This window comes from Acomys minous, assembly GCF_964271855.1.
Source record: "Acomys minous genome assembly, contig: scaffold_29, whole genome shotgun sequence".
NCBI lineage: Eukaryota > Metazoa > Chordata > Mammalia > Rodentia > Muridae > Acomys > Acomys minous.
In genome coordinates, this window is record NW_028182176.1 from 1,209,732 (window position 1) to 1,353,910 (window position 144,179).

Genomic DNA, 144,179 nt, shown 5'->3' on the forward strand with positions numbered 1-144,179 from the left:
AGTAATGCACTTTTCTCCCAGCAAATACACTGTTTCTAAGGAAATGGGAACACACTGAGGAGAGACTTGTGGGAGCTACTGTGACTAAAACTGAGCTTCCCTACGCACAGGGAAGCAAGAGAAATGCTGATTTCTTCAAGCCCAGTTACCTACTCAGAATCTGTACTACTGCGCAAATAGGCATGTCTCTGTAGGCAAAAAACTCATTTCTGACAATGTTGCCCAAATGCATCTCAGAAGTGTGCAACTTGTTCCCTGAGTTAGAAAACGTCGAGAAACGGTCGTTTCTGCTAGTGCTGTGCTTCTACACATGTATTTGCTGAACGGTGACAGCGCACAGTAATGCACTTTTCTCCCAGCAAATACACTGTTTCTAAGGAAATGGGAACACACTGAGGGGACACTTGTGGGAGCTACTGTGACTAAAACTGAGCTTCCCTACGCACAGGGAAGCAAGAGAAATGCTGATTTCATCAAGCCCAGTTACCTACTCAGAATCTGTACTACTGCGCAAATAGGCATGTCTCTGTAGGCAAAAAACTCATTTCTGACAAAGTTGCCCAAATGCATCTCAGAAGTGTGCAACTTGTTCCCTGAGTTAGAAAACGTCGAGAAACGGTCGTTTCTGCTAGCGCTGTGCTTCTACACATGTATTTGCTGAACGGTGAAAGCGCACAGTAATGCACTTTTCTCCCAGCAAATACATTGTTTCTAAGGAAATGGGAACACACTGAGGAGACACTTGTGGGAGCTACTGTGACTAAAACTGAGCTTTCCTACGCACAGGGAAGCAAGAGAAATGCTGATTTCATCAAACCGAGTTACATACTCAGAATCTGTACTACTGCGCAAATAGGCATGTCTCTGTAGGCAAAAATCTCATTTCTGACAAAGTTGCCCAAATGCATCTCAGAAGTGTGCAACTTGTTCCCTGAGTTAGAGAACGTCGAGAAACGTTCGTTTCTGCTAGGGCTGTGCTTCTACACATGTATTTGCTGAACGGTGAAAGCGCACAGTAATGCACTTTTCTCCCAGCAAATACACTGTTTCTAAGGAAATGGGAACACACTGAGGGGACACTTGTGGGAGCCACTGTGACTAAAACTGAGCTTCCCTACGCACAGGGAAGCAAGAGAAATGCTGATTTCATCAAGCCCAGTTACCTACTCAGAATCTATACTACTGCCCAAATAGGCATGTCTCTGTAGGCAAAAAACTCATTTCTGACAAAGTTGCCCAAATGCATCTCAGAAGTTTGCAACTTGTTCCCTGAATTAGAAAACGTCGAGAAACGGTCGTTTCTGCTAGCGCTGTGCTTCTACACATGTATTTGCTGAACGGTGAAAGCGCACAGTAATGCACTTTTCTCCCAGCAAATACACTGTTTCTAAGGAAATGGGAACACACTGAGGAGACACTTGTGGGAGCTACTGTGACTAAAACTGAGCTTCCCTACGCACAGGGAAGCAAGAGAAATGCTGATTTCATCAAGCCCAGTTACATACTCAGAATCTGTACTACTGTGCGAATAGGCATGTCTCTGTAGGCAAAAAACTCATTTCTGACAAAGTTGCCCAAATGCATCTCAGAAGTGTGCAACTTGTTCCCTGAGTTAGAAAACTTTGAGAAATGGTCTTTTCTGCTAGCGCTGTGCTTCTACACATGTATTTGCTGAACGGTGAAAGCGCACAGTAATGCACTTTTCTCCCAGCAAATACACTGTTTCTAAGGAAATGGGAACACACTGAGGAGACACTTGTGGGAGCTACTGTGACTAAAACTGAGCTTCCCTTCGCACAGGGAAGCAAGAGAAATGCTGATTTCATCAAGCCCAGTTACATACTCAGAATCTGTACTACTGCGCAAATAGGCATGAATCTGTAGGCAAAAAACTCATTTCTGACAAAGTTGCCCAAATGCATCTCAGAAGTGTGCAACTTGTTCCCTGAGTTTGAAAACGTCGAGAAACGGTCGTTTCTGCTAGCGCTGTGCATCTACACATGTATTTGCTGAACGGTGAAAGCGCACAGTAATGCACTTTTCTCCCAGCAAATACACTGTTTCTAAGGAAATGGGAACACACTGAGGAGACACTTGTGGGAGCTACTGTGACTAAAACTGAGCTTCCCTACGCACAGGGAAGCAAGAGAAATGCTGATTTCATCAAGCCCAGTTACATACTCAGAATCTGTACTACTGCGCAAATAGGCATGAATCTGTAGGCAAAAAACTCATTTCTGACAAAGTTGCCCAAATGCATCTCAGAAGTGTGCCACTTGTTCCCTGAGTTAGAAAACGTCGAGAAACGGTCGTTTCAGCTAGCGCTGTGCTTCTACACATGTATTTGCTGAACGGTGAAAGTGCACAGTAATGCACTTTTCTCCCAGCAAATACACTGTTTCTAAGGAACTGGGAACACACTGAGGAGACACTTGTGGGAGCTACTGTGACTAAAAGTGAGCTTCCCTACGCACAGGGAAGCAAGAGAAATGCTGATTTCATCAAGCCCAGTTACATACTCAGAATCTGTACTACTGCGCAAATAGGCATGTCTCTTTAGGCAAAAAACTCATTTCTGACAAAGTTGCCCAAATGCATCTCAGAAGTGTGCAACTTGTTCCCTGAGTTAGAAAACGTCGAGAAACGGTCGTTTCTGCTAGCGCTGTGCTTCTACACATGTATTTGCTGAACGGTGAAAGCGCACAGTAATGCACTTTTCTCCCAGCAAATACACTATTTCTAAGGAAATGGGAACACACTGAGGAGACACTTGTGGGAGCTACTATGACTAAAACTGAGCTTCCCTACGCACAGGGAAGCAAGAGAAATGCTGATTTCATCAAGCCCAGTTACATACTCAGAATCTGTACTACTGCGCAAATAGGCATGTCTCTTTAGGCAAAAAACTCATTTCTGACAAAGTTGCCCAAATGCATCTCAGAAGTGTGCAACTTGTTCCCTGAGTTAGAAAACGTCGAGAAACGGTCGTTTCTGCTAGCGCTGTGCTTCTACACATGTATTTGCTGAACGGTGAAAGCGCACAGTAATGCACTTTTCTCCCAGCAAATACACTGTTTCTAAGGAAATGGGAACACACTGAGGAGACACTTATGGGAGCTACTGTGACTAAAACTGAGCTTCCCTACGCACAGGGAAGCAAGAGAAATGCTGATTTCATCAAGCCCAGTTACATACTCAGAATCTGTACTACTGCTCAAATAGGCATGTCTCTTTAGGCAAAAAACTCATTTCTGACAAAGTTGCCCAAATGCATCTCAGAAGTGTGCAACTTGTTCCTTGAGTTAGAAAACGTCGAGAAACGGTCGTTTCTGCTAGCGCTGTGCTTCTACACATGTATTTGCTGAACGGTGAAAGCGCACAGTAATGCACTTTTCTCCCAGCAAATACACTGTTTCTAAGGAAATGGGAACACACTGAGGAGACACTTGTGGGAGCTACTGTGACTAAAACTGAGCTTCCCTATGCACAGGGAAGCAAGAGAAATGCTGATTTCATCAAGCCCAGTTACATACTCAGAATCTGTACTACTGCTCAAATAGGCATGTCTCTTTAGGCAAAAAACTCATTTCTGACAAAGTTGCCCAAATGCATCTCAGAAGTGTGCAACTTGTTCCCTGAGTTCGAAAACGTCGAGAAACGGTCGTTTCTGCTAGCGCTGTGCTTCTACACATGTATTTGCTGAACGGTGAAAGCGCACAGTAATGCACTTTTCTCCCAGCAAATACACTGTTTCTAAGGAAATGGGAACACACTGAGGAGACACTTGGGGGAGCTACTGTGACTAAAACTGAGCTTCCCTACGCACAGAGAAGCAAGAGAAATGCTGATTTCATCAAGCCCAGTTACAGACTCAGAATCTGTACTAATGCACAAATAGGCATGTCTCTGTAGGCAAAAAACTCATTTCTGACAAAGTTGCCCAAATGCATCTCAGAAGTGTGCAACTTGTTCCCTGAGTTAGAAAACGTCGAGAAACGGTCTTTTCTGCTAGCGCTGTGCTTCTACACATGTATTTGCTGAACGGTGAAAGCGCACAGTAATGCACTTTTCTCCTAGCAAATACACTGTTTCCAAGGAAATGGGAACACACTGAGGAGACACTTGTGGGAGCTACTGTGACTAAAACAGAGCTTCCCTATGCACAGGGAAGGAAGAGAAATGCTTATTTCATCAAGCCCTGTTACATACTCAGAATCTGTACTACTGCGCAAATAGGCATGTCTCTTTAGGCAAAAAACTCATTTCTGACAAAGTTGCCCAAATGCATTTCAGAAGTGTGCAACTTGTTCCCTGAGTTAGAAAACATCGAGAAACGGTCGTTTCTGCTAGCGCTGTGCTTCTACACATGTATTTGCTGAACGGTGAAAGCACACAGTAATGCACTTTTCTCCCAGCAAATACACTGTTTCTAAGGAAATGGGAACACACTGAGGAGACACTTGTGGGAGCTACTGTGACTAAAACTGAGCTTCCCTATGCACAGGGAAGCAAGAGAAATGCTGATTTCATCAAGCCCAGTTACATACTCAGAATCTGTACTACTGCGCAAATAGGCATGTCTCTTTAGGCAAAAAACTCATTTCTGACACAGTTGCCCAAATGCATCTCAGAAGTGTGCAACTTGTTCCCTGAGTTAGATAACGTCGAGAAACGGTGTTTCTGCTAGAGTTGTGCTTCTACACATGTATTTGCTGAACGGTGAAAGCGCACAGTAATGCACTTTTCTCCTAGCAAATACACTGTTTCTAAGGAAATGGGAACACACTGAGGAGACACTTGTGGGACCTACTGTGACTAAAACTGAGCTTCCCTACGCACAGGGAAGCAAGGGAAATGCTGATTTCACCAAGCCCAGTTACATACTCAGAATCTGTACTACTGCGCATATAGGCATGTCTCTGTAGGCAAAAAACTCAATACTGACAAAGTTGCCCAAATGCATCTCAGAAGTGTGCAACTTGTTCCCTGAGTTAGAAAACGTCGAGAAACGGTCGTTTCTGCTAGCGCTGTGCTTCTACACATGTATTTGCTGAACGGTGAAAGCGCACAGTAATGCACTTTTATCCCAGCAAATACACTGTTTCTAAGAAAATGGGAACACTGTGGAGACACTTGTGGGAGCTACTGTGACTAAAACTGACCTTCCCTACGCACAGGGAAGCAAGAGAAATGCTGATTTCATCAAGCCCAGTTACATACTCAGAATATGTACTACGACACAAATAGGCATGTCTCTTTAGGCAAAAAACTCATTTCTGACAAAGTTGCCCAAATGCATCTCAGAAGTGTGCAACTTGTTCCCTGAGTTAGAAAACGTCGAGAAACGTTCGTGTCTGCTAGCGCTGTGCTTCTACACATGTATTTGCTGAACGGTGAAAGCGCACAGTAATGCACTTTTCTCCCAGCAAATACACTGTTTCTAAGGAAATGGGAACACACTGAGGAGACACTTGTGGGAGCTACTGTGACTAAAACTGAGCTTCCCTACGCACAGGGAAGCAAGAGAAATGCTGATTTCATCAAGCCCAGTTACACACTGAGAATATGTACTACGGCACAAATAGGCATGTCTCTGTAGGCAAAAAACTCATTTCTGACAAGTTGCCCAAATGCATCTCAGAAGTGTGCAACTTGTTCCCTGAGTTAGAAAACGTCGAGAAACGGTCTTTTCTGCTAGCGCTGTGCTTCTACACATGTATTTGCTGAACGGTGAAAGCGCACAGTAATGCACTTTTCTCCCAGCAAATACACTGTTTCTAAGGAAATGGGAACACACTGAGGAGACACTTGTGGGAGCTACTGTGACTAAAACTGAGCTTCCCTACACACAGGGAAGCAAGAGAAATGCTGATTTCATCAAGCCCAGTTACATACTCAGAATCTGTACTACTGCGCAAATAGGTATGTCTCTGTAGGCAAAAAACTCATTTCTGACAAAGTTGCCCAAATGCATCTCAGAAGTGTGCAACTTGTTCTCTGAGTTAGAAAATGTCGAGAAACGGTCGTTTCTGCTAGCGCTGTGCTTCTACACATGTACTTGCTGAACGGTGAAAGCGCACAGTAATGCACTTTTATCCCAGCAAATACACTGTTTCTAAGAAAATGGGAACACTGTGGAGACACTTGTGGGGGCTACTGTGACTAAAACTGACCTTCCCTACGCATAGGGAAGCAAGAGAAATGCTGATTTCATCAAGCCCAGTTACATACTCAGAATCTGTACTACTGCGCAAATAGGCATGTCTCTTTAGGCAAAAAACTCATTTCTGACAAAGTTGCCCAAATGCATCTCAGAAGTGTGCAATTTGTTCCCTGAGTTAGAAAACGTCGAGAAACGGTCGTTTCTGCTAGCGCTGTGCTTCTACACATGTATTTGCTGAACGGTGAAAGCGCACAGTAATGCACTTTTCTCCCAGCTAATACACTGTTTCTAAGGAAATGGGAACACACTGAGGAGACACTTGTGGGAGCTACTGTGACTAAAACTGAGCTTCCCTATGCACAGGGAAGCAAGAGAAATGCTGATTTCATCAAGCCCAGTTACATACTCAGAATCTGTACTACTGCTCAAATAGGCATGTCTCTTTAGGCAAAAAACTCATTTCTGACAAAGTTGCCCAAATGCATCTCAGAAGTGTGCAACTTGTTCCCTGAGTTAGAAAACGTCGAGAATCGGTCGTTTCTGCTAGCGCTGTGCTTCTACACATGTATTTGCTGAACGGTGAAAGCGCACAGTAATGCACTTTTCTCCCAGCAAATACACTGTTTCTAAGGAAATGGGAACACACTGAGGAGACACTTGTGGGAGCTACTGTGACTAAAACTGAGATTCCCTACGCACAGGGAAGCAAGAGAAATGCTGATTTCATCAAGCCCAGTTACAGACTCAGAATCTATACTAATGCGCAAATAGGCATGTCTCTTTAGGCAAAAAACTCATTTCTGACAAAGTTGCCCAAATGCATCTCAGAAGTGTGCAACTTGTTCCCTGAGTTAGAAAACGTCGAGAAACGGTCGTTTCTGCTAGCGCTGTGCTTCTACACATGTATTTGCTGAACGGTGAAAGCGCACAGTAATGCACTTTTCTCCTAGCAAATACACTGTTTCCAAGGAAATGGGAACACACTGAGGAGACACTTGTGGGAGCTACTGTGACTAAAACAGAGCTTCCCTATGCACAGGGAAGGAAGAGAAATGCTGATTTCATCAAGCCCTGTTACATACTCAGAATCTGTACTACTGCGCAAATAGGCATGTCTCTTTAGGCAAAAAACTCATTTCTGACAAAGTTGCCCAAATGCATTTCAGAAGTGTGCAACTTGTTCCCTGAGTTAGAAAACATCGAGAAACGGTCGTTTCTGCTAGCGCTTTGCTTCTACACATGTATTTGCTGAACGGTGAAAGCACACAGTAATGCACTTTTCTCCCAGCAAATACACTGTTTCTAAGGAAATGGGAACACACTGAGGAGACACTTGTGGGAGCTACTGTGACTAAAACTGAGCTTCCCTACGCACAGGGAAGCAAGAGAAATGCTGATTTCATCAAGCCCAGTTACATACTCTGAATCTGTACTACTGCGCAAATAGGCATGTCTCTGTAGGCAAAAATCTCATTTCTGACAAAGTTGCCCAAATGCATCTCAGAAGTGTGCAACTTGTTCTCTGAGTTAGAAAATATCGAGAAACGGTCGTTTCTGCTAGCGCTGTGCTTCTACACATGTCCTTGCTGAACGGTGAAAGCGCACAGTAATGCACTTTTATCCCAGCAAATACACTGTTTCTAAGAAAATGGGAACACTGTGGAGACACTTGTGGGAGCTACTGTGACTAAAACTGACCTTCCCTACGCACAGGGAAGCAAGAGAAATGCTGATTTCATCAAGCCCAGTTACATACTCAGAATATGTACTACGGCACAAATAGGCATGTCTCTTTAGGCAAAAAACTCATTTCTGACAAAGTTGCCCAAATGCATCTCAGAAGTGTGCAACTTGTTCCCTGAGTTAGAAAACGTCGAGAAACGTTCGTTTCTGCTAGCGCTGTGCTTCTACACATGTATTTGCTGAACGGTGAAAGCGCACAGTAATGCACTTTTCTCCCAGCAAATACACTGTTTCTAAGGAAATGGGAACACACTGAGGAGACACTTGTGGGAGCTACTGTGACTAAAACTGAGCTTCCCTACGCACAGGGAAGCAAGAGAAATGCTGATTTCATCAAGCCCAGTTACATACTGAGAATATGTACTACGGCACAAATAGGCATGTCTCTGTAGGCAAAAAACTCATTTCTGACAAAGTTGCCCAAATGCATCTCAGAAGTGTGCAACTTGTTCCCTGAGTTAGAAAACGTCGAGAAACGGTCTTTTCTGCTAGCGCTGTGCTTCTACACATGTATTTGCTGAACGGTGAAAGCGCACAGTAATGCACTTTTCTCCCAGCAAATACACTGTTTCTAAGGAAATGGGAACACACTGAGGAGACACTTGTGGGAGCTACTGTGACTAAAACTGAGCTTCCCTACACACAGGGAAGCAAGAGAAATGCTGATTTCATCAAGCCCAGTTACATACTCAGAATCTGTACTACTGCGCAAATAGGTATGTCTCTGTAGGCAAAAAACTCATTTCTGACAAAGTTGCCCAAATGCATCTCAGAAGTGTGCAACTTGTTCTCTGAGTTAGAAAATGTCGAGAAACGGTCGTTTCTGCTAGCGCTGTGCTTCTACACATGTACTTGCTGAACGGTGAAAGCGCACAGTAATGCACTTTTATCCCAGCAAATACACTGTTTCTATGAAAATGGGAACACTGTGGAGACACTTGTGGGGGCTACTGTGACTAAAACTGACCTTCCCTACGCACAGGGAAGCAAGAGAAATGCTGATTTCATCAAGCCCAGTTACATACTCAGAATCTGTACTACTGCGCAAATAGGCATGTCTCTTTAGGCAAAAAACTCATTTCTGACAAAGTTGCCCAAATGCATCTCAGAAGTGTGCAATTTGTTCCCTGAGTTAGAAAACGTCGAGAAACGGTCGTTTCTGCTAGCGCTGTGCTTCTACACATGTATTTGCTGAACGGTGAAAGCGCACAGTAATGCACTTTTCTCCCAGCAAATACACTGTTTCTAAGGAAATGGAAACACACTGAGGAGACACTTGTGGGAGCTACTGTGACTAAAACTGAGCTTCCCTATGCACAGGGAAGCAAGAGAAATGCTGATTTCATCAAGCCCAGTTACATACTCAGAATCTGTACTACTGCTCAAATAGGCATGTCTCTTTAGGCAAAAAACTCATTTCTGACAAAGTTGCCCAAATGCATCTCAGAAGTGTGCAACTTGTTCCCTGAGTTAGAAAACGTCGAGAATCGGTCGTTTCTGCTAGCGCTGTGCTTCTACACATGTATTTGCTGAACGGTGAAAGCGCACAGTAATGCACTTTTCTCCCAGCAAATACACTGTTTCTAAGGAAATGGGAACACACTGAGGAGACACTTGTGGGAGCTACTGTGACTAAAACTGAGCTTCCCTACGCACAGGGAAGCAAGAGAAATGCTGATTTCATCAAGCCCAGTTACAGACTCAGAATCTGTACTAATGCGCAAATAGGCATGTCTCTTTAGGCAAAAAACTCATTTCTGACAAAGTTGCCCAAATGCATTTCAGAAGTGTGCAACTTGTTCCCTGAGTTAGAAAACATCGAGAAACGGTCGTTTCTGCTAGCGCTGTGCTTCTACACATGTATTTGCTGAATGGTGAAAGCACACAGTAATGCACTTTTCTCCCAGCAAATACACTGTTTCTAAGGAAATGGGAACACACTGAGGAGACACTTGTGGGAGCTACTGTGACTAAAACTGAGCTTCCCTATGCACAGGGAAGCAAGAGAAATGCTGATTTCATCAAGCCCAGTTACATACTCAGAATCTGTACTACTGCGCAAATAGGCATGTCTCTGTAGGCAAAAAACTCATTTCTGACACAGTTGCCCAAATTCATCTCAGAAGTTTGCAACTTGTTCCCTGAGTTAGATAACGTCGAGAAACGGTGTTTCTGCTAGAGTTGTGCTTCTACACATGTATTTGCTGAACGGTGAAAGCGCACAGTAATGCACTTTTCTCCCAGCAAATACACTGTTTCTAAGGAAATGGGAACACACTGAGGAGACACTTGTGGGAGCTACTGTGACTAAAACTGAGCTTCCCTACGCACAGGGAAGCAAGGGAAATGCTGATTTCACCAAGCCCAGTTACATACTCAGAATCTGTACTACTGCGCAAATAGGCATGTCTCTTTAGGCAAAAAACTCAATACTGACAAAGTTGCCCAAATGCATCTCAGAAGTGTGCAACTTGTTCCCTGAGTTAGAAAACGTCGAGAAACGGTCGTTTCTGCTAGCGCTGTGTTTCTACACATGTATTTGCTGAACGGTGAAAGCACACAGTAATGCACTTTTCTCCCAGCAAATACACTGTTTCTAAGGAAATGGGAACACACTGAGGAGACACTTGTGGGAGCTACTGTGACTAAAAGTGAGCTTCCCTACGCACAGGGAAGCAAGAGAAATGCTGATTTCATCAAGCCCAGTTACATACTCTGAATCTGTACTACTGCGCAAATAGGCATGTCTCTGTAGGCAAAAATCTCATTTCTGACAAAGTTGCCCAAATGCATCTCAGAACTGTGCAACTTGTTCTCTGAGTTAGAAAATGTCGAGAAATGGTCGTTTCTGCTAGCGCTGTGCTTCTACACATGTACTTGCTGAACGGTGAAAGCGCACAGTAATGCACTTTTATCCCAGCAAATACACTGTTTCTAGAAAATGGGAACACTGTGGAGACACTTGTGGGAGCTACTGTGACTAAAACTGACCTTCCCTACGCACACGGAAGCAAGAGAAATGCTGATTTCATCAAGCCCAGTTACATACTCAGAATATGTACTTCGGCACAAATAGGCATGTCTCTGTAGGCAAAAAATTCATTTCTGACAAAGTTGCCCAAATGCATCTCAGAAGTGTGCAACTTGTTCCCTGAGTTAGAAAACGTCGAGAAACGGTCGTTTCTGCTAGCGCTGTGCTTCTACACATGTATTTGCTGAACGTTGAAAGCGCACAGTAATGCACTTTTCTCCCAGCAAATACACTGTTTCTAAGGAAATGGGAACACACTAAGGAGACACTTGTGGGAGCTACTGTGACTAAAACTGAGCTTCCCTACGCACAGGGAAGCAAGAGAAATGCTGATTTCATCAAGCCCAGTTACATACTCAGAATCTGTACTACTGCGCAAATAGGCATGCATGTCTCTGTAGGCAAAAAACTCATTTCTGAAAAGTTGCCCAAATGCATCTCAGAAGTGTGCAACTTGATCTCTGAGTTAGAAAATGTCGAGAAACGGTCGTTTCTGCTAGCGCTGGGCTTCTACACATGTACTTGCTGAACGGTGAAAGCGCACAGTGATGCACTTTTCTCCCAGCAAATACAATGTTTCTAAGAAAATGGGAACACTGTGGAGACACTTGTGGGAGCTACTGTGACTAAAACTGACCTTCCCTACGCACAGGGAAGCAAGAGAAATGCTGATTTCATCCAGCCCAGTTACATACTCAGAATATGTACTACGGCACATATATGCATGTCTCTGTAGGCAAAAAACTCATTTCTGACAAAGTTGCCCAAATGCATCTCAGAAGTGTGCAACTTGTTCCCTGAGTTAGAAAACGTCGAGAAACGTTCGTTTCTGCTAGCGCTGTGCTTCTACACATGTATTTGCTGAACGGTGAAAGCGCACAGTAATGCACTTTTCTCCCAGCAAATACACTGTTTCTAAGGAAATGGGAACACACTGAGGAGACACTTGTGGGAGCTACAGTGACTAAAACTGAGCTTCCCTACGCACAGGAAAGCAAGAGAAATTCTGATTTCATCAAGCCCAGTTACATACTCAGAATCTGTACTACTGTGCAAATGGCATGTCTCTTTAGGCAAAAAACTCATTTCTGACAAAGTTGGCCAAATGCATCTCAGAAGTGTGCAACTTGTTCCCTGAGTTAGAAAACGTCGAGAAACGGTTGTTTCTGCTAGCGCTGTGCTTCTACAAATGTATTTGCTGAACGGTGAAAGCGCACAGTAATGCACTTTTCTCCTAGCAAATACACTGTTTCTACGGAAATGGGAACACACTAAGGAGACACTTGTGGGAGCTACTGTGACTAAAACTGAGCTTCCCTACGCACAGGGAAGCAAAAGAAATGCTGATTTCTTCAAGCCCAGTTACATAATCAGAATCTGTACTACTGCGCAAATAGGCATGTCTCTGTAGGCAAAAATCTCATTTCTGACAAAGTTGCCCAAATGCATCTCAGAACTGTGCAACTTGTTCTCTGAGTTAGAAAATGTCGAGAAATGGTCGTTTCTGCTAGCGCTGTGCTTCTACACATGTACTTGCTGAACGGTGAAAGCGCACAGTAATGCACTTTTATCCCAGCAAATACACTGTTTCTAGAAAATGGGAACACTGTGGAGACACTTGTGGGAGCTACTGTGACTAAAACTGACCTTCCCTACGCACAGGGAAGCAAGAGAAATGCTGATTTCATCAAGCCCAGTTACATACTCAGAATATGTACTTCGGCACAAATAGGCATGTCTCTGTAGGCAAAAAATTCATTTCTGACAAAGTTGCCCAAATGCATCTCAGAAGTGTGCAACTTGTTCCCTGAGTTAGAAAACGTCGAGAAACGGTCGTTTCTGCTAGCGCTGTGCTTCTACACATGTATTTGCTGAACGTTGAAAGCGCACAGTAATGCACTTTTCTCCCAGCAAATACACTGTTTCTAAGGAAATGGGAACACACTAAGGAGACACTTGTGGGAGCTACTGTGACTAAAACTGAGCTTCCCTACGCACAGGGAAGCAAGAGAAATGCTGATTTCATCAAGCCCAGTTACATACTCAGAATCTGTACTACTGCGCAAATAGGCATGCATGTCTCTGTAGGCAAAAAACTCATTTCTGAAAAGTTGCCCAAATGCATCTCAGAAGTGTGCAACTTGATCTCTGAGTTAGAAAATGTCGAGAAACGGTCGTTTCTGCTAGCGCTGGGCTTCTACACATGTACTTGCTGAACGGTGAAAGCGCACAGTGATGCACTTTTCTCCCAGCAAATACAATGTTTCTAAGAAAATGGGAACACTGTGGAGACACTTGTGGGAGCTACTGTGACTAAAACTGACCTTCCCTACGCACAGGGAAGCAAGAGAAATGCTGATTTCATCCAGCCCAGTTACATACTCAGAATATGTACTACGGCACATATATGCATGTCTCTGTAGGCAAAAAACTCATTTCTGACAAAGTTGCCCAAATGCATCTCAGAAGTGTGCAACTTGTTCCCTGAGTTAGAAAACGTCGAGAAACGTTCGTTTCTGCTAGCGCTGTGCTTCTACACATGTATTTGCTGAACGGTGAAAGCGCACAGTAATGCACTTTTCTCCCAGCAAATACACTGTTTCTAAGGAAATGGGAACACACTGAGGAGACACTTGTGGGAGCTACAGTGACTAAAACTGAGCTTCCCTACGCACAGGAAAGCAAGAGAAATTCTGATTTCATCAAGCCCAGTTACATACTCAGAATCTGTACTACTGTGCAAATGGCATGTCTCTTTAGGCAAAAAACTCATTTCTGACAAAGTTGGCCAAATGCATCTCAGAAGTGTGCAACTTGTTCCCTGAGTTAGAAAACGTCGAGAAACGGTTGTTTCTGCTAGCGCTGTGCTTCTACAAATGTATTTGCTGAACGGTGAAAGCGCACAGTAATGCACTTTTCTCCTAGCAAATACACTGTTTCTACGGAAATGGGAACACACTAAGGAGACACTTGTGGGAGCTACTGTGACTAAAACTGAGCTTCCCTACGCACAGGGAAGCAAAAGAAATGCTGATTTCTTCAAGCCCAGTTACATACTCAGAATCTGTACTACTGCGCAAATAGGCATGTCTCTGTAGGCAAAAAACTCATTTCTGACAAAGTTGCCCAAATGCATCTCAGAAGGGTGCACCTTTTTCCCTGAGTTAGAAAACGTCGAGAAACGGTCGTATCTGCTAGCGCTGTGCTTCTACACATGTATTTGCTGAACGGTGAAAGCGCACAGGAATGCACTTTTCTCCCAGCAAATACACTGTTTCTAAGGAAATGGGATCAAACTGAGGAGACACTTGTGGGAGCTACTGTGACTAAAACTGTGCTTCCGTACGCACAAGGAAGCAAGAGAAATGCTGATTTCATCAAGCCCAGTTACATACTCAGAATCTGTACTGCTGCGCAAATAGGCATGTCTCTTTAGGCAAAAAACTCATTTCTGACAAAGTTGCCCAAATGCATCTCAGAAGTGTGCAACTTGTTCCCTGAGTTAGAAAACGTCGAGAAACGTTTGTTTCTGCTAGCGCTGTGCTTCGACACATGTATTTGCTGAACGGTGAAAACGCACAGTAATGCACTTTTCTCCCAGCAAATACACTGTTTCTAAGGAAATGGGAACACACTGAGGAGACACTTGTGGGAGCTACAGTGACTAAAACTGAGCTTCCCTACACACAGGAAAGCAAGAGAAATGCTGATTTCATCAAGCCCAGTTACATACTCAGAATCTGTACTACTGTGCAAATGGCATGTCTCTTTAGGCAAAAAACTCATTTCTGACAAAGTTGGCCAAATGCATCTCAGAAGTGTGCAACTTGTTCCCTGAGTTAGAAAACGTCGAGAAACGTTCGTTTCTGCTAGCGCTGTGCTTCTACACATGTATTTGCTGAACGGTGAAAGCGCACAGTAATGCATTTTTCTCCCAGCAAATACACTGTTTCTAAGGAAATGGGAACACACTGAGGAGACACTTGTGGGAGCTACTGTGACTGAAACTGAGCTTCCCTACGCACAGGGAAGCAAGAGAAATGCTGATTTCATCAAGCCCAGTTACATACTCAGAATCTCTACTACTGCGCAAATAGGCATGTCTCTGTAGGCAAAAAACTCATTTCTGACAAAGTTGCCCAAATGCATCTCAGAACTGTGCAACTTGTCCTGAGTTGGAAAACGTCGAGAAACGGTCTTTTCTGCTAGCGCTGTGCTTCTACACATGTATTTGCTGAACGGTGAAAGCGCACAATAATGCACTTTTCTCCCAGCAAATACACTGTTTCTAAGGAAATGGGAACACACTGAGGAGACACTTGTGGGAGCTACTGTGACTAAAACTGGGCTTCCCTAACGCACAGGGAAGCAAGAGAAATGCTGATTACATCAAGCCCAGTTACATACTCAGAATCTGTACTACTGCGCAAATAGGCATGTCTCTGTAGGCAAAAAACTCATTTCTGACAAAGTTGCCCAAATGCATCTCAGAAGTGTGTAACTTGTTCCCTGAGTTAGAAAACGTCGAGAAATGGTCGTTTCTGCTAGCGCTGTGCTTCTACACATGTATTTGCTGAACGGTGAAAGCGCACAGTAATGCACTTTTCTCCTAGCAAATACACTGTTTCTAAGGAAATGGGAACACACTGAGGAGACACTTGTGGGAGCTACTGTGACTAAAACTGAGCTTCCTACGCACAGGGAAGCAAGAGAAATGCTGATTTCATCAAGCCCAGTTACATACTCAGAATCTGTACTACTGCGCAAATAGGCATGTCTCTTTAGGCAAAAAACTCATTTCTGACAAAGTTGCCCAAATGCATCTCAGAAGTGTGCAACTTGTTCCCTGAGTTAGAAAACGTTGAGAAACGTTCATTTCTGCTAGCGCTGTTCTTCTACACATGTATTTGCTGAACGGTGAAAGCGCACAGTAATGAACCTTTCTCCCAGCAAATACACTGTTTCTAAGGAAATGGGAACACACTGAGGAGACACTTGTGGGAGCTACAGTGACTAAAACTGAGCTTCCCTACGCACAGGGAAGCAAGAGAAATGCTGATTTCATCAAGCCCAGTTACATACTCAGAATCTGTAGTACTGCGCAAATAGGCCTGTCTCTGTAGGTAAAAAAACTCATTTCTGACAAAGTTGCCCAAATGCATCTCAGAAGTGTGCAACTTGTTCCCTGAGTTAGAAAACGTCGAGAAACGGTCTTTTCTGCTAGCGCTGTGCTTCTACACATGTATTTGCTGAACGGTGAAAGCGCACAGTAATGCACTTTTCTCCCAGCAAATACACTGTTTCTAAGGAAATGGGAACACACTGAGGAGACACTTGTGGGAGCTCTGTGACTAAAACTGAGCTTCCCTATGCACAGGGAAGCAAGAGAAATGCTGATTTCATCAAGCCCAGTTACATACTCAGAATCTGTACTACTGCGCAAATAGGCATTTCTCTGTAGGCAAAAAAACTCATTTCTGACAAAGTTGCCCAAATGCATCTCAGAAGTGTGCAACTTGTTCCCTGAGTTAGAAAACGTCGAGAAACGTTCGTTTCTGCTAGCGCTGTGCTTCTACACATGTATTTGCTGAACGGTGAAAGCGCACAGTAATGCACTTTTCTCCCAGCAAATACACTGTTTCTAAAGAAATGGGAACACACTGAGGAGACACTTGTGGGAGCTACAGTGAATAAAACTGAGCTTCCCTACGCACAGGAAAGCAAGAGAAATGCTGATTTCATCAAGCCCAGTTACATACTCAGAATCTGTACTACTGTGCAAATGGCATGTCTCTTTAGGCAAAAAACTCATTTCTGACAAAGTTGCCCAAATGCATCTCAGAAGTGTGCAACTTGTTCCCTGAGTTACAAAACGTCGAGAAACGTTCGTTTTTGCTAGCGCTGTGCTTCTACACATGTATTTGCTGAACGGTGAAAGCGCACAGTAATGCACTTTTCTCCCAGCAAATACACTGTTTCTAAGGAAATGGGAACACACTGAGGAGACACTTGTGGGAGCTACTGTGACTAAAACTGAACTTCCCTACGCACAGGGAAGCTAGAGAAATGCTGATTTCATCAAGCCCAGTTACATACTCAGAATCTGTTCTACTGCGCAAATAGACATGTCTCTGTAGGCAAAAAACTCATTTCTGACAAAGATGCCCAAATGCATCTCAGAAGTGTGAAACCTGTTCCCTGAGTTAGAAAACATCGAGAAACGTTCGTTTCTGCTAGCGCTGTGCTTCTACACATGTATTTGTTGAACGGTGAAAGCTCACAGTAATGCACTTTTCTCCCAGCAAATACACTGTTTCTAAGGAAATGGGAACACACTTAGGAGACACTTGTGGAAGGTACTGTGACTAAAACTGCGCTTCCCTACGCACAGGGAAGCAAGAGAAATGCTGATTTCATCAGTCCCAGTTACATACTCAGAATCTGTACTACTGCGCAAATAGGCATGTCTCTGTAGGCAAAAAACTCATTTCTGACAAAGTTGCCCAAATGCATCTCAGAAGTGTGCAACTAGTTCCCTGAGTTAGAAAACGTCGAGAAACAGTCGTTTCTGCTAGTGCTGTGCTTCTACACATGTATTTGCTGAACGGTGAAAGCGCACATTAATGCACTTTTCTCCCAGCAAATACACTGTTTCTAAGGAAATGGGAACACACTGAGGAGACACTTGTGGGAGCTACTGTGACTAAAACTGAGCTTCCCTAAGCACAGGGAAGCAAGAGAAATGCTGATTTCATCAAGCCCAGTTACATACTCAGAATCTGTACTACTGCGCAAATAGGCATGTCTCTGTAGGCAAAAAATTCATTTCTGACAAAGTTGCCCAAATGCATCTCAGAAGTGTGCAACTTGTTCCCTGAGTTAGAAAACGTCGAGAAACGGTCGTTTCAGCTAGCGCTGTGCTTCTACACATGTATTTGCTGAACGGTGAAAGCGCACAGTAATGCACTTTTATCCCAGCAAATACACTGTTTCTAAGGAAATGGGAACACACTGAGGAGACACTTGTGGGAGCTACTGTGACTAAAACTGAGCTTCCCTACGCACAGGGAATCAGGAGAAATGCTGATTTCATCAAGCCCAGTTACATTCTCAGAATCTGTACTACTGCGCAAATAGGCATGTCTCTTTAGGCAAAAAACTCATTTCTGACAAAGTTGCCCAAATGCATCTCAGAAGTGTGCAACTTGTTCCCTGAGTTAGAAAACGTCGAGAAATGTTCGTTTCTGCTAGCGCTGTGCTTCTACACATGTATTTGCTGAATGGTGAAAGCGCACAGTAATGCACTTTTCTCCCAGCAAATACACTGTTTCTAAGAAACTGGGAACACACTGAGGAGACACTTGTGGGAGCTACTGTGACTAAAACTGAGCTTCCCTATGCACAGGGAAGCAAGAGAAATGCTGATTTCATCAAGCCCAGTTACATACTCAGAATCTGTACTACTGCGCAAATAGACATGTCTCTGTAGGCAAAAAACTCATTTCTGACAAAGTTGCCCAAATGCATCTCAGAAGTGTGCAACCTGTTCCCTGAGTTAGAAAACGTCGAGAAACGGTAGTTTCTGCTAGCGCTGTGCTTCTACACATGTATTTGCTGAACAGTGAAAGCGCACAGTAATGCACTTTTCTCCCAGCAAATACACTGTTTCTAAGGAACTGGGAACACACTGAGGAGACACTTGTGGGAGCTACTGTGACTAAAACTGAGCTTCCCTACGCACAGGGAAGCTAGAGAAATGCTGATTTCATCAAGCCCAGTTACATACTCAGAATCTGTACTACTGCGCAAATAGGCATGTCTCAGTAGGCAAAAAACTCATTTCTGACAAAGTTGCCCAAAATGCATCTCAGAAGTGTGCAACTTGTTCCCTGAGTTAGAAAACGTCGAGAAACGGTCGTTTCTGCTAGCGCTGTGCTTCTACACATGTATTTGCTGAACGGTGAAAGCGCACAGTAATGCACTTTTCTCCCAGCAAATACACTGTTTCTAAGGAAATGGGAACACACTGAGTAGACACTTGTGGGAGCTACTGTGACTAAAACTGAGATTCCCTACGCACAGGGAAGCAAGAGAAATGCTGATTTCATCAAGCCCAGTTACAGACTCAGAATCTGTACTAATGCGCAAATAGGCATGTCTCTTTAGGCAAAAAACTCATTTCTGACAAAGTTGCCCAAATGCATCTCAGAAGTGTGCAAATTGTTCCCTGAGTTAGAAAACGTCAAGAAACGTTCGATTCTTCTAGCGCTGTGCTTCTACACATGTATTTGCTGAACGGTGAAAGCGCACAGTAATGCACTTTTCTCCCAGCAAATACACTGTTTGTAAGGAAATGGGAACACACTGAGGAGACACTTGTGGGAGCTACTGTGACTAAAACTGAGCTTCCCTACGCACAGGGAAGCAAGGGAAATGCTGATTTCATCAAGCCCAGTTACATACTCAGAATCTGTACTACTGCGCAAATAGGCATGTCTCTTTAGGCAAAAAACTCATTTCTGACAAAGTTGCCCAAATGCATCTCAGAAGTGTGCAACTTGTTCCCTGAGTTAGAAAACTTCGAGAAACGGCATTTCTGCTAGAGTTGTGCTTCTACACATGTATTTGCTGAACGGTGAAAGCGCACAGTAATGCACTTTTCTCCCAGCAAATACACTGTTTCTAAGGAAATGGGAACACACTGAGGAGACACTTGTGGGAGCTACTGTGACTAAAACTGAGCTTCCCTAGGCACAGGGAAGCAAGAGAAATGCTGATTTCATCAAGCCCAGTTACATACGCAGAATCTATACTACTGTGCAAATAGGTATGTCTCTTTCGGCAAAAAACTCATTTCTGACAAAGTTGCCCAAATGCATCTCCGAAGTGTGCAACTTGTTCCCTGAGTTAGAAAACGTCGAGAAACGTTCGTTTCTGCTAGCGCTGTGCTTCTACACATGTATTTGCTGAACGGTGAAAGCGCACAGTAATGCACTTTTCTCCCAGCATATACACTGTTTCTAAGGAAATGGGAACACACTGAGGAGACACTTGTGGGAGCTACTGTGACTAAAACTGAGCTTCCCTATGCACAAGGAAGCAAGAGAAATGCTGATTTCATCAAGCCCAGTTACATACTCAGAATCTGTACTACTGCGCAAATAGGCATGTCTCTTTAGGCAAAAAACTCATTTCTGACAAAGTTGCCCAAATGCATCTCAGAAGTGTGCATCTTGTTCCGTGAGTTAGAAAACGTCGAGAAACGGTCGTTTCTGCTAGCGCTGTGCTTCTACACATGTATTTGCTGAACGGTGAAAGCGCACAGTAATGCACTTTTCTCCCAGCAAATACACTGTTTCTAAGGAAATGGGTACACACTGAGCAGACACTTGTGGGAGCTACAGTGACTAAAACTGAGCTTCCCTACGCACAGGGAAGCAAGACAAATGCAGATTTAATCAAGCCCATTTACATACTCAGAATCTGTACTACTGCGAAAATAGGCATATCTCTGTAGGCAAAAAACTGATTTCTGATGAAGTTGCCCAAATGCATCTCAGAAGTGTGCAACTTGTTCCCTGAGTTAGAAAACGTCGAGAAATGTTCGTTTCTGCTAGCGCTGTGCTTCTACACATGTATTTGCTGAATGGTGAAAGCGCACAGTAATGCACTTTTCTCCCAGCAAATACACTGTTTCTAAGAAACTGGGAACACACTGAGGAGACACTTGTGGGAGCTACTGTGACTAAAACTGAGCTTCCCTATGCACAGGGAAGCAAGAGAAATGCTGATTTCATCAAGCCCAGTTACATACTCAGAATCTGTACTACTGCGCAAATAGACATGTCTCTGTAGGCAAAAAACTCATTTCTGACAAAGTTGCCCAAATGCATCTCAGAAGTGTGCAACCTGTTCCCTGAGTTAGAAAACGTCGAGAAACGGTAGTTTCTGCTAGCGCTGTGCTTCTACACATGTATTTGCTGAACAGTGAAAGCGCACAGTAATGCACTTTTCTCCCAGCAAATACACTGTTTCTAAGGAACTGGGAACACACTGAGGAGACACTTGTGGGAGCTACTGTGACTAAAACTGAGCTTCCCTACGCACAGGGAAGCTAGAGAAATGCTGATTTCATCAAGCCCAGTTACATACTCAGAATCTGTACTACTGCGCAAATAGGCATGTCTCAGTAGGCAAAAAACTCATTTCTGACAAAGTTGCCCAAAATGCATCTCAGAAGTGTGCAACTTGTTCCCTGAGTTAGAAAACGTCGAGAAACGGTCGTTTCTGCTAGCGCTGTGCTTCTACACATGTATTTGCTGAACGGTGAAAGCGCACAGTAATGCACTTTTCTCCCAGCAAATACACTGTTTCTAAGGAAATGGGAACACACTGAGTAGACACTTGTGGGAGCTACTGTGACTAAAACTGAGATTCCCTACGCACAGGGAAGCAAGAGAAATGCTGATTTCATCAAGCCCAGTTACAGACTCAGAATCTGTACTAATGCGCAAATAGGCATGTCTCTTTAGGCAAAAAACTCATTTCTGACAAAGTTGCCCAAATGCATCTCAGAAGTGTGCAAATTGTTCCCTGAGTTAGAAAACGTCAAGAAACGTTCGATTCTTCTAGCGCTGTGCTTCTACACATGTATTTGCTGAACGGTGAAAGCGCACAGTAATGCACTTTTCTCCCAGCAAATACACTGTTTGTAAGGAAATGGGAACACACTGAGGAGACACTTGTGGGAGCTACTGTGACTAAAACTGAGCTTCCCTACGCACAGGGAAGCAAGGGAAATGCTGATTTCATCAAGCCCAGTTACATACTCAGAATCTGTACTACTGCGCAAATAGGCATGTCTCTTTAGGCAAAAAACTCATTTCTGACAAAGTTGCCCAAATGCATCTCAGAAGTGTGCAACTTGTTCCCTGAGTTAGAAAACTTCGAGAAACGGCATTTCTGCTAGAGTTGTGCTTCTACACATGTATTTGCTGAACGGTGAAAGCGCACAGTAATGCACTTTTCTCCCAGCAAATACACTGTTTCTAAGGAAATGGGAACACACTGAGGAGACACTTGTGGGAGCTACTGTGACTAAAACTGAGCTTCCCTAGGCACAGGGAAGCAAGAGAAATGCTGATTTCATCAAGCCCAGTTACATACGCAGAATCTATACTACTGTGCAAATAGGTATGTCTCTTTCGGCAAAAAACTCATTTCTGACAAAGTTGCCCAAATGCATCTCCGAAGTGTGCAACTTGTTCCCTGAGTTAGAAAACGTCGAGAAACGTTCGTTTCTGCTAGCGCTGTGCTTCTACACATGTATTTGCTGAACGGTGAAAGCGCACAGTAATGCACTTTTCTCCCAGCATATACACTGTTTCTAAGGAAATGGGAACACACTGAGGAGACACTTGTGGGAGCTACTGTGACTAAAACTGAGCTTCCCTATGCACAAGGAAGCAAGAGAAATGCTGATTTCATCAAGCCCAGTTACATACTCAGAATCTGTACTACTGCGCAAATAGGCATGTCTCTTTAGGCAAAAAACTCATTTCTGACAAAGTTGCCCAAATGCATCTCAGAAGTGTGCATCTTGTTCCGTGAGTTAGAAAACGTCGAGAAACGGTCGTTTCTGCTAGCGCTGTGCTTCTACACATGTATTTGCTGAACGGTGAAAGCGCACAGTAATGCACTTTTCTCCCAGCAAATACACTGTTTCTAAGGAAATGGGTACACACTGAGCAGACACTTGTGGGAGCTACAGTGACTAAAACTGAGCTTCCCTACGCACAGGGAAGCAAGACAAATGCAGATTTAATCAAGCCCATTTACATACTCAGAATCTGTACTACTGCGAAAATAGGCATATCTCTGTAGGCAAAAAACTGATTTCTGATGAAGTTGCCCAAATGCATCTCAGAAGTGTGCAACTTGTTCTCTGAGTTAGAAAACGTCGAGACACGGTCTTTTCTGCTAGCGCTGTGCTTCTACACATGTACTTCCTGAACGGTGAAAGTGCACAGTAATGCACTTTTCTCCCAGCAAATACACTGTTTCTAAGGAAATGGGAACACACTGAGGAGACACTTGTGGGAGCTACTGTGACTAAAACTGAGCTTCCCTACGCACAGGGAAGCAAGAGAAATGCTGATTTCATCAAGCCCAGTAACATACTCAGAATCTATACTACTGTGCAAATAGGCACGTCTCTGTAGGCAAAAAACTCATATCTGACAAAGTTGCCCAAATGCATCTCCGAAGTGTGCAACTTGTTCCCTGAGTTAGAAAACGTCGAGAATCGTTCGTTTCTGCTAGCGCTGTGCTTCTACACATGTATTTGCTGAACGGTGAAAGCACACAGTAATGCACTTTTCTCCCAGCAAATACACTGTTTCTAAGGAAATGGGAACACACTGAGGAGACACTTGTGGGAGATACTGTGACTAAAACTGAGCTTCCCTATGCACAGGGAAGCAAGAGAAATGCTGATTTCATAAAGCCCAGTTACATACTCAGAATCTGTACTACTGCGCAAATAGGCATGTCTCTTTAGGCAAAAAACTGATTTCTGACAAAGTTGCCCAAATGCATCTCAGAAGTGTGCAACTTGTTCCCTGAGTTAGAAAACGTCGAGAAACGGTCGTTTCTGCTAGCGCTGTGCTTCTACACATGTATTTGCTGAACGGTGAAAGCGCACAGTAATGCACTTTTCTCCCAGCAAATACACTGTTTCTAAGGAAATGGGAACACACTGAGGAGACACTTGTGGGAGCTACTGTGACTAAAACTGAGCTTCCCTACGCACAGGGAAGCAAGAGAAATGCTGATTTCTTCAAGCCCAGTTACATATTCAGAATCTGTACTACTGCGCAAATAGGCATATCTCTGTAGGCAAAAAACTCATTTCTGATAAAGTTGCCCAAATGCATCTCAGAAGTGTGCAACTTGTTCTCTGAGTTAGAAAACGTCGAGACACGGTCTTTTCTGCTTGCGCTGTGCTTCTACACATGTACTTGCTGAACGGTGAAAGTGCACAGTAATGCACTTTTCTCCCAGCAAATACACTGTTTCTAAGGAAATGGGAACACACTGAGGAGACACTTGTGGGAGCTACTGTGACTAAAACTGAGCTTCCCTATGCACAGGGAAGCAAGAGAAATGCTGATTTCATCAAGCCCAGTTACATACTCAGACTCTGTACTACTGCGCAAATAGGCATGTCTCTTTAGGCAAAAAACTCATTTCTGACAAAGTTGCCCAAATGCATCTCAGAAGTGTGCATCTTGTTCCGTGAGTTAGGAAACGTCGAGAAACGGTCGTTTCTGCTAGCGCTGTGCTTCTACACATGTATTTGCTGAACGGTGAAAGCGCACAGTAATGCACTTTTCTCCCAGCAAATACACTGTTTCTAAGGAAATGGGTACACACTGAGCAGACACTTGTGGGAGCTAGGGTGACTAAAACTGAGCTTCCCTACGCACAGGGAAGCAAGAGAAATGCTGATTTCATCCAGCCCAGTTACATACTCAGAATCTGTACTACTGCGCAAATAGGCATGTCTCTTTAGGCAAAAAACTGATTTCTGACAAAGTTGCCCAAATGCATCTCAGAAGTGTGCAACTTGTTCCCTGAGTTAGAAAACGTCGAGAAACGGTCGTTTCTGCTAGCGCTGTGCTTCTACACATGTATTTGCTGAACGGTGAAAGCGCACAGTAATGCACTTTTCTCCCAGCAAATACACTGTTTCTAAGGAAATGGGTACACACTGAGCAGACACTTGTGGGAGCTAAAGTGACTAAAACTGAGCTTCCCTATGCACAGGGAATCAAGAGAAATGCTGATTTCATCAAGCCCAGTTACATACTCAGAATCTGTACTACTGCGAAAATAGGCATGTCTCTGTAGGCAAAAAACTCATTTCTGACAAAGTTGCCCAAATGCATCTCAGAAGTGTGCAACTTGTTCCCTGAGTTAGAAAACGTCGAGAAACGGTCGTTTCTGCTAGCGCTGTGCTTCTACACATGTATTTAATGAACGGTGAAAGCGCACAGTAATGCACTTTTCTCCCAGCAAATACACTGTTTCTAAGGAAATGGGAACACACTGAGGAGACACTTGTGGGAGCTACTGTGACTAAAACTGAGCTTCCCTACGCACAGGGAAGCAAGAGAAATGCTGATTTCTTCAAGCCCAGTTACATATTCAGAATCTGTACTACTGTGCAAATAGGCATATCTCTGTAGGCAAAAAACTCATTTCTGATAAAGTTGCCCAAATGCATCTCAGAAGTGTGCAACTTGTTCTCTGAGTTAGAAAACGTCAAGACACGGTCTTATCTGCTAGCGCTGTGCTTCTACACATATACTTACTGAACGGTGAAAGTGCACAGTAATGCACTTTTCTCCCAGCAAATACACTGTTTCTAAGGAAATGGGAACACACTGAGGAGACACTTGTGGGAGCTACTGTGACTAAAACTGAGCTTCCCTACGCACAGGGAAGCAAGAGAAATGCTGATTTCATCAAGCCCAGTTACATACTCAGAATCTGTACTACTGCGCAAATAGGCATGTCTCTGTAGGCAAAAAACTCATTTCTGACGAAGTTGCCCAAATGCATCTCAGAAGTGTGCAACTTGTTCCCTGAGTTAGAAAACGTCGAGAAACGGTCGTTTCTGCTAGCGCTGTGCTTCTACACATGTATTTAATGAACGGTGAAAGCGCACAGTAATGCACTTTTCTCCCAGCAAATACACTGTTTCTAAGGAAATGGGAACACACTGAGGAGACACTTGTGGGAGCTACTGTGACTAAAACTGAGCTTCCCTACGCACAGGGAAGCAAGAGAAATGCTGATTTCTTCAAGCCCAGTTACATATTCAGAATCTGTACTACTGTGCAAATAGGCATATCTCTGTAGGCAAAAAACTCATTTCTGATAAAGTTGCCCAAATGCATCTCAGAAGTGTGCAACTTGTTCTCTGAGTTAGAAAACGTCAAGACACGGTCTTATCTGCTAGCGCTGTGCTTCTACACATGTACTTGCTGAACGGTGAAAGTGCACAGTAATGCACTTTTCTCCCAGCAAATACACTGTTTCTAAGGAAATGGGAACACACTGAGGAGACACTTGTGGGAGCTACTGTGACTAAAACTGAGCTTCCCTACGCACAGGGAAGCAAGAGAAATGCTGATTTCATCAAGCCCAGTTACATACTCAGAATCTGTACTACTGCGCAAATAGGCATGTCTCTTTAGGCAAAAAACTCACTTCTGACGAAGTTGCCAAAATGCATCTCAGAAGTGTGCAACTTGTTCATGGAGTTAGAAAACGTCGAGAAACGTTCGTTTCTGCTAGCGCTGTGCTTCTACACATGTATTTGCTGAACGGTGAAAGCGCACAGTAATGCACTTTTCACCCAGCAAATACACTGTTTCTAAGGAAATGGGAACACACTGAGGAGACACTTGTGGGAGCTACTGTGACTAAAACTGAGCTTCCCTACGCACAGGGAAGCAAGAGAAATGCTGATTTCATCCAGCCCAGTTACATACTCAGAATCTGTACAACTGCGCAAATAGGCATGTCTCTTTAGGCAAAAAACTCATTTCTGACAAAGTTTCCCAAATGCATCTCAGAAGTGTGCATCTTGTTCCCTGAGTTAGAAAACGTTGAAAAATGGTCGTTTCTGCTAGCGCTGTGCTTCTACACATGTATTGGCTGTACGGTGAAAGCGCACAGTAATGCACTTTTCTCCCAGCAAATACACTGTTTCTAAGGAAATGGGAACACACTGAGGAGACACTTGAGGGAGCTACTGTGACTAAAACTGAGCTTCCCTACACAAAGGGAAGCAAGAGAAATGCTGATTTCATCCAGCCCAGTTACATACTCAGAATCTGTACTACTGCGCAAATAGGCATGTCTCTGTAGGCAAAAAACTCATTTCTGACAAAGTTGCCCAAATGCATCTCAGAAGTGTGCAACTTGTTCCCTGAGTTAGAAAACGTCGAGAAACGTTCGTTTCTGCTAGCGCTGTGCTTCTACACATGTATTTGCTGAACGGTGAAAGCGCACAGTAATGCACTTTTCTCCCAGCAAATACACTGTTTCTAAGGAAATGGGAACACACTGAGGAGACACTTGTGGGAGCTACAGTGACTAAAACTGAGCTTCCCTTTGCACAGGGAAGCAAGAGAAATGCTGATTTCATCAAGCCCAGTTACATACTCAGAATCTGTACTACTGCGTAAATAGGCATGTCTCTTTAGGCAAAAAACTCATTTCTGACAAAGTTGCCCAAATGCATCTCAGAAGTGTGCAACTTTTTCCCTGAGTTAGATAACGTCGAGAAGCAGTCATTTCTACTAGCGCTGTGCTTCTACACATGTATTTGCTGAACGGTGAAAGCGCACAGTAATGCACTTTTCTCCCAGCAAATACACTGTTTCTAAGGAAATGGGAACACACTGAGGAGACACTTGTGGGAGCTACTGTGACTAAAACTGAGCTTCCCGACGCACAGGGAAGCAAGAGAAATGCTGATTTCATCAAGCCCAGTTACATACTCAGAATCTGTACTAGTGCGCAAAGAGGCATGTCTCTTTAGGCAAAAAACTCATTTCTGACAAAGCTGCCCAAATGCATCTCAGAAGTGTGCAACTTGGTCCCTGAGTTAAAAAACGTCGAGAAACGTTCATTTCTGCTAGTGCTGTGCTTCTACACATGTATTTGCTGAAAGGTGAAAGCGCACAGTAATGCACTTTTCTCCCAGCAAATACACTGTTTCTAAGGAAATGGGAACACACTGAGGAGACACTTGAGGGAGCTACTGTGACTAAAACTGAGCTTCCCTACACAAAGGGAAGTAAGAGAAATGCTGATTTCATCCAGCCCAGTTACATACTCAGAATCTGTACTACTGCGCAAATAGGCATGTCTCTGTAGGCAAAAAACTCATTTCTGACAAAGTTGCCCAAATGCATCTCAGAAGTGTGCAACTTTTTCCCTGAGTTAGATAACGTCGAGAAGCAGTCATTTCTACTAGCGCTGTGCTTCTACACATGTATTTGCTGAACGGTGAAAGCGCACAGTAATGCACTTTTCTCCCAGCAAATACACTGTTTCTAAGGAAATGGGAACACACTGAGGAGACACTTGTGGGAGCTACTGTGACTAAAACTGAGCTTCCCGACGCACAGGGAAGCAAGAGAAATGCTGATTTCATCAAGCCCAGTTACATACTCAGAATCTGTACTAGTGCGCAAAGAGGCATGTCTCTTTAGGCAAAAAACTCATTTCTGACAAAGCTGCCCAAATGCATCTCAGAAGTGTGCAACTTGGTCCCTGAGTTAAAAAACGTCGAGAAACGTTCATTTCTGCTAGTGCTGTGCTTCTACACATGTATTTGCTGAAAGGTGAAAGCGCACAGTAATGCACTTTTCTCCCAGCAAATACACTGTTTCTAAGGAAATGGGAACACACTGAGGAGACACTTGAGGGAGCTACTGTGACTAAAACTGAGCTTCCCTACACAAAGGGAAGCAAGAGAAATGCTGATTTCATCCAGCCCAGTTACATACTCAGAATCTGTACTACTGCGCAAATAGGCATGTCTCTGTAGGCAAAAAACTCATTTCTGACAAAGTTGCCCAAATGCATCTCAGAAGTGTGCAACTTGTTCCCTGAGTTAGAAAACGTCGAGAAACGTTCGTTTCTGCTAGCGCTGTGCTTCTACACATGTATTTGCTGAACGGTGAAAGCACACAGTAATGCACTTTTCTCCCAGCAAATACACTGTTTCTAAGAAATGGGAACACACTGAGGAGACACTTGTGGGAGCTACTGTGACTAAAACTGAGCTTCCCTACGCACAGGGAAGCAAGAGAAATGCTGATTTCATTCAGCCCAGTTACAAACTCAGAATCTGTACTACTGCGTGAATAGGCAGGTCTCTGTAGGCAAAAAACTCATTTCTGACAAAGTTGCCCAAATGCATCTCAGAAGTGTGCAACTTGTTCCCTGAGTTAGAAAACGTCGAGAAATGTTCGTTTCTGCTAGCGCTGTGCTTCTACACATGTATTTGCTGAACGGTGAAAGCGCACAGTAATGCACTTTTCTCCCAGCAAATACACTGTTTCTAAGGAAATGGGAACACACTGAGACACTTGTGGGAGCTACAGTGACTAAAACTGAGCTTCCCTACGCAAGGGGAAGCAAGAGAAATGCTGATTTCATCAAGCCCAGTTACATACTCAGAATCTGTACTACTGCGCAAATAGGCATGTCTCTTTAGGCAAAAAACTCATTTCTGACAAAGTTGCCCAAATGCATCTCAGAAGTGTGCAACTTGTTCCCTGAGTTAGAAAACGTCGAGAAACGTTCGTTTCTGCTAGCGCTGTGCTTCTACACATGTATTTGCTGAACGGTGAAAGCGCACAGTAATGCACTTTTCTCCCAGCAAATACACTGTTTCTAAGGAAATGGGAACACACTGAGACACTTGTGGGAGCTACAGTGACTAAAACAGAGCTTCCCTACGCCCCGGGAAGCAAGAGAAATGCTGATTTCATCAAGCCCAGTTACATACCTAGAATCTGTACTACTGCGCAAATAGGCATGTCTCTTTAGGCAAAAAACTCATTTCTGACAAAGTTGCCCAAATGCATCTCAGAAGTGTGCAACTTGTTCCCTGAGTTAGAAAACGTCGAGAAACGGTCTTTTCTGCTAGTGCTGTGCTTCTACACATGTATTTGCTGAACGGTGAAAGCGCACAGTAATGCACTTTTCTCCCAGCAAATACACTGTTTCTAAGGAAATGGGAACACACTGAGGAGACACTTGTGGGAGCTACAGTGACTAAAACTGAGCTTCCCTTTGCACAGGGAAGCAAGAGAAATGCTGATTTCATCAAGCCCAGTTACATACTCAGAATCTGTACTACTGCGTAAATAGGCATGTCTCTTTAGGCAAAAAACTCATTTCTGACAAAGTTGCCCAAATGCATCTCAGAAGTGTGCAACTTTTTCCCTGAGTTAGATAACGTCGAGAAGCGGTCGTTTCTACTAGCGCTGTGCTTCTACACATGTATTTGCTGAACGGTGAAAGCGCACAGTAATGCACTTTTCTCCCAGCAAATACACTGTTTCTAAGGAAATGGGAACACACTGAGGAGACACTTGTGGGAGCTACTGTGACTAAAACTGAGCTTCCCAACGCACAGGGAAGCAAGAGAAATGCTGATTTCATCAAGCCCAGTTACATACTCAGAATCTGTCCTACTGCGCAAAAAGGCATGTCTCTGTAGAAAAAACTCATTTCTGACAAAGTTGCCCAAATGCATCTCAGAAGTGTGCAACTTTTTCCCTGAGTTAGAAAACGTCGAGAAACGTTCGTTTCTGCTAGCGCTGTGCTTCTACACATGTACTTGCTGAACGGTGAAAGCGCACAGTAATGCACTTTTCTCCCAGCAAATACACTGTTTCTAAGGAAATGGGAACACACTGAGGAGACACTTGTGGGAGCTACTGTGACTAAAACTGAGCTTCCCTACGCACAGGGAAGCAAGAGAAATGCTGATTTCATCAAGCCCAGTTACATACTCAGAATCTGTACTAGTGCGCAAAGAGGCATGTCTCTTTAGGCAAAAAGCTCATTTCTGACAAAGTTGCCCAAATGCATCTCAGAAGTGTGCAACTTGTTCCCTGAGTTAGAAAACGTGGAGAAACGTTCGTTTCTGCTAGCGCTGTGCTTCTACACATGTACTTGCTGAACGGTGAAAGCGCACAGTAATGCACTTTACTCCCAGCAAATACACTGTTTCTAAGGAAATGGGTACACACTGAGGAGACACTTGTGGGAGCTACTGTGACTAAAACCGAGCTTCCCTACGCACAGGGAAGCAAGAGAAATGCTGATTTCATCAAGCACAGTTACATACTCAGAATCTGTACTACTGCGCAAATAGGCATGTCTCTGTAGGCAAAAAACTCATTTCTGACAAAGTTGCCCAAATGCATCTCAGAAGTGTGCAACTTGTTCCCTGAGTTAGAAAACGTCGAGAAACGGTCGTTTCTGCTAGCGCTGTGCTTCTACACATTTATTTGCTGAACGGTGAAAGCGTACAGTAATGTGCACTTTTCTCCCAGCAAATACACTGTTTCTAAGGAAATGGGAACACACTGAGGAGACACTTGTGGGAGCTACTGTGACTAAAACTGAGCTTCCCTATGCACAGGGAATCAAGAGAAATGCTGATTTCATCAAGCCCAGTTACATACTCAGAATCTGTACTACTGCGCAAATAGGCATGTCTCTTTAGGCAAAAAACTCATTTCTGACAAAGTTGCCCAAATGCATCTCAGAAGTGTGCAACTTGTTCTCTGAGTTAGAAAACGTCGAGACACGGTCTTTTCTGCTAGCGCTGTGCTTCTACACATGTACTTGCTGAACGGTGAAAGTGCACAGTAATGCACTTTTCTCCCAGCAAATACACTGTTTCTAAGGAAATGGGAACACACTGAGGAGACACTTATGGGAGCTACTGGGACTAAAACTGAGCTTCCCTATGCACAGGGAAGCACGAGAAATGCTGATTTCATCAAGCCCAGTTACATACTCAGAATCTGTACTACTGCGCAAATAGGCATGTCTCTTTAGGCAAAAAACTCATTTCTGACAAAGTTGCCCAAATGCATCTCAGAAGTGTGCAACTTGGTCCCTGAGTTAAAAAACGTCGAGAAACGTTCGTTTCTGCTAGCGCTGTGCTTCTACACATGTATTTGCTGAAAGGTGAAAGCGCACAGTAATGCACTTTTCTCCCAGCAAATACACTGTTTCTAAGGAAATGGGAACACACTGAGGAGACACTTGTGGGAGCTACTGTGACTAAAACTGAGCTTCCCTACGCACAGGGAAGCAAGAGAAATGCTGATTTCATCAAGCCCAGTTACATACTCAGAATCTGCACTACTGCGCAAATAGGCATGTCTCTTTAGGCAAAAAACTCATTTCTGACAAAGTTGCCCAAATGCATCTCAGAAGTGTGCAACTTGTTCCCTGAGTTAGAAAGCGTCGAGAAACGGTCGTTTCTGCTAGCGCTGTGCGTCTACACATGTATTTGCTGAACCGTGAAAGCGCACAGTAATGCACTTTTCTCCCAGCAAAAACACTGTTTCTAAGGAAATGTGAACACACTGAGGAGACACTTGTGGAAGCTACAGTGACTAAAACTGAGCTTCCCTACGCACAGGGAAGCAAGAGAAATGCTGATTTCATCAAGCCCAGTTACATACTCAGAATCTGTACTACTGCGCAAATAGGCATGTCTCTTTAGGCAAAAAACTCATTTCTGACAAAGTTGCCCAAATGCATCTCAGAAGTGTGCAACTTTTCCCCTGAGTTAGAAAACGTCGAGAAGCGGTCGTTTCTACTAGCGCTGTGCTTCTACACATGTATTTGCTGAACGGTGAAAGCGCACAGTAATGCACTTTTCTCCCAGCAAATACACTGTTTCTAAGGAAATGGGAACACACTGAGGAGACACTTGTGGGAGCTACTGTGACTAAAACTGAGCTTCCCGACGCACAGGGAAGCAAGAGAAATGCTGATTTCATCAAGCCCAGTTACATACTCAGAATCTGTACTAGTGCGCAAAGAGGCATGTCTCTTTAGGCAAAAAGCTCATTTCTGACAAAGTTCCCCAAATGCATCTCAGAAGTGTGCAACTTGTTCCCTGAGTTAGAAAACGTGGAGAATCGTTCGTTTCTGCTAGCGCTGTGCTTCTACACATGTAAATGCTGAACGGTGAAAGCGCACAGTAATGCACTTTTCTTCTAGCAAATACACTGTTTCTAAAGATATGGGAACACACTGAGGAGACACTTGTGGGAGCTACTGTGACTAAAACTGAGCTTCCCTACGCACAGGGAAGCAAGAGAAATGCTGATTTCATCAAGCCCAGTTACATACTCAGAATCTGTCCTACTGCGCAAAAAGGCATGTCTCTGTAGAAAAAACTCATTTCTGACAAAGTTGCCCAAATGCATCTCAGAAGTGTGCAACTTGTTCCCTGAGTTAGAAAACGTCGAGAAACGGTCGTTTCTGCTAGCGCTGTGCTTCTACACATGTACTTGCTGAACGGTGAAAGCGCACAGTAATGCACTTTACTCCCAGCAAATACACTGTTTCTAAGGAAATGGGAACACACTGAGGAGACACTTGTGGGAGCTACTGTGACTAAAACTGAGCTTCCCTACGCACAGGGAAGCAAGAGAAATGCTGATTTCATCAAGCCCCGTTACATACTCAGAATCTGTACTACTGCGCAAATAGGCATGTCTCTGTAGCCAAAAAACTCATTTCTGACAAAGTTGCCCAAATGCATCTCAGAAGTGTGCAACTTGTTCCCTGAGTTAGAAAACGTCGAGAAACGGTCGTTTCTGCTAGCGCTGTGCGTCTACACATGTATTTGCTGAACGGTGAAAGCGCACAGTAATGCACTTTTCTCCCAGCAAAAACACTGTTTCTAAGGAAAAGTGAACACACTGAGGAGACACTTGTGGAAGCTACAGTGACTAAAACTGAGCTTCCCTACGCACAGGGAAGCAAGAGAAATGCTGATTTCATCAAGCCCAGTTACATACTCAGAATCTGTACTACTGCGCAAATAGGCATGTCTCTTTAGGCAAAAAACTCATTTCTGACAAAGTTGCCCAAATGCATCTCAGAAGTGTGCAACTTTTCCCCTGAGTTAGAAAACGTCGAGAAGCGGTCGTTTCTACTAGCGCTGTGCTTCTACACATGTATTTGCTGAACGGTGAAAGCGCACAGTAATGCACTTTTCTCCCAGCAAATACACTGTTTCTAAGGAAATGGGAACACACTGAGGAGACACTTGTGGGAGCTACTGTGACTAAAACTGAGCTTCCCGACGCACAGGGAAGCAAGAGAAATGCTGATTTCATCAAGCCCAGTTACATACTCAGAATCTGTACTAGTGCGCAAAGAGGCATGTCTCTTTAGGCAAAAAGCTCATTTCTGACAAAGTTCCCCAAATGCATCTCAGAAGTGTGCAACTTGTTCCCTGAGTTAGAAAACGTGGAGAATCGTTCGTTTCTGCTAGCGCTGTGCTTCTACACATGTAAATGCTGAACGGTGAAAGCGCACAGTAATGCACTTTTCTTCCAGCAAATACACTGTTTCTAAAGATATGGGAACACACTGAGGAGACACTTGTGGGAGCTACTGTGACTAAAACTGAGCTTCCCTACGCACAGGGAAGCAAGAGAAATGCTGATTTCATCAAGCCCAGTTACATACTCAGAATCTGTCCTACTGCGCAAAAAGGCATGTCTCTGTAGAAAAAACTCATTTCTGACAAAGTTGCCCAAATGCATCTCAGAAGTGTGCAACTTGTTCCCTGAGTTAGAAAACGTCGAGAAACGGTCGTTTCTGCTAGCGCTGTGCTTCTACACATGTACTTGCTGAACGGTGAAAGCGCACAGTAATGCACTTTACTCCCAGCAAATACACTGTTTCTAAGGAAATGGGAACACACTGAGGAGACACTTGTGGGAGCTACTGTGACTAAAACTGAGCTTCCCTACGCACAGGGAAGCAAGAGAAATGCTGATTTCATCAAGCCCCGTTACATACTCAGAATCTGTACTACTGCGCAAATAGGCATGTCTCTGTAGCCAAAAAACTCATTTCTGACAAAGTTGCCCAAATGCATCTCAGAAGTGTGCAACTTGTTCCCTGAGTTAGAAAACGTCGAGAAACGGTCGTTTCTGCTACCGCTGTGCTTCTACACATGTATTTGCTGAACGGTGAAAGCGCACAGTAATGTGCACTTTTCTCCCAGCAAATACACTGTTTCTAAGGAAATGGGAACACACTGAGGAGACACTTGTGGGAGCTACTGTGACTAAAACTGAGCTTCCCTATGCACAGGGAAGCAAGAGAAATGCTGATTTCATCAAGCCCAGTTACATACTCAGAATCCGTACTACTGCGCAAATAGGCATGTCTCTTTAGGCAAAAAACTCATTTCTGACAAAGTTGCCCAAATGCATCTCAGAAGTGTGCAACTTGTTCTCTGAGTTAGAAAACGTCGAGACACGGTCTTTTCTGCTAGCGCTGTGCTTCTACACATGTACTTGCTGAACGGTGAAAGTGCACAGTAATGCACTTTTCTCCCAGCAAATACACTGTTTCTAAGGAAATGGGAACACACTGAGGAGACACTTGTGGGAGCTACTGGGACTAAAACTGAGCTTTCCTACGCACAGGGAAGCAAGAGAAATGCTGATTTCATCAAGCCCAGTTACATACTCAGAATCTATACTACTGTGCAAATAGGCATGTCTCTTTAGGCAAAAAACTCATTTCTGACAAAGTTGCCCAAATGCATCTCAGAAGTGTGCAACTTGTTCCCTGAGTTAGAAAACGTCGAGAAACGTTCGTTTCTGCTAGCGCTGTTCTTCTACACATGTATTTGCTGAACGGTGAAAGCGCACAGTAATGCACTTTTCTCCCTGCAAATACACTGTTTCTAAGGAAATGGGAACACACTGAGGAGACACTTGTGGGAGCTACTGTGACTAAAACTGAGCTTCCCTACACAAAGGGAAGCAAGAGAAATGCTGATTTCATCAAGCCCAGTTACATACTCAGAATCTGTACTACTGCGCAAATAGGCATGTCTCTTTAGGCAAAAAACTCATTTCTGACAAAGTTGCCCAAATGCATCTCAGAAGTGTGCATCTTGTTCCGTGAGTTAGAAAACGTCGAGAAACGTTCGTTTCTGCTAGCGCTGTGCTTCTACACATGTATTGGCTGAACGGTGAAAGCCCACAGTAATGCACCTTTCTCCCAGCAAAAACACTGTTTCTAAGGAAATGTGAACACACTGAGCAGACACTTCTGGGAGCAACTGTGACTAAAACTGAGCTTCCCTACGCACAGGGAAGCAAGACAAATGCTGATTTCATCAAGCCCAGTTACATACTCAGAATCTGTACTACTGCGCAAATAGGCATGTCTCTGTAGGCAAAAAACTCATTTCGGACAAAGTTGCCCAAATGCATCTCAGAAGTGTGCAACTTGTTCCCTGAGTTAGAAAACGTCGAGAAACGGTCGTTTCTGCTAGCGCTGTGCTTCTACACATGTATTTGCTGAACGGTGAAAGCGCACAGTAATGCACTTTTCTCCCAGCAAATACACTGTTTCTAAGGAAATGGGAACACACTGAGGAGACACTTGTGGGAGCTACTGTGACTAAAACTGAGCTTCCCTACGCACAGGGAAGCAAGAGAAATGCTGATTACATCCAGCCCAGTTACATACTCAGAATCTGTACTACTGCGCAAATAGGCATGTCTCTGTAGGCAAAAAACTCATTTCTGACAAAGTTGCCCAAATGCATCTCAGAAGTGTGCAACTTGTTCCCTGAGTTAGAAAACGTCGAGAAACGTTCGTTTCTGCTAGCGCTGTGCTTCTACACATGTATTTGCTGAACGTTGAAAGCGCACAGTAATGCACTTTTCTCCCAGCAAATACACTGTTTCTAAGGAAATGGGAACACACTGAGACAATTCTGGGAGCTACAGTGACTAAAACTGAGCTTCCCTACGCACAGGGAAGCAAGAGAAATGCTGATTTCATCAAGCCCAGTTACATACTCAGAATCTGTACTACTGCTCTAATAGGCATGTCTCTGTAGGAAAAAAACTCATTTCTGACAAAGTTGCCCAAATGCATCTCAGAAGTGTGCAACTTGTTCCCTTAGTTAGAAAACATCGAGAAACGTTCGTTTCTGCTAGCGCTGTGCTTCTACACATGTATTTGCTGAACGGTGAAAGCGCACAGTAATGCACTTTTCTCCAAGCAAATACACTGTTTCTAAGGAAATGGGAACACACTGAGGAGACACTTGTGGGAGCTATAGTGACTAAAACTGAGCTTCCCTACGCACAGGGAAGCAAGAGAAATGCTGATTTCATCAAGCCCAGTTACATACTCAGAATCTGTACTAGTGCGCAAAGAGGCATGTCTCTTTAGGCAAAAAGCTCATTTCTGACAAAGTTGCCCAAATGCATCTCAGAAGTGTGCAACTTGTTCCCTGAGTTAGAAAACGTCGAGAAACGTTCGTTTCTGCTAGCGCTGTGCTTCTACACATGTATTTGCTGAACGGTGAAAGCGCACAGTAATGCACTTTTCTCCCAGCAAATACACTGTTTCTAAGGAAATGGGAACACACTGAGGAGACACTTGTGGGAGCTACTGTGACTAAAACTGAGCTTCCCTACACACAGGGAAGCAAGAGAAATGCTGATTTCATCAAGCCCAGTTACATACTCAGAATCTGTACTACTGCGCAAATAGGCATGTCTCTTTAGGCAAAAAACTCATTTCTGACAAAGTTGCCCAAATGCATCTCAGAAGTGTGCATCTTGTTCCGTGAGTTAGAAAACGTCGAGAAACGTTCGTTTCTGCTAGCGCTGTGCTTCTACACATGTATTGGCTGAACGGTGAAAGCCCACAGTAATGCACCTTTCTCCCAGCAAAAACACTGTTTCTAAGGAAATGTGAACACACTGAGCAGACACTTCTGGGAGCTACTGTGACTAAAACTGAGCTTCCCTACGCACAGGGAAGCAAGACAAATGCTGATTTCATCAAGCCCAGTTACATACTCAGAATCTGTACTACTGCGCAAATAGGCATGTCTCTGTAGGCAAAAAACTCATTTCGGACAAAGTTGCCCAAATGCATCTCAGAAGTGTGCAACTTGTTCCCTGAGTTAGAAAACGTCGAGAAACGGTCGTTTCTGCTAGCGCTGTGCTTCTACACATGTATTTGCTGAACGGTGAAAGCGCACAGTAATGCACTTTTCTCCCAGCAAATACACTGTTTCTAAGGAAATGGGAACACACTGAGGAGACACTTGTGGGAGCTACTGTGACTAAAACTGAGCTTCCCTACGCACAGGGAAGCAAGAGAAATGCTGATTACATCAAGCCCAGTTACATACTCAGAATCTGTACTACTGCGCAAATAGGCATGTCTCTGTAGGCAAAAAACTCATTTCTGACAAAGTTGCCCAAATGCATCTCAGAAGTGTGCAACTTGTTCCCTGAGTTAGAAAACGTCGAGAAACGTTCGTTTCTGCTAGCGCTGTGCTTCTACACATGTATTTGCTGAACGTTGAAAGCGCACAGTAATGCACTTTTCTCCCAGCAAATACACTGTTTCTAAGGAAATGGGAACACACTGAGACAATTCTGGGAGCTACAGTGACTAAAACTGAGCTTCCCTACGCACAGGGAAGCAAGAGAAATGCTGATTTCATCAAGCCCAGTTACATACTCAGAATCTGTACTACTGCTCTAATAGGCATGTCTCTGTAGGAAAAAAACTCATTTCTGACAAAGTTGCCCAAATGCATCTCAGAAGTGTGCAACTTGTTCCCTTAGTTACAAAACATCGAGAAACGTTCGTTTCTGCTAGCGCTGTGCTTCTACACATGTATTTGCTGAACGGTGAAAGCGCACAGTAATGCACTTTTCTCCAAGCAAATACACTGTTTCTAAGGAAATGGGAACACACTGAGGAGACACTTGTGGGAGCTATAGTGACTAAAACTGAGCTTCCCTACGCACAGGGAAGCAAGAGAAATGCTGATTTCATCAAGCCCAGTTACATACTCAGAATCTGTACTAGTGCGCAAAGAGGCATGTCTCTTTAGGCAAAAAGCTCATTTCTGACAAAGTTGCCCAAATGCATCTCAGAAGTGTGCAACTTGTTCCCTGAGTTAGAAAACGTGGAGAAACGTTCGTTTCTGCTAGCGCTGTGCTTCTACACATGTATTTGCTGAACGGTGAAAGCGCACCGTAATGCACTTTTCTCCCAGCAAATACACTGTTTCTAAGGAAATGGGAACACACTGAGGAGACACTTGTGGGAGCTACTGTGACTAAAACTGAGCTTCCCTACGCACAGGGAAGCAAGAGAAATGCTGATTTCATCAAGCCCCGTTACATACTCAGAATCTGTACTACTGCGCAAATAGGTATGTCTCTGTAGGCAAAAAACTCATTTCTGACAAAGTTGCCCAAATGCATCTCAGAAGTGTGCAACTTGTTCCCTGAGTTAGAAAACGTCGAGAAACGGTCGTTTCTGCTACCGCTGTGCTTCTACACATGTATTTGCTGAACGGTGAAAGCGCACAGTAATGTGCACTTTTCTCCCAGCAAATACACTGTTTCTAAGGAAATGGGAACACACTGAGGAGACACTTGTGGGAGCTACTGTGACTAAAACTGAGCTTCCCTATGCACAGGGAATCAAGAGAAATGGTGATTTCATCAAGCCCAGTTACATACTCAGAATCCGTACTACTGCGCAAATAGGCATGTCTCTTTAGGCAAAAAACTCATTTCTGACAAAGTTGCCCAAATGCATCTCAGAAGTGTGCAACTTGTTCTCTGAGTTAGAAAACGTCGAGACACGGTCTTTTCTGCTAGCGCTGTGCTTCTACACATGTACTTGCTGAACGGTGAAAGTGCACAGTAATGCACTTTTCTCCCAGCAAATACACTGTTTCTAAGGAAATAGGAACACACTGAGGAGACACTTGTGGGAGCTACTGGGACTAAAACTGAGCTTCCCTACGCACAGGGAAGCAAGAGAAATGCTGATTTCATCAAGCCCAGTTACATACTCAGAATCTATACTACTGTGCAAATAGGCATGTCTCTTTAGGCAAAAAACTCATTTCTGACAAAGTTGCCCAAATGCATCTCAGAAGTGTGCAACTTGTTCCCTGAGTTAGAAAACGTCGAGAAACGTTCGTTTCTGCTAGCGCTGTTCTTCTACACATGTATTTGCTGAACGGTGAAAGCGCACAGTAATGCACTTTTCTCCCAGCAAATACACTGTTTCTAAGGAAATGGGAACACACTGAGGAGACACTTGTGGGAGCTACTGTGACTAAAACTGAGCTTCCCTACACACAGGGAAGCAAGAGAAATGCTGATTTCATCAAGCCCAGTTACATACTCAGAATCTGTACTACTGCGCAAATAGGCATGTCTCTTTAGGCAAAAAACTCATTTCTGACAAAGTTGCCCAAATGCATCTCAGAAGTGTGCATCTTGTTCCGTGAGTTAGAAAACGTCGAGAAACGTTTGTTTCTGCTAGCGCTGTGCTTCTACACATGTATTTGCTGAACGGTGAAAGCCCACAGTAATGCACCTTTCTCCCAGCAAAAACACTGTTTCTAAGGAAATGGGAACACACTGAGCAGACACTTGTGGGAGCTACTGTGACTAAAACTGAGCTTCCCTACGCACAGGGAAGCAAGACAAATGCTGATTTCATCAAGCCCAGTTACATACTCAGAATCTGTACTACTGCGCAAATAGGCATGTCTCTGTAGGCAAAAAACTCATTTCGGACAAAGTTGCCCAAATGCATCTCAGAAGTGTGCAACTTGTTCCCTGAGTTAGAAAACGTCGAGAAACGGTCGTTTCTGCTAGCGCTGTGCTTCTACACATGTATTTGCTGAACGGTGAAAGCGCACAGTAATGCACTTTTCTCCCAGCAAATACACTGTTTCTAAGGAAATGGGAACACACTGAGGAGACACTTGTGGGAGCTACTGTGACTAAAACTGAGCTTCCCTACGCACAGGGAAGCAAGAGAAATGCTGATTACATCCAGCCCAGTTACATACTCAGAATCTGTACTACTGCGCAAATAGGCATGTCTCTGTAGGCAAAAAACTCATTTCTGACAAAGTTGCCCAAATGCATCTCAGAAGTGTGCAACTTGTTCCCTGAGTTAGAAAACGTCGAGAAACGTTCGTTTCTGCTAGCGCTGTGCTTCTACACATGTATTTGCTGAACGTTGAAAGCGCACAGTAATGCACTTTTCTCCCAGCAAATACACTGTTTCTAAGGAAATGGGAACACACTAAGACACTTCTGGGAGCTACAGTGACTAAAACTGAGCTTCCCTACGCACAGGGAAGCAAGAGAAATGCTGATTTCATCAAGCCCAGTTACATACTCAGAATCTGTACTACTGCGCAAATAGGCATGTCTCTGTAGGAAAAAAACTCATTTCTGACAAAGTTCCCCAAATGCATCTCAGAAGTGTGCAACTTGTTCCCTTAGTTAGAAAACATCGAGAAACGTTCGTTTCTGCTAGCGCTGTGCTTCTACACATGTATTTGCTGAACGGTGAAAGCGCACAGTAATGCACTTTTCTCCCAGCAAATACACTGTTTCTAAGGAAATGGGAACACACTGAGGAGACACTTGTGGGAGCTACTGTGACTAAAACTGAGCTTCCCTACGCACAGTGAAGCAAGAGAAATGCTGATTTCATCAAGCCCAGTTACATACTGAGAATCTATACTACTGCGCAAATAGGCATGTCTCCGTAGCCAAAAACTCATTTATGTCAAAGTTGCCCAAATGCATCTCAGAAGTGTGCAACTTGTTCCCTGAGTTAGAAAACGTCGAGAAACGGTCGTTTCTGCTAGCGCTGTGCTTCTACACATGTATTTGCTGAATGTTGAAAGCGCACAGTAATGCACTTTTCTCCCAGCAAATACACTGTTTCTAAGGAAATGGGAACACACTGAGACAATTCTGGGAGCTACAGTGACTAAAACTGAGCTTCCCTACGCACAGGGAAGCAAGAGAAATGCTGATTTCATCAAGCCCAGTTACATACTCAGAATCTGTACTACTGCTCTAATAGGCATGTCTCTGTAGGAAAAAAACTCATTTCTGACAAAGTTGCCCAAATGCATCTCAGAAGTGTGCAACTTGTTCCCTTAGTTAGAAAACATCGAGAAACGTTCGTTTCTGCTAGCGCTGTGCTTCTACACATGTATTTGCTGAACGGTGAAAGCGCACAGTAATGCACTTTTCTCCCAGCAAATACACTGTTTCTAAGGAAATGGGAACACACTGAGGAGACACTTGTGGGAGCTATAGTGACTAAAACTGAGCTTCCCTACGCACAGGGAAGCAAGAGAAATGTTGATTTCATCAAGCCCAGTTACATACTCAGAATCTATACTACTGCGCAAATAGGCATGTCTCTGTAGGCAAAAAACTCATTTATGACAAAGTTGCCCAAATGCATCTCAGAAGTGTGCAACTTGTTCCCTGAGTTAGAAAACGTCGAGAAACGTTCGTTTCTGCTAGCGCTGTGCTTCTACACATGTATTTGCTGAACGGTGAAGCAAACAGTAATGCAGTTTTCTCCCAGCAAATACACTGTTTCTAAGGAAAAGGGAACACACTGAGACACTTCTGGGAGCTACTGTGACTAAAACTGAGCTTCCCTACGCACAGGGAAGCAAGAGAAATGCTGATTTCATCAAGCCCAGTTACATACTCAGAATCTGTACTACTGCTCTAATAGGCATGTCTCTGTAGGAAAAAAACTCATTTCTGACAAAGTTGCCCAAATGCATCTCAGAAGTGTGCAACTTGTTCCCTTAGTTAGAAAACATCGAGAAACGTTCGTTTCTGCTAGCGCTGTGCTTCTACACATGTATTTGCTGAACGGTGAAAGCGCACAGTAATGCACTTTTCTCCCAGCAAATACACTGTTTCTAAGGATATGGGAACACACTGAGGAGACACTTGTGGGAGCTACTGTGACTAAAAATGAGCTTCCCTACGCACAGGGAAGCAAGAGAAATGCTGATTTCATCAAGCCCAGTTACATACTCAGAATCTATACTACTGCGCAAATAAGCATGTCTCTTTAGGCAAAAAACTCATTTATGACAAAGTTGCCCAAATGCACCTCAGAAGTGTGCAACTTGTTCCCTGAGTTAGAAAACGTCGAGAAACGTTCGTTTCTGCTAGCGCTGTGCTTCTACACATGTATTTGATGAACGGTGAAAGCGCACAGTAATGCACTTTTCTCCCAGCAAATACAATGTTTCTAAGGAAATGGGAACACACTGAGGAGACACTTGTGGGAGCTACTGTGACTAAAACTGAGCTTACCTAAGCACAGGGAAGCAAGAGAAAGGCTGATTTCATCAAGCCCAGTTACATACTCAGAATCTGTACTACTGCGCAAATAGGCATGTCTCTGTAGGCAAAAAACTCATTTCTGACAAAGTTGCCCAAATGCATCTCAGAAGTGTGCAACTTGTTCCCTGAGTTAGAAAACGTCTAGAAACGTTCGTTTCTGCTAGCGCTGTGCTTCTACACATGTATTTGCTGAACGGTGAAAGTGCACAGTAATGCACTTTTCTCCCAGCAAATACACTGTTTCTAAGGAAATGGGAACACACTGAGGAGACACTTGTGGGAGCTACTGTGACTAAAACTGAGCTTAACTACGCACAGGGAAGCAAGAGAAATGCTGATTTCATCAAGCCCAGTTACATACTCAGAATCTATACTACTGTGCAAATAGGCATGTCTCTTTAGGCAAAAAATTCATTTCTGACAAAGTTGCCCAAATGCATCTCAGAAGTGTGCAACTTATTCCCTGAGTTAGAAAACGTCGTGAAACGTTCGTTTCTGCTAGCGCTGTGCTTCTACACATGTATTTGCTGAATGGTGATAGCGCACAGTAATGCACTTTTCTCCCAGCAAATACACTGTTTCTAAGGAAATGGGAACACACTGAGGAGACACTTGTGGGAGCTACTGTGACTAAAACTGAGCTTCCCTACGCACAGGGAAGCAAGAGAAATGCTGATTTCATCAAGCCCAGTTACATACTCAGAATCTGTACTACTGCGCAAGTAGGCATGTCTCTGTAGGCAAAAAACTCATTTCTGACAAAGTTGCCCAAATGCATCTCAGAAGTGTGCAACTTGTTCCCTGAGTTAGAAAACGTCGAGAAACGGTCGTTTCTGCTACCGCTGTGCTTCTACACATGTACTTGCTGAACGGTGAAAGCGCACAGTAATGCACTTTACTCCCAGCAAATACACTGTTTCTAAGGAAATGGGAACACACTGAGGAGACACTTGTGGGAGCTACTGTGACTAAAACTGAGCTTCCCTACGCACAGGGAAGCAAGAGAAATGCTGATTTCATCAAGCCCCGTTACATACTCAGAATCTGTACTACTGCGCAAATAGGCATGTCTCTGTAGGCAAAAAACTCATTTCTGACAAAGTTGCCCAAATGCATCTCAGAAGTGTGCAACTTGTTCCCTGAGTTAGAAAACGTCGAGAAACGGTCGTTTCTGCTACCGCTGTGCTTCTACACATGTATTTGCTGAACGGTGAAAGCGCACAGTAATGTGCACTTTTCTCCCAGCAAATACACTGTTTCTAAGGAAATGGGAACACACTGAGGAGACACTTGTGGGAGCTACTGTGACTAAAACTGAGCTTCCCTACGCACAGGGAATCAAGAGAAATGCTGATTTCATCAAGCCCAGTTACATACTCAGAATCTGTACTACTGCGCAAATAGGCATGTCTCTTTAGGCAAAAAACTCATTTCTGACAAAGTTGCCCAAATGCATCTCAGAAGTGTGCAACTTGTTCTCTGAGTTAGAAAACGTCGAGACACGGTCTTTTCTGCTAGCGCTGTGCTTCTACACATGTACTTGCTGAACGGTGAAAGCGCACAGTAATGCACTTTTCTCCCAGCAAATACACTGTTTCTAAGGAAATGGGAACACACTGAGGAGACACTTTTGGGAGCTACTGGGACTAAAACTGAGCTTCCCTACGCACAGGGAAGCAAGAGAAATGCTGATTTCATCAAGCCCAGTTACATACTCAGAATCTATACTACTGTGCAAATAGGCATGTCTCTTTAGGCAAAAAACTCATTTCTGACAAAGTTGCCCAAATGCATCTCAGAAGTGTGCAACTTGTTCCCTGAGTTAGAAAACGTCGAGAAACGTTCGTTTCTGCTAGCGCTGTTCTTCTACACATGTATTTGCTGAACGGTGAAAGCGCACAGTAATGCACCTTTCCCCAGCAAATACACTGTTTCTAAGGAAATGGGAACACACTGAGGAGACACTTGTGGGAGCTACTGTGACTAAAACTGAGCTTCCCTACACACAGGGAAGCAAGAGAAATGCTGATTTCATCAAGCCCAGTTACATACTCAGAATCTGTACTACTGCGCAAAAAGGCATGTCTCTGTAGAAAAAACTCATTTCTGACAAAGTTGCCCAAATGCATCTCAGAAGTGTGCAACTTGTTCCCTGAGTTAGAAAACGTCGAGAAACGGTCGTTTCTGCTAGCGCTGTGCTTCTACACATGTATTTGCTGAACGGTGAAAGTGCACAGTAATGCACTTTTCTCCCAGCAAATACACTGTTTCTAAGGAAATGGGAACACACTGAGGAGACACTTGTGGGAGATACTGTGACTAAAACTGAGCTTCCCTACGCACAGGGAAGCAAGAGAAATGCTGATTTCATCAAGCCCAGTTACATACTCAGAATCTATACTACTGTGCAAATAGGCATGTCTCTTTAGGCAAAAAATTCATTTCTGACAAAGTTGCCCAAATGCATCTCAGAAGTGTGCAACTTATTCCCTGAGTTAGAAAACGTCGTGAAACGTTCGTTTCTGCTAGCGCTGTGCTTCTACACATGTATTTGCTGAATGGTGAAAGCGCACAGTAATGCACTTTTCTCCCAGCAAATACACTGTTTCTAAGGAAATGGGAACACACTGAGGAGACACTTGTGGGAGCTACTGTGACTAAAACTGAGCTTCCCTACGCACAGGGAAGCAAGAGAAATGCTGATTTCATCAAGCCCAGTTACATACTCAGAATCTGTACTACTGCGCAAGTAGGCATGTCTCTGTAGGCAAAAAACTCATTTCTGACAAAGTTGCCCAAATGCATCTCAGAAGTGTGCAACTTGTTCCCTGAGTTAGAAAACGTCGAGAAACGGTCGTTTCTGCTAGCGCTGTGCTTCTACACATGTACTTGCTGAACGGTGAAAGCGCACAGTAATGCACTTTACTCCCAGCAAATACACTGTTTCTAAGGAAATGGGAACACACTGAGGAGACACTTGTGGGAGCTACTGTGACTAAAACTGAGCTTCCCTACGCACAGGGAAGCAAGAGAAATGCTGATTTCATCAAGCCCCGTTACATACTCAGAATCTGTACTACTGCGCAAATAGGCATGTCTCTGTAGGCAAAAAACTCATTTCTGACAAAGTTGCCCAAATGCATCTCAGAAGTGTGCAACTTGTTCCCTGAGTTAGAAAACGTCGAGAAACGGTCGTTTCTGCTACCGCTGTGCTTCTACACATGTATTTGCTGAACGGTGAAAGCGCACAGTAATGTGCACTTTTCTCCCAGCAAATACACTGTTTCTAAGGAAATGGGAACACACTGAGGAGACACTTGTGGGAGCTACTGTGACTAAAACTGAGCTTCCCTACGCACAGGGAATCAAGAGAAATGCTGATTTCATCAAGCCCAGTTACATACTCAGAATCTGTACTACTGCGCAAATAGGCATGTCTCTTTAGGCAAAAAACTCATTTCTGACAAAGTTGCCCAAATGCATCTCAGAAGTGTGCAACTTGTTCTCTGAGTTAGAAAACGTCGAGACACGGTCTTTTCTGCTAGCGCTGTGCTTCTACACATGTACTTGCTGAACGGTGAAAGCGCACAGTAATGCACTTTTCTCCCAGCAAATACACTGTTTCTAAGGAAATGGGAACACACTGAGGAGACACTTTTGGGAGCTACTGGGACTAAAACTGAGCTTCCCTACGCACAGGGAAGCAAGAGAAATGCTGATTTCATCAAGCCCAGTTACATACTCAGAATCTATACTACTGTGCAAATAGGCATGTCTCTTTAGGCAAAAAACTCATTTCTGACAAAGTTGCCCAAATGCATCTCAGAAGTGTGCAACTTGTTCCCTGAGTTAGAAAACGTCGAGAAACGTTCGTTTCTGCTAGCGCTGTTCTTCTACACATGTATTTAGTGAACGGTGAAAGCGCACAGTAATGCACCTTTCTCCCAGCAAATACACTGTTTCTAAGGAAATGGGAACACACTGAGGAGACACTTGTGGGAGCTACTGTGACTAAAACTGAGCTTCCCTACACACAGGGAAGCAAGAGAAATGCTGATTTCATCAAGCCCAGTTACATACTCAGAATCTGTACTACTGCGCAAAAAGGCATGTCTCTGTAGAAAAAACTCATTTCTGACAAAGTTGCCCAAATGCATCTCAGAAGTGTGCAACTTGTTCCCTGAGTTAGAAAACGTCGAGAAACGGTCGTTTCTGCTAGCGCTGTGCTTCTACACATGTACTTGCTGAACGGTGAAAGCACACAGTAATGCACTTTACTCCCAGCAAATACACTGTTTCTAAGGAAATGGGTACACACTGAGGAGACACTTGTGGGAGCTACTGTGACTAAAACCGAGCTTCCCTACGCACAGGGAAGCAAGAGAAATGCTGATTTCATCAAGCCCAGTTACATACTCAGAATCTGTACTACTGCGCAAATAGGCATGTCTCTGTAGGCAAAAAACTCATTTCTGACAAAGTTGCCCAAATGCATCTCAGAAGTGTGCAACTTGTTCCCTGAGTTAGAAAACGTCGAGAAACGGTCGTTTCTGCTAGCGCTGTGCTTCTACACATTTATTTGCTGAACGGTGAAAGCGCACAGTAATGTGCACTTTTCTCCCAGCAAATACACTGTTTCTAAGGAAATGGGAACACACTGAGGAGACACTTGTGGGAGCTACTGTGACTAAAACTGAGCTTCCCTATGCACAGGGAATCAAGAGAAATGCTGATTTCATAAAGCCCAGTTACATACTCAGAATCTGTACTACTGCGCAAATAGGCATGTCTCTTTAGGCAAAAAACTCATTTCTGACAAAGTTGCCCAAATGCATCTCAGAAGTGTGCAACTTGTTCTCTGAGTTAGAAAACGTCGAGACACGGTCTTTTCTGCTAGCGCTGTGCTTCTACACATGTACTTGCTGAACGGTGAAAGTGCACAGTAATGCACTTTTCTCCCAGCAAATACACTGTTTCTAAGGAAATGGGAACACACTGAGGAGACACTTGTGGGAGCTACTGGGACTAAAACTGAGCTTCCCTACGCACAGGGAAGCAAGAGAAATGCTGATTTCATCAAGCCCAGTTACATACTCAGAATCTGTACTACTGCTCTAATAGGCATGTCTCTGTAGGAAAAAAACTCATTTCTGACAAAGTTGCCCAAATGCATCTCAGAAGTGTGCAACTTGTTCCCTTAGTTAGAAAACATCGAGAAACGTTCGTTTCTGCTAGCGCTGTGCTTCTACACATGTATTTGCTGAACGGTGAAAGCGCACAATAATGCACTTTTCTCCCAGCAAATACACTGTTTCTAAGGAAATGGGAACACACTGAGGAGACACTTGTGGGAGCTACTGTGACTAAAACTGAGCTTCCCTACGCACAGGGAAGCAAGAGAAATGCTGATTTCATCAAGCCCAGTTACATACTCAGAATCTGTACTACTGCGCAAATAGGCATGTCTCTGTAGGCAAAAAACTCATTTCTGACAAAGTTGCCCAAATGCATCTCAGAAGTGTGCAACTTGTTCCCTGAGTTAGAAAACGTCGAGAAACGGTCGTTTCTGCTAGCGCTGTGCTTCTACACATTTATTTGCTGAACGGTGAAAGCGCACAGTAATGTGCACTTTTCTCCCAGCAAATACACTGTTTCTAAGGAAATGGGAACACACTGAGGAGACACTTGTGGGAGCTACTGTGACTAAAACTGAGCTTCCCTATGCACAGGGAATCAAGAGAAATGCTGATTTCATAAAGCCCAGTTACATACTCAGAATCTGTACTACTGCGCAAATAGGCATGTCTCTTTAGGCAAAAAACTCATTTCTGACAAAGTTGCCCAAATGCATCTCAGAAGTGTGCAACTTGTTCTCTGAGTTAGAAAACGTCGAGACACGGTCTTTTCTGCTAGCGCGGTGCTTCTACACATGTACTTGCTGAACGGTGAAAGTGCACAGTAATGCACTTTTCTCCCAGCAAATACACTGTTTCTAAGGAAATGGGAACACACTGAGGAGACACTTGTGGGAGCTACTGGGACTAAAACTGAGCTTCCCTACGCACAGGGAAGCAAGAGAAATGCTGATTTCATCAAGCCCAGTTACATACTCAGAATCTGTACTACTGCTCTAATAGGCATGTCTCTGTAGGAAAAAAACTCATTTCTGACAAAGTTGCCCAAATGCATCTCAGAAGTGTGCAACTTGTTCCCTTAGTTAGAAAACATCGAGAAACGTTCGTTTCTGCTAGCGCTGTGCTTCTACACATGTATTTGCTGAACGGTGAAAGCGCACAGTAATGCACTTTTCTCCCAGCAAATACACTGTTTCTAAGGAAATGGGAACACACTGAGGAGACACTTGTGGGAGCTACTGTGACTAAAACTGAGCTTCCCTACGCACAGGGAAGCAAGAGAAATGCTGATTTCATCAAGCCCAGTTACATACTCAGAATCTATACTACTGCGCAAATAGGCATGTCTCCGTAGCCAAAAACTCATTTATGACAAAGTTGCCCAAATGCATCTCAGAAGTGTGCAACTTGTTCCCTGAGTTAGAAAACGTCGAGAAACGGTCGTTTCTGCTAGCGCTGTGCTTCTACACATGTATTTGCTGAACGGTGAAAGTGCTCAGTAATGCACTTTTCTCCCAGCAAATACACTGTTTCTAAGGAAATGGGAACACACTGAGGAGACACTTGTGGGAGCTACTGTGACTAAAATTGAGCTTCCCTACGCACAGGGAAGCAAGAGAAATGCTGATTTCATCAAGCCCAGTTACATACTCAGAATCTGTACTACTGCGCAAAAGGCATGTCTCTGTAGAAAAAACTCATTTCTGACAAAGTTGCCCAAATGCATCTCAGATGTGTGAAACTTGTTCCCTGAGTTAGAAAACGTCGAGAAACGTTCGTTTCTGCTATCGCTGTGCTTCTACACATGTATTTGCTGAACGGTGAAGCAAACAGTAATGCAGTTTTCTCCCAGCAAATACACTGTTTCTAAGGAAAAGGGAACACACTGAGACACTTCTGGGAGCTACTGTGACTAAAACTGAGCTTCCCTACGCACAGGGAAGCAAGAGAAATGCTGATTTCATCAAGCCCAGTTACATACTCAGAATCTGTACTACTGCTCTAATAGGCATGTCTCTGTAGGAAAAAAACTCATTTCTGACAAAGTTGCCCAAATGCATCTCAGAAGTGTGCAACTTGTTCCCTTAGTTAGAAAACATCGAGAAACGTTCGTTTCTGCTAGCGCTGTGCTTCTACACATGTATTTGCTGAACGGTGAAAGCGCACAGTAATGCACTTTTCTCCCAGCAAATACACTGTTTCTAAGGAAATGGGAACACACTGAGGAGACACTTGTGGGAGCTACTGTGACTAAAACTGAGCTTCCCTACGCACAGGGAAGCAAGAGAAATGCTGATTTCATCAAGCCCAGTTACATACTCAGAATCTATACTACTGCGCAAATAGGCATGTCTCTTTAGGCAAAAAACTCATTTATGACAAAGTTGCCCAAATGCATCTCAGAAGTGTGCAACTTGTTCCCTGAGTTAGAAAACGTCGAGAAACGTTCGTTTCTGCTAGCGCTGTGCTTCTACACATGTATTTGCTGAACGGTGAAAGCGCACAGTAATGCACTTTTCTCCCAGCAAATACAATGTTTCTAAGGAAATGGGAACACACTGAGGAGACACTTGTGGGAGCTACTGTGACTAAAACTGAGCTTACCTAAGCACAGGGAAGCAAGAGAAAGGCTGATTTCATCAAGCCCAGTTACATACTCAGAATCTGTACTACTGCGCAAATAGGCATGTCTCTGTAGGCAAAAAACTCATTTCTGAAAAAGTTGCCAAATGCATCTCAGAAGTGTGCAACTTATTCCCTGAGTTAGAAAACGTCGTGAAACGTTCGTTTCTGCTAGCGCTGTGCTTCTACACATGTATTTGCTGAATGGTGAAAGCGCACAGTAATGCACTTTTCTCCCAGCAAATACACTGTTTCTAAGGAAATGGGAACACACTGAGGAGACACTTGTGGGAGCTACTGTGACTAAAACTGAGCTTCCCTACGCACAGGGAAGCAAGAGAAATGCTGATTTCATCAAGCCCAGTTACATACTCAGAATCTGTACTACTGCGCAAATAGGCATGTCTTTTTAGGCAAAAAACTCATTTCTGACAAAGTTGCCCAAATGCATCTCAGAAGTGTGCAACTTGTTCCCTGAGTTAGAAAACGTCGAGAAACGGTCGTTTCTGCTAGCGCTGTGCTTCTACACATGTACTTGCTGAACGGTGAAAGCGCACAGTAATGCACTTTACTCCCAGCAAATACACTGTTTCTAAGGAAATGGGAACACACTGAGGAGACACTTGTGGGAGCTACTGTGACTAAAACTGAGCTTCCCTACGCATAGGGAAGCAAGAGAAATGCTGATTTCATCAAGCCCCGTTACATACTCAGAATCTGTACTACTGCACAAATAGGCATGTCTCTGTAGGCAAAAAACTCATTTCTGACAAAGTTGCCCAAATGCATCTCAGAAGTGTGCAACTTGTTCCCTGAGTTAGAAAACATCGAGAAACGGTCGTTTCTGCTACCGCTGTGCTTCTACACATGTATTTGCTGAACGGTGAAAGCGCACAGTAATGTGCACTTTTCTCCCAGCAAATACACTGTTTCTAAGGAAATGGGAACACACTGAGGAGACACTTGTGGGAGCTACTGTGACTAAAACTGAGCTTCCCTACGCACAGGGAATCAAGAGAAATGCTGATTTCATCAAGCCCAGTTACATACTCAGAATCTGTACTACTGCGCAAATAGGCATGTCTCTTTAGGCAAAAAACTCATTTCTGACAAAGTTGCCCAAATGCATCTCAGAAGTGTGCAACTTGTTCTCTGAGTTAGAAAACGTCGAGACACGGTCTTTTCTGCTAGCGCTGTGCTTCTACACATGTACTTGCTGAACGGTGAAAGCGCACAGTAATGCACTTTTCTCCCAGCAAATACACTGTTTCTAAGGAAATGGGAACACACTGAGGAGACACTTGTGGGAGCTACTGTGACTAAAACTGAGCTTCCCTACGCACAGGGAAGCAAGAGAAATGCTGATTTCATCAAGCCCAGTTACATACTCAGAATCTATACTACTGTGCAAATAGGCATGTCTCTTTAGGCAAAAAACTCATTTCTGACAAAGTTGCCCAAATGCATCTCAGAAGTGTGCAACTTGTTCCCTGAGTTAGAAAACGTCGAGAAACGTTCGTTTCTGCTAGCGCTGTTCTTCTACACATGTATTTGCTGAACGGTGAAAGCGCACAGTAATGCACCTTTCTCCCAGCAAATACACTGTTTCTAAGGAAATGGGAACACACTGAGGAGACACTTGTGGGAGCTACTGTGACTAAAACTGAGCTTCCCTACACACAGGGAAGCAAGAGAAATGCTGATTTCATCAAGCCCAGTTACATACTCAGAATCTGTCCTACTGCGCAAAAAGGCATGTCTCTGTAGAAAAAACTCATTTCTGACAAAGTTGCCCAAATGCATCTCAGAAGTGTGCAACTTGTTCCCTGAGTTAGAAAACGTCGAGAAACGGTCGTTTCTGCTAGCGCTGTGCTTCTACACATGTACTTGCTGAACGGTGAAAGCACACAGTAATGCACTTTACTCCCAGCAAATACACTGTTTCTAAGGAAATGGGTACACACTGAGGAGACACTTGTGGGAGCTACTGTGACTAAAACCGAGCTTCCCTACGCACAGGGAAGCAAGAGAAATGCTGATTTCATCAAGCCCAGTTACATACTCAGAATCTGTACTACTGCGCAAATAGGCATGTCTCTGTAGGCAAAAAACTCATTTCTGACAAAGTTGCCCAAATGCATCTCAGAAGTGTGCAACTTGTTCCCTGAGTTAGAAAACGTCGAGAAACGGTCGTTTCTGCTAGCGCTGTGCTTCTACACATTTATTTGCTGAACGGTGAAAGCGCACAGTAATGTGCACTTTTCTCCCAGCAAATACACTGTTTCTAAGGAAATGGGGACACACTGAGGAGACACTTGTGGGAGCTACTGTGACTAAAACTGAGCTTCCCTATGCACAGGGAATCAAGAGAAATGCTGATTTCATAAAGCCCAGTTACATACTCAGAATCTGTACTACTGCGCAAATAGGCATGTCTCTTTAGGCAAAAAACTCATTTCTGACAAAGTTGCCCAAATGCATCTCAGAAGTGTGCAACTTGTTCCCTGAGTTAGAAAACGTCGAGAAACGTTCGTTTCTGCTAGCGCTGTGCTTCTACACATGTATTTGCTGAACGGTGAAAGCGCACAGTAATGCACTTTTCTCCCAGCAAATACACTGTTTCTAAGGAAATGGGAACACACTGAGGAGACACTTGTGGGAGCTACTGTGACTAAAACTGAGCTTACCTAAGCACAGGGAAGCAAGAGAAAGGCTGATTTCATCAAGCCCAGTTACATACTCAGAATCTGTACTACTGCGCAAATAGGCATGTCTCTGTAGGCAAAAAACTCATTTCTGACAAAGTTGCCCAAATGCATCTCAGAAGTGTGCAACTTGTTCCCTGAGTTAGAAAACGTCGAGAAACGTTCGTTTCTGCTAGCGCTGTGCTTCTACACATGTATTTGCTGAACGTTGAAAGCGCACAGTAATGCACTTTTCTGCCAGCAAATACACTGTTTCTAAGGAAATGGGAACACACTGAGACACTTCTGGGAGCTACAGTGACTACAACTGAGCTTCCCTACGCACAGGGAAGCAAGAGAAATGCTGATTTCATCAAGCCCAGTTACATACTCAGAATCTATACTACTGTGCAAATAGGCATGTCTCTTTAGGCAAAAAACTCATTTCTGACAAAGTTGCCCAAATGCATCTCAGAAGTGTGCAACTTATTCCCTGAGTTAGAAAACGTCGAGAAACGTTCGTTTCTGCTAGCGCTGTGCTTCTACACATGTATTTGCTGAATGGTGAAAGCGCACAGTAATGCACTTTTCTCCCAGCAAATACACTGTTTCTAAGGAAATGGGAACACACTGAGGAGACACTTGTGGGAGCTACTGTGACTAAAACTGAGCTTCCCTACGCACAGGGAAGCAAGAGAAATGCTGATTTCATCAAGCCCAGTTACATACTCAGAATCTGTACTACTGCGCAAATAGGCATGTCTTTTCAGGCAAAAAACTCATTTCTGACAAAGTTGCCCAAATGCATCTCAGAAGTGTGCATCTGGTTCCGTGAGTTAGAAAACGTCGAGAAACGGTCGTTTCTGCTAGCGCTGTGCTTCTACACATGTATTTGCTGAACGGTGAAAGCGCACAGTAATGCACTTTTCTCCCAGCTAATACACTGTTTCTAAGGAAATGGGTACACACTGAGCAGACACTTGTGGGAGCTACAGTGACTAAAACTGAGCTTCCCTACGCACAGGGAAGCAAGACAAATGCTGATTTCATCAAGCCCAGTTACATACTCAGAATCTGTACTACTGCGCAAATAGGCATGTCTCTGTAGGCAAAAAACTCATTTCTGACAAAGTTGCCCAAATGCATCTCAGAAGTGTGCAACTTGTTCCCTGAGTTAGAAAACGTCGAGAAACGGTCGTTTCTGCTAGCGCTGTGCTTCTACACATGTATTTGCTGAACGGTGAAAGTGCTCAGTAATGCACTTTTCTCCCAGCAAATACACTGTTTCTAAGGAAATGGGAACACACTGAGGAGACACTTGTGGGAGCTACTGTGACTAAAATTGAGCTTCCCTACGCACAGGGAAGCAAGAGAAATGCTGATTTCATCAAGCCCAGTTACATACTCAGATTCTGTACTACTGCGCAAATAGGCATGTCTCTGTAGAAAAAACTCATTTCTGACAAAGTTGCCCAAATGCATCTCAGATGTGTCAAACTTGTTCCCTGAGTTAGAAAACGTCGAGAAACATTCGTTTCTGCTATCGCTGTGCTTCTACACATGTATTTGCTGAACGGTGAAGCAAACAGTAATGCAGTTTTCTCCCAGCAAATACACTGTTTCTAAGGAAAAGGGAACACACTGAGACACTTCTGGGAGCTATTGTGACTAAAACTGAGCTTCCCTACGCACAGGGAAGCAAGAGAAATGCTGATTTCATCAAGCCCAGTTACATACTCAGAATCTGTACTACTGCTCTAATAGGCATGTCTCTGTAGGAAAAAAACTCATTTCTGACAAAGTTGCCCAAATGCATCTCAGAAGTGTGCAACTTGTTCCCTTAGTTAGAAAACATCGAGAAACGTTCGTTTCTGCTAGCGCTGTGCTTCTACACATGTATTTGCTGAACGGTGAAAGCGCACAGTAATGCACTTTTCTCCCAGCAAATACACTGTTTCTAAGGAAATGGGAACACACTGAGGAGACACTTGTGGGAGCTACTGTGACTAAAACTGAGCTTCCCTACGCACAGGGAAGCAAGAGAAATGCTGATTTCATCAAGCCCAGTTACATACTCAGAATCTATACTACTGCGCAAATAGGCATGTCTCTTTAGGCAAAAAACTCATTTATGACAAAGTTGCCCAAATGCATCTCAGAAGTGTGCAACTTGTTCCCTGAGTTAGAAAACGTCGAGAAACGTTCGTTTCTGCTAGCGCTGTGCTTCTACACATGTATTTGCTGAACGGTGAAAGCGCACAGTAATGCACTTTTCTCCCAGCAAATACACTGTTTCTAAGGAAATGGGAACACACGGAGAGACACTTGTGGGAGCTACTGTGACTAAAACTGAGCTTACCTAAGCACAGGGAAGCAAGAGAAAGGCTGATTTCATCAAGCCCAGTTACATACTCAGAATCTGTACTACTGCGCAAATAGGCATGTCTCTGTAGGCAAAAAACTCATTTCTGACAAAGTTGCCCAAATGCATCTCAGAAGTGTGCAACTTGTTCCCTGAGTTAGAAAACGTCGAGAAACGTTCGTTTCTGCTAGCGCTGTGCTTCTACACATGTATTTGCTGAACGGTGAAAGCGCACAGTAATGCACTTTTCTCCCAGCAAATACACTGTTTCTAAGGAAATGGGAACACACTGAGGAGACACTTGTGGGAGCTACTGTGACTAAAACTGAGCTTCCCTACGCACAGGGAAGCAAGAGAAATGCTGATTTCATCAAGCCCAGTTACATACTCAGAATCTATACTACTGTGCAAATAGGCATGTCTCTTTAGGCAAAAAACTCATTTCTGACAAAGTTGCCCAAATGCATCTCAGAAGTGTGCAACTTATTCCCTGAGTTAGAAAACGTCGTGAAACGTTCGTTTCTGCTAGCGCTGTGCTTCTACACATGTATTTGCTGAATGGTGAAAGCGCACAGTAATGCACTTTTCTCCCAGCAAATACACTGTTTCTAAGGGAATGGGAACACACTGAGGAGACACTTGTGGGAGCTACTGTGACTAAAACTGAGCTTCCCTACGCACAGGGAAGCAAGAGAAATGCTGATTTCATCAAGCCCAGTTACATACTCAGAATCTGTACTACTGCGCAAATAGGCATGTCTTTTTAGGCAAAAAACTCATTTCTGACAAAGTTGCCCAAATGCATCTCAGAAGTGTGCATCTTGTTCCGTGAGTTAGAAAACGTCGAGAAACGGTCGTTTCTGCTAGCGCTGTGCTTCTACACATGTATTTGCTGAACGGTGAAAGCGCACAGTAATGCACTTTTCTCCCAGCTAATACACTGTTTCTAAGGAAATGGGTACACACTGAGCAGACACTTGTGGGAGCTACAGTGACTAAAACTGAGCTTCCCTACGCACAGGGAAGCAAGACAAATGCTGATTTCATCAAGCCCAGTTACATACTCAGAATCTGTACTACTGCGCAAATAGGCATGTCTCTGTAGGCAAAAAACTCATTTCTGACAAAGTTGCCCAAATGCATCTCAGAAGTGTGCAACTTGTTCCCTGAGTTAGAAAACGTCGAGAAACGTTCGTTTCTGCTAGCGCTGTGCTTCTACACATGTATTTGCTGAACGTTGAAAGCGCACAGTAATGCACTTTTCTCCCAGCAAATACACTGTTTCTAAGGAAATGGGAACACACTGAGACACTTCTGGGAGCTACAGTGACTAAAACTGAGCTTCCCTACGCACAGGGAAGCAAGAGAAATGCTGATTTCATCAAGCCCAGTTACATACTCAGAATCTGTACTACTGCGCTAATAGGCATGTCTCTGTAGGAAAAAAACTCATTTCTGACAAAGTTCCCCAAATGCATCTCAGAAGTGTGCAACTTGTTCCCTTAGTTAGAAAACATCGAGAAACGTTCGTTTCTGCTAGCGCTGTGCTTCTACACATGTATTTGCTGAACGGTGAAAGCGCACAGTAATGCACTTTTCTCCCAGCAAATACACTGTTTCAAAGGAAATGGGAACACACTGAGGAGACACTTGTGGGAGCTACTGTGACTAAAACTGAGCTTCCCTACGCACAGGGAAGCAAGAGAAATGCTGATTTCATCAAGCCCAGTTACATACTCAGAATCTGTACTACTGCGCAAAAAGGCATGTCTCTGTAGAAAAAACTCATTTCTGACAAAGTTGCCCAAATGCATCTCAGATGTGTGAAACTTGTTCCCTGAGTTAGAAAACGTCGAGAAACGTTCGTTTCTGCTAGCGCTGTGCTTCTACACATGTATTTGCTGAACGGTGAAGCAAACAGTAATGCAGTTTTCTCCCAGCAAATACACTGTTTCTAAGGAAATGGGAACACACTGAAGAGACACACGTGGGATCTATTGTGACTAAAACTGAGCTTCCCTACGCACAGGGAAGCAAGACAAATGCTGATTTCATCAAGCCCAGTTACATACTCAGAATATGTACTACTGCGCAAATAGGCATGTCTCTGTAGGCAAAAAACTCATTTCTGACAAAGTTGCCCAAATGCATCTCAGAAGTTTGCAACTTGTTCCCTGAGTTAGAAAATGTCGAGAAACGTTCGTTTCTGCTAGCGCTGTTCTTCTACACATGTATTTGCTGAACGGTGAAAGCGCACAGTAATGCACTTTTCTCCCAGCAAATACACTGTTTCTAAGGAAATGGGAACACACTGAGGAGACACTTGTGGGAGCTACTGTGACTAAAACTGAGCTTCCCTACGCACAGGGAAGCAAGACAAATGCTGATTTCATCAAGCCCAGTTACATACTCAGAATCTGTACTACTGCGCATATAGGCATGTCTCTGTAGGCAAAAAACTCATTTCTGACAAAGTTGCCCAAATGCATCTCAGAAGTGTGCAACTTGTTCCCTGAGGTAGAAAACGTCGAGAAACGGTCGTTTCTGCTAGCCCTGTGCTTCTACACATGTATTTGCTGAACGGTGAAAGCGCACAGTAATGCACTTTTCTCCCAGCAAATACACTGTTTCTAAGGAAATGGGAACACACTGAGGAGACACTTGTGGGAGCTACTGTGACTAAAACTGAGCTTCCCTACGCACAGGGAAGCAAGAGAAATGCTGATTTCATCAAGCCCAGTTACATACTCAGAATCTGTACTACTGCGCAAATAGGCATGTCTTTTTAGGCAAAAAACTCATTTCTGACAAAGGTGCCCAAATGCATCTCAGAAGTGTGCATCTTGTTCCGTGAGTTAGAAAACGTCGAGAAACGGTCGTTTCTGCTAGCGCTGTGCTTCTACACATGTATTTGCTGAACGGTGAAAGCGCACAGTAATGCACTTTTCTCCCAGCTAATACACTGTTTCTAAGGAAATGGGTACACACTGAGCAGACACTTGTGGGAGCTACAGTGACTAAAACTGAGCTTCCCTACGCACAGGGAAGCAAGACAAATGCTGATTTCATCAAGCCCAGTTACATACTCAGAATCTGTACTACTGCGCAAAAAGGCATGTCTCTGTAGAAAAAACTCATTTCTGACAAAGTTGCCCAAATGCATCTCAGATGTGTGAAACTTGTTCCCTGAGTTAGAAAACGTCGAGAAACGTTCGTTTCTGCTAGCGCTGTGCTTCTACACATGTATTTGCTGAACGGTGAAGCAAACAGTAATGCAGTTTTCTCCCAGCAAATACACTGTTTCTAAGGAAATGGGAACACACTGAAGAGACACACGTGGGATCTATTGTGACTAAAACTGAGCTTCCCTACGCACAGGGAAGCAAGAGAAATGCTGATTTCATCAAGACCTGTTACATACTCAGAATCTGTACTACTGCGCAAATAGGCATGTCTCTTTAGGCAAAAAACTCATTTCTGACAAAGTTACCCAAATGCATCTGAGAAGTGTGCAACTTGTTCCCTGAGTTAGAAAACGTCGAGAAACGTTCGTTTCTGCTAGCGCTGTGCTTCTACACATGTATTTGCTGAACGGTGAAAGCGCACAGTAATGCACTTTTCTCCCAGCAAATACACTGTTTCTAAGGAAATGGGAACACACTGAGGAGACACTTGTGGGAGCTACTGTGACTAAAACTGAGCTTCTCTACGCACAGGGAAGCAAGAGAAATGCTGATTTCATCAAGCCCAGTTACATACTCAGAATCTATACTACTGTGCAAATAGGCATGTCTCTTTAGGCAAAAAACACACTTCTGACAAAGTTGCCCAAATGCATCTCAGAAGTGTGCAACTTGTTCCCTGAGTTAGAAAATGTCGAGAAACGTTCGTTTCTGCTAGCGCTGTTCTTCTACACATGTATTTGCTGAACGGTGAAAGCGCACAGTAATGCACTTTTCTCCCAGCAAATACACTGTTTCTAAGGAAATGGGAACACACTGAGGAGACACTTGTGGGAGCTACTGTGACTAAAACTGAGCTTCCCTACGCACAGGGAAGCAAGAGAAATGCTGATTTCATCAAGCCCAGTTACATACTCAGAATCTGTACTACTGCGCAAATAGGCATGTCTCTGTAGGCAAAAAACTCATTTCTGACAAAGTTGCCCAAATGCATCTCAGATGTGTGAAACTTGTTCCCTGAGTTAGAAAACGTCGAGAAACGTTCGTTTCTGCTAGCGCTGTGCTTCTACACATGTATTTGCTGAACGGTGAAGCAAACAGTAATGCAGTTTTCTCCCAGCAAATACACTGTTTCTAAGGAAATGGGAACACACTGAAGAGACACACGTGGGATCTATTGTGACTAAAACTGAGCTTCCCTACACACAGGGAAGCAAGAGAAATGCTGATTTCATCAAGACCTGTTACATACTCAGAATCTGTACTACTGCGCAAATAGGCATGTCTCTTTAGGCAAAAAACTCATTTCTGACAAAGTTACCCAAATGCATCTGAGAAGTGTGCAACTTGTTCCCTGAGTTAGAAAACGTCGAGAAACGTTCGTTTCTGCTAGCGCTGTGCTTCTACACATGTATTTGCTGAACGGTGAAAGCGCACAGTAATGCACTTTTCTCCCAGCAAATACACTGTTTCTAAGGAAATGGGAACACACTGAGGAGACACTTGTGGGAGCTACTGTGACTAAAACTGAGCTTCTCTACGCACAGGGAAGCAAGAGAAATGCTGATTTCATCAAGCCCAGTTACATACTCAGAATCTATACTACTGTGCAAATAGGCATGTCTCTTTAGGCAAAAAACACACTTCTGACAAAGTTGCCCAAATGCATCTCAGAAGTGTGCAACTTGTTCCCTGAGTTAGAAAATGTCGAGAAACGTTCGTTTCTGCTAGCGCTGTTCTTCTACACATGTATTTGCTGAACGGTGAAAGCGCACAGTAATGCACTTTTCTCCCAGCAAATACACTGTTTCTAAGGAAATGGGAACACACTGAGGAGACACTTGTGGGAGCTACTGTGACTAAAACTGAGCTTCCCTACGCACAGGGAAGCAAGAGAAATGCTGATTTCATCAAGCCCAGTTACATACTCAGAATCTGTACTACTGCGCAAATAGGCATGTCTCTGTAGGCAAAAAACTCATTTCTGACAAAGTTGCCCAAATGCATCTCAGAAGTGTGCATCTTGTTCCGTGAGTTATAAAACGTCGAGAAACGTTCGTTTCTGCTAGCGCTGTGCTTCTACACATGTATTTGCTGAACGGTGAAAGCGCACAGTAATGCACTTTTCTCCCAGCAAATACACTGTTTCTAAGGAAATGGGAACACACTGAGGAGACACTTGTGGGAGCTACTGTGACTAAAACTGAGCTTCCCTACGCACAGGGAAGCAAGAGAAATGCTGATTTCATCAAGCCCAGTTACATACTCAGAATCTATACTACTGTGCAAATAGGCATGTCTCTTTAGGCAAAAAACTCATTTCTGACAAAGTTGCCCAAATGCATCTCAGAAGTGTGCAACTTATTCCCTGAGTTAGAAAACGTCGTGAAACGTTCGTTTCTGCTAGCGCTGTGCTTCTACACATGTAATTGCTGAATGGTGAAAGCGCACAGTAATGCACTTTTCTCCCAGCAAATACACTGTTTCTAAGGAAATGGGAACACACTGAGGAGACACTTGTGGGAGCTACTGTGACTAAAACTGAGCTTCCCTACGCACAGGGAAGCAAGAGAAATGCTGATTTCATCAAGCCCAGTTACATACTCAGAATCTGTACTACTGCGCAAATAGGCATGTCTTTTTAGGCAAAAAACTCATTTCTGACAAAGTTGCCCAAATGCATCTCAGAAGTGTGCATCTTGTTCCGTGAGTTAGAAAACGTCGAGAAACGGTCGTTTCTGCTAGCGCTGTGCTTCTACACATGTATTTGCTGAACGGTGAAAGCGCACAGTAATGCACTTTTCTCCCAGCTAATACACTGTTTCTAAGGAAATGGGTACACACTGAGCAGACACTTGTGGGAGCTACAGTGACTAAAACTGAGCTTCCCTACGCACAGGGAAGCAAGACAAATGCTGATTTCATCAAGCCCAGTTACATACTCCGAATCTGTACTACTGCGCAAAAAGGCATGTCTCTGTAGAAAAAACTCATTTCTGACAAAGTTGCCCAAATGCATCTCAGATGTGTGAAACTTGTTCCCTGAGTTAGAAAACGTCGAGAAACGTTCGTTTCTGCTAGCGCTGTGCTTCTACACATGTATTTGCTGAACGGTGAAGCAAACAGTAATGCAGTTTTCTCCCAGCAAATACACTGTTTCTAAGGAAATGGGAACACACTGAAGAGACACACGTGGGATCTATTGTGACTAAAACTGAGCTTCCCTACGCACAGGGAAGCAAGAGAAATGCTGATTTCATCAAGACCTGTTACATACTCAGAATCTGTACTACTGCGCAAATAGGCATGTCTCTTTAGGCAAAAAACTCATTTCTGACAAAGTTACCCAAATGCATCTGAGAAGTGTGCAACTTGTTCCCTGAGTTAGAAAACGTCGAGAAACGTTCGTTTCTGCTAGCGCTGTGCTTTACACATGTATTTGCTGAACGGTGAAAGCGCACAGTAATGCACTTTTCTCCCAGCAAATACACTGTTTCTAAGGAAATGGGAACACACTGAGGAGACACTTGTGGGAGCTACTGTGACTAAAACTGAGCTTCCCTACGCACAGGGAAGCAAGAGAAATGCTGATTTCATCAAGCCCAGTTACATACTCAGAATCTACACTACTGTGCAAATAGGCATGTCTCTTTAGGCAAAAAACACATTTCTGACAAAGTTGCCCAAATGCATCTCAGAAGTGTGCAACTTGTTCCCTGAGTTAGAAAATGTTGAGAAACGTTCGTTTCTGCTAGCGCTGTTCTTCTACACATGTATTTGCTGAACGGTGAAAGCGCACAGTAATGCACTTTTCTCCCAGCAAATACACTGTTTCTAAGGAAATGGGAACACACTGAGGAGACACTTGTGGGAGCTACTGTGACTAAAACTGAGCTTCCCTACGCACAGGGAAGCAAGAGAAATGCTGATTTCATCAAGCCCAGTTACATACTCAGAATCTGTACTACTGCGCAAATAGGCATGTCTCTGTAGGCAAAAAACTCATTTCTGACAAAGTTGCCCAAATGCATCTCAGAAGTGTGCATCTTGTTCCGTGAGTTATAAAACGTCGAGAAACGTTCGTTTCTGCTAGCGCTGTCCTTCTACACATGTATTTGCTGAACGGTGAAAGCCCACAGTAATGCACTTTTCTCCCAGCAAATACACTGTTTCTAAGGAAATGGGAACACACTGAGGAGACACTTGTGGGAGCTACTGTGACTAAAACTGAGCTTCCCTACGCACAGGGAAGCAAGACAAATGCTGATTTCATCAAGCCCAGTTACATACTCAGAATCTATACTACTGCGCAAATAGGCATGTCTCTGTAGGCAAAAAACTCATTTATGACAAAGTTGCCCAAATGCATCTCAGAAGTGTGCAACTTGTTCCCTGAGTTAGAAAACGTCGAGAAACGTTCGTTTCTGCTAGCGCTGTGCTTCTACACATGTATTTGCTGAACGGTGAAAGCGCACAGTAATGCACTTTTCTCCCAGCAAATACAATGTTTCTAAGGAAATGGGAACACACTGAGGAGACACTTGTGGGAGCTACTGTGACTAAAACTGAGCTTCCCTACGCACAGGGAAGCAAGAGAAATGCTGATTTCTTCAAGCCCAGTTACATATTCAGAATCTGTACTACTGCGCAAATAGGCATATCTCTGTAGGCAAAAAACTCATTTCTGATAAAGTTGCCCAAATGCATCTCAGAAGTGTGCAACTTGTTCTCTGAGTTAGAAAACGTCGAGACACGGTCTTTTCTGCTTGCGCTGTGCTTCTACACATGTACTTGCTGAACGGTGAAAGCGCACAGTAATGCACTTTTCTCCCAGCAAATACACTGTTTCTAAGGAAATGGGTACACACTGAGCAGACACTTGTGGGAGCTACTGTGACTAAAACTGAGCTTCCCTACGCACAGGGAAGCAAGAGAAATGCTGATTTCATCAAGCCCAGTTACATACTCAGAATCTGTACTACTGAGCAAATAGGCATGTCTCTTTAGGCAAAAAACTGATTTCTGACAAAGTTGCCCAAATGCATCTCAGAAGTGTGCAACTTGTTCCCTCAGTTAGAAAACGTCGAGAAACGGTCGTTTCTGCTAGCGCTGTGCTTCTACACATGTATTTGCTGAACGGTGAAAGCGCACAGTAATGCACTTTTCTCCCAGCAAATACACTGTTTCTAAGGAAATGGGAACACACTGAGGAGACACTTGTGGGAGCTACTGTGACTAAAACTGAGCTTCCCTACGCACAGGGAAGCAAGAGAAATGCTGATTTCTTCAAGCCCAGTTACATATTCAGAATCTGTACTACTGCGCAAATAGGCATATCTCTGTAGGCAAAAAACTCATTTCTGACAAAGTTGCCCAAATGCATCTCAGAAGTGTGCAACTTGTTCCCTGAGTTAGAAAACGTCGAGAAACGTTCGTTTCTGCTAGCGCTGTGCTTCTACACATGTATTTGCTGAACGGTGAAAGCGCACAGTAATGCACTTTTCTCCCAGTAAATACACTGTTTCTAAGGAAATGGGAACACACTGAGGAGACACTTGTGGGAGCTACTGTGACTAAAACTGAGCTTCCCTACGCACAGGGAAGCAAGAGAAATGCTGATTTCATTCAGCCCAGTTACAAACTCAGAATCTGTACTACTGCGTGAATAGGCAGGTCTCTGTAGGCAAAAAACTCATTTCTGACAAAGTTGCCCAAATGCATCTCAGAAGTGTGCAACTTGTTCCCTGAGTTAGAAAACGTCGAGAAATGTTCGTTTCTGCTAGCGCTGTGCTTCTACACATGTATTTGCTGAACGGTGAAAGCGCACAGTAATGCACTTTTCTCCCAGCAAATACACTGTTTCTAAGGAAATGGGAACACACTGAGACACTTGTGGGAGCTACAGTGACTAAAACTGAGCTTCCCTACGCAAGGGGAAGCAAGAGAAATGCTGATTTCATCAAGCCCAGTTACATACTCAGAATCTGTATTACTGCGCAAATAGGCATGTCTCTTTAGGCAAAAAACTCATTTCTGACAAAGTTGCCCAAATGCATCTCAGAAGTGTGCAACTCGTTCCCAGAGTTAGAAAACGTCGTGAAACGTTCGATTCTGCTAGCGCTGTGCTTCTACACATGTATTTGTTGAACGGTGAAAGCGCACAGTAATGCACTTTTCTCCCAGCAAATACACTGTTTCTAAGGAAATGGGAACACACTGAGGAGACACTTGTGGGAGCTACTGTGACTAAAACTGAGCTTCCCTACGCACAGGGAAGCAAGAGAAATGCTGATTTCATCCAGCCCAGTTACATACTCAGAATCTGTACTACTGCGCAAATAGGCATGTCTCTGTAGGCAAAAAACTCATTTCTGACAAAGTTGCCCAAATGTATCTCAGAAGTGTGCAACTTGTTCCCTGAGTTAGAAAACGTCGAGAAACGTTCGTTTCTGCTAGCGCTGTGCTTCTACACATGTATTTGCTGAACGTTGAAAGCGCACAGTAATGCACTTTTCTCCCAGCAAATACACTGTTTCTAAGGAAATGGGAACACACTGAGGAGACACTTGTGGGAGCTACTGTGACTAAAACTGAGCTTCCCTACGCACAGGGAAGCAAGAGAAATGATGATTTCATTCAGCCCAGTTACAAACTCAGAATCTGTACTACTGCGTGAATAGGCAGGTCTCTGTAGGCAAAAAACTCATTTCTGACAAAGTTGCCCAGATGCATCTCAGAAGTGTGCAACTTGTTCCCTGAGTTAGAAAACATCGAGAAATGTTCGTTTCTGCTAGCGCTGTGCTTCTACACATGTATTTGCTGAACGGTGAAAGCGCACAGTAATGCACTTTTCTCCCAGCAAATACACTGTTTCTAAAGAAATGGGAACACACTGAGACACTTGTGGGAGCTACAGTGACTAAAACTGAGCTTCCCTACGCACAGGGAAGCAAGAGAAATGCTGATTTCATCAAGCCCAGTACATACTCAGAATCTGTACTACTGCATAAATAGGCATGTCTCTTTAGGCAAAAAACTCATTTCTGACAAAGTTGCCCAAATGCATCTCAGAAGTTTGCAACTTGTTCCCTGAGTTAGAAAACGTCGAGAAACGGTCGTTTCTGCTAGCGCTGTGCTTCTACACATGTATTTGCTGAAAGGTGAAAGCGCACAGTAATGCACATTTCTCCCAGCAAATACACTGTTTCTAAGGAAATGGGAACACACTGAGGAGACACTTGTGGGAGCTACTGTGACAAAAACTGAGCTTCCCTACGCACAGGGAAGCAAGAGAAATGCTGATTTCATCAAGCCCAGTTACATACTCAGAATCTGTACTACTGCGCAAATAGGCATGTCTCTGTAGGCAAAAAACTCATTTCTGACAAAGTTGCCCAAATGCATCTCAGAAGTGTGCAACTTGTTCCCAGAGTTAGAAAACGTCGAGAAACGGTCGTTTCTGCTAGCGCTGTGCGTCTACACATGTATTTGCTGAACGGTGAAAGCACACAGTAATGCACTTTTCTCCCAGCAAATTCACTGTTTCTAAGGAAATGGGAACACACTGAGGAGACACTTGTCGGAGCTACTGTGACTAAAACTGAGCTTCCCTACGCACAGGGAAGCAAGACAAATGCTGATTTCATCAAGCCCAGTTACATACTCAGAATCTGTACTACTGCGCAAATAGGCATGTCTCTGTAGGCAAAAAACTCATTTCTGACAAAGTTGCCCAAATGCATCTCAGAAGTGTGCAACTTGTTCCCTCAGTTAGAAAACGTCGAGACACGGTCTTTTCTGCTTGCGCTGTGCTTCTACACATGTACTTGCTGAACGGTGAAAGCGCACAGTAATGCACTTTTCTCCCAGCAAATACACTGTTTCTAAGGAAATGGGTACACACTGAGCAGACACTTGTGGGAGCTACTGTGACTAAAACTGAGCTTCCCTACGCACAGGGAAGCAAGAGAAATGCTGATTTCATCAAGCCCAGTTACATACTCAGAATCTGTACTACTGAGCAAATAGGCATGTCTCTTTAGGCAAAAAACTGATTTCTGACAAAGTTGCCCAAATGCATCTCAGAAGTGTGCAACTTGTTCCCTCAGTTAGAAAACGTCGAGAAACGGTCGTTTCTGCTAGCGCTGTGCTTCTACACATGTATTTGCTGAACGGTGAAAGCGCACAGTAATGCACTTTTCTCCCAGCAAATACACTGTTTCTAAGGAAATGGGAACACACTGAGGAGACACTTGTGGGAGCTACTGTGACTAAAACTGAGCTTCCCTACACACAGGGAAGCAAGAGAAATGCTGATTTCTTCAAGCCCAGTTACATATTCAGAATCTGTACTACTGCGCAAATAGGCATATCTCTGTAGGCAAAAAACTCATTTCTGACAAAGTTGCCCAAATGCATCTCAGAAGTGTGCAACTTGTTCCCTGAGTTAGAAAACGTCGAAAAACGTTCGTTTCTGCTAGCGCTGTGCTTCTACACATGTATTTGCTGAACGGTGAAAGCGCACAGTAATGCACTTTTCTCCCAGCAAATACACTGTTTCTAAGGAAATGGGAACACACTGAGGAGACACTTGTGGGAGCTACTGTGACTAAAACTGAGCTTCCCTACGCACAGGGAAGCAAGAGAAATGATGATTTCATTCAGCCCAGTTACAAACTCAGAATCTGTACTACTGCGTGAATAGGCAGGTCTCTGTAGGCAAAAAACTCATTTCTGACAAAGTTGCCCAAATGCATCTCAGAAGTGTGCAACTTGTTCCCTGAGTTAGAAAACGTCGAGAAATGTTCGTTTCTGCTAGCGCTGTGCTTCTACACATGTATTTGCTGAACGGTGAAAGCGCACAGTAATGCACTTTTCTCCCAGCAAATACACTGTTTCTAAAGAAATGGGAACACACTGAGACACTTGTGGGAGCTACAGTGACTAAAACTGAGCTTCCCGACGCACAGGGAAGCAAGAGAAATGCTGATTTCATCAAGCCCAGTTACATACTCAGAATCTGTACTACTGCGCAAATAGGCATGTCTTTTCAGGCAAAAAACTCATTTCTGACAAAGTTGCCCAAATGCATCTCAGAAGTTTGCAACTTGTTCCCTGAGTTAGAAAACGTCGAGAAACGGTCGTTTCTGCTAGCGCTGTGCTTCTACACATGTATTTGCTGAAAGGTGAAAGCGCACAGTAATGCACATTTCTCCCAGCAAATACACTGTTTCTAAGGAAATGGGAACACACTGAGGAGACACTTGTGGGAGCTACTGTGACTAAAACTGAGCTTCCCTACGCACAGGGAAGCAAGAGAAATGCTGATTTCATCAAGCCCAGTTACATACTCAGAATCTGTACTACTGCGCAAATAGGCATGTCTCTGTAGGCAAAAAACTCATTTCTGACAAAGTTGCCCAAATGCATCTCAGAAGTGTGCAACTTGTTCCCTGAGTTAGAAAACGTCGAGAAACGGTCGTTTCTGCTAGCGCTGTGCGTCTACACATGTATTTGCTGAACGGTGAAAGCACACAGTAATGCACTTTTCTCCCAGCAAATTCACTGTTTCTAAGGAAATGGGAACACACTGAGGAGACACTTGTGGGAGCTACTGTGACTAAAACTGAGCTTCCCTACGCACACGGAAGCAAGACAAATGCTGATTTCATCAAGCCCAGTTACATACTCAGAATCTGTACTACTGCGCAAATAGGCATGTCTCTTTAGGCAAAAAACTCATTTCTGACAAAGTTGCCCAAATGCATCTCAGAAGTGTGCATCTTGGTCCCTGAGTTAAAAAACGTCGAGAAACGTTCGTTTCTGCTAGCGCTGTGCTTCTACACATGTATTTGCTGAAAGGTGAAAGCGCACAGTAATGCACTTTTCTCCCAGCAAATACACTGTTTCTAAGGAAATGGGAACACACTGAGGAGACACTTGTGGGAGCTACTGTGAATAAAACTGAGCTTCCCTACGCACAGGGAAGCAAGAGAAATGCTGATTTCATCAAGCCCAGTTACATACTCAGAATCTGCACTACTGCGCAAATAGGCATGTCTCTTTACGCAAAAAAACTCATTTCTGACAAAGTTGGCCAAATGCATCTCAGAAGTGTGCAACTTGTTCCCTGAGTTAGAAAACGTCGAGAAACGGTCGTTTCTGCTAGCGCTGTGCGTCTACACATGTATTTGATGAACGGAGAAAGCGCACAGTAATGCACTTTTCTCCCAGCAAATACACTGTTTCTAAGGAAATGGGAACACACTGAGGAGACACTTGTGGAAGCTACAGTGACTAAAACTGAGCTTCCCTACGCACAGGGAAGCAAGAGAAATGCTGATTTCATCAAGCCCAGTTATATACTCAGAATCTGTACTACTGCGCAAATAGGCATGTCTCTTTAGGCAAAAAACTCATTTCTGACAAAGTTGCCCAAATGCATCTCAGAAGTGTGCAACTTGTTCCCTGACTTAGAAAACGTCGAGAAACGGTCGTTTCTGCTAGTGCTTTGCTTCTATACATGTACTTGCTGAACGGTGAAAGCGCACAGTAATGCACTTTTCTCCCAGCAAATACACTGTTTCTAAGGAAATGGGAACACACTGAGGAGACACTTGTGGGAGCTAGTGTGACTAAAACTGAGCTTCCCTACGCACAGGGAAGCAAGAGAAATGCTGATTTCATCAAGCCCAGTTACATACTCAGAATCTATACTACTGTGCAAATAGGCATGTCTCTTTAGGCAAAAAACTCATTTCTGACAAAGTTGCCCAAATGCATCTCAGAAGTGTGCAACTTGTTCCCTGAGTTAGAAAACGTCGAGAAACGTTCGTTTCTGCTAGCGCTGTGCTTCTACACATGTATTTGCTGAACGGTGAAAGCGCACAGTAATGCACTTCTCTCCCAGCAAATACACTGTTTCTAAAGAAATGGGAACACACTGAGGAGACACTTGTGGGAGCTACTGTGACTAAAACTGAGCTTCCCTACGCACAGGGAAGCAAGAGAAATGTTGATTTCATCAAGCCCAGTTACATATTCAGAATCTGTCCTACTGCGCAAAAAGGCATGTCTCTGTAGAAAAAAACTCATTTCTGACAAAGTTGCCCAAATGCATCTCAGAAGTGTGCAACTTGTTCCCTGAGTTAGAAAACGTCGAGAAACATTCGTTTCTGCTAGCGCTGTGCTTCTACACATGTATTTGCTGAACGGTGAAGCAAAGAGTAATGCAGTTTTCTCCCAGCAAATACACTGTTTCTAAGGAAATGGGAACACACTGAAGAGACACACGTGGGAGCTATTGTGACTAAAACTGAGCTTCCCTACGCACAGGGAAGCAAGAGAAATGCTGATTTCATCAAGCCCTGTTACATACTCAGAATCTGTAGTACTGCGCAAATAGGCATGTCTCTTTAGGCAAAAATCTCATTTTTGACAAAGTTGCCCAAATGCATCTCAGAAGTGTGCAACTTGTTCCCTGAGTTAGAAAACGTCGAAAAACGGTCGTTTCTGCTAGCGCTGTGCTTCTACACATGTACTTGCTGAACGGTGAAAGTGCACAGTAATGCACTTTTCTCCCAGCAAATACACTGTTTCTAAGGAAATGGGAACACACTGAGGAGACACTTGTGGGAGCTACTGTGACTAAAACTGAGCTTCCCTACGCACAGGGAAGCAAGAGAAATGCTGATTTCATCAAGCCCAGTTACATACTCAGAATCTATACTACTGTGCAAATAGGCATGTCTCTTTAGGCAAAAAACTCATTTCTGACAAAGTTGCCCAAATGCATCTCAGAAGTGTGCAACTTGTTCCCTGAGTTAGAAAACGTCGAGAATCGTTCGTTTCTGCTAGCGCTGTGCTTCTACACATGTATTTGCTGAACGGTGAAAGCGCACAGTAATGCACTTTTCTCCCAGCAAATACACTGTTTCTAAGGAAATGGGAACACACTGAGGAGACACTTGTGGGAGCTACTGTGACTAAAACTGAGCTTCCCTACGCACAGGGAAGCAAGAGAAATGCTGATTTCATCAAGCCCAGTTACATACTCAGAATCTGTACTACTGCGCAAATAGGCATGTCTCTGTAGGCAAAAAACTCATTTCTGACAAAGTTGCCCAAATGCATCTCAGAAGTGTGCAACTTGTTCTCTGAGTTAGAAAACATCGAGAAACGTTCGTTTCTGCTAGCGCTGTGCTTCTACACATGTATTTGCTGAACGTTGAAAGCGCACAGTAATGCACTTTTCTCCCAGCAAATACACTGTTTCTAAGGAAATGGGAACACACTGAGACACTTCTGGGAGCTACAGTGACTAAAACTGAGCTTCCCTACGCACAGGGATGCAAGAGAAATGCTGATTTCATCAAGCCCAGTTACATACTCAGAATCTGTACTACTGCGCTAATAGGCATGTCTCTGTAGGAAAAAAACTCATTTCTGACAAAGTTGCCCAAATGCATCTCAGAAGTGTGCAACTTGTTCCCTTAGTTAGAAAACGTCGAGAAACGTTCGTTTCTGCTAGCGTTGTGCTTCTACACATGTATTTGCTGAACGTTGAAAGCGCACAGTAATGCACTTTTCTCCCAGCAAATACACTGTTTCTAAGGAAATGGGAACACACTGAGGAGACACTTGTGGGAGCTACTGTGACTAAAACTGAGCTTCCCTACGCACAGGGAAGCAAGAGAAATGCTGATTTCATCAAGCCCAGTTACATACTCAGAATCTATAGTACTGCGCAAATAGGCATGTCTCTGTAGGCAAAAAACTCATTTCTGACAAAGTTGCCCAAATGCATCTCAGAAGTGTGCAACTTGTTCCCTGAGTTAGAAAACATCGAGAAACATTCGTTTCTGCTAGCGCTGTGCTTCGACACATGTATTTGCTGAACGGTGAAAGCGCACAGTAATGCACTTTTCTCCCAGCAAATGCACTGTTTCTAAGGAAATGGGAACACACTGAGGAGACACTTGTGGGAGCTACTGTGACTAAAACTGAGCTTACCTAAGCACAGGGAAGCAAGAGAAATGCTGATTTCATCAAGCCCAGTTACATACTCAGAATCTGTACTACTGCGCAAATAGGCATGTCTCTGTAGGCAAAAAACTCATTTCTGACAAAGTTGCCCAAATGCATCTCAGAAGTGTGCAACTTGTTCCCTGAGTTAGAAAACGTCGAGACACAGTCTTTTCTGCTAGCGCTGTGCTTCTACACATGTATTTGCTGAACGGTGAAAGCGCACAGTAATGCACTTTTCTCCCAGCAAATACACTGTTTCTAAGGAAATGGGAACACACTGAGGAGACACTTGTGGGAGCTACTGTGACTAAAACTGAGCTTCCCTACGCACAGGGAAGCAAGAGAAATGTTGATTTCATCAAGCCCAGTTACATACTCAGAATCTGTCCTACTGCGCAAAAAGGCATGTCTCTGTAGAAAAAACTCATTTCTGACAAAGTTGCCCAAATGCATCTCAGAAGTGTGCAACTTGTTCCCTGAGTTAGAAAACGTCGAGAAACATTCGTTTCTGCTAGCGCTGTGCTTCTACACATGTATTTGCTGAACGGTGAAGCAAAGAGTAATGCAGTTTTCTCCCAGCAAATACACTGTTTCTAAGGAAATGGGAACACACTGAAGAGACACACGTGGGTGCTATTGTGACTAAAACTGAGCTTCCCTACGCACAGGGAAGCAAGAGAAATGCTGATTTCATCAAGCCCTGTTACATACTCAGAATCTGTAGTACTGCGCAAATAGGCATGTCTCTTTAGGCAAAAATCTCATTTCTGACAAAGTTGCCCAAATGCATCTCAGAAGTGTGCAACTTGTTCCCTGATTTAGAAAACGTCGAGAAACGTTCGTTTCTGCTAGCGCTGTGCTTCTACACATGTATTTGCTGAACGGTGAAAGTGCACAGTAATGCACTTTTCTCCCAGCAAATACACAGTTTCTAAGGAAATGAGGACACAGTGAGGAGACACTTGTGGGAGCTACTGTGACTAAAACTGAGCTTCCCTACGCACAGGGAAGCAAGAGAAATGCTGATTTCATCAAGCCCAGTTACATACTCAGAATCTGTACTACTGCGCAAATAGGCATGTCTCTGTAGGCAAAAAACTCATTTCTGACAAAGTTGCCCAAATGCATCTCAGAAGTGTGCAACTTGTTCCCTGAGTTAGAAAACGTCGAGAAACGTTCGTTTCTGCTAGCGCTGTGCTTCTACACATGTATTTGCTGAACGGTGAAAGCGCACAGTAATGCACTTTTCTCCCAGCAAATACACTGTTTCTAAGGAAATGGGAACACACTGAGGAGACACTTGTGGGAGCTACTGTGACTAAAACTGAGCTTCCCTACGCACAGGGAAGCAAGAGAAATGCTGATTTCATCAAGCCCAGTTACATACTCAGAATCTGTACTACTGCGCAAATAGGCATGTCTCTTTAGGCAAAAAACTCATTTCTGACAAAGTTGCCCAAATGCATCTCAGAAGTGTGCAACTTGTTCCCTGATTTAGAAAACGTCGAGAAACGGTCGTTTCTGCTAGCGCTGTGCTTCTACACATGTATTTGCTGAACGGTGAAAGCGCACAGTAATGCACTTTTCTCCCAGCAAATACACTGTTTCTAAGGAAATGGGAACACACTGAGGAGACACTTGTGGGATCTACAGTGACTAAAACTGAGCTTCCCTACGCACCGGGAAGCAAGAGAAATGCTGATTTCATCAAGCCCAGTTACATACTCAGAATCTGTACTACTGCGCAAATAGGCATGTCTCTTTACGCAAAAAAACTCATTTCTGACAAAGTTGCCCAAATGCATCTCAGAAGTGTGCAACTTGTTCCCTGAGTTAGAAAACGTCGAGAAATGGTCTTTCTGCTAGCGCTGTGCTTCTACACATGTATTTGCTGAACGGTGAAAGCGCACAGTAATGCACTTTTCTCCCAGCAAATACACTGTTTCTAAGGAAATGGGAACACACTGAGGAGACACTTGTGGGAGCTACTGTGACTAAAACTGAGCTTCCCTACGCACAGGGAAGCAAGAGAAATGCTGATTTCATCAAGCCCAGTTACATACTCAGAATCTGTACTACTGCGCAAATAGGCATGTCTCTTTAGGCAAAAATCTCATTTCTGACAAAGTTGCCCAAATGCATCTCAGAAGTGTGCAACTTGTTCCCTGAGTTAGAAAACGTCGAGAAACGGTCGTTTCTGCTAGCGCTGTGCTTCTACACATGTATTTGCTGAACGGTGAAAGCGCACAGTAATGCACTTTTCTCCCAGCAAATACACTGTTTCTAAGGAAATGGGAACACACTGAGGAGACACTTGTGGGAGCTACTGTGACTAAAACTGAGCTTCCCTACGCCCAGGGAAGCAAGAGAAATGCTGATTTCATCAAGCCCAGTTACATACTCAGTATCTGTACTACTGCGCAAATAGGCATGTCTCTATAGGCAAAAAACTCATTTCTGACAAAGTTGCCCAAATGCATCTCAGAAGTGTGCAACTTGTTCCATGAGTTAGAAAACGTCAAGAAACGGTCGTTTCTGCTAGCGCTGTGCTTCTACACATGTATTTGCTGAACAGAGAAAGCGCACAGTAATGCACTTTTCTCCCAGCAAATACACTGTTTCTAAGGAAATGGGAACACACTGAGGAGACACTTGTGGGAGCTACTGTGACTAAAACTGAGCTTCCCTACGCACAGGGAAGCAAGAGAAATGCTGATTTCATCAAGCCCAGTTACATACTCAGAATCTGTACTACTGCGCAAATAGGCATGTCTCTTTAGGCAAAAAACTCATTTCTGACAAAGTTGCCCAAATGCATCTCAGAAGTGTGCAACTTGTTCCCTGAGTTAGAAAACGTCGAGAAACGGTCGTTTCTGCTAGCGCTGTGCTTCTACACATGTATTTGCTGAACGGTGAAAGCGCACAGTAATGCACTTTTCTCCCAGCAAATACACTGTTTCTAAGGAAATGGGAACACACTGAGGAGACACTTGTGGGAGCTACTGTGACTAAAACTGAGCTTCCCTACGCACCGGGAAGCAAGAGAAATGCTGATTTCATCAAGCCCATTTACATACTAAGAGTCTGTACTACTGCGCAAATAGGCATGTCTATTTAGGCAAAAAACTCATTTCTGACAAAGTTGCCCAAATGCATCTCAGAAGTGTGCAACTTGTTCCCTGAGTTAGAAAACGTCGAGAAACGTTCGTTTCTGCTAGCGCTGTGCGTCTACACATGTATTTGCCTAACGGTGAAAGCGCACAGTAATGCACTTTTCTCCCAGCAAATACACTGTTTCTAAGGAAATGGGAACACACTGAGGAGACACTTGTGGGATCTACAGTGACTAAAACTGAGCTTCCCTACGCACCGGGAAGCAAGAGAAATGCTGATTTCATCAAGCCCAGTTACATACTCAGAATCTGTACTACTGCGCAAATAGGCATGTCTCTTTACGCAAAAAAACTCATTTCTGACAAAGTTGCCCAAATGCATCTCAGAAGTGTGCAACTTGTTCCCTGAGTTAGAAAACGTCGAGAAACGGTCTTTCTGCTAGCGCTGTGCTTCTACACATGTATTTGCTGAACGGTGAAAGCGCACAGTAATGCACTTTTCTCCCAGCAAATACACTGTTTCTAAGGAAATGGGAACACACTGAGGAGACACTTGTGGGAGCTACTGTGACTAAAACTGAGCTTCCCTACGCACAGGGAAGCAAGAGAAATGCTGATTTCATCAAGCCCAGTTACATACTCAGAATCTGTACTACTGCGCAAATAGGCATGTCTCTTTAGGCAAAAATCTCATTTCTGACAAAGTTGCCCAAATGCATCTCAGAAGTGTGCAACTTGTTCCCTGAGTTAGAAAACGTCGAGAAACGGTCGTTTCTGCTAGCGCTGTGCTTCTACACATGTATTTGCTGAACGGTGAAAGCGCACAGTAATGCACTTTTCTCCCAGCAAATACACTGTTTCTAAGGAAATGGGAACACACTGAGGAGACACTTGTGGGAGCTACTGTGACTAAAACTGAGCTTCCCTACGCCCAGGGAAGCAAGAGAAATGCTGATTTCATCAAGCCCAGTTACATACTCAGTATCTGTACTACTGCGCAAATAGGCATGTCTCTATAGGCAAAAAACTCATTTCTGACAAAGTTGCCCAAATGCATCTCAGAAGTGTGCAACTTGTTCCATGAGTTAGAAAACGTCAAGAAACGGTCGTTTCTGCTAGCGCTGTGCTTCTACACATGTATTTGCTGAACAGAGAAAGCGCACAGTAATGCACTTTTCTCCCAGCAAATACACTGTTTCTAAGGAAATGGGAACACACTGAGGAGACACTTGTGGGAGCTACTGTGACTAAAACTGAGCTTCCCTACGCACAGGGAAGCAAGAGAAATGCTGATTTCATCAAGCCCAGTTACATACTCAGAATCTGTACTACTGCGCAAATAGGCATGTCTCTTTAGGCAAAAAACTCATTTCTGACAAAGTTGCCCAAATGCATCTCAGAAGTGTGCAACTTGTTCCCTGAGTTAGAAAACGTCGAGAAACGGTCGTTTCTGCTAGCGCTGTGCTTCTACACATGTATTTGCTGAACGGTGAAAGCGCACAGTAATGCACTTTTCTCCCAGCAAATACACTGTTTCTAAGGAAATGGGAACACACTGAGGAGACACTTGTGGGAGCTACTGTGACTAAAACTGAGCTTCCCTACGCACCGGGAAGCAAGAGAAATGCTGATTTCATCAAGCCCATTTACATACTAAGAGTCTGTACTACTGCGCAAATAGGCATGTCTATTTAGGCAAAAAACTCATTTCTGACAAAGTTGCCCAAATGCATCTCAGAAGTGTGCAACTTGTTCCCTGAGTTAGAAAACGTCGAGAAACGTTCGTTTCTGCTAGCGCTGTGCGTCTACACATGTATTTGCCTAACGGTGAAAGCGCACAGTAATGCACTTTTCTCCCAGCAAATACACTGTTTCTAAGGAAATGGCAACACACTGAGGAGACACTTGTGGGAGCTACTGTGACTAAAACTGAGCTTCCCTACGCCCAGGGAAGCAAGAGAAATGTTGATTTCATCAAGCCCAGTTACATACTCAGTATCTGTACTACTGCGCAAATAGGCAAGTCTCTTTAGGCAAAAAACTCATTTCTGACAAAGTTGCCCAAATGCATCTCAGAAGTGTGCAACTTGTTCCATGAGTTAGAAAACGTCAAGAAACGGTCGTTTCTGCTAGCGCTGTGCTTCTACACATGTATTTGCTGAACAGAGAAAGCGCACAGTAATGCACTTTTCTCCCAGCAAATACACTGTTTCTAAGGAAATGGGAACACACTGAGGAGACACTTGTGGGAGCTACTGTGACTAAAACTGAGCTTCCCTACGCACAGGGAAGCAAGAGAATGCTGATTTCATCAAGCCCAGTTACATACTCAGAATCTGTACTATTGCGCAAATAGGCATGTCTCTTTAGGCAAAAAACTCATTTCTGACAAAGTTGCCCAAATGCATCTCAGAAGTGTGCAACTTGTTCCCTGAGTTAGAAAACGTCGAGAAACGGTCGTTTCTGCTAGCGCTGTGCTTCTACACATGTATTTGCTGAACGGTGAAAGCGCACAGTAATGCACTTTTCTCCCAGCAAATACACTGTTTCTAAGGAAATGGGAACACACTGAGGAGACACTTGTGGGAGCTACTGTGACTAAAACTGAGCTTCCCTACGCACCGGGAAGCAAGAGAAATGCTGATTTCATCAAGCCCATTTACATACTAAGAGTCTGTACTACTGCGCAAATAGGCATGTCTATTTAGGCAAAAAACTCATTTCTGACAAAGTTGCCCAAATGCATCTCAGAAGTGTGCAACTTGTTCCCTGAGTTAGAAAACGTCGAGAAACGTTTGTTTCTGCTAGCGCTGTGCGTCTACACATGTATTTGCCGAACGGTGAAAGCGCACAGTAATGCACTTTTCTCCCAGCAAATACACTGTTTCTAAGGAAATGGCAACACACTGAGGAGACACTTGTGGGAGCTACTGTGACTAAAACTGAGCTTCCCTACGCCCAGGGAAGCAAGAGAAATGTTGATTTCATCAAGCCCAGTTACATACTCAGTATCTGTACTACTGCGCAAATAGGCATGTCTCTTTAGGCAAAAAACTCATTTCTGACAAAGTTGCCCAAATGCATCTCAGAAGTGTGCAACTTGTTCCATGAGTTAGAAAACGTCAAGAAACGGTCGTTTCTGCTAGCGCTGTGCTTCTACACATGTATTTGCTGAACAGAGAAAGCGCACAGTAATGCACTTTTCTCCCAGCAAATACACTGTTTCTAAGGAAATGGGAACACACTGAGGAGACACTTGTGGGAGCTACTGTGACTAAAACTGAGCTTCCCTACGCACAGGGAAGCAAGAGAATGCTGATTTCATCAAGCCCAGTTACATACTCAGAATCTGTACTACTGCGCAAATAGGCATGTCTCTGTAGGCAAAAAACTCATTTCTGAAAAAGTTGCCCAAATGCATCTCAGAAGGCTGCAACTTGTTCCCTGAGTTAGAAAACGTCGAGAAACGTTCATTTCTGCTAGCGCTGTGCTTCTACACATGTATTTGCTGAACGATGAAAGCGCACAGTAATGCACTTTTCTCCCAGCAAATACACTGTATCTAAGGAAATGGGAACACACTGAGGAGACACTTGTGGGGGCTACTGTGACTAAAACTGAGCTTCCCTAAGCACAGGGAAGCAAGAGAAATGCTGATTTCATCAAGCCCAGTTACATACTCAGAATCTGTACTACTGCGCAAATAGGCATGTCTCTTTAGGCAAAAAACTCATTTCTGACAAAGTTGCCCAAATGCATCTCAGAAGTGTGCAACTTGTTCCCTGAGTTAGAAAACGTCGAGAAACGGTCGTTTCTGCTAGCGCTGTGCTTCTACACATGTATATGCTGAACGATGAAAGCGCACAGTAATGCACTTTTCTCCCATCAAATACACTGTTTCTAAGGAAATGAGGACACAGTGAGGAGACACTTGTGGGAGCTACTGTGACTAAAACTGAGCTTCCCTACGCACAGGGAAGCAAGAGAAATGCTGATTTCATCAAGCCCAGTTACATACTCAGAATCTGTACTACTGCGCAAATAGGCATGTCTCTTTAGGCAAAAAACTCATTTCTGACAAAGTTGCCCAAATGCATCTCAGAAGTGTGCAACTTGTTCCCTGATTTAGAAAACGTCGAGAAACGGTCGTTTCCGCTAGCGCTGTGCTTCTACACATGTATTTGCTGAACGGTGAAAGCACACAGTAATGCACTTTTCTCCCAGCAAATACACTGTTTCTAAGGAAATGGGAACACACTGAGGAGACACTTGTGGGAGCTACTGTGACTAAAACTGAGCTTCCCTACGCCCAGGGAAGCAAGAGAAATGCTGATTTCATCAAGCCCAGTTACATACTCAGTATCTGTACTACTGCTCAAATAGGCATGTCTCTTTAGGCAAAAAACTCATTTCTGACAAAGTTGCCCAAATGCATCTCAGAAGTGTGCAACTTGTTCCCTGAGTTAGAAAACGTCGAGAAACGGTCGTTTCTGCTAGCGCTGTGCGTCTACACATGTATTTGCTGAACGGTGAAAGCGCACAGTAATGCACTTTTCTCCCAGCAAATACACTGTTTCTAAGGAAATGGGAACACACTGAGGAGACACTTGTGGGATCTACAGTGACTAAAACTGAGCTTCCCTACGCACCGGGAAGCAAGAGAAATGCTGATTTCATCAAGCCCAGTTACATACTCAGAATCTGTACTACTGCGCAAATAGGCATGTCTCTTTACGCAAAAAAACTCATTTCTGACAAAGTTGCCCAAATGCATCTCAGAAGTGTGCAACTTGTTCCCTGAGTTAGAAAACGTCGAGAAACGGTCTTTCTGCTAGCGCTGTGCTTCTACACATGTATTTGCTGAACGGTGAAAGCGCACAGTAATGCACTTTTCTCCCAGCAAATACACTGTTTCTAAGGAAATGGGAACACACTGAGGAGACACTTGTGGGAGCTACTGTGACTAAAACTGAGCTTCCCTACGCACAGGGAAGCAAGAGAAATGCTGATTTCATCAAGCCCAGTTACATACTCAGAATCTGTACTACTGCGCAAATAGCCATGTCTCTTTAGGCAAAAAACTCATTTCTGACAAAGTTGCCCAAATGCATCTCAGAAGTGTGCAACTTGTTCCCTGAGTTAGAAAACGTCGAGAAACGGTCATTTCTGCTAGCGCTGTGCTTCTACACATGTATTTGCTGAACGGTGAAAGCGCACAGTAATGCACTTTTCTCCCAGCAAATACACTGTTTCTAAGGAAATGGGAACACACTGAGGAGACACTTGTGGGAGCTACTGTGACTAAAACTGAGCTTCCCTACGCCCAGGGAAGCAAGAGAAATGCTGATTTCATCAAGCCCAGTTACATACTCAGTATCTGTACTACTGCGCAAATAGGCATGTCTCTATAGGCAAAAAACTCATTTCTGACAAAGTTGCCCAAATGCATCTCAGAAGTGTGCAACTTCTTCCATGAGTTAGAAAACGTCAAGAAACGGTCGTTTCTGCTAGGGCTGTGCTTCTACACATGTATTTGCTGAACAGAGAAAGCGCACAGTAATGCACTTTTCTCCCAGCAAATACACTGTTTCTAAGGAAATGGGAACACACTGAGGAGACACTTGTGGGAGCTACTGTGACTAAAACTGAGCTTCCCTACGCACAGGGAAGCAAGAGAAATGCTGATTTCATCAAGCCCAGTTACATACTCAGAATCTGTACTACTGCGCAAATAGGCATGTCTCTTTAGGCAAAAAACTCATTTCTGACAAAGTTGCCCAAATGCATCTCAGAAGTGTGCAACTTGTTCCCTGAGTTAGAAAACGTCGAGAAACGTTCGTTTCTGCTAGCGCTGTGCTTCTACACATGTATTTGGTGAACGGTGAAAGCGCACAGTAATGCACTTTTCTCCCAGCAAATACACTGTTTCTAAGGAAATGGGAACACACTGAGGAGACACTTGTGGGAGCTACTGTGACTAAAACTGAGCTTCCCTACGCACCGGGAAGCAAGAGAAATGCTGATTTCATCAAGCCCAGTTACATACTAAGAGTCTGTACTACTGCGCAAATAGGCATGTCTATTTAGGCAAAAAACTCATTTCTGACAAAGTTGCCCAAATGCATCTCAGAAGTGTGCAACTTGTTCCCTGAGTTAGAAAACGTCGAGAAACGTTCGTTTCTGCTAGCGCTGTGCGTCTACACATGTATTTGCCGAACGGTGAAAGCGCACAGTAATGCACTTTTCTCCCAGCAAATACACTGTTTCTAAGGAAATGGCAACACACTGAGGAGACACTTGTGGGAGCTACTGTGACTAAAACGGAGCTTCCCTACGCCCAGGGAAGCAAGAGAAATGTTGATTTCATCAAGCCCAGTTACATACTCAGTATCTGTACTACTGCGCAAATAGGCATGTCTCTTTAGGCAAAAAACTCATTTCTGACAAAGTTGCCCAAATGCATCTCAGAAGTGTGCAACTTGTTCCATGAGTTAGAAAACATCAAGAAACGGTCGTTTCTGCTAGCGCTGTGCTTCTACACATGTATTTGCTGAACAGAGAAAGCGCACAGTAATGCACTTTTCTCCCAGCAAATACACTGTTTCTAAGGAAATGGGAACACACTGAGGAGACACTTGTGGGAGCTACTGTGACTAAAACTGAGCTTCCCTACGCACAGGGAAGCAAGAGAATGCTGATTTCATCAAGCCCAGTTACATACTCAGAATCTGTACTACTGCGCAAATAGGCATGTCTCTTTAGGCAAAAAACTCATTTCTGACAAAGTTGCCCAAATGCATCTCAGAAGTGTGCAACTTGTTCCCTGAGTTAGAAAACGTCGAGAAACGGTCGTTTCTGCTAGCGCTGTGCTTCTACACATGTATTTGCTGAACGGTGAAAGCGCACAGTAATGCACTTTTCTCCCAGCAAATACACTGTTTCTAAGGAAATGGGAACACACTGAGGAGACACTTGTGGGAGCTACTGTGACTAAAACTGAGCTTCACTACGCACCGGGAAGCAAGAGAAATGCTGATTTCATCAAGCCCATTTACATACTAAGAGTCTGTACTACTGCGCAAATAGGCATGTCTATTTAGGCAAAAAACTCATTTCTGACAAAGTTGCCCAAATGCATCTCAGAAGTGTGCAACTTGTTCCCTGAGTTAGAAAACGTCGAGAAACGTTCGTTTCTGCTAGCGCTGTGCGTCTACACATGTATTTGCCGAACGGTGAAAGCGCACAGTAATGCACTTTTCTCCCAGCAAATACACTGTTTCTAAGGAAATGGCAACACACTGAGGAGACACTTGTGGGAGCTACTGTGACTAAAACTGAGCTTCCCTACGCCCAGGGAAGCAAGAGAAATGTTGATTTCATCAAGCCCAGTTACATACTCAGTATCTGTACTACTGCGCAAATAGGCATGTCTCTTTAGGCAAAAAACTCATTTCTGACAAAGTTGCCCAAATGCATCTCAGAAGTGTGCAACTTGTTCCATGAGTTAGAAAACGTCAAGAAACGGTCGTTTCTGCTAGCGCTGTGCTTCTACACATGTATTTGCTGAACAGAGAAAGTGCACAGTAATGCACTTTTCTCCCAGCAAATACACTGTTTCTAAGGAAATGGGAACACACTGAGGAGACACTTGTGGGAGCTACTGTGACTAAAACTGAGCTTCCCTACGCACAGAGAAGCAAGAGAATGCTGATTTCATCAAGCCCAGTTACATACTCAGAATCTATACTACTGCGCAAATAGGCATGTCTCTGTAGGCAAAAAACTCATTTCTGAAAAAGTTGCCCAAATGCATCTCAGAAGGCTGCAACTTGTTCCCTGAGTTAGAAAACGTCGAGAAACGTTCATTTCTGCTAGCGCTGTGCTTCTACACATGTATTTGCTGAACGATGAAAGCGCACAGTAATGCACTTTTCTCCCAGCAAATACACTGTTTCTAAGGAAATGGGAACACACTGAGGAGACACTTGTGGGGGCTACTGTGACTAAAACTGAGCTTCCCTAAGCACAGGGAAGCAAGAGAAATGCTGATTTCATCAAGCCCAGTTACATACTCAGAATCTGTACTACTGCGCAAATAGGCATGTCTCTTTAGGCAAAAAACTCATTTCTGACAAAGTTGCCCAAATGCATCTCAGAAGTGTGCAACTTGTTCCCTGAGTTAGAAAACGTCGAGAAACGGTCGTTTCTGCTAGCGCTGTGCTTCTACACATGTATATGCTGAACGATGAAAGCGCACAGTAATGCACTTTTCTCCCATCAAATACACTGTTTCTAAGGAAATGAGGACACAGTGAGGAGACACTTGTGGGAGCTACTGTGACTAAAACTGAGCTTCCCTACGCACAGGGAAGCAAGAGAAATGCTGATTTCATCAAGCCCAGTTACATACTCAGAATCTGTACTACTGCGCAAATAGGCATGTCTCTGTAGGCAAAAAACTCATTTCTGACAAAGTTGCCCAAATGCATCTCAGAAGTGTGCAACTTGTTCCCTGAGTTAGAAAACGTCGAGAAACGTTCGTTTCTGCTAGCGCTGTGCTTCTACACATGTATTTGCTGAACGGTGAAAGCGCACAGTAATGCACTTTTCTCCCAGCAAATACACTGTTTCTAAGGAAATGGCAACACACTGAGGAGACACTTGTGGGAACTACTGTGACTAAAACTGAGCTTCCCTACGCACAGGGAAGCAAGAGAAATGCTGATTTCATCAAGCCCAGTTACATACTCAGAATCTGTACTACTGCGCAAATAGGCATGTCTCTTTAGGCAAAAAACTCATTTCTGACAAAGTTGCCCAAATGCATCTCAGAAGTGTGCAACTTGTTCCCTGATTTAGAAAACGTCGAGAAACGGTCGTTTCCGCTAGCGCTGTGCTTCTACACATGTATTTGCTGAACGGTGAAAGCACACAGTAATGCACTTTTCTCCCAGCAAATACACTGTTTCTAAGGAAATGGGAACACACTGAGGAGACACTTGTGGGAGCTACTGTGACTAAAACTGAGCTTCCCTACGCCCAGGGAAGCAAGAGAAATGCTGATTTCATCAAGCCCAGTTACATACTCAGTATCTGTACTACTGCTCAAATAGGCATGTCTCTTTAGGCAAAAAACTCATTTCTGACAAAGTTGCCCAAATGCATCTCAGAAGTGTGCAACTTGTTCCCTGAGTTAGAAAACGTCGAGAAACGGTCGTTTCTGCTAGCGCTGTGCGTCTACACATGTATTTGCTGAACGGTGAAAGCGCACAGTAATGCACTTTTCTCCCAGCAAATACACTGTTTCTAAGGAAATGGGAACACACTGAGGAGACACTTGTGGGATCTACAGTGACTAAAACTGAGCTTCCCTACGCACCGGGAAGCAAGAGAAATGCTGATTTCATCAAGCCCAGTTACATACTCAGAATCTGTACTACTGCGCAAATAGGCATGTCTCTTTACGCAAAAAAACTCATTTCTGACAAAGTTGCCCAAATGCATCTCAGAAGTGTGCAACTTGTTCCCTGAGTTAGAAAACGTCGAGAAACGGTCTTTCTGCTAGCGCTGTGCTTCTACACATGTATTTGCTGAACGGTGAAAGCGCACAGTAATGCACTTTTCTCCCAGCAAATACACTGTTTCTAAGGAAATGGGTACACACTGAGGAGACACTTGTGGGAGCTACTGTGACTAAAACTGAGCTTCCCTACGCACAGGGAAGCAAGAGAAATGCTGATTTCATCAAGCCCAGTTACATACTCAGAATCTGTACTACTGCGCAAATAGGCATGTCTCTTTAGGCAAAAAACTCATTTCTGACAAAGTTGCCCAAATGCATCTCAGAAGTGTGCAACTTGTTCCCTGAGTTAGAAAACGTCGAGAAACGGTCATTTCTGCTAGCGCTGTGCTTCTACACATGTATTTGCTGAACGGTGAAAGCGCACAGTAATGCACTTTTCTCCCAGCAAATACACTGTTTCTAAGGAAATGGGAACACACTGAGGAGACACTTGTGGGAGCTACTGTGACTAAAACTGAGCTTCCCTACGCCCAGGGAAGCAAGAGAAATGCTGATTTCATCAAGCCCAGTTACATACTCAGTATCTGTACTACTGCGCAAATAGGCATGTCTCTATAGGCAAAAAACTCATTTCTGACAAAGTTGCCCAAATGCATCTCCGAAGTGTGCAACTTGTTCCATGAGTTAGAAAACGTCAAGAAACGGTCGTTTCTGCTAGGGCTGTGCTTCTACACATGTATTTGCTGAACAGAGAAAGCGCACAGTAATGCACTTTTCTCCCAGCAAATACACTGTTTCTAAGGAAATGGGAACACACTGAGGAGACACTTGTGGGAGCTACTGTGACTAAAACTGAGCTTCCCTACGCACCGGGAAGCAAGAGAAATGCTGATTTCATCAAGCCCAGTTACATACTCAGAATCTGTACTACTGCGCAAATAGGCATGTCTATTTAGGCAAAAAACTCATTTCTGACAAAGTTGCCCAAATGCATCTCAGAAGTGTGCAACTTGTTCCCTGAGTTAGAAAACGTCGAGAAACGTTCGTTTCTGCTAGCGCTGTGAGTCTACACATGTATTTGCCGAACGGTGAAAGCGCACAGTAATGCACTTTTCTCCCAGCAAATACACTGTTTCTAAGGAAATGGCAACACACTGAGGAGACACTTGTGGGAGCTCCTGTGACTAAAACTGAGCTTCCCTACGCCCAGGGAAGCAAGAGAAATGTTGATTTCATCAAGCCCAGTTACATACTCAGTATCTGTACTACTGCGCAAATAGGCATGTCTCTTTAGGCAAAAAACTCATTTCTGACAAAGTTGCCCAAATGCATCTCAGAAGTGTGCAACTTGTTCCATGAGTTAGAAAACGTCAAGAAACGGTCGTTTCTGCTAGCGCTGTGCTTCTACACATGTATTTGCTGAACAGAGAAAGCGCACAGTAATGCACTTTTCTCCCAGCAAATACACTGTTTCTAAGGAAATGGGAACACACTGAGGAGACACTTGTGGGAGCTACTGTGACTAAAACTGAGCTTCCCTACGCACAGGGAAGCAAGAGAAATGCTGATTTCATCAAGCCCAGTTACATACTCAGAATCTGTACTACTGCGCAAATAGGCATGTCTCTTTAGGCAAAAAACTCATTTCTGACAAAGTTGCCCAAATGCATCTCAGAAGTGTGCAACTTGTTCCCTGAGTTAGAAAACGTCGAGAAACGTTCGTTTCTGCTAGCGCTGTGCTTCTACACATGAATTTGCTGAACGGTGAAAGCGCACAGTAATGCACTTTTCTCCCAGCAAATACACTGTTTCTAAGGAAATGGGAACACACTGAGGAGACACTTGTGGGAGCTACTGTGACTAAAACTGAGCTTCCCTACGCACCGGGAAGCAAGAGAAATGCTGATTTCATCAAGCCCAGTTACATACTAAGAGTCTGTACTACTGCGCAAATAGGCATGTCTATTTAGGCAAAAAACTCATTTCTGACAAAGTTGCCCAAATGCATCTCAGAAGTGTGCAACTTGTTCCCTGAGTTAGAAAACGTCGAGAAACGTTCGTTTCTGCTAGCGCTGTGAGTCTACACATGTATTTGCCGAACGGTGAAAGCGCACAGTAATGCACTTTTCTCCCAGCAAATACACTGTTTCTAAGGAAATGGCAACACACTGAGGAGACACTTGTGGGAGCTACTGTGACTAAAACTGAGCTTCCCTACGCCCAGGGAAGCAAGAGAAATGTTGATTTCATCAAGCCCAGTTACATACTCAGTATCTGTACTACTGCGCAAATAGGCATGTCTCTTTAGGCAAAAAACTCATTTCTGACAAAGTTGCCCAAATGCATCTCAGAAGTGTGCAACTTGTTCCATGAGTTAGAAAACGTCAAGAAACGGTCGTTTCTGCTAGCGCTGTGCTTCTACACATGTATTTGCTGAACAGAGAAAGCGCACAGTAATGCACTTTTCTCCCAGCAAATACACTGTTTCTAAGGAAATGGGAACACACTGAGGAGACACTTGTGGGAGCTACTGTGACTAAAACTGAGCTTCCCTACGCACAGGGAAGCAAGAGAAATGCTGATTTCATCAAGCCCAGTTACATACTCAGAATCTGTACTACTGCGCAAATAGGCATGTCTCTTTAGGCAAAAAACTCATTTCTGACAAAGTTGCCCAAATGCATCTCAGAAGTGTGCAACTTGTTCCCTGAGTTAGAAAACGTCGAGAAACGGTCGTTTCTGCTAGCGCTGTGCTTCTACACATGTATTTGCTGAACGGAGAAAGCGCACAGTAATGCACTTTTCTCCCAGCAAATACACTGTTTCTAAGGAAATGGGAACACACTGAGGAGACACTTGTGGGAGCTACTGTGACTAAAACTGAGCTTCCCTACGCACAGGGAAGCAAGAGAAATGCTGATTTCATCCAGCCCAGTTACATACTCAGAATCTGTACTACTGCGCAAATAGGCATGTCTCTTTAGGCAAAAAACTCATTTCTGACAAAGTTGCCCAAATGCATCTCAGAAGTGTGCAACTTGTTCCCTGAGTTAGAAAACGTCAAGAAACGGTCGTTTCTGCTAGCGCTGTGCTTCTACACATGTATTTGCTGAACGGTGAAAGCGCACAGTAATGCACTTTTCTCCCAGCAAATACACTGTTTCTAAGGAAATGGGAACACACTGAGGAGACACTTGTGGGAGCTACTGTGACTAAAACTGAGCTTCCCTACGCACAGGGAAGCAAGAGAAATGCTGATTTCATCAAGCCCAGTTACATACTCAGAATCTGTACTACTGCGCAAATAGGCATGTCTCTTTAGGCAAAGAACTCATTTCTGACAAAGTTGCCCAAATGCATCTCAGAAGTGTGCAACTTGTTCCCTGAGTTAGAAAACGTCGAGAAACGGTCGTTTCTGCTAGCGCTGTGCTTCTACACATGTATTTGCTGAACGGTGAAAGCGCACAGTAATGCACTTTTCTCCCAGCAAATACACTGTTTCTAAGGAAATGGGAACACACTGAGGAGACACTTGTGGGAGCTACTGTGACTAAAACTGAGCTTCCCTACGCACAGGGAAGCAAGAGAAATACTGATTTCATCAAGCCCAGTTACATACTCAGAATCTGTACTACTGCGCAAATAGGCATGTCTCTTTAGGCAAAAAACTCATTTCTGACAAAGTTGCCCAAATGCATCTCAGAAGTGTGCAACTTGTTCCATGAGTTAGAAAACGTCGAGAAATGGTCGTTTCTGCTAGCGCTGTGCTTCTACACATGTATTTGCTGAACGGAGAAAGCGCACAGTAATGCACTTTTCTCCCAGCAAATACACTGTTTCTAAGGAAATGGGAACACACTGAGGAGACACTTGTGGGAGCTACTGTGACTAAAACTGAGCTTCCCTACGCACAGGGAAGCAAGAGAAATGCTGATTTCATCCAGCCCAGTTACATACTCAGAATCTGTACTACTGCGCAAATAGGCATGTCTCTTTAGGCAAAAAACTCATTTCTGACCAAGTTGCCCAAATGCATCTCAGAAGTGTGCAACTTGTTCCCTGAGTTAGAAAACGTCGAGAAACGGTCGTTTCTGCTAGCGGTGTGCTTCTACACATGTATTTGCTGAACGGTGAAAGCGCACAGTAATGCACTTTTCTCCCAGCAAATACACTGTTTCTAAGGAAATGGGAACACACTGAGGAGACACTTGTGGGATCTACAGTGACTAAAACTGAGCTTCCCTACGCACCGGGAAGCAAGAGAAATCCTGATTTCATCAAGCCCAGTTACATACTCAGAATTTGTACTACTGCGCAAATAGGCATGTCTCTTTAGGCAAAAAAAACTCATTTCTGACAAAGTTGCCCAAATGCATCTCAGAAGTGTGCAACTTGTTCCCTGAGTTAGAAAACGTCGAGAAACGGTCGTTTCTGCTAGCGCTGTGCTTCTACACATGTATTTGCTGAACGGTGAAAGCGCACAGTAATGCACTTTTCTCCCAGCAAATACACTGTTTCTAAGGAAATGGGAACACACTGAGGAGACACTTGTGGGAGCTACTGTGACTAAAACTGAGCTTCCCTACGCACAGGGAAGCAAGAGAAATACTGATTTCATCAAGCCCAGTTACATACTCAGAATCTGTACTACTGCGCAAATAGGCATGTCTCTTTAGGCAAAAAACTCATTTCTGACAAAGTTGCCCAAATGCATCTCAGAAGTGTGCAACTTGTTCCATGAGTTAGAAAACGTCGAGAAATGGTCGTTTCTGCTAGCGCTGTGCTTCTACACATGTATTTGCTGAACGGAGAAAGCGCACAGTAATGCACTTTTCTCCCAGCAAATACACTGTTTCTAAGGAAATGGGAACACACTGAGGAGACACTTGTGGGAGCTACTGTGACTAAAACTGAGCTTCCCTACGCACAGGGAAGCAAGAGAAATGCTGATTTCATCCAGCCCAGTTACATACTCAGAATCTGTACTACTGCGCAAATAGGCATGTCTCTTTAGGCAAAAAACTCATTTCTGACCAAGTTGCCCAAATGCATCTCAGAAGTGTGCAACTTGTTCCCTGAGTTAGAAAACGTCGAGAAACGGTCGTTTCTGCTAGCGGTGTGCTTCTACACATGTATTTGCTGAACGGTGAAAGCGCACAGTAATGCACTTTTCTCCCAGCAAATACACTGTTTCTAAGGAAATGGGAACACACTGAGGAGACACTTGTGGGATCTACAGTGACTAAAACTGAGCTTCCCTACGCACCGGGAAGCAAGAGAAATCCTGATTTCATCAAGCCCAGTTACATACTCAGAATTTGTACTACTGCGCAAATAGGCATGTCTCTTTAGGCAAAAAAAACTCATTTCTGACAAAGTTGCCCAAATGCATCTCAGAAGTGTGCAACTTGTTCCCTGAGTTAGAAAACGTCGAGAAACGGTCGTTTCTGCTAGCGCTGTGCTTCTACACATGTATTTGCTGAACGGTGAAAGCGCACAGTAATGCACTTTTCTCCCAGCAAATACACTGTTTCTAAGGAAATGGGAACACACTGAGGAGACACTTGTGGGAGCTACTGTGACTAAAACTGAGCTTCCCTACGCACAGGGAAGCAAGAGAAATGCTGATTTCATCAAGCCCAGTTACATACTCAGAATCTGTACTACTGCGCAAATAGGCATTTCTCTGTAGGCAAAAAACTCATTTCTGACAAAGTTGCCCAAATGCATCTCAGAAGTGTGCAACTTGTTCCCTGAGTTAGAAAACGTCGAGAAACGGTCGTTTCTGCTAGCGCTGTGCTTCTACACATGTATTTGCCGAACGGTGAAAGCACACAGTAATGCACTTTTCTCCCAGCAAATACACTGTTTCTAAGGAAATGGGAACACACTGAGGAGACACTTGTGGGAGCTACTGTGACTAAAACTGAGCTTCCCTACGCACAGGGAAGCAAGAGAAATGCTGATTTCATCAAGCCCAGTTACATACTCAGAATCTGTACTACTGCGCAAATAGGCATGTCTCTTTAGGCAAAAAACTCATTTCTGACAAAGTTGCCCAAATGCATCTCAGAGGTGTGCAACTTGTTCCCTGAGTTAGAAAACGTCGAGAAACGGTCGTTTCTGCTAGCGCTGTGCTTCTACACATGTATTTGCTGAACGGTGAAAGCGCACAGTAATGCACTTTTCTCCCAGCAAATACACTGTGTCTAAGGAAATGGGAACACACTGAGGAGACACTTGTGGGAGCTACTGTGACTAAAACTGAGCTTCCCTACGCACAGGGAAGCAAGAGAAATGCTGATTTCATCAAGCCCAGTTGCATACTCAGAATCTGTACTACTGCGCAAATAGGCATGTCTCTTTAGGCAAAAAACTCATTTCTGACAAAGTTGCCCAAATGCATCTCAGAGGTGTGCAACTTGTTCCCTGAGTTAGAAAACGTCGAGAAACGGTCGTTTCTGCTAGCGCTGTGCTTCTACACATGTATTTGCTGAACGGTGAAAGCGCACAGTAATGCACTTTTCTCCCAGCAAATACACTGTGTCTAAGGAAATGGGAACACACTGAGGAGACACTTGTGGGAGCTACTGTGACTAAAACTGAGCTTCCCTACGCACAGGGAAGCAAGAGAAATGCTGATTTCATCAAGCCCAGTTACATACTCAGAATCGGTACTACTGCGCAAATACGCATGTCTCTTTAGGCAAAAAACTCATTTCTGACAAAGTTGCCCAAATGCATCTCAGAGGTGTGCAACTTGTTCCCTGAGTTAGAAAACGTCGAGAAACGGTCGTTTCTGCTAGCGCTGTGCTTCTACACATGTATTTGCTGAACGGTGAAAGCGCACAGTAATGCACTTTTCTCCCAGCAAATACACTGTGTCTAAGGAAATGGGAACACACTGAGGAGACACTTGTGGGAGCTACTGTGACTAAAACTGAGCTTCCCTACGCACAGGGAAGCAAGAGAAATGCTGATTTCATCAAGCCCAGTTACATACTCAGAATCTGTACTACTGCGCAAATAGGCATGTCTCTTTAGGCAAAAAACTCATTTCTGACAAAGTTGCCCAAATGCATCTCAGAAGTGTGCAACTTGTTCCTTGAGTTAGAAAAGTCGAGAAACGGTCGTTTCTGCTAGCGCTGTGCTTCTACACATGTATTTGCTGAATGGTGAAAGCGCACAGTAATGCACTTTTCTCCCAGCAAATACACTGTTTCTAAGGAAATGGGAACACACTGAGGAGACCCTTGTGGGAGCTACTGTGACTAAAACTGAGCTTCCCTACGCACAGGGAAGCAAGAGAAATGCTGATTTCATCAAGCCCAGTTACATACTAAGAGTCTGTACTACTGCGCAAATAGGCATGTCTCTTTAGGCAAAAAACTCATTTCTGACAAAGTTGCCCAAATGAATCTCAGAAGTGTGCAACTTGTTCCCTGAGTTAGAAAACGTCGAGAAACGTTCGTTTCTGCTAGCGCTGTGCTTCTACACATGTATTTGCTGAACGGTGAAAGCGCACAGTAATGCACTTTTCTCCCAGCAAATACACTGTGTCTAAGGAAATGGGAACACACTGAGGAGACACTTGTGGGAGCTACTGTGACTAAAACAGAGCTTCCCTACGCACAGGGAAGCAAGAGAAATGCTGATTTCATCAAGCCCAGTTACATACTCATAATCTGTACTACTGCGCAAATAGGCATGTCTCTTTAGGCAAAAAACTCATTTCTGACAAAGTTGCCCAAATGCATCTCAGAAGTGTGCAACTTGTTCCCTGAGTTAGAAAACGTCGAGAAACGGTCGTTTCTGCTAGCGCTGTGCTTCTACACATGTATTTGCTGAACGGTGAAAGCGCACAGTAATGCACTTTTCTCCCAGCAAATACACTGTGTCTAAGGAAATGGGAACACACTGAGGAGACACTTGTGGGAGCTACTGTGACTAAAACTGAGCTTCCCTACGCACAGGGAAGCAAGAGAAATGCTGATTTCATCAAGCCCAGTTACATACTCAGAATCTGTACTACTGCGCAAATAGGCATGTCTCTTTAGGCAAAAAACTCATTTCTGACAAAGTTGCCCAAATGCATCTCAGAAGTGTGCAACTTGTTCCTTGAGTTAGAAAAGTCGAGAAACGGTCGTTTCTGCTAGCGCTGTGCTTCTACACATGTATTTGCTGAATGGTGAAAGCGCACAGTAATGCACTTTTCTCCCAGCAAATACACTGTTTCTAAGGAAATGGGAACACACTGAGGAGACCCTTGTGGGAGCTACTGTGACTAAAACTGAGCTTCCCTACGCACAGGGAAGCAAGAGAAATGCTGATTTCATCAAGCCCAGTTACATAATAAGAGTCTGTACTACTGGGCAAATAGGCATGTCTCTTTAGGCAAAAAACTCATTTCTGACAAAGTTGCCCAAATGCATCTCAGAAGTGTGCAACTTGTTCCCTGAGTTAGAAAACGTCGAGAAACGGTCGTTTCTGCTAGCGCTGTGCTTCTACACATGTATTTGCCGAACGGTGAAAGGGCACAGTAATGCACTTTTCTCCCAGCAAATACACTGTTTCTAAGGAAATGGGAACACACTGAGGAGACACTTCTGGGAGCTACTGTGACTAAAACAGAGCTTCCCTACGCACCGGGAAGCAAGAGAAATGCTGATTTCATCAAGCCCAGTTACATACTCAGAATCTGTACTACTGCGCAAATAGGCATGTCTCTTTAGGCAAAAAACTCATTTCTGACAAAGTTGCCCAAATGCATCTCAGAAGTGTGCAACATGTTCCCTGAGTTAGAAAACGTCGAGAAACGGTCGTTTCTGCTAGCGCTGTGCTTCTACACATGTATTTGCTGAACGGTGAAAGCGCACAGTAATGCACTTTTCTCCCAGCAAATACACTGTTTCTAAGGAAATGGAAACACACTGAGATACTTGTGGGAGCTACAGTGACTAAAACTGAGCTTCCCTACGCACAGGGAAGCAAGAGAAATGCTGATTTCATCAAGCCCAGTTACATACTCAGAATCTGTACTACTGCGCAAATAGGCATGTCTCTTTAGGCAAAAAACTCATTTCTGACAAAGTTGCCCAAATGCATCTCAGAAGTGTGCAACTTGTTCCCGGAGTTAGAAAACGTCGAGAAACGTTCGTTTCTGCTAGCCCTGTGCTTCTACACATGTATTTGCCGAACGGTGAAAGCGCACAGTAATGCACTTTTCTCCCAGCAAATACACTGTTTCTAAGGAAATGGGAACACACTAAGGAGACACTTGTGGGAGCTACTGTGACTAAAACTGAGCTTCCCTACGCACAGGGAAGCAAGAGAAATGCTGATTTCATCAAGCCCAGTTACATACTCAGAATCTGTACTACTGCGCAAATAGGCATGTCTCTTTAGGCAAAAAACTCATTTCTGACAAAGTTGCCCAAATGCATCTCAGAAGTGTGCAACTTGTTCCCTGAGTTAGAAAACGTCGAGAAACGGTCGTTTCTGCTAGCGCTGTGCTTCTACACATGTATTTGCTGAACGGTGAAAGCGCACAGTAATGCACTTTTCTCCCAGCAAATACACTGTGTCTAAGGAAATGGGAACACACTGAGGAGACACTTGTGGGAGCTACTGTGACTAAAACTGAGCTTCCCTACGCACAGGGAAGCAAGAGAAATGCTGATTTCATCAAGCCCAGTTACATACTCAGAATCTGTACTACTGCGCAAATAGGCATGTCTCTTTAGGCAAAAAACTCATTTCTGACAAAGTTGCCCAAATGCATCTCAGAAGTGTGCAACTTGTTCCTTGAGTTAGAAAAGTCGAGAAACGGTCGTTTCTGCTAGCGCTGTGCTTCTACACATGTATTTGCTGAATGGTGAAAGCGCACAGTAATGCACTTTTCTCCCAGCAAATACACTGTTTCTAAGGAAATGGGAACACACTGAGGAGACCCTTGTGGGAGCTACTGTGACTAAAACTGAGCTTCCCTACGCACAGGGAAGCAAGAGAAATGCTGATTTCATCAAGCCCAGTTACATAATAAGAGTCTGTACTACTGGGCAAATAGGCATGTCTCTTTAGGCAAAAAACTCATTTCTGACAAAGTTGCCCAAATGCATCTCAGAAGTGTGCAACTTGTTCCCTGAGTTAGAAAACGTCGAGAAACGGTCGTTTCTGCTAGCGCTGTGCTTCTACACATGTATTTGCTGAACGGTGAAAGCGCACAGTAATGCACTTTTCTCCCAGCAAATACACTGTTTCTAAGGAAATGGGAACACACTGAGGAGACACTTCTGGGAGCTACTGTGACTAAAACAGAGCTTCCCTACGCACCGGGAAGCAAGAGAAATGCTGATTTCATCAAGCCCAGTTACATACTCAGAATCTGTACTACTGCGCAAATAGGCATGTCTCTTTAGGCAAAAAACTCATTTCTGACAAAGTTGCCCAAATGCATCTCAGAAGTGTGCAACATGTTCCCTGAGTTAGAAAACGTCGAGAAACGGTCGTTTCTGCTAGCGCTGTGCTTCTACACATGTATTTGCTGAACGGTGAAAGCGCACAGTAATGCACTTTTCTCCCAGCAAATACACTGTTTCTAAGGAAATGGAAACACACTGAGATACTTGTGGGAGCTACAGTGACTAAAACTGAGCTTCCCTACGCACAGGGAAGCAAGAGAAATGCTGATTTCATCAAGCCCAGTTACATACTCAGAATCTGTACTACTGCGCAAATAGGCATGTCTCTTTAGGCAAAAAACTCATTTCTGACAAAGTTGCCCAAATGCATCTCAGAAGTGTGCAACTTGTTCCCGGAGTTAGAAAACGTCAAGAAACGTTCGTTTCTGCTAGCGCTGTGCTTCTACACATGTATTTGCTGAACGGTGAAAGCGCACAGTAATGCACTTTTCTCCCAGCAAATACACTGTTTCTAAGGAAATGGGAACACACTAAGGAGACACTTGTGGGAGCTACTGTGACTAAAACGGAGCTTCCCTACGCACAGGGAAGCAAGAGAAATGCTGATTTCATCAAGCCCAGTTACATACTCAGAATCTTTACTACTGCGCAAATAGGCATGTCTCTGTAGGCAAAAAACTCATTTCTGACAAAGTTGCCCAAATGCATCTCAGAAGTGTGCAACTTGTTCCCTGAGTTAGAAAACGTCGAGAAACGGTCATATCTGCTAACGCTGTGCTTCTACACATGTATTTGCTGAATGGTGAAAGCGCACAGTAATGCACTTTTCTCCCAGCAAATACACTGTTTCTAAGGAAATGGGAACACACTGAGGAGACACTTGTTGGAGCTACTGTGACTAAAACTGAGCTTCCCTACACACAGGGAAGCAAGAGAAATGCTGATTTCATCAAGCCCAGTTACATACTCAGAATCTGTATTACTGCGCAAATAGGCATGTCTCTGTAGGCAAAAAACTCATTTCTGACAAAGTTGCCCAAATGCATCTCAGATGTGTGCAACTTGTTCCCTGAGGTAGAAAACGTCGAGAAACGTTCGTTTCTGGTAGCGCTGTGCTTCTACACATGTATTTGCTGTACGGTGAAAGCGCACAGTAATGCACTTTTCTCCCAGCAAATACACTGTTTCTAAGGAAATGGGAACACACTGAGGAGACACTTGTGGGAGCTACTGTGACTAAAACTGAGCTTCCCTACGCACAGGAAAGCAAGAGAAATGCTGATTTCATCAAGCCCAGTTACATACTCAGAATCTGTACTACTGCGCAAATAGGCATGTCTCTGTAGGCAAAAAACTCATTTCTGACAAAGTTGCCCAAATGCATCTCAGAAGTGTGCAACTTGTTCCCTGAGTTAGAAAACGTCAAGAAACGTTCGTTTCTGCTAGCGCTGTGCTTCTACACATGTATTTGCTGAACGGTGAAAGCGCACAGTAATGGACTTTTCTCCCAGCAAATACAATGTTTCTAAGGAAATGGGAACACACTGAGGAGACACTTGTGGGAGCTACTGTGACTAAAACTAAGCTTCCCTACGCACAGGGAAGCAAGAGAAATGCTGATTTCATCAAGCCCAGTTACATACTCAGAATCTGTACTACTGCGCAAATAGGCATGTCTCTTTAGGCAAAAACCTCATTTCTGACAAAGTTGCCCAAATGCATCTTAGAAGTGTGCAACTTGTTCCCTGAATTAGAAAACGTCGAGAAACGGTCGTTTCTGCTACCGCTGTGCTTCTACACATGTATTTGCTGAACGGTGAAAGCGCACAGTAATGCACTTTTCTCCCAGCAAATACACTGTTTCTAAGGAAATGGGAACACACTGAGGAGACACTTGTGGGAGCTACTGTGACTAAAACTGAGCTTCCCTACGCACAGGGAAGCAAGAGAAATGCTGATTTCATCAAGCCCAGGTACATACTCAGAATCTGTACTACTGCGCAAATAGGCATGTCTCTTTAGGCAAATAACTCATTTCTGACAACGTTGCCCAAATGCATCTCAGAAGTGTGCAACTTGTTCCCTGAGTTAGAAAACGTCGAGACACGGTCGTTTCTGCTAGCCCTGTGCTTCTACACATGTATTTGCTGAACGGTGAAAGCGCACAGTAATACAATTTTCTCCCAGCAAATACACTGTTTCTAAGGAAATGGGAACACACTGAGGAGACACTTGTGGGAGCTACTGTGACTAAAACTGAGCTTCCCTACACACAGGGAAGCAAGAGAAATGCTGATTTCATCAAGCCAAGTTACATACTCAGATTCTGTACTACTGCGCAAATAGGCATGTCTCTTTAGGCAAAAAACTCATTTCTGACAAAGTTGCCCAAATGCATCTCCAAAGTGTGCAACCTGTTCCCTGAGTTAGAAAACGTCGAGAAACGGTCGTTTCTGCTAGCGCTGTGCTTCTACACATGTATTTGCTGAACGGTGAAAGCGCACAGTAATGCACTTTTCTCCCAGCAAATACACTGTTTCTAAGGAAATGGGAACACACTGAGGAGACACTTGTGGGAGCTACTATGACTAAAACTGAGCTTCCCTACACACAGGGAAGCAGGAGAAATGCTGATTTCATCAAGCCCAGTTACATACTCAGAATCTGTACTACTGCGCAAATAGGCATGTCTCTTTAGGCAAAAAACTCATTTCTGACAAAGTTGCCCAAATGCATCTCAGAAGTGTGCAACTAGTTCCCTGAGTTAGAAAACGTCGAGAAATGGTCGTTTCTGCTAGCGCTGTGCTTCTACACATGTATTTGCTGAACGGTGAAAGCGCACAGTGATGCACTTTTCTCCCAGCAAATACACTGTTTCTAAGGAAATGGGAACACACTGAGGAGACACTTGTGGGAGCTACTGTGACTAAAACTGAGCTTCCCTACGCACAGGGAAGCAAGAGAAATGCTGATTTCATCCTGCCCAGTTACATACTCAGAATCTGTACTACTGCGCAAGTAGGCATGTCTCTGTAGGCAAAAAACTCATTTCTGACAAAGTTGCCCAAATGCATCTCAGAAGTGTGCAACTTGTTCCCTGAGTTAGAAAACGTCGAGAAACGTTCGTTTCTGCTAGTGCTGTGCTTCTACACATGTATTTGCTGAACGGTGAAAGCGCAAAGTAATGTAATTTTCTCCCAGCAAATACACTGTTTCTAAGGAACTGGGAACACACTGAGGAGACACTTGTGGGAGCTACTGTGACTAAAACTGAGCTTCCCTACGCACAGGGAAGCAAGAGAAATGCTGATTTCATCAAGCCCAGTTACATACTCAGAATCTGTACTACTGCGCAAATAGGCATGTCTCTGTAGGCAAAAAACTCATTTCTGACAAAGTTGCCCAAATGCATCTCAGAAGTATGCAACTTGTTCCCTGAGTTAGAAAACGTCGAGAAACGTTCGTTTCTGCCAGCGCTGTGCTTCTACAGATGTATTTGCTGAACGGTGAAAGCGCACAGTAATGCACTTTTCTCCCAGCAAATACACTGTTTCTAAGGAAATGGGAACACACTGAGGAGACACTTGTGGGAGCTACTGTGACTAAAACTGAGCTTCCCTACGCACAGGGAAGCAAGAGAAATGCTGATTTCATCAAGCCCAGTTACATACTCAGAATCTGTACTACTGCGCAAATAGGCATGTCTCTGTAGGCAAAAAACTCATTTCTGACAAAGTTGCCCAAATGCATCTCAGAAGTGTGCAACTTGTTCCCTGAGTTAGAAAACGTCGAGAAACGGTCGTTTCTGCTAGCGCTGTGCTTCTACACATGTATTTCCTGAACGGTGAAAGCGCACAGTAATGCACTTTTCTCCCAGCAAATACACTGTTTCTAAGGAACTGGGAACACACTGAGGAGACACTTGTGGGAGCTACTGTGACTAAAACTGAGCTTCCCTACGCACAGGGAAGCAAGAGAAATGCTGATTTCATCAAACCGAGTTACATACTCAGAATCTGTTCTACTGCGCAAATAGGCATGTCTCTTTAGGCAAAAAACTCATTTCTGACAAAGTTGCCCAAATGCATCTCAGAAGTGTGCCACTTGTTCCCTGAGTTAGAAAACGTCGAGAAACGTTCGTTTCTGCTAGCGCTGTGCTTTTACACATGTATTTGCTGAACGGTGAAAGCGCACAGTAATGCACTTTTCTCCCAGCAAATACACTGTTTCTAAGGAAATGGGAACACACTGAGGAGACACTTGTGGGAGCTACTGGGACTAAAACTGAGCTTCCCTACGCACAGGGAAGCAAGAGAAATGCTGATTTCATCAAGCCCAGTTACATACTCAGAATGTGTACTACTGCGCAAATAGGCATGTCTCTGTAGGCAAAAAACTCATTTCTGACAAAGTTGCCCAAATGCATCTCAGAAGTGTGCAACTTGTTCCCTGAGTTAGAAAACGTCGAGAAACGTTCGTTTCTGCTAGCGCTGTGCTTCTACACATGTATTTGCTGAACGGTGAAAGCGCACAGTGATGCACTTTTTTCCCAGCAAATACACTGTTTCTAAGGAAATGGGAACACACTGAGGAGACACTTTTGGGAGCTACTGTGACTAAAACTGAGCTTCCCTACGCACAGGGAAGCAAGAGAAATGCTGATTTCATCCAGCCCAGTTACATACTCAGAATCTGTACTACTGCGCAAATAGGCATGTCTCTGTAGGCAAAAAACTCATTTCTAACAAAGTTGCCCAAATGCATCTCAGAAGTGTGCAACTTGTTCCCTGAGTTAGAAAACGTCGAGAAACGTTCGTTTCTGCTAGCGCTGTGCTTCTACACATGTATTTGCTGAACGGTGAAAGCGCACAGTAATGCACTTTTCTCCCAGCAAATACAATGTTTCTAAGGAAATGGGAACACACTGAGGAGACACTTGTGGGAGCTACAGTGACTAAAACTGAGCTTCCCTACGCACAGGGAAGCAAGAGAAATGCTGATTTCATCAAGCCCAGTTACATACTCAGAATCTGTACTACTGCGCAAATAGGCATGTCTCTGTAGGCAAAAAACTCATTTCTGACAAAGTTGCCCAAATGCATCTCAGAAGTGTGCAACTTGTTCCCTGAGTTAGAAAGCGTCGAGAAACGTTCGTTTCTGCTAGCGCTGTGCTTCTACACATGTATTTGCTGAACGGTGAAAGCGCACAGTAATGCACTTTTCTCCCAGCAAATACACTGTTCCTAAGGAAAAGGGAACACACTGAGGAGACACTTGTGGGAGCTACTGTTACTAAAACTGAGCTTCCCTACGCACAGGGAAGCAAGAGAAATGCTGATTTCATCAAGCCCAGTTACATACTCAGAATCTGTACTACTGCGCAAATAGGCATGTCTCTGTAGGCAAAAAACTCATTTCTGACAAAGTTGCCCAAATGCATCTCAGAAGTGTGCAACTTGTTCCCTGAGTTAGAAAACGTCGAGAAACGTTCGTTTCTGCTAGCGCTGTGCTTCTACACATGTATTTGCTGAACGGTGAAAGCGTACAGTGATGCACTTTTCTCCCAGCAAATACACTGTTTCTAAGGAAATGGGAACACACTGAGGAGACACTTGTGGGAGCTACTGTGACTAAAACTGAGCTTCCCTACGCACAGGGAAGCAAGAGAAATGCTGATTTCATCAAGCCCAGTTACATACTCAGAATCTGTACTACTGCGCAAATAGGCATGTCTCTGTAGGCAAAAAACTCATTTCTGACAAAGTTGCCCCAATGCATCTCAGAAATTTGCAACTTGTTCCCTGAGTTAGAAAACGTCGAGAAACGTTCGTTTCTGCTAGCGCTGTGCTTCTACACATGTATTTGCTGAACGGTGAAAGCGCACAGTAATGCACTTTTCTCCCAGCAAATACACTGTTTCTAAGGAAATGGGAACACACTGAGGAGACACTTGTGGGAGCTACTGTGACTAAAACTGAGCTTCCCTACGCACAGGGAAGCAAGAGAAATGCTGATTTCATCAAGCCCAGTTACATACTCAGAATCTGTACTACTGCGCAAATAGGCATGTCTCTGTAGGCAAAAAACTCATTTCTGACAAAGTTGCCCAAATGCATCTCAGAAGTGTGCAACTTGTTCCCTGAGTTAGAAAACGTCGAGAAACGGTCATATCTGCTAACGCTGTGCTTCTACACATGTATTTGCTGAACGGTGAAAGCGCACAGTAATGCACTTTTTTCCCAGCAAATACACTGTTTCTAAGGAAATGGGAACACACTGAGGAGACACTTTTGGGAGCTACTGTGACTAAAACTGAGCTTCCCTACGCACAGGGAAGCAAGAGAAATGCTGATTTCATCAAGCCCAGTTACATACTCAGAATCTGTACTACTGCGCAAATAGGCATGTCTCTGTAGGCAAAAAACTCATTTCTAACAAAGTTGCCCAAATGCATCTCAGAAGTGTGCAACTTGTTCCCTGAGTTAGAAAACGTCGAGAAACGTTCGTTTCTGCTAGCGCTGTGCTTCTACACATGTATTTGCTGAACGGTGAAAGCGCACAGTAATGCACTTTTCTCCCAGCAAATACAATGTTTCTAAGGAAATGGGAACACACTGAGGAGACACTTGTGGGAGCTACAGTGACTAAAACTGAGCTTCCCTACGCACAGGGAAGCAAGAGAAATGCTGATTTCATCCAGCCCAGTTACATACTCAGAATCTGTACTACTGCGCAAATAGGCATGTCTCTGTAGGCAAAAAACTCATTTCTGACAAAGTTGCCCAAATGCATCTCAGAAGTGTGCAACTTGTTCCCTGAGTTAGAAAGCGTCGAGAAACGTTCGTTTCTGCTAGCGCTATGCTTCTACACGTGTATTTGCTGAACGGTGAAAGCGCACAGTAATGCACTTTTCTCCCAGCAAATACACTGTTCCTAAGGAAAAGGGAACACACTGAGGAGACACTTGTGGGAGCTACTGTTACTAAAACTGAGCTTCCCTACGCACAGGGAAGCAAGAGAAATGCTGATTTCATCAAGCCCAGTTACATACTCAGAATCTGTACTACTGCGCAAATAGGCATGTCTCTGTAGGCAAAAAACTCATTTCTAACAAAGTTGCCCAAATGCATCTCAGAAGTGTGCAACTTGTTCCCTGAGTTAGAAAACGTCGAGAAACGTTCGTTTCTGCTAGCGCTGTGCTTCTACACATGTATTTGCTGAACGGTGAAAGCGCACAGTAATGCACTTTTCTCCCAGCAAATACAATGTTTCTAAGGAAATGGGAACACACTGAGGAGACACTTGTGGGAGCTACAGTGACTAAAACTGAGCTTCCCTACGCACAGGGAAGCAAGAGAAATGCTGATTTCATCCAGCCCAGTTACATACTCAGAATCTGTACTACTGCGCAAATAGGCATGTCTCTGTAGGCAAAAAACTCATTTCTGACAAAGTTGCCCAAATGCATCTCAGAAGTGTGCAACTTGTTCCCTGAGTTAGAAAGCGTCGAGAAACGTTCGTTTCTGCTAGCGCTATGCTTCTACACGTGTATTTGCTGAACGGTGAAAGCGCACAGTAATGCACTTTTCTCCCAGCAAATACACTGTTCCTAAGGAAAAGGGAACACACTGAGGAGACACTTGTGGGAGCTACTGTTACTAAAACTGAGCTTCCCTACGCACAGGGAAGCAAGAGAAATGCTGATTTCATCAAGCCCAGTTACATACTCAGAATCTGTACTACTGCGCAAATAGGCATGTCTCTGTAGGCAAAAAACTCATTTCTGACAAAGTTGCCCAAATGCATCTCAGAAGTGTGCAACTTGTTCCCTGAGTTAGAAAACGTCGAGAAACGTTCGTTTCTGCTAGCGCTGTGCTTCTACACATGTATTTGCTGAACGGTGAAAGCGTACAGTGATGCACATTTCTCCCAGCAAATACACTGTTTCTAAGGAAATGGGAACACACTGAGGAGACACTTGTGGGAGCTACTGTGACTAAAACTGAGCTTCCCTATGCACAGGGAAGCAAGAGAAATGCTGATTTCATCAAGCCCAGTTACATACTCAGAATCTGTACTACTGCGCAAATAGGCATGTCTCTGTAGGCAAAAAACTCATTTCTGACAAAGTTGCCCCAATGCATCTCAGAAGTGTGCAACTTGTTCCCTGAGTTAGAAAACGTCGAGAAACATTCGTTTCTGCTAGCGCTGTGCTTCTACACATGTATTTGCTGAACGGTGAAAGCGCACAGTAATGCACTTTTCTCCCAGCAAATACACTGTTTCTAAGGAAATGGGAACACACTGAGGAGACACTTGTGGGAGCTACTGTGACTAAAACTGAGCTTCCCTACGCACAGGGAAGCAAGAGAAATGCTGATTTCATCAAGCCCAGTTACATACTCAGAATCTGTACTACTGCGCAAATAGGCATGTCTCTGTAGGCAAAAAACTCATTTCTGACAAAGTTGCCCAAATGCATCTCAGAAGTGTGCAACTTGTTCCCTGAGTTAGAAAACGTCGAGAAACGGTCATATCTGCTAACGCTGTGCTTCTACACATGTATTTGCTGAACGGTGAAAGCGCACAGTAATGCACTTTTCTCCCAGCAAATACACTGTTTCTAAGGATATGGGAACACACTGAGGAGACACTTGTGGGAGCTACTGTGACTAAAACTGAGGTTCCCTATGCACAGGGAAGCAAGAGAAATGCTGATTTCATCAAGCCCAGTTACATACTCAGAATCTGTACTACTGCGCAAATAGGCATGTCTCTGTAGGCAAAAAACTCATTTCTGACAAAGTTGCCCAAATGCATCTCAGAAGTGTGCAACTTGTTCCCTGAGTTAGAAAACGTCGAGAAACGTTCGTTTCTGCTAGCGATGTGCTCCTACACATGTATTTGCTGAACGGTGAAAGCGCACAGTAATGCACTTTTCTCCCAGCAAATACACTGTTTCTAAGGAACTGGGAACACACTGAGGAGACACTTGTGGGAGCTACTGTGACTAAAACTGAGCTTCCCTACGCACAGGGAAGCAAGAGAAATGCTGATTTCATCCAGCCCAGTTACATACTCAGAATCTGTACTACTGCGCAAATAGGCATGTCTCTGTAGGCAAAAAACTCATTTCTGACAAAGTTGCCCAAATGCATCTCAGAAGTGTGCAACTTGTTCCCTGAGTTAGAAAACGTCGAGAAACGGTCGTTTCTGCTAGCGCTGTGCTTCTACACATGTTTTTGCTGAACGGTGAAAGCGCACAGTAATACACTTTTCTCCCAGCAAATACACTGTGTCTAAGGAAATGGGAACACACTGAGGAGACACTTGTGGGAGCTACTGTGACTAAAACTGAGCTTCCCTACGCACAGGGAAGCAAGAGAAATGCTGATTTCATCAAGCCCAGTTACATACTCAGAATATGTACTACTGCGCAAATAGGCATGAATCTGTAGGCAAAAAACTCATTTCTGACAAAGTTGCCCAAATGCATCTCAGAAGTGTGCAACTTGTTCCCTGAGTTAGAAAACGTCGAGAAACGGTCGTTTCTGCTAGCGCTGTGCTTCTACACATGTATTTGCTGAACAGTGAAAGCGCACAGTAATGCAATTTTCTCCCAGCAAATACACTGTTTCTAAGGAAATGGGAACACACTGAGGAGACACTTGTGGGAGCTACAGTGCCTAAAACTGAGCTTCCCTACGCACAGGGAAGCAAGAGAAATGCTGATTTCATCAAGCCCAGTTACATACTCAGAATCCTTACTACTGCGCAAATAGGCATGAATCTGTAGGCAAAAAACTCATTTCTGACAAAGTTGCCCAAATGCATCTCAGAAGTGTGCAACTTGTTCCCTGAGTTAGAAAACGTCGAGAAACGGTTGTTTCTGCTAGCGCTGTGCTTCTACACATGTATTTGCTGAACGGTGAAAGCGCACAGTAATGCACTTTTCTCCCAGCAAATACACTGTTTCTAAGGAAATGGGAACACACTGAGGAGACACTTGTGGGAGCTACTGTGACTAAAACTGAGCTTCCCTACGCACAGGGAAGCAAGAGAAATGCTGATTTCATCAAGCCAAGTTACATACTCAGAATCTGTACTACTGCGCAAATAGGCATGTCTCTTTAGGCAAAAAACTCATTTCTGACAAAGTTGTCCAAATGCATCTCAGAAGTGTGCAACTTGTTCCCTGAGTTAGAAAACGTCGAGAAACGGTCATATCTGCTAACGCTGTGCTTCTACACATGTATTTGCTGAACGGTGAAAGCGCACAGTAATGCACTTTTTTCCCAGCAAATACACTGTTTCTAAGGAAATGGGAACACACTGAGGAGACACTTGTGGGAGCTACTGTGATTAAAACTGAGCTTCCCTACGCACAGGGAAGCAAGAGAAATGCTGATTTCATCAAGCCCAGTTACATACTCAGAATCTGTACTACTGCGCAAATAGGCATGTCTCTTTAGGCAAAAAACTCATTTTTGACAAAGTTGCCCAAATGCATTTCAGAAGTGTGCAACTTGTTCCCTGAGTTAGAAAACGTCGAGAAACGGTCGTTTCTGCTAGCGCTGTGCTTCTACACATGTATTTGCTGAACGTTGAAAGCGCACAGTAATGCACTTTTCTCCCAGCAAATACACTTTTTCTAAGGAAATGGGAACATACTGAGGAGAAACTTGTGGGAGCTACTGTGACTAAAACTGAGCTTCCCTACGCACAGGGAAGCAAGAGGAATGCTGATTTCATCAAGCCCAGTTACATACTCAGAATCTGTACTACTGCGCAAATAGGCATGTCTCTTGAGGCAAAAAACTCATTTCTGACAAAGTTGCCCAAATGCATCTCAGAAGTGTGCAACTTGTTCCCTGAGTCAGAAAACGTCGAGAAATGGTCGTTTCTGCTAGCGCTGTGCTTCTACACATGTATTTGCTGAACGGTGAAAGCACACAGTAATGCACTTTTCTCCCAGCAAATACACTGTTTCTAAGGAAATGGGAACACACTGAGGAGACACTTGTGGGAGCTACAGTGACGAAAACTGAGCTTCCCTACGCACAGGGAAGCAAGAGAAATGCTGATTTCATCCAGCCCAGTTACATACTCAGAATCTGTACTACTGCGCAAATAGGCATGTCTCTTTAGGCAAAAAACTCATTTCTGACAAAGTTGCCCAAATGCATCTTAGAAGTGTGCAACTTGTTCCCTGAGTTAGAAAACGTCGAGAAACGGTTGTTTCTGCTAGCGCTGTGCTTCTACACATGTATTTGCTGAACGTTGAAAGCACACAGTAATGCACTTTTCTCCCAGCAAATACACTTTTTCTAAGGAAATGGGAACATACTGAGGAGAAACTTGTGGGAGCTACTGTGACTAAAACTGAGCTTCCCTACGCACAGGGAAGCAAGAGGAATGCTGATTTCATCAAGCCCAGTTACATACTGAGAATCTGTACTACTGCGCAAATAGGCATGTCTCTTTAGGCAAAAAACTCATTTCTGACAAAGTTGCCCAAATGCATCTCAGAAGTGTGCAACTTGTTCCCTGAGTTAGAAAACGTTGAGAAACGGTCGTTTCTGCTAGTGCTGTGCTTCTACACATGTATTTGCTGAACGGGGAAATCACACAGTAATGCACTTTTCTCCCAGCAAATACACTTTTTCTAAGGAACTGGGAACACACTGAGGAGACACTTGTGGGAGCTACTGTGACTAAAACTGAGCTTCCCTACGAACAGGGAAGCAAAAGAAATGCTGATTTCATCAAGCCCAGTTACATACTCAGAATCTGTACTACTGCGCAAATAGGCATGTCTCTTTAGGCAAAAAACTCATATCTGACAAAGTTGCCCAAATGCATCTCAGAAGTGTGCATCTTGTTCCCTGAGTTAGAAAACGTTGAGAAATGGTCGTTTCTGCTAGCGCTGTGCTTCTACACATGTATTTGATGAACGGTGAAAGCGCACAGTAATGCACTTTTCTCCCAGCAAATACACTGTTTCTAAGGAAATGGGAACACACTGAGGAGACACTTGTGGGAGCTACTGTGACTAAAACTGAGCTTCCCTACGCACAGGGAAGCAAGAGAAATGCTGATTTCATCAAGCCCAGTTACATACTCAGAATCTGTACTACTGCGCAAATAGGCATGTCTCTTTAGGCAAAAAACTAATTTCTGACAAAGTTGCCCAAATGCATCTCAGAAGTGTGCAACTTGTTTCCTGAGTTAGAAAACGTCGAGAAACGTTCGTTTCTGCTAGCGCTGTGCTTCTACACATGTATTTGCTGAAGGGTGAAAGCACACAGTAATGCACTTTTCTCCCAGCAAATACAGTGTTTCTAAGGAAATGGGAACACACTGAGGAGACACTTGTGGGAGCTACAGTGACTAAAACTAAGCTTCCCTACGCACAGGGAAGCAAGAGAAATGCTGATTTCATCAAGCCCAGTTACATACTCAGAATCTGTACTATTGCGCAAATAGGCATGTCTCTTTAGGCAAAAAACTCATTTCTGACAAAATTGCCCAAATGCATCTCAGAAGTGTGCATCTTTTTCCGTGAGTTAGAAAACATCGAGAAAAGGTCGTTTCTGCTAGCGCTGTGCTTCTACACATGTATTTGCTGAACGTTGAAAGCGCACAGTAATGCACTTTTCTCCCAGGAAAAACACTGTTTCTAAGGAAATGGGAACACACTGAGGAGACACTTGTGGGAGCTACTGTGACTAAAACTGAGCTTCCCTACGCACAGGGAAGCAAGAGAAATGCTGATTTCATCAAGCCCAGTTACATACTCAGAATCTGTACTACTGCGCAAATAGGCATGTCTCTTTAGGCAAAAAACTCATTTCTGACAAAGTTGCCCAAATGCATCTTAGAAGTGTGCAACTTGTTCCCTGAGTTAGAAAACGTCGAGAAACGGTTGTTTCTGCTAGCGCTGTGCTTCTACACATGTATTTGCTGAACGGTGAAAGTGCACAGTAATGCACTTTTCTCCCAGCAAATACACTGTTTCTAAGGAAATGGGAACACACTGAGGAGACACTTGTGGGAGCTACTGTGACTAAAACTGAGCTTCCCTACGCACAGGGAAGCAAGAGAAATGCTGATTTCATCAAGCCCAGTTACATACTCAGAATCTGTACTACTGCGCAAATAGGCATGTCTCTTTAGGCAAAAAACTCATTTCTGACAATGTTGCCCAAATGCATCTCAGAAGTGTACAACTAGTTCCCTGAGTTAGAAAACGTCGAGAAACGGTCGTTTCTGCGAGCGCTGTGCTTCTACACATGTATTTGCTGAACGGTGAAAGCGCACAGTAATGCACTTTTCTCCCAGCAAATACACTGTTTCTAAGGAAATGGGAACACACTGAGGAGACATTTGTGGGAGCTACTGTGACTAAAACTGAGCTTCCCTACGCACAGGGAAGCAAGAGAAATGCGGATTTCGTCAAGCCCAGTTACATACTCAAAATCTGTCCTACTGCGCAAATAGGCATGTCTCTTTAGGCAAAAAACTCATTTCTGACAAAGTTGCCCAAATGCATCTCAGAAGTGTGCAACTTGTTCCCTGAGTTAGAAAACGTCGAGAAACGGTCGTTTCTGCTAGCGCTGTGCTTCTACACATGTATTTGCTGAACGGTGAAAGCGCACAGTAATGCACTTGTCTCCCAGCAAATACACTGTTTCTAAGGAAATGGGAACACACTGAGGAGACACTTGTGGGAGCTACAGTGACTAAAACTGAGCTTCCCTACGCACAGGGAAGCAAGAGAAATGCTGATTTCATCAAGCCCAGTTACATACTCAGAATCTGTACTACTGCGCAAATAGGCATGTCTCTTTAGGCAAAAAACTCATTTCTGACAAAGTTGCCCAAATGCATCTCAGAAGTGTGCAACTTGTTCCCTGAGTTAGAAACGTCGAGAAACGGTCGTTTTTGCTAGCGCTGTGCTTCTACACATGTATTTGCTGAACGGTGAAACCGCACAGTAATGCACTTTTCTCCCAGCAAATACACTGTTTCTAAGGAAATGGGAACACACTGAGGAGACACTTGTGGGAGCTACAGTGACTAAAACTGAGCTTCCCTACGCACAGGGAAGCAAGAGAAATGCTGATTTCATCAAGCCCAGTTACATACTCAGAATCCTTACTACTGCGGAAATAGGCATGAATCTGTAGGCAAAAAACTCATTTCTGACAAAGTTGCCCAAATGCATCTCAGAAGTGTGCAACTTGTTCCCTGAGTTAGAAAACGTCGAGAAACGGTTGTTTCTGCTAGCGCTGTGCTTCTACACATGTATTTGCTGAACGGTGAAAGCGCACAGTAATGCACTTTTCTCCCAGCAAATACACTGTTTCTAAGGAAATGGGAACACACTGAGGAGACACTTGTGGGAGCTACTGTGACTAAAACTGATCTTCCCTACGCACAGGGAAGCAAGAGAAATGCTGATTTCATCAAGCCAAGTTACATACTCATAATCTGTACTACTGCGCAAATAGGCATGTCTCTTTAGGCAAAAAACTCATTTCTGACAAAGTTGCCCAAATGCATCTCAGAAGTGTGCAACTTGTTCCCTGAGTTAGAAAACGTCGAGAAACGTTCGTTTCTGCTAGCACTGTGCTTCTACACATGTATTTTCTGAACGGTGAAAGCGCACAGTAATGCACTTTTCTCCCAGCAAATACACTGTTTCTAAGGAAATGGGAACACACTGAGGAGACACTTGTGGGAGCTACTGTGACTAAAACTGAGCTTCCCTACGCACAGGGAAGCAAGAGAAATGCTGATTTCATCAAGCCCAGTTACATACTCAGAATCTGTACTACTGCGCAAATAGGCATGTCTCTTTAGGCAAAAAACTCATTTCTGACAAAGTTGCCCAAATGCATCTCAGAAGTGTGTAACTTGTTCCCTGAGTTAGAAAACGTCGAGAAACGGTCGTTTCTGCTAGCGCTGTGCTTCTACACATGTATTTGCTGAACGGTGAAAGCGCACAGTAATGCACTTTTCTCCCAGCAAATACACTGTTTCTAAGGAAATGGGAACACACTGAGGAGACACTTGTGGGAGCTACAGTGACGAAAACTGAGCTTCCCTACGCACAGGGAAGCAAGAGAAATGCTGATTTCATCAATCCCAGTTACATACTCAGAATCTGTACTACTGCGCAAATAGGCATGTCTCTTTAGGCAAAAAAATCATTTCTGACAATGTTGCCCAAATGCATCTCAGAAGTGTGCAACTTGTTCCCTGAGTTAGAAAACGTCGAGAAACGGTCTTTTCTGCTAGCGCTGTGCTTCTACACATGTATTTGCTGAACGGTGAAAGCGCACAGTAATGCACTTTTCTCCCAGCAAATACACTGTTTCTAAGGAAATGGGAACACACTGAGGAGACACTTGTGGGAGCTACTGTGACTAAAACTGAGCTTCCCTATGCACAGGGAAGCAAGAGAAATGCTGATTTCATCAAGCCCAGTTACATACTCAGAATCTGTACTACTGCGCAAATAGGCATGTCTCTTTAGGCAAAAAACTCATTTCTGACAAAGTTGCCCAAATGCATCTCAGAAGTGTGCAACTTGTTTCCTGAGTTAGAAAACGTCGAGAAACGTTCGTTTCTGCTAGCGCTGTGCTTCTACACATGTATTTGCTGAACGGTGAAAGCACACAGTAATGCACTTTTCTCCCAGCAAATACAGTGTTTCTAAGGAAATGGGAACACACTGAGGAGACACTTGTGGGAGCTACAGTGACTAAAACTAAGCTTCCCTACGCACAGGGAAGCAAGAGAAATGCTGATTTCATCAAGCCCAGTTACATACTCAGAATCTGTACTATTGCGCAAATAGGCGTGTCTCTTTAGGCAAAAAACTCATTTCTGACAAAATTGCCCAAATGCATCTCAGAAGTGTGCATCTTTTTCCGTGAGTTAGAAAACATCGAATAAAGGTCGTTTCTGCTAGTTCTGTGCTTCTACACATGTATTTGCTGAACGTTTAAAGCGCACAGTAATGCACTTTTCTCCCAGGAAAAACACTGTTTCTAAGGAAATGGGAACACACTGAGGAGACACTTGTGGGAGCTACTGTGACTAAAACTGAGCTTCCCTACGCACAGGGAAGCAAGAGAAATGCTGATTTCATCAAGCCCAGTTACATACTCAGAATCTGTACTACTGCGCAAATAGGCATGTCTCTTTAGGCAAAAAACTCATTTCTGACAATGTTGCCCAAATGCATCTCAGAAGTGTACAACTAGTTCCCTGAGTTAGATAGCGTCGAGAAACGGTCGTTTCTGCGAGCGCTGTGCTTCTACACATGTATTTGCTGAACGGTGAAAGCGCACAGTAATGCACTTTTCTCCCAGCAAATACACTGTTTCTAAGGAAATGGGAACACACTGAGGAGACATTTGTGGGAGCTACTGTGACTAAAACTGAGCTTCCCTACGCACAGGGAAGCAAGAGAAATGCGGATTTCGTCAAGCCCAGTTACATACTCAAAATCTGTACTACTGCGCAAATAGGCATGTCTCTTTAGGCAAAAAACTCATTTCTGACAAAGTTGCCCAAATGCATCTCAGAAGTGTGCAACTTGTTCCCTGAGTTAGAAAACGTCGAGAAACGGTCGTTTTTGCTAGCGCTGTGCTTCTACACATGTATTTGCTGAACGGTGAAAGCGCACAGTAATGCACTTTTCTCCCAGCAAATACACTGTTTCTAAGGAAATGGGAACACACTGAGGAGACACTTGTGGGAGCTACAGTGACTAAAACTGAGCTTCCCTACGCACAGGGAAGCAAGAGAAATGCTGATTTCATCAAGCCCAGTTACATACTCAGAATCCTTACTACTGCGCAAATAGGCATGAATCTGTAGGCAAAAAACTCATTTCTGACAAAGTTGCCTAAATGCATCTCAGAAGTGTGCAACTTGTTCCCTGAGTTAGAAAACGTCGAGAAACGGTTGTTTCTGCTAGCGCTGTGCTTCTACACATGTATTTGCTGAACGGTGAAAGCGCACAGTAATGCACTTTTCTCCCAGCAAATACACTGTTTCTAAGGAAATGGGAACACACTGAGGAGACACTTGTGGGAGCTACAGTGACTAAAACTGAGCTTCCCTACGCACAGGGAAGCAAGAGAAATGCTGATTTCATCAAGCCCAGTTACATACTCAGAATCTGTACTACTGCGCAAATAGGCATGTCTCTTTAGGCAAAAAACTCATTTCTGACAAAGTTGCCCAAATGCATCTCAGAAGTGTGCAACTTGTTCCCTGAGTTAGAAAACGTCGAGAAACGGTCGTTTTTGCTAGCGCTGTGCTTCTACACATGTATTTGCTGAACGTTGAAAGCGCACAGTAATGCACTTTTCTCCCAGCAAATACACTGTTTCTAAGGAAATGGGAACACACTGAGGAGACACTTGTGGGAGCTACAGTGACTAAAACTGAGCTTCCCTACGCACAGGGAAGCAAGAGAAATGCTGATTTCATCAAGCCCAGTTACATACTCAGAATCCTTACTACTGCGCAAATAGGCATGAATCTGTAGGCAAAAAACTCATTTCTGACAAAGTTGCCCAAATGCATCTCAGAAGTGTGCAACTTGTTCCCTGAGTTAGAAAACGTCGAGAAACGGTTGTTTCTGCTAGCGCTGTGCTTCTACACATGTATTTGCTGAACGGTGAAAGCGCACAGTAATGCACTTTTCTCCTAGCAAATACACTGTTTCTAAGTAAATGGGAACACACTGAGGAGACACTTGTGGGAGCTACTGTGACTAAAACTGAGCTTCCCTACGCACAGGGAAGCAAGAGAAATGCTGATTTCATCAAGCCAAGTTACATACTCATAATCTGTACTACTGCGCAAATAGGCATGTCTCTTTAGGCAAAAAACTCATTTCTGACAAAGTTGCCCAAATGCATCTCAGAAGTGTGCAACTTGTTCCCTGAGTTAGAAAACGTCGAGAAACGTTCGTTTCTGCTAGCACTGTGCTTCTACACATGTATTTTCTGAACGGTGAAAGCGCACAGTAATGCACTTTTCTCCCAGCAAATACACTGTTTCTAAGGAAATGGGAACACACTGAGGAGACACTTGTGGGAGCTACTGTGACTAAAACTGAGCTTCCCTACGCACAGGGAAGCAAGAGAAATGCTGATTTCATCAAGCCCAGTTACATACTCAGAATCTGTACTACTGCGCAAATAGGCATGTCTCTTTAGGCAAAAAACTCATTTCTGACAAAGTTGCCCAAATGCATCTCAGAAGTGTGCAACTTGTTCTCTGAGTTAGAAAACGTCGAGAAACGGTCGTTTCTGCTAGCGCTGTGCTTCTACGCATGTATTTGCTGAACGGTGAAAGCGCACAGTAATGCACTTTTCTCCCAGCAAATACACTGTTTCTAAGGAAATGGGAACACACTGAGGAGACACTTGTGGGAGCTACAGTGACGAAAACTGAGCTTCCCTACGCACAGGGAAGCAAGAGAAATGCTGATTTCATCCAGCCCAGTTACATACTCAGAATCTGTACTACTGCGCAAATAGGCATGTCTCTTTAGGCAAAAAACTCATTTCTGACAAAATTGCCCAAATGCATCTCAGAAGTGTGCATCTTTTTCCGTGAGTTAGAAAACATCGAAAAAAGGTCGTTTCTGCTAGCGCTGTGCTTCTACACATGTATTTGCTGAACGTTTAAAGCGCACAGTAATGCACTTTTCTCCCAGGAAAAACACTGTTTCTAAGGAAATGGGAACACACTGAGGAGACACTTGTGGGAGCTACTGTGACTAAAACTGAGCTTCCCTACGCACAGGGAAGCAAGAGAAATGCTGATTTCATCAAGCCCAGTTACATACTCAGAATCTGTACTACTGCGCAAATAGGCATGTCTCTTTAGGCAAAAAACTCATTTCTGACAATGTTGCCCAAATGCATCTCAGAAGTGTACAACTAGTTCCCTGAGTTAGAAAACGTCGAGAAACGGTCGTTTCTGCGAGCGCTGTGCTTCTACACATGTATTTGCTGAACGGTGAAAGCGCACAGTAATGCACTTTTCTCCCAGCAAATAAACTGTTTCTACGGAAATGGGAACACACTGAGGAGACATTTGTGGGAGCTACTGTGACTAAAACTGAGCTTCCCTACGCACAGGGAAGCAAGAGAAATGCGGATTTCGTCAAGCCCAGTTACATACTCAAAATCTGTACTACTGCGCAAATAGGCATGTCTCTTTAGGCAAAAAACTCATTTCTGACAAAGTTGCCCAAATGCATCTCAGAAGTGTGCAACTTGTTCCCTGAGTTAGAAAACGTCGAGAAACGGTCGTTTCTGCTAGCACTGTGCTTCTACACATGTATTTGCTGAACGGTGAAAGCGCACAGTAATGCACTTGTCTCCCAGCAAATACACTGTTTCTAAGGAAATGGGAACACACTGAGGAGACACTTGTGGGAGCTACAGTGACTAAAACTGAGCTTCCCTACGCACAGGGAAGCAAGAGAAATGCTGATTTCATCAAGCCCAGTTACATACTCAGAATCTGTACTACTGCGCAAATAGGCATGTCTCTTTAGGCAAAAAACTCATTTCTGACAAAGTTGCCCAAATGCATCTCAGAAGTGTGCAACTTGTTCCCTGAGTTAGAAAACGTCGAGAAACGGTCGTTTTTGCTAGCGCTGTGCTTCTACACATGTATTTGCTGAACGGTGAAAGCGCACAGTAATGCACTTTTCTCCCAGCAAATACACTGTTTCTAAGGAAATGGGAACACACTGAGGAGACACTTGTGGGAGCTACAGTGACTAAAACTGAGCTTCCCTACGCACAGGGAAGCAAGAGAAATGCTGATTTCATCAAGCCCAGTTACATACTCAGAATCCTTACTACTGCGCAAATAGGCATGAATCTGTAGGCAAAAAACTCATTTCTGACAAAGTTGCCCAAATGCATCTCAGAAGTGTGCAACTTGTTCCCTGAGTTAGAAAACGTCGAGAAACGGTTGTTTCTGCTAGCGCTGTGCTTCTACACATGTATTTGCTGAACGGTGAAAGCGCACAGTAATGCACTTTTCTCCCAGCAAATACACTGTTTCTAAGTAAATGGGAACACACTGAGGAGACACTTGTGGGAGCTACTGTGACTAAAACTGAGCTTCCCTACGCACAGGGAAGCAAGAGAAATGCTGATTTCATCAAGCCAAGTTACATACTCATAATCTGTACTACTGCGCAAATAGGCATGTCTCTTTAGGCAAAAAACTCATTTCTGACAAAGTTGCCCAAATGCATCTCAGAAGTGTGCAACTTGTTCCCTGAGTTAGAAAACGTCGAGAAACGTTCGTTTCTGCTAGCACTGTGCTTCTACACATGTATTTTCTGAACGGTGAAAGCGCACAGTAATGCACTTTTCTCCCAGCAAATACACTGTTTCTAAGGAAATGGGAACACACTGAGGAGACACTTGTGGGAGCTACTGTGACTAAAACTGAGCTTCCCTACGCACAGGGAAGCAAGAGAAATGCTGATTTCATCAAGCCCAGTTACATACTCAGAATCTGTACTACTGCGCAAATAGGCATGTCTCTTTAGGCAAAAAACTCATTTCTGACAAAGTTGCCCAAATGCATCTCAGAAGTGTGCAACTTGTTCTCTGAGTTAGAAAACGTCGAGAAACGGTCGTTTCTGCTAGCGCTGTGCTTCTACGCATGTATTTGCTGAACGGTGAAAGCGCACAGTAATGCACTTTTCTCCCAGCAAATACACTGTTTCTAAGGAAATGGGAACACACTGAGGAGACACTTGTGGGAGCTACAGTGATGAAAACTGAGCTTCCCTACGCACAGGGAAGCAAGAGAAATGCTGATTTCATCAAGCCCAGTTACATACTCAGAATCTGTACTACTGCGCAAATAGGCATGTCTCTTTAGGCAAAAAACTCATTTCTGACAAAGTTGCCCAAATGCATCTCAGAAGTGTGCAACTTGTTCCCTGAGTTAGAAAACGTTGAGAAACGGTCTTTTCTGCTAGCGCTGTGCTTCTACACATGTATTTGCTGAACGGTGAAAGCGCACAGTAATGCACTTTTCTCCCAGCAAATAAACTGTTTCTAAGGAAATGGGAACACACTGAGGAGACACTTGTGGGAGCTACAGTGACGAAAACTGAGCTTCCCTACGCACAGGGAAGCAAGAGAAATGCTGATTTCATCAAGCCCAGTTACATACTCAGAATATGTACTACTGCGCAAATAGGCATGTCTCTTTAGGCAAAAAACTCATTTCTGACAAAGTTGCCCAAATGCATCTCAGAAGTGTGCAACTTGTTCCCTGAGTTAGAAAACGTCGAGAAACGGTCTTTTCTGCTAGCGCTGTGCTTCTACACATGTATTTGCTGAACGGTGAAAGCGCACAGTAATGCACTTTTCTCCCAGCAAATACACTGTTTCTAAGTAAATGGGAACACACTGAGGAGACACTTGTGGGAGCTACTGTGACTAAAACTGAGCTTCCCTACGCACAGGGAAGCAAGAGAAATGCTGATTTCATCAAGCCAAGTTACATACTCATAATCTGTACTACTGCGCAAATAGGCATGTCTCTTTAGGCAAAAAACTCATTTCTGACAAAGTTGCCCAAATGCATCTCAGAAGTGTGCAACTTGTTCCCTGAGTTAGAAAACGTCGAGAAACGTTCGTTTCTGCTAGCACTGTGCTTCTACACATGTATTTTCTGAACGGTGAAAGCGCACAGTAATGCACTTTTCTCCCAGCAAATACACTGTTTCTAAGGAAATGGGAACACACTGAGGAGACACTTGTAGGAGCTACTGTGACTAAAACTGAGCTTCCCTACGCACAGGGAAGCAAGAGAAATGCTGATTTCATCAAGCCCAGTTACATACTCAGAATCTGTACTACTGCGCAAATAGGCATGTCTCTTTAGGCAAAAAACTCATTTCTGACAAAGTTGCCCAAATGCATCTCAGAAGTGTGCAACTTGTTCTCTGAGTTAGAAAACGTCGAGAAACGGTCGTTTCTGCTAGCGCTGTGCTTCTACGCATGTATTTGCTGAACGGTGAAAGCGCACAGTAATGCACTTTTCTCCCAGCAAATACACTGTTTCTAAGGAAATGGGAACACACTGAGGAGACACTTGTGGGAGCTACAGTGATGAAAACTGAGCTTCCCTACGCACAGGGAAGCAAGAGAAATGCTGATTTCATCAAGCCCAGTTACATACTCAGAATCTGTACTACTGCGCAAATAGGCATGTCTCTTTAGGCAAAAAACTCATTTCTGACAAAGTTGCCCAAATGCATCTCAGAAGTGTGCAACTTGTTCCCTGAGTTAGAAAACGTTGAGAAACGGTCTTTTCTGCTAGCGCTGTGCTTCTACACATGTATTTGCTGAACGGTGAAAGCGCACAGTAATGCACTTTTCTCCCAGCAAATAAACTGTTTCTAAGGAAATGGGAACACACTGAGGAGACACTTGTGGGAGCTACAGTGACGAAAACTGAGCTTCCCTACGCACAGGGAAGCAAGAGAAATGCTGATTTCATCAAGCCCAGTTACATACTCAGAATATGTACTACTGCGCAAATAGGCATGTCTCTTTAGGCAAAAAACTCATTTCTGACAAAGTTGCCCAAATGCATCTCAGAAGTGTGCAACTTGTTCCCTGAGTTAGAAAACGTCGAGAAACGGTCTTTTCTGCTAGCGCTGTGCTTCTACACATGTATTTGCTGAACGGTGAAAGCGCACAGTAATGCACTTTTCTCCCAGCAAATACACTGTTTCTAAGGAAATGGGAACACACTGAGGAGACACTTGTGGGAGCTACTGTGACGAAAACTGAGCTTCCCTACGCACAGGGAAGCAAGAGAAATGCTGATTTCATCAAGCCCAGTTACATACTCAGTATCTGTACTACTGCGCAAATAGGCATGTCTCTTTAGGCAAAAAACTCATTTCTGACAAAGTTGCCCAAATGCATCTCAGAAGTGTGCAACTTGTTCGCTGAGTTAGAAAACGTCGAGAAACGTTCGTTTCTGCTAGCACTGTGCTTCTACACATGTATTTCCTGAACGGTGAAAGCGCACAGTAATGCACTTTTCTCCCAGCAAATACACTGTTTCTAAGGAAATGGAAACACACTGAGGAGACACTTGTGGGAGCTACAGTGACGAAAACTGAGCTTCCCTACGCACAGGGAAGCAAGAGAAATGCTGATTTCATCAAGCCCAGTTATATACTCAGAATCTGTACTACTGCGCAAATAGGCATGTCTCTTTAGGCAAAAAACTCATTTCTGACAAAGTTGCCCAAATGCATCTCAGAAGTGTGCAACTTGTTCCCTGAGTTAGAAAACGTCGAGAAACGGTTTTTTCTGCTAGCGCTGTGCTTCTACACATGTATTTGCTGAACGGTGAAAGCGCACAGTAATGCACTTTTCTCCCAGCAAATACACTGTTTCTAAGGAAATGGGAACACACGGAGGAGACACTTGTGGGAGCTACTGTGACTAAAACTGAGCTTCCCTACGCACATGGAAGCAAGAGAAATGCTGATTTCATCAAGCCCTGTTACATACTCAGAATCTGTACTACTGCGCAAATAGGCATGTCTCTTTAGGCAAAAAACTCATTTTTGACAAAGTTGCCCAAATGCATTTCAGAAGTGTGCAATTCGTTCCCTGAGTTAGAAAACGTCGAGAAACGGTCGTTTCTGCTAGCGGTGTGCTTCTACACATGTATTTGCTGAACGTTGAAAGCGCACAGTAATGCACTTTTCTCCCAGGATATACACTTTTTCTAAGGAAATGGGAACATACTGAGGGGACACTTGTGGGAGCTACTGTGACTAAAACTGAGCTTCCCTACGCACAGGGAAGCAAGAGAAATGCTGATTTCATCAAGCCCAGTTACATACTCAGAATCTGTACTACTGTGCAAATAGGCATGTCTCTTTAGGCAAAAAACTCATTTCTGACAAAGTTGCCCAAATGCATCTCAGAAGTGTGCAACTTGTTCCCTGAGTTAGAAAACGTTGAGAAACGGTCGTTTCTGCTAGTGCTGTGCTTCTACACATGTATTTGCTGAACGGTGAAATCACACAGTAATGCACTTTTCTCCCTGCAAATACACTTTTTCTAAGGAAATGGGAACACACTGAGGAGACACTTGTGGGAGCTACTGTGACTAAAAGTGAGCTTCCCTACGGACAGGGAAGCAAAAGAAATGCTGATTTCATCAAGCCCAGTTACATACTCAGAATCTGTACTACTGCGCAAATAGGCATGTCTCTTTAGGCAAAAAACTCATTTCTGACAAAGTTGCCCAAATGAATCTCAGAAGTGTGCATCTTGTTCCCTGAGTTAGAAAACGTTGAGAAATGGTCGTTTCTGCTAGCGCTGTGCTTCTACACATGTATTTGGTGAACGGTGAAAGCGCACAGTAATGCACTTTTCTCCCAGCAAATACACTGTTTCTAAGGAAATGGGAACACACTGAGGAGACACTTGTGGGAGCTACAGTGACTAAAACTGAGCTTCCCTACGCACAGGGAAGCAAGAGAAATGCTGATTTCATCAAGCCCAGTTACATACTCAGAATCTGTACTACTGCGCAAATAGGCATGTCTCTTTAGGCAGAAAACTCATTTCTGACAAAATTGCCCAAATGCATCTCAGAAGTGTGCATCTTTTTCCGTGAGTTAGAAAACATCGAGAAAAGGTCATTTCTGCTAGCGCTGTGCTTCTACACATGTATTTGCTGAACGCTGAAAGCGCACAGTAATGCACTTTTTTCCCAGGAAAAACACTGTTTCTAAGGAAATGGGAACACACTGAGGAGACACTTGTGGGAGCTACTGTGACTAAAACTGAGCTTCCCTACGCACAGGGAAGCAAGAGAAATGCTGATTTCATCCAGCCCAGTTACATACTCAGAATCTGTACTACTGCGCAAATAGGCATGTCTCTTTAGGCAAAAAACTCATTTCTGACAAAGTTGCCCAAATGCATCTCAGAAGTGTGCAACTTGTTCCCTGAGTTAGAAAACGTTGAGAAACGGTCGTTTCTGCTAGTGCTGTGCTTCTACACATGTATTTGCTGAACGGTGAAATCACACAGTAATGCACTTTTCTCCCAGCAAATACACTTTTTCTAAGGAAATGGGAACACACTGAGGAGACACTTGTGGGAGCTACTGTGACTAAAACTGAGCTTCCCTACGCACAGGGAAGCAAAAGAAATGCTGATTTCATCAAGCCCAGTTACATACTCAGAATCTGTACTACTGCGCAAATAGGCATGTCTCTTTAGGCAAAAAACTCATTTCTGACAAAGTTGCCCAAATGCATCTCAGAAGTGTGCATCTTGTTCCCTGAGTTAGAAAACGTTGAGAAATGGTCGTTTCTGCTAGCGCTGTGCTTCTACACATGTATTTGCTGAACGGTGAAAGCGCACAGTAATGCACTTTTCTCCCAGCAAATACACTGTTTCTAAGGAAATGGGAACACACTGAGGAGACACTTGTGGGAGCTACCGTGACTAAAACTGAGCTTCCCTACGCACAGGGAAGCAAGAGAAATGCTGATTTCATCAAGCCCAGTTACATACTCAGAATCTGTACTACTGCGAAAATAGGCATGTCTCTTTAGGCAAAAAACTCATTTCTGACAAAGCTGCCCAAATGCATCTCAGAAGTGTGCAACTTGTTCCCTGAGTTAGAAAACGTCGAGAAACGTTCGTTTCTGCTAGCGCTGTGCTTCTACACATGTATTTGCTGAACGGTGAAAGCACACAGTAATGCACTTTTCTCCCAGCAAATACAGTGTTTCTAAGGAAATGGGAACACACTGAGCAGACACTTGTGGGAGCTACAGTGACTAAAACTGAGCTTCCCTATGCACAGGGAAGCAAGAGAAATGCTGATTTCATCAAGCCCAGTTACATACTCAGAATCTGTACTACTGCGCAAATAGGCATGTCTCTTTAGGCAAAAAACTCATTTCTGACAAAATTGCCCAAATGCATCTCAGAAGTGTGCATCTTTTTCCGTGAGTTAGAAAACATCGAGAAAAGGTCGTTTCTGCTAGCGCTGTGCTTCTACACATGTATTTGCCGAACGTTGAAAGCGCACAGTAATGCACTTTTCTCCCAGGAAAAACACTGTTTCTAAGGAAATGGGAACACACTGAGGAGACACTTGTGGGAGCTACTGTGACTAAAACTGAGCTTCCCTACGCACAGGGAAGCAAGAGAAATGCTGATTTCATCAAGCCCAGTTACATACTCAGAATCTGGACTACTGCGCTAATAGGCATGTCTCTGTAGGCAAAAAACTCATTTCTGACAAAGTTGCCCAAATGCATCTCAGAAGTGTGCAACTTGTTCCCTGAGTTAGAAAACGTCGAGAAACGGTCGTTTCTGCTAGCGCTGTGCTTCTACACATGTATTTGCTGAACGGTGAAAGCGCACAGTAATGCACTTTTCTCCCAGCAAATACACTGTTTCTAAGGAAATGGGAACACACGGAGGAGACACTTGTGGGAGCTACTGTGACTAAAACTGAGCTTCCCTACGCACATGGAAGCAAGAGAAATGCTGATTTCATCAAGCCCTGTTACATACTCAGAATCTGTACTACTGCGCAAATAGGCATGTCTCTTTAGGCAAAAAACTCATTTTTGACAAAGTTGCCCAAATGCATTTCAGAAGTGTGCAATTCGTTCCCTGAGTTAGAAAACGTCGAGAAACGGTCGTTTCTGCTAGCGGTGTGCTTCTACACATGTATTTGCTGAACGTTGAAAGCGCACAGTAATGCACTTTTCTCCCAGCATATACACTTTTTCTAAGGAAATGGGAACATACTGAGGGGACACTTGTGGGAGCTACTGTGACTAAAACTGACCTTCCCTACGCACAGGGAAGCAAGAGAAATGCTGATTTCATCAAGCCCAGTTACATACTCAGAATCTGTACTACTGTGCAAATAGGCATGTCTCTTTAGGCAAAAAACTCATTTCTGACAAAGTTGCCCAAATGCATCTCAGAAGTGTGCAACTTGTTCCCTGAGTTAGAAAACGTTGAGAAACGGTCGTTTCTGCTAGTGCTGTGCTTCTACACATGTATTTGCTGAACGGTGAAATCACACAGTAATGCACTTTTCTCCCTGCAAATACACTTTTTCTAAGGAAATGGGAACACACTGAGGAGACACTTGTGGGAGCTACTGTGACTAAAAGTGAGCTTCCCTACGGACAGGGAAGCAAAAGAAATGCTGATTTCATCAAGCCCAGTTACATACTCAGAATCTGTACTACTGCGCAAATAGGCATGTCTCTTTAGGCAAAAAACTCATTTCTGACAAAGTTGCCCAAATGAATCTCAGAAGTGTGCATCTTGTTCCCTGAGTTAGAAAACGTTGAGAAATGGTCGTTTCTGCTAGCGCTGTGCTTCTACACATGTATTTGGTGAACGGTGAAAGCGCACAGTAATGCACTTTTCTCCCAGCAAATACACTGTTTCTAAGGAAATGGGAACACACTGAGGAGACACTTGTGGGAGCTACAGTGACTAAAACTGAGCTTCCCTACGCACAGGGAAGCAAGAGAAATGCTGATTTCATCAAGCCCAGTTACATACTCAGAATCTGTACTACTGCGCAAATAGGCATGTCTCTTTAGGCAGAAAACTCATTTCTGACAAAATTGCCCAAATGCATCTCAGAAGTGTGCATCTTTTTCCGTGAGTTAGAAAACATCGAGAAAAGGTCATTTCTGCTAGCGCTGTGCTTCTACACATGTATTTGCTGAACGCTGAAAGCGCACAGTAATGCACTTTTTTCCCAGGAAAAACACTGTTTCTAAGGAAATGGGAACACACTGAGGAGACACTTGTGGGAGCTACTGTGACTAAAACTGAGCTTCCCTACGCACAGGGAAGCAAGAGAAATGCTGATTTCATCCAGCCCAGTTACATACTCAGAATCTGTACTACTGCGCAAATAGGCATGTCTCTTTAGGCAAAAAACTCATTTCTGACAAAGTTGCCCAAATGCATCTCAGAAGTGTGCAACTTGTTCCCTGAGTTAGAAAACGTTGAGAAACGGTCGTTTCTGCTAGTGCTGTGCTTCTACACATGTATTTGCTGAACGGTGAAATCACACAGTAATGCACTTTTCTCCCAGCAAATACACTTTTTCTAAGGAAATGGGAACACACTGAGGAGACACTTGTGGGAGCTACTGTGACTAAAACTGAGCTTCCCTACGCACAGGGAAGCAAAAGAGATGCTGATTTCATCAAGCCCAGTTACATACTCAGAATCTGTACTACTGCGCAAATAGGCATGTCTCTTTAGGCAAAAAACTCATTTCTGACAAAGTTGCCCAAATGCATCTCAGAAGTGTGCATCTTGTTCCCTGAGTTAGAAAACGTTGAGAAATGGTCGTTTCTGCTAGCGCTGTGCTTCTACACATGTATTTGCTGAACGGTGAAAGCGCACAGTAATGCACTTTTCTCCCAGCAAATACACTGTTTCTAAGGAAATGGGAACACACTGAGGAGACACTTGTGGGAGCTACCGTGACTAAAACTGAGCTTCCCTACGCACAGGGAAGCAAGAGAAATGCTGATTTCATCAAGCCCAGTTACATACTCAGAATCTGTACTACTGCGAAAATAGGCATGTCTCTTTAGGCAAAAAACTCATTTCTGACAAAGCTGCCCAAATGCATCTCAGAAGTGTGCAACTTGTTCCCTGAGTTAGAAAACGTCGAGAAACGTTCGTTTCTGCTAGCGCTGTGCTTCTACACATGTATTTGCTGAACGGTGAAAGCACACAGTAATGCACTTTTCTCCCAGCAAATACAGTGTTTCTAAGGAAATGGGAACACACTGAGCAGACACTTGTGGGAGCTACAGTGACTAAAACTGAGCTTCCCTATGCACAGGGAAGCAAGAGAAATGCTGATTTCATCAAGCCCAGTTACATACTCAGAATCTGTACTACTGCGCAAATAGGCATGTCTCTTTAGGCAAAAAACTCATTTCTGACAAAATTGCCCAAATGCATCTCAGAAGTGTGCATCTTTTTCCGTGAGTTAGAAAACATCGAGAAAAGGTCGTTTCTGCTAGCGCTGTGCTTCTACACATGTATTTGCTGAACGTTGAAAGCGCACAGTAATGCACTTTTCTCCCAGGAAAAACACTGTTTCTAAGGAAATGGGAACACACTGAGGAGACACTTGTGGGAGCTACTGTGACTAAAACTGAGCTTCCCTACGCACAGGGAAGCAAGAGAAATGCTGATTTCATCAAGCCCAGTTACATACTCAGAATCTGTACTACTGTGCAAATAGGCATGTCTCTGTAGGCAAAAAACTCATTTCTGACAAAGTTGCCCAAATGCATCTCAGAAGTTTGCAACTTGTTCCCTGAGTTAGAAAACGTCGAGAAACGGTCGTTTCTGCTAGCGCTGTGCTTCTACACATGTATTTGCTGAACGGTGAAAGCGCACAGTAATGCACTTTTCTCCCAGCAAATACACTGTTTCTAAGGAAATGGGAACACACGGAGGAGACACTTGTGGGAGCTACTGTGACTAAAACTGAGCTTCCCTACGCACATGGAAGCAAGAGAAATGCTGATTTCATCAAGCCCTGTTACATACTCAGAATCTGTACTACTGCGCAAATAGGCATGTCTCTTTAGGCAAAAAACTCATTTTTGACAAAGTTGCCCAAATGCATTTCAGAAGTGTGCAATTCGTTCCCTGAGTTAGAAAACGTCGAGAAACGGTCGTTTCTGCTAGCGGTGTGCTTCTACACATGTATTTGCTGAACGTTGAAAGCTCACAGTAATGCACTTTTCTCCCAGCATATACACTTTTTCTAAGGAAATGGGAACATACTGAGGGGACACTTGTGGGAGCTACTGTGACTAAAACTGAGCTTCCCTACGCACAGGGAAGCAAGAGAAATGCTGATTTCATCAAGCCCAGTTACATACTCAGAATCTGTACTACTGTGCAAATAGGCATGTCTCTTTAGGCAAAAAACTCATTTCTGACAAAGTTGCCCAAATGCATCTCAGAAGTGTGCAACTTGTTCCCTGAGTTAGAAAACGTTGAGAAACGGTCGTTTCTGCTAGTGCTGTGCTTCTACACATGTATTTGCTGAACGGTGAAATCACACAGTAATGCACTTTTCTCCCTGCAAATACACTTTTTCTAAGGAAATGGGAACACACTGAGGAGACACTTGTGGGAGCTACTGTGACTAAAAGTGAGCTTCCCTACGGACAGGGAAGCAAAAGAAATGCTGATTTCATCAAGCCCAGTTACATACTCAGAATCTGTACTACTGCGCAAATAGGCATGTCTCTTTAGGCAAAAAACTCATTTCTGACAAAGTTGCCCAAATGAATCTCAGAAGTGTGCATCTTGTTCCCTGAGTTAGAAAACGTTGAGAAATGGTCGTTTCTGCTAGCGCTGTGCTTCTACACATGTATTTGGTGAACGGTGAAAGCGCACAGTAATGCACTTTTCTCCCAGCAAATACACTGTTTCTAAGGAAATGGGAACACACTGAGGAGACACTTGTGGGAGCTACAGTGACTAAAACTGAGCTTCCCTACGCACAGGGAAGCAAGAGAAATGCTGATTTCATCAAGCCCAGTTACATACTCAGAATCTGTACTACTGCGCAAATAGGCATGTCTCTTTAGGCAGAAAACTCATTTCTGACAAAATTGCCCAAATGCATCTCAGAAGTGTGCATCTTTTTCCGTGAGTTAGAAAACATCGAGAAAAGGTCATTTCTGCTAGCGCTGTGCTTCTACACATGTATTTGCTGAACGCTGAAAGCGCACAGTAATGCACTTTTTTCCCAGGAAAAACACTGTTTCTAAGGAAATGGGAACACACTGAGGAGACACTTGTGGGAGCTACTGTGACTAAAACTGAGCTTCCCTACGCACAGGGAAGCAAGAGAAATGCTGATTTCATCCAGCCCAGTTACATACTCAGAATCTGTACTACTGCGCAAATAGGCATGTCTCTTTAGGCAAAAAACTCATTTCTGACAAAGTTGCCCAAATGCATCTCAGAAGTGTGCAACTTGTTCCCTGAGTTAGAAAACGTTGAGAAACGGTCGTTTCTGCTAGTGCTGTGCTTCTACACATGTATTTGCTGAACGGTGAAATCACACAGTAATGCACTTTTCTCCCAGCAAATACACTTTTTCTAAGGAAATGGGAACACACTGAGGAGACACTTGTGGGAGCTACTGTGACTAAAACTGAGCTTCCCTACGCACAGGGAAGCAAAAGAGATGCTGATTTCATCAAGCCCAGTTACATACTCAGAATCTGTACTACTGCGCAAATAGGCATGTCTCTTTAGGCAAAAAACTCATTTCTGACAAAGTTGCCCAAATGCATCTCAGAAGTGTGCATCTTGTTCCCTGAGTTAGAAAACGTTGAGAAATGGTCGTTTCTGCTAGCACTGTGCTTCTACACATGTATTTGCTGAACGGTGAAAGCGCACAGTAATGCACTTTTCTCCCAGCAAATACACTGTTTCTAAGGAAATGGGAACACACTGAGGAGACACTTGTGGGAGCTACCGTGACTAAAACTGAGCTTCCCTACGCACAGGGAAGCAAGAGAAATGCTGATTTCATCAAGCCCAGTTACATACTCAGAATCTGTACTACTGCGAAAATAGGCATGTCTCTTTAGGCAAAAAACTCATTTCTGACAAAGCTGCCCAAATGCATCTCAGAAGTGTGCAACTTGTTCCCTGAGTTAGAAAACGTCGAGAAACGTTCGTTTCTGCTAGCGCTGTGCTTCTACACATGTATTTGCTGAACGGTGAAAGCACACAGTAATGCACTTTTCTCCCAGCAAATACAGTGTTTCTAAGGAAATGGGAACACACTGAGCAGACACTTGTGGGAGCTACAGTGACTAAAACTGAGCTTCCCTATGCACAGGGAAGCAAGAGAAATGCTGATTTCATCAAGCCCAGTTACATACTCAGAATCTGTACTACTGCGCAAATAGGCATGTCTCTTTAGGCAAAAAACTCATTTCTGACAAAATTGCCCAAATGCATCTCAGAAGTCTGCATCTTTTTCCGTGAGTTAGAAAACATCGAGAAAAGGTCGTTTCTGCTAGCGCTGTGCTTCTACACATGTATTTGCTGAACGTTGAAAGCGCACAGTAATGCACTTTTCTCCCAGGAAAAACACTGTTTCTAAGGAAATGGGAACACAATGAGGAGACACTTGTGGGAGCTACTGTGACTAAAACTGAGCTTCCCTACGCACAGGGAAGCAAGAGAAATGCTGATTTCATCAAGCCCAGTTACATACTCAGAATCTGGACTACTGCGCTAATAGGCATGTCTCTGTAGGCAAAAAACTCATTTCTGACAAAGTTGCCCAAATGCATCTCAGAAGTGTGCAACTTGTTCCCTGAGTTAGAAAACGTCGAGAAACGGTCGTTTCTGCTAGCGCTGTGCTTCTACACATGTATTTGCTGAACGGTGAAAGCGCACAGTAATGCACTTTTCTCCCAGCAAATACACTGTTTCTAAGGAAATGGGAACACACTGAGGAGACACTTGTGGGAGCTACAGTGACGAAAACTGAGCTTCCCTACGCACAGGGAAGCAAGAGAAATGGTGATTTCATCAAGCCCAGTTACATACTCAGAATCTGTACTACTGCGCAAATAGGCATGTCTCTTTAGGCAAAAAACTCATTTCTGACAAAGTTGCCCAAATGCATCTCAGAAGTGTGCAACTTGTTCCCTGAGTTAGAAAACGTTGAGAAACGGTCGTTTCTGCTAGTGCTGTGCTTCTACACATGTATTTGCTGAACGGTGAAATCACACAGTAATGCACTTTTCTCCCAGCAAATACACTTTTTCTAAGGAAATGGGAACACACTGAGGAGACACTTGTGGGAGCTACTGTGACTAAAACTGAGCTTCCCTATGCACAGGGGAGCAAAAGAAATGCTGATTTCATCAAGCCCAGTTACATACTCAGAATCTGTACTACTGCGCAAATAGGCATGTCTCTTTAGGCAAAAAACTCATTTCTGACAAAGTTGCCCAAATGCATCTCAGAAGTGTGCATCTTGTTCCCTGAGTTAGAAAACGTTGAGAAATGGTCGTTTCTGCTAGCGCTGTGCTTCTACACATGTATTTGGTGAACGGTGAAAGCGCACAGTAATGCACTTTTCTCCCAGCAAATACACTGTTTCTAAGGAAATGGGAACACACTGAGGAGACACTTGTGGGAGCTACCGTGACTAAAACTGAGCTTCCCTACGCACAGGGAAGCAAGAGAAATGCTGATTTCATCCAGCCCAGTTACATACTCAGAATCTGTACTACTGCGAAAATAGGCATGTCTCTTTAGGCAAAAAACTCATTTCTGACAAAGTTGCCCAAATGCATCTCAGAAGTGTGCAACTTGTTCCCTGAGTTAGAAAACGTCGAGAAACGTTCGTTTCTGCTAGCGCTGTGCTTCTACACATGTATTTGCTGAATGATGAAAGCACACAGTAATGCACTTTTCTCCCAGCAAATACAGTGTTTCTAAGGAAATGGGAACACACTGAGCAGACACTTGTGGGAGCTACTGTGACTAAAACTGAGCTTCCCTATGCACAGGGAAGCAAGAGAAATGCTGATTTCATCAAGCCCAGTTACATACTCAGAATCTGTACTACTGCGCAAATAGGCATGTCTCTTTAGGCAAAAAACTCATTTCTGACAAAATTGCCCAAATGCATCTCAGAAGTGTGCATCTTTTTCCGTGAGTTAGAAAACATCGAGAAAAGGTTGATTCTGCTAGCGCTGTGCTTCTACACATGTATTTGCTGAACGGTGAAAGCGCACAGTAATGCACTTTTCTCCCAGGAAAAACACTGTTTCTAAGGAAATGGGAACACACTGAGGAGACACTTGTGGGAGCTACTGTGACTAAAACTGAGCTTCCCTACGCACAGGGAAGCAAGAGAAATGCTGATTTCATCAAGCCCAGTTACATACTCAGAATCTGGACTACTGCGCTAATAGGCATATCTCTGTAGGCAAAAAACTCATTTCTGACAAAGTTGCCCAAATGCATCTCAGAAGTGTGCAACTTGTTCCCTGAGTTAGAAAACGTCGAGAAACGGTCGTTTCTGCTAGCGCTGTGCTTCTACACATGTATTTGCTGAACGGTGAAAGCGCACAGTAATGCACTTTTCTCCCAGCAAATACACTGTTTCTAAGGAAATGGGAACACACTGAGGAGACACTTGTGGGAGCTACAGTGACGAAAACTGAGCTTCCCTACGCACAGGGAAGCAAGAGAAATGGTGATTTCATCAAGCCCAGTTACATACTCAGAATCTGTACTACTGCGCAAATAGGCATGTCTCTGTAGGCAAAAAACTCATTTCTGACAATGTTGCCCAAATGCATCTTAGAAGTGTGCAACTTGTTCCCTGAGTTAGAAAACGTCGAGAAACGGTTGTTTCTGCTAGCGCTGTGCTTCTACACATGTATTTGCTGAACGGTGAAAGCGCACAGTAATGCACTTTTCTCCCAGCAAATACACTGTTTCTAAGGAAATGGGAACACACTGAGGAGACACTTGTGGGAGCTACTGTGACTAAAACTGAGCTTCCCTATGCACAGGGAAGCAAGAGAAATGCTGATTTCATCAAGCCCTGTTACATACTCAGAATCTGTACTACTGCGCAAATTGGCATGTCTCTTTAGGCAAAAAACTCATTTTTGACAAAGTTGCCCAAATGCATTTCAGAAGTGTGCAACTTGTTCCCTGAGTTAGAAAACGTCGAGAAACGGTCGTTTCTTCTAGCGCTGTGCTTCTACACATGTATTTGCTGAACGTTGAAAGCGCACAGTAATGCACTTTTCTCCCAGCAAATACACTTTTTCTAAGGAAATGGGAACATACTGAGGGGACACTTGTGGGAGCTACTGTGACTAAAACTGAGCTTCCCTAAGCACAGGGAAGCAAGAGAAATGCTGATTTCATCAAGCCCAGTTACATACTCAGAATCTGTACTACTGCGCAAATAGGCATGTCTCTTTAGGCAAAAATCTCATTTCTGACAAAGTTGCCCAAATGCATCTCAGAAGTGTGCAACTTGTTCCCTGAGTTAGAAAACGTTGAGAAACGGTCGTTTCTGCTAGTGCTGTGCTTCTACACATGTATTTGCTGAACGGTGAAATCACACAGTAATGCACTTTTCTCCCAGCAAATACACTTTTTCTAAGGAAATGGGAACACACTGAGGAGACACTTGTGGGAGCTACTGTGACTAAAACTGAGCTTCCCTACGCACAGGGAGGCAACAGAAATGCTGATTTCATCAAGCCCAGTTACATACTCAGAATCTGTACTACTGCGCAAATAGGCATGTCTCTTTAGGCAAAAAACTCATTTCTGACAAAGTTGCCCAAATGCATCTCAGAAGTGTGCAACTTGTTCCCTGAGTTAGAAAACGTCGAGAAACGGTCGTTTCTGCGAGCGCTGTGCTTCTACACATGTATTTGCTGAACGGTGAAAGCGCACAGTAATGCACTTTTCTCCCAGCAAATACACTGTTTCTAAGGAAATGGGAACACACTGAGGAGAGACTTGTGGGAGCTACTGTGACTAAAACTGAGCTTCCCTACGCACAGGGAAGCAAGAGAAATGCTGATTTCATCAAGCCCAGTTACATACTCAGAATCTGTACTACTGCGCAAATAGGCATATCTCTTTAGGCAAAAAACTCATTTTTGACAAAGTTGCCCAAATGCATCTCAGAAGTGTGCAACTTGTTCCCTGAGTTAGAAAAGGTCGAGAAACGGTCGTTTCTGCTAGCGCTGTGCTTCTACACATGTATTTACTGAACGGTGAAAGCGCACAGTAATGCACTTTTCTCCCAGCAAATACACTGTTTCTAAGGAAATGGGAACACACTGAGGAGACATTTGTGGGAGCTACTGTGACTAAAACTGAGCTTCCCTACGCACAGGGAAGCAAGAGAAATGCTGATTTCATCAAGCCCAGTTACATACTCAGAATCTGTACTACTGCGCAAATAGGCATGTCTCTTTAGGCAAAAAACTCATTTCTGACAAAGTTGCCCAAATGCATCTCAGAAGTGTGCAACTTGTTCCCTGAGTTAGAAAACGTCGAGAAACGGTCGTTTCTGCGAGCGCTGTGCTTCTACACATGTATTTGCTGAACGGTGAAAGCGCACAGTAATGCACTTTTCTCCCAGCAAATACACTGTTTCTAAGGAAATGGGAACACACTGAGAAGACACTTGTGGGAGCTACTGTGACTAAAACTGAGCTTCCCTACGCACAGGGAAGCAAGAGAAATGCTGATTTCATCAAGCCCAGTTACATACTCAGAATCTGTACTACTGCGCAAATAGGCATATCTCTTTAGGCAAAAAACTCATTTTTGACAAAGTTGCCCAAATGCATCTCAGAAGTGTGCAACTTGTTCCCTGAGTTAGAAAAGGTCGAGAAACGGTCGTTTCTGCTAGCGCTGTGCTTCTACACATGTATTTACTGAACGGTGAAAGCGCACAGTAATGCACTTTTCTCCCAGCAAATACACTGTTTCTAAGGAAATGGGAACACACTGAGGAGACATTTGTGGGAGCTACTGTGACTAAAACTGAGCTTCCCTACGCACAGGGAAGCAAGAGAAATGCTGATTTCATCAAGCCCAGTTACATACTCAGAATCTGTCCTACTGCGCAAATAGGCATGTCTCTTTAGGCAAAAAACTCATTTCTGACAAAGTTGCCCAAATGCATCTCAGAAGTGTGCAACTTGTTCCCTGAGTTAGAAAACGTCGAGAAACGGTCGTTTCTGCTAGCGCTGTGCTTCTACACATGTATTTGCTGAACGGTGAAAGCGCACAGTAATGCACTTTTCTCCCAGCAAATACACTTTTTCTAAGGAAATGGGAACACACTGAGGAGACACTTGTGGGAGCTACTGTGACTAAAAGTGAGCTTCCCTACGGATAGGGAAGCAAAAGAAATGCTGATTTCATCAAGCCCAGTTACATACTCAGAATCTGTACTACTGCGCAAATAGGCATGTCTCTTTAGGCAAAAAACTCATTTCTGACAAAGTTGCCCAAATGCATCTCAGAAGTGTGCAACTTGTTCCCTGAGTTAGAAAACGTTGAGAAACGGTCGTTTCTGCTAGTGCTGTGCTTCTACACATGTATTTGCTGAACGGTGAAATCACACAGTAAAGCACTTTTCTCCCAGCAAATACACTTTTTCTAAGGAAATGGGAACACACTGAGGAGACACTTGTGGGAGCTACTGTGACTAAAACTGAGCTTCCCTACGCACAGGGAAGCAAAAGAAATGCTGATTTCATCAAGCCCAGTTACATACTCAGAATCTGTACTACTGCGCTGATAGGCATGTCTCTTTAGGCAAAAAACTCATTTCTGACAAAGTTGCCCAAATGCATCTCAGAAGTGTGCATCTTGTTCCCTGAGTTAGAAAACGTTGAGAAATGGTCCTTTCTGCTAGCGCTGTGCTTCTACACATGTATTTGCTGAACGGTGAAAGCGCACAGTAATGCACTTTTCTCCCAGCAAATACACTGTTTCTAAGGAAATGGGAACACACTGAGGAGACACTTGTGGGAGCTACCGTGACTAAAACTGAGCTTCCCTACGCACAGGGAAGCAAGAGAAATGCTGATTTCATCCAGCCCAGTTACATACTCAGAATCTGTACTACTGCGCAAATAGGCATGTCTCTTTAGGCAAAAAACTCATTTCTGACAAAGTTGCCCAAATGCATCTCAGAAGTGTGCAACTTGTTCCCTGAGTTAGAAAAGGTCGAGAAACGGTCGTTTCTGCTAGCGCTGTGCTTCTACACATGTATTTACTGAACGGTGAAAGCGCACAGTAATGCACTTTTCTCCCAGCAAATACACTGTTTCTACGGAAATGGGAACACACTGAGGAGATATTTGTGGGAGCTACTGTGACTAAAACTGAGCTTCCCAACGCACGGGGAAGCAAGAGAAATGCTGATTTCATCAAGCCCAGTTACATACTCAGAATCTGTACTACTGCGCAAATAGGCATGTCTCTTTAGGCAAAAAACTCATTTCTGACAAAGTTGCCCAAATGCATCTCAGAAGTGTGCAACTTGTTCCCTGAGTTAGAAAACGTCGAGAAACGGTCGTTTCTGCGAGCGCTGTGCTTCTACACATGTATTTGCTGAACGGTGAAAGCGCACAGTAATGCACTTTTCTCCCAGCAAATACACTGTTTCTAAGGAAATGGGAACACACTGAGGAGACACTTGTGGGAGCTACTGTGACTAAAACTGAGCTTCCCTACGCACAGGGAAGCAAGAGAAATGCTGATTTCATCAAGCCCAGTTACATACTCAGAATCTGTACTACTGCGCAAATAGGCATATCTCTTTAGGCAAAAAACTCATTTTTGACAAAGTTGCCCAAATGCATCTCAGAAGTGTGCAACTTGTTCCCTGAGTTAGAAAAGGTCGAGAAACGGTCGTTTCTGCTAGCGCTGTGCTTCTACACATGTATTTACTGAACGGTGAAAGCGCACAGTAATTCACTTTTCTCCCAGCAAATACACTGTTTCTAAGGAAATGGGAACACACTGAGGAGACACTTGTGGGAGCTACTGTGACTAAAAGTGAGCTTCCCTACGGACAGGGAAGCAAGAGAAATGCTGATTTCATCCAGCCCAGTTACATACTCAGAATCTGTACTACTGCGCAAATAGGCATGTCTCTTTAGGCAAAAAACTCATTTCTGACAAAGTTGCCCAAATGCATCTCAGAAGTGTGCAACTTGTTCCCTGAGTTAGAAAACGTCGAGAAACGGTCTTTTCTGCTAGCGCTGTGCTTCTACACATGTATTCGCTGAACAGAGAAAGCACACAGTAATGCACTTTTCTCCCAGCAAATACAGTGTTTCTAAGGAAATGGGAACACACTGAGGAGACACTTGTGGGAGCTACTGTGACTAAAACTGAGCTTCCCTACACACAGGGAAGCAAGAGAAATGCTGATTTCATCAAGCCCAGTTACATACTCAGAATCTGTACTACTGCGCAAATAGGCATGTCTCTTTAGGCAAAAAACTCATTTCTGACAAAATTGCCCAAATGCATCTCAGAAGTGTGCATCTTTTTCCGTGAGTTAGAAAACATCGAGAAAAGGTCATTTCTGCTAGCGCTGTGCTTCTACACATGTATTTGCTGAACGCTGAAAGCGCACAGTAATGCACTTTTATCCCAGGAAAAACACTGTTTCTAAGGAAATGGGAACACACTGAGGAGACACTTGTGGGAGCTACTGTGACTAAAACTGAGCTTCCCTACGCACAGGGAAGCAAGAGAAATGCTGATTTCATCATGCACAGTTACATACTCAGAATCTGTACTACTGCCAAATAGGCATGTCTCTTTAGGCAAAAAACTCATTTCTGACAATGTTGCCCAAATGCATCTTAGAAGTGTGCAACTTGTTCCCTGAGTTAGAAAACGTCGAGAAACGGTTGTTTCTGCTAGCGCTGTGCTTCTACACATGTATTTGCTGAACGGTGAAAGCGCACAGTAATGCACTTTTCTCCCAGCAAATACACTGTTTCTAAGGAAATGGGAACACACTGAGGAGACACTTGAGGGAGCTACTGTGACTAAAACTGAGCTTCCCTACGCACAGGGAAGCAAGAGAAATGCTGATTTCATCAAGCCCTGTTACATACTCAGAATCTGTACTACTGCGCAAATAGGCATGTCTCTTTAGGCAAAAAACTCATTTTTGACAAAGTTGCCCAAATGCATTTCAGAAGTGTGCAACTTGTTCCCTGAGTTAGAAAACGTCGAGAAACGGTCGTTTCTGCTAGCGCTGCGCTTCTACACATGTATTTGCTGAACGTTGAAAGCGCACAGTAATGCACTTTTCTCCCAGCAAATACACTTTTTCTAAGGAAATGGGAACATACTGAGGGGACACTTGTGGGAGCTACTGTGACTAAAACTGAGCTTCCCTACGCACAGGGAAGCAAGAGAAATGCTGATTTCATCAAGCCCAGTTACATACTCAGAATCTGTACTACTGCGCAAATAGGCATGTCTCTTTAGGCAAAAAACTCATTTCTGACAAAGTTGCCCAAATGCATCTCAGAAGTGTGCAACTTGTTCCCTGAGTTAGAAAACGTTGAGAAACGGTCGTTTCTGCTAGTGCTGTGCTTCTACACATGTATTTGCTGAACGGTGAAATCACACAGTAATGCACTTTTCTCCCAGCAAATACACTGTTTCTAAGGAAATGGGAACACACTGAGGAGACACTTGTGGGAGCTACTGTGACTAAAACTGAGCTTCCCTACGCACAGGGAGGCAAGAGAAATGCTGATTTCATCAAGCCCAGTTACATACTCAGAATCTGTACTACTGCGCAAATAGGCATGTCTCTTTAGGCAAAAAACTCATTTTTGACAAAGTTGCCCAAATGCATCTCAGAAGTGTGCAACTTGTTCCCTGAGTTAGAAAACGTCGAGAAACGGTCGTTTCTGCTAGCGCTGTGCTTCAACACATGTATTTGCTGAACGGTGAAAGCGCACAGTAATGCACTTTTCTCTCAGCAAATACACTGTTTCTAAGGAAATGGTAACACACTGAGGAGACACTTGTGGGAGCTACAGTGACGAAAACTGAGCTTCCCTACGCACAGGGAAGCAAGAGAAATGCTGATTTCATCAAGCCCAGTTACATACTCAGAATCTGTACTACTGCCAAATAGGCATGTCTCTGTAGGCAAAAAACTCATTTCTGACAATGTTGCCCAAATGCATCTTAGAAGTGTGCAACTTGTTCCCTGAGTTAGAAAACGTCGAGAAACGGTTGTTTCTGCTAGCGCTGTGCTTCTACACATGTATTTGCTGAACGGTGAAAGCGCACAGTAATGCACTTTTCTCCCAGCAAATACACTGTTTCTAAGGAAATGGGAACACACTGAGGAGACACTTGTGGGAGCTACTGTGACTAAAACTGAGCTTCCCTACGCACAGGGAAGCAAGAGAAATGCTGATTTCATCAAGCCCTGTTACATACTCAAAATCTGTACTACTGCGCAAATAGGCATGTCTCTTTAGGCAAAAAACTCATTTTTGACAAAGTTGCCCAAATGCATCTCAGAAGTGTGCAACTTGTTCCCTGAGTTAGAAAACGTCGAGAAACGGTCGTTTCTGCTAGCGCTGCGCTTCTACACATGTATTTGCTGAACGTTGAATGCGCACAGTAATGCACTTTTCTCCCAGAAAATACACTTTTTCTAAGGAAATGGGAACATACTGAGGGGACACTTGTGGGAGCTACTGTGACTAAAACTGAGCTTCCCTACGCAAAGGGAAGCAAGAGAAATGCTGATTTCATCAAGCCCAGTTACATACTCAGAATCTGTACTACTGCGCAAATAGGCATGTCTCTGTAGGCAAAAAACTCATTTCTGACAAAGTTGCCCAAATGCATCTCAGATGTGTGCAACTTGTTCCCTGAGTTAGAAAACGTCGAGAAACGTTCGTTTCTGCTAGCGCTGTGCTTCTACACATGTATTTGCTGAACGGTGAAAGCGCACAGTAATGCACTTTTCTCCCAGCAAATACACTGTTTCTAAGGAAATGGGAACACACTGAGGAGACACTTGTGGGAGCTACTGTGACTAAAACTGAGCTTCCCTACGCACAGGGAAGCAAGAGAAATGCTGATTTCATCAAGCCCATGTACATAATCAGAATCTGTACTACTGTGCAAATAGGCATGTCTCTGTAGGCAAAAAACTCATTTCTGACAAAGTTGCCAAATGCATCTCAGAAGTGTGCAACTTGTTCCCTGAGTTAGAAAACGTCGAGAAACGTTCGTTTCTGCTAGCGCTGTGCTTCTACACATGTATTTGCTGAACGGTGAAAGCGCACAGTAATGCACTTTTCTCCCAGCAAATACACTGTTTCTAAGGAAATGGGAACACACTGAGGAGACACTTGTGGGAGCTACTGTGACTAAAACTGAGCTTCCCTAAGCACAGGGAAGCAAGAGAAATGCTGATTTCATCAAGCCCAGTTACATACTCAGAATCTGTACTACTGCGCAAATAGGCATGTCTCTGTAGGCAAAAAACTCATTTCTGACAAAGTTGCCCAAATGCATCTCAGAAGTGTGCAACTTGTTCCCTGAGTTAGAAAACGTCGAGAAACGTTCGTTTCTGCTAGCGTTGTGCTTCTACACATGTATTTGCTGAACGGTGAAAGCGCACAGTAATGCACTTTTCTCCCAGCAAATAAACTGTTTCTAAGGAAATGGGAACACACTGAGGAGACACTTGTGGGAGCTACTGTGACTAAAACTGAGCTTCCCTACGCACAGGGAAGCAAGAGAAATGCTGATTTCATCAAGCCCAGTTACATACTCAGAATCTGTACTACTGCGCAAATAGGCATGTCTCTTTAGGCAAAAAACTCATTTCGGACAAAGTTGCCCAAATGCATCTCAGAAGTGTGCAACTTGTTCCCGGAGTTAGAAAACGTCGAGAAACGGTCGTTTCTGCTAGCGATGTGCTTCTACACATGTATTTGCTGAACGGTGAAAGCGCACAGTAATGCACTTTTCTCCCAGCAAATACACTGTTTCTAAGGAAATGGGAACACACTGAGGAGACACTTGTGCGAGCTACTGTGACTAAAACTGAGCTTCCCTACGCACAGGGAAGCAAGAGAAATGCTGATTTCATCAAGCCCATGTACATAATCAGAATCTGTACTACTATGCAAATAGGCATGTCTCTGTAGGCAAAAAACTCATTTCTGACAAAGTTGCCCAAATGCATCTCAGAAGTGTGCAACTAGTTCCCTGAGTTACAAAACGTCGAGAAACGTTCGTTTCTGCTAGTGCTGTGCTTCTACACATGTATTTGCTGAACGGTGAAAGCGCACAGTAATGTACTTTTCTCCCAGCAAATACACTGTTTCTAAGGAAATGGGAACACACTGAGGAGACACTTGTGGGAGCTACTGTGACTAAAACTGAGCTTCCCTACGCACAGGGAAGCAAGAGAAATGCTGATTTCATCAAGCCCAGTTACATACTCAGAATCTGTACTACTGCGCAAATAGGCATGTCTCTTTAGGCAAAAAACTCATTTCGGACAAAGTTGCCAAATGCATCTCAGAAGTGTGCAACTTGTTCCCGGAGTTAGAAAACGTCGAGAAACGGTCGTTTCTGCTAGCGATGTGCTTCTACACATGTATTTGCTGAACGGTGAAAGCGCACAGTAATGCACTTTTCTCCCAGCAAATACACTGTTTCTAAGGAAATGGGAACACACTGAGGAGACACTTCTGGGAGCTACTGTGACTAAAACTGAGCTTCCCTACGCACAGGGAAGCAAGAGAAATGCTGATTTCATCAAGCCCAGTTACATACTCAGAATCTGTACTACTGCGCAAATAGGCATGTCTCTGTAGGCAAAAAACTCATTTCTGACAAAGTTGCCCAAATGCATCTCAGAAGTGTGCAACTTGTTTCCTGAGTTAGAAAACGTCTAGAAACGTTCGTTTCTGCTAGCGCTGTGCTTCTACACATGTATTTGCTGAACGGTGAAAGCGCACAGTAATGCACTTTTCTCCCAGCAAATACACTGTTTCTAAGGAAATGGGAACACACTGAGGAGACACTTCTGGGAGCTACTGTGACTAAAACTGAGCTTCCCTACGCACAGGGAAGCAAGAGAAATGCTGATTTCATCAAGCCCAGTTACATACTCAGAATCTGTACTACTGCGCAAATAGGCATGTCTCTGTAGGCAAAAAACTCATTTCTGACAAAGTTGCCCAAATGCATCTCAGAAGTGTGCAACTTGTTCCCTGAGTTAGAAAACATCGAGAAACGGGCGTTTCTGCTAGCGTTGTGCTTCTACACATGTATTTGCTGAACGGTGAAAGCGCACAGTAATGCACTTTACTCCCAGCAAATACACTGTTTCTAAGGAAATGGGAACACACTGAGGAGACACTTGTGGGAGATACTGTGACTAAAACTGAGCTTCCCTACGCACAGGGAAGCAAGAGAAATGCTGATTTCATCAAGCCCAGTTACATACTCAGAATCTGTACTACTGCGCAAATAGGCATGTCTATGTAGGCAAAAAACTCATTTCTGACAAAGTTGCCCAAATGCATCTCAGAAGTGTGCAACTTGTTCCCTGAGTTAGAAAACGTCGAGAAACCTTCGTTTCTGCTAGCGCTGTGCTTCTACACATGTATTTGCTGAACGGTGAAAGCGCACAGTAATGCACTTTTCTCCCAGCAAATACACTGTTTCTAAGGAAATGGGAACACACTGATAAGACACTTGTGGGAGCTACTGTGACTAAAACTGAGCTTCGCTACGCACAGGGAAGCAAGAGAAAGGCTGATTTCATCCGGCCCAGTTACATACTCAGAATCTGTACTACTGCGCAAATAGGCATGTCTCTGTAGGCAAAAAACTCATTTCTGACAAAGTTGCCCAAATGCATCTCAGAAGTGTGCCACTTGTTCCCTGAGTTAGAAAACGTCGAGAAACGGTCGTTTCTGCTAGCGCTGTGCTTCTACACATGTATTTGCTGAACGGTGAAAGCGCACAGTAATGCAATTTTCTCCCAGCAAATACACTGTTTCTAAGGAAATGGGAACACACTGAGGAGACACTTGTGGGAGCTACTGTGACTAAAACTGAGCTTCCCTACGCACAGGGAAGCAAGAGAAATGCTGATTTCATCCAGCCCAGTTACATACTCAGAATCTGTACTATTGCGCAAATAGGCATGTCTCTGTAGGCAAAAAACTCATTTCTGACAAAGTTGCCCAAATGCATCTCAGAAGTGTGCAACTTGTTCCCTGAGTTAGAAAATGTCGAGAAACGGTCGTTTCTGCTAGCGCTGTGCTTCTACACATGTATTTGCTGAACGGTGAAAGCGCACAGTAATGCACTTTTCTCCCAGCAAATACACTGTTTCTAAGGAACTGGGAACACACTGAGGAGACACTTGTGGGAGCTACTGTGACTAAAACTGAGCTTCCCTACGCACAGGGAAGGAAGAGAAATGCTGATTTCATCAAGCCCAGTTACATACTCAGAATCTGTACTACTGCGCAAATAGGCATGTCTCTGTAGGCAAAAAACTCATTTCTGACAAAGTTGCCCAAATGCATCTCAGAAGTGTGCAACTTGTTCCCTGAGATAGACAACATCGAGAAACGTTCATTTGTGCTAGCGCTGTGCTTCTACACATGTATTTGCTGAACGGTGAAAGCACACAGTAATGCACTTTTCTCCCAGCAAATACACTGTTTCTAAGGAAATGGGAACACACTGAGGAGACACTTGTGGGAGCTACTGTGACTAAAACTGAGCTTCCCTACGCACAGGGAAGCAAGAGAAATGCTGATTTCATCAAGCCCAGTTACATACTCAGAATCTGAACTACTGCGCAAATAGGCATGTCTCTGTAGGCAAAAAACTCATTTCTGACAAAGTTGCCCAAATGCATCTCAGAAGTGTGCAACTTGTTCCCTGAGTTAGAAAACGTCGAGAAACGGTCGTTTCTGCTAGTGCTGTGCTTCTACACATGTATTTGCTGAACGGTGAAAGCGCACAGTAATGCACTTTTCTCCCAGCAAATACACTGTTTCTAAGGAAATGGGAACAAACTGAGGAGACACTTGTGGGAACTACTGTGACTAAAAGTGTGCTTCCCTACGCACAGGGAAGCAAGAGAAATGCTGATTTCATCCAGCCCAGTTACATACTCAGAATCTGTACTATTGCGCAAATAGGCATGTCTCTTTAGGCAAAAAACTCATTTCTGACAAAGTTGCCCAAATGCATCTCAGAAGTGTGCAACTTGTTCCCTGAGTTAGAAAAAGTCGAGAAACGGTCGTTTCTGCTAGCGCTGTGCTTCTACACATGTATTTGCTGAACGGTGAAAGCGCACAGTAATGCACTTTTCTCCCAGCAAATACACTGTTTCTAAGGAAATGGGAACAAACTGAGGAGACACTTGTGGGAGCTACTGTGACTAAAACTGAGCTTCCCTACGCACAGGGAAGCAAGAGAAATGCTGATTTCATCAAGCCCAGTTACATACTCAGAATCTGTACTACTGTGCAAATAGGCATGTCTCTGTAGGCAAAAAACTCATTTCTGACAAAGTTGCCCAAATGCATCTCAGAAGTGTGCAACTTGTTCCCTGAGTTAGAAAACGTCGAGAAACGGTCGTTTCTGCTAGCGCTGTGCTTCTACACATGTATTTGCTGAACCGTGAAAGCGCACAGTAATGCACTTTTCTCCCAGCAAATACACTGTTTCTAAGGAAATGGGAACACACTGAGGAGACACTTGTGGGAGCTACTGTGACTAAAACTGAGCTTCCCTAAGCACAGGGAAGCAAGAGAAATGCTGATTTCATCAAGCCCAGTTACATACTCAGAATCTGTACTACTGCGCAAATAGGCATGTCTCTTTAGGCAAAAAACTCATTTCTGACAAAGTTGCCCAAATGCATCTCAGAAGTGTGCAACTTGTTCCCTGAGTTAGAAAACGTCGAGAAACGGTCGTTTCTGCTAGCGTTGTGCTTCTACACATGTGTTTGCTGAACGGTGAAAGCGCACAGTAATGCACTTTTCTCCCAGCAAATACACTGTTTCTAAGGAAATGGGAACACACGGAGGAGACACTTGTGGGAGCTACTGTGACTAAAACTGAGCTTCCCTACGCACAGGGAAGCAAGAGAAATGCTGATTTCATCAAGCCCAGTTACATACTCAGAATCTGTACTACTGCGCAAATAGGCATGTCTATGTAGGCAAAAAACTCATTTCTGACAAAGTTGCCCAAATGCATCTCAGAAGTGTGCAACTTGTTCCCTGAGTTAGAAAACGTTGAGAAACGGTCGTTTCTGCTAGGGCTGTGCTTCTACACATGTATTTGCTGAACGGTGAAAGCGCAGAGTAATGCACTTTTCTCCCAGCAAATACACTGTTTCTAAGGAAATGGGAACACACTGAGGAGACACTTGTGGGAGCTACTATGACTAAAACTGAGCTTCCCTAAACACAGGGAAGCAAGAGAAATGCTGATTTCATCAAGCCCAGTTACATACTCAGAATCTGTACTACTGCGCAAATAGGCATGTCTCTTTAGGCAAAAAACTCATTTCTGACAAAGTTGCCCAAATGCATCTCAGAAGTGTGCAACTTGTTCCCTGAGTTAGAAAACGTCGAGAAACGGTCGTTTCTGCTAGCGCTGTGCTTCTACACATGTATTTGCTGAACGGTGAAAGCGCACAGTAATGCACTTTTTTCCCAGCAAATACACTGTTTCTAAGGAAATGGGAACACACTGAGGAGACACTTGTGGGAGCTACTGTGACTTAAACTGAACTTCCCTACGCACAGGGAAGCAAGAGAATGCTGATTTCATCAAGCCCAGTTACCTACTCAGAATCTGTACTACTGCGCAAATAGGCTTGTCTCTGTAGGCAAAAAACTCATTTCTGACAAAGTTGCCCAAATGCATCTCAGAAGTGTGCAACTTGTTCCCTGAGTTAGAAAACGTCGAGAAACGTTCGTTTCTGGTAGCGCTGTGCTTCTACACATGAATTTGCTGAACGGTGAAAGCGCACAGTAATGCACTTTTCTCCCAGCAAATACACTGTTTCTAAGGAAATGGGAACACACTGAGGAGACACTTGTGGGAGCTACTGTGACTAAAACTGAGCTTCCCTACGCACAGGGAAGCAAGAGAAATGCTGATTTCATCAAGCCCAGTTACATACTCAGAATCTGTACTACTGCGCAAATAGGCATGTCTCTGTAGGCAAAAAACTCATTTCTGACAAAGTTGCCCAAATGCATCTCAGAAGTGTGCCACTTGTTCCCTGAGTTAGAAAACGTCGAGAAACGGTCGTTTCAGCTAGCGCTGTGCTTCTACACATGTATTTGCTGAACGGTGAAAGCGCACAGTAATGCAATTTTCTCCCAGAAAATACACTGTTTCTAAGGAAATGGGAACACACTGAGGAGACACTTGTGGGAGCTACTGTGACTAAAACTGAGCTTCCCTACGCACAGGGAAGCAAGAGAAATGCTGATTTCATCAAGCCCAGTTACATACTCAGAATCTGTACTACTGCGCAAATAGGCATGTCTCTGTAGGCAAAAAACTCATTTCTGACAAAGTTGCCCAAATGCATCTCAGAAGTGTGCAACTTGTTCCCTGAGTTAGAAAACGTCGAGAAACGGGCGTTTCTGCTAGCGTTGTGCTTCTACACATGTATTTGCTGAACGGTGAAAGCGCACAGTAATGCACTTTACTCCCAGCAAATACACTGTTTCTAAGGAAATGGGAACACACTGAGGAGACACTTGTGGGAGATACTGTGACTAAAACTGAGCTTCCCTACGCACAGGGAAGCAAGAGAAATGCTGATTTCATCAAGCCCAGTTACATACTCAGAATCTGTACTACTGCGCAAATAGGCATGTCTATGTAGGCAAAAAACTCATTTCTGACAAAGTTGCCCAAATGCATCTCAGAAGTGTGCAACTTGTTCCCTGAGTTAGAAAACGTCGAGAAACCTTCGTTTCTGCTAGCGCTGTGCTTCTACACATGTATTTGCTGAACGGTGAAAGCGCACAGTAATGCACTTTTCTCCCAGCAAATACACTGTTTCTAAGGAAATGGGAACACACTGAGGAGACACTTGTGGGAGCTACCGTGACTAAAACTGAGCTTCCCTACGCACAGGGAAGCAAGAGAAATGCTGATTTCATCAAGCCCAGTTACATACTCAGAATCTGTACTACTGCGCAAATAGGCATGTCTCTGTAGGCAAAAAACTCATTTCTGACAAAGTTGCCCAAATGCATCTCAGAAGTGTGCCACTTGTTCCCTGAGTTAGAAAACGTCGAGAAACGGTCGTTTCAGCTAGC